At 51.5% G+C, this 143,492-nt stretch overlaps 1 protein-coding gene across 4 annotated transcripts; it reads right to left on the bottom strand.

Annotated features, from left to right (window-relative positions):
- Positions 1 to 35,688: 35,688 nt before the first annotated feature.
- GFRA2 (GDNF family receptor alpha 2) lies at positions 35,689 to 121,151 on the bottom strand. Of its 4 annotated transcripts, XM_072719421.1 has the most exons (10): positions 121,025 to 121,151; positions 119,946 to 120,426; positions 114,492 to 114,806; positions 108,603 to 108,686; positions 88,182 to 88,536; positions 50,233 to 50,342; positions 49,376 to 49,516; positions 47,368 to 47,540; positions 37,989 to 38,042; positions 35,689 to 37,087 (listed from the first exon to the last, which is right to left on the bottom strand). In XM_072719421.1, the coding sequence occupies exons 2-10, from the start codon at positions 119,983 to 119,985 to the stop codon at positions 36,965 to 36,967; spliced, it is 1,395 nt and encodes a 464-aa protein (XP_072575522.1). In that variant the 5' UTR covers positions 119,986 to 120,426; positions 121,025 to 121,151; the 3' UTR covers positions 35,689 to 36,964. The 4 variants fall into 4 exon arrangements, with proteins under 4 accessions (XP_072575522.1, XP_072575523.1, XP_025863760.1 ...); XM_072719422.1 differs by lacking the exons at positions 119,946 to 120,426; positions 121,025 to 121,151 and adding an exon at positions 117,067 to 117,317 and having other exon boundaries at positions 114,492 to 114,765; XM_026007975.2 differs by lacking the exons at positions 119,946 to 120,426; positions 121,025 to 121,151 and having other exon boundaries at positions 114,492 to 115,003.
- Between the last annotated feature and the right edge of the window lie 22,341 nt (positions 121,152 to 143,492).

Here is a 143,492-nt window from a genome sequence, read left to right on the forward strand (position 1 = left end):
ACATGATGCACACACATATATGAATGTATTTTAAAAGCAGATGCCATCTTCAATCTATCAGAAAAGTGTTATTTGGGACATTTGGTTAATTATTTGGTTAATAATTGAAAATTTTTTTCATCCAAATTAATGGATGGATGAATTTTTTTACCTAAATCTCATAATAAAATCTTTTTTCATCCAAATTAATGGATGGATGGATTTTTTTTACCTAAAACTCATAATAAAATCATAAAATAAGTAGAAAAATATAGGTGAAAACTTGATTTACCTTGGGGTGGAGAAGACCATCTAAGCATAAAGAGAATGACAGAAAGTGCTCCACACACAAAATTAAAGTCTGTGAATGTCAAAAATCCCTGTTACAAACAAACCGGCAAATGACACATTAGACTAAAATAAGGATATAATTAAACAATCCTTTTTACTTTATTTATAGAACTTGTATTTAAAAAGAAAAAGAAAAATAGCCAGTTAAAAATAGGAAAAAGATGTAGATCACTACAGAAAAAAAATGGCCATTAAACATTTTTAATAGTAATATTTCGTGCCATAAAATGATCATTCTCAATCACTGCTGATAGGAGCAGAAGTTGATTAAAACAAAACAAAAAAGAACACACACATAATACACACACACACACACACATAAATGTCCTGGAAAGTAAATTGACAGTATATAACAAGAACCTCACTTTGAAGACTATCCTAAATAATCAGAGATACAAGCAAAGACTTATAAGCAATGTTTTTTACTGAAGTAGTATTTACAAGAACAAAACACTGGAAATAACCTTAAAGTTCACTAATCACTGTTCAAAAACATATAGGGCGCCCACAAGGTGGATGATTTAAGATCAATGGCATAAGAAAAGGTGCAAAATATAACCTTAAACTTTTAAAACATCAGAGCAGCGTGGAAAAGTAATAAGTAAAGAATTTTGTAAATTTTCTTTAAAAGGAATATATATATAGAAGACTAGAGGAATTCTTTCAAATGCCAACAGTGGCATTTGAATTGGTATCTCTGGTAGAATTGTAGTAATTTCACTTTTTGTCTTTAAACTGTTCTGCATTTTTCAAATGTAATACATTGACCATTATTAGAAATTGAAAGCAATCAAGCCTATTTACAAAAGAGTAGTCCTCCAGTGTTCTAGAAAGAGAAGGGAAGAGGGCTCTCTGTCTGAAACCGCCGGGATGCTTCCTCCTTGGGCACTGAGCAGAATAAGGGAGGCTTTAACTCGGGCTGACAGCAGGATTATTTATACCCGTGGCCACACTGCTGCTCACTCACCTGAAGGGAGCTCCCTGCCGGATCCCCTCCTGCCCTAAATAAATCAGACCCCGCAAGCCAAGCCTCACTGGCTGCACTTACCCATGTAAATTAGCTTGATTTGATGTTCATAATTGCTCTCCTCAGCTGCCACACGCACGCACGCACGCACACACACCTGCTGTCTCCTCGGATGTGGTCGGCACCCACAGAGCTGTCACCATCCCTGACTTTCATAAGTCAGACCCTCGTCCGGGTCGCTCTCAGGCTCACCCACACCAGGCTCACTGCACTGCAGGGTGCACTCATACTCCTCTGCCTGGAATGCCATGCCCCCTCCTGTCTACCAGGGCACACCCTACCCGCCGTGTAAGTGGCCCTGCAGTTCCCAGCCCAAACCATGTGAGGGCTGCTCTGGGCCAGTACTGGGCACCAGGAACAGAAATGGACAAGACCCACACTCACTGCCCACAAGGAGCTCAGCCTCTAGTGCAGCAGACACACAGATGAAGTGGTCATGTTGAACCCAATGAGGAGGGTGCTGTGAAGAAGACAGATGCTGGATGCTAAATGATCATGGAGGACTTCCTGGAAGAGGTGGTACCTGAGCGGAGTCTAGAAGGCCATGTAAGAATCAGTCAAGCAGAGACAGTGGGAGAGATTCTAAGAGAGGGAACAGACTAAACGAAAGACTGGAGAATGGGATGCCTGGGTGGCTCAGTGGTTGAGCATCTGCCTTTGGCTCAGGGCATGATCCCAGAGTCCCAGAATCGAGTCCTGCATCGGGGTCCCTGCATGGAGCCTGCTTCTCCCTCTGCCTATGTCTCCACTTCTCTCTCTGTATGTCTCTCATGCATAAATAAATATAATTTTTTTAAAGTAAGAAAGAAAGACTGGAGTATGAAGCAGCAGAAACTACAGGACACCCCAAACTGAAAGTTGGCATCCAGGGAACATAAACCAGGAGGAAAAGATTAAAGGAAGGAATGAGGTTGGAGAGCCAAAGAAGGAACAGGTAGCAAAAAACGTAGTATGGTGAGCTGTGCTGTAGAGCTGGGTACTTGGGTCTGGTCTTGGGCCTGCCTCAAGAAAAACAGCCCTGCAACCTGGCAGGATTAACTGGTCACACTGAATCGGCTGCCCTGACTGTGACTTCCCTGTACCTCCCTTGCTTCAAGATCACCAATGCCTGGCCAAGTTTTCATGCATCTGGGCCACATTGGGGGGCTGTCAGTGGTCTTCTACTTGATCCAAGTCATCCTCATCTGAATTCTTCCCAATGTGGACCTCACTCTTGTCCCTGATCCACATCTCCACCAGCCCTCCAGGACACCCCCCTTCTTGGTTGTCTTCCCATTCTGCTTGATCCTTGCTCAACCTTTTCTGATTCCTCCTCATCCAGGACTCTCAACATGGCCATGTCTAAGGGCTCACAGTACTTGGTCTCTTTTCTAAGGTCTTTTTTTTTAAAAGATTTTATTTATTTATTCATGAGAGACACAGAGGGAGAGAGAAAGGCAGAGACACAGGCAGAGGGAGAAGCAGGCTCCATGCAGGGAGCCGGACAAGGAACTCGATCCCAGGTCTCCAGGATCACACCCTGGGCTGAAGGCGGCGCTAAACCGCTGAGCCACCCGGCTGCCCTCTAAGGTCTTAATAGTGTCTTTCTGATGACCTAACTCCTGAACTCTAACTTATATATCCAAATACATGAGCGCCTATGTGAAATTCCACTTGGACATCTACCACTCATCTCAAATTTCACATATCTAAAACTATACTCTCTATCTTCCCCCATCCCCTCAAGATCCTATTACCCATGGTCTTCCTCATCTTAGGTGTTAGTGGCTCCATCCTTCCCATTGCTTGGGTTAAAAGCCTTCTTGAAGAAAATATAGGAGAGAAGTTTCAGGATACTGGGTTAGGCAAAGATTTCCTACACGGGTTACAAAAAACCATAAAGGACATACCGGTAACATTAAAAATAAGTGCTTCTGTTCTTAAAAAAAAAAAATCCTTGGGGCACCTGGTTTGCTTGGTTGGTTAAGCATCTGCCTTTGGCTTGGGTCATGATCCCAGGGTCCTGGGATTGAGCCAAGCATTGGGCTCCCTATTCTATGGGGAGCCTGCTTCTCCCTCTCCCTCTGCTGCTCCTCAGCTTGTGCTATCTCGGTTGCTATCTTTCTCTCTCTCTCTCTCTCTCTCATAAGTAAATAAAATCTTTTTTAAAAAATCCTTAAGAGGGATCCCTGGGTGGCGCAGCGGTTTGGCGCCTGCCTTTGGCCCGGGGCGCGATCCTGGAGACCCGGGATCGAATCCCACGTCGGGCTCCCGGTGCATGGAGCCTGCTTCTCCCTCTGCCTGTGTCTCTGCCTCTCTCTCTCTCTCTCTCTGTGACTATCATAAATAAATAAAAATTAAAAAAAAAAATTTTAAAAATCCTTAAGAAAGGGAAAGGCAATCTAGAGTGGGAAGTGGTATTTGCATTGAATGTAATCAACAAAAGACTTGTGCTGAGAATTCAAAAAAAAACAAAAACAAAAAAAACCTCCCCAATCCCAAGAACAGAAAGACAGGCCACCCATTTTTTTTAATGGGCAAAAGATATGAACAAGCATTTTACAAAAATAAACATATGCAAATGACCAATAAATACCTAAAAATCTGTTCAATTTTATTAGTTATCAGGGAAATGCAAATTAAAACCACAATGAGACATTGCTTTACACACAGCACAATTGCTAAGATGGAAAAACACAAACATTAGCAAATGTGAATAACATTGTGGAACAACTAGAACACTCAGACACTGTTGATAGGAGAATAAGTTGGTACAAACACTGTAAAACTGCTTAGCAGTATCTATTAAAGCTAAATGTATTTGTATATCCTATGACCTAGAAATTCCGTGCTTTAATATATACTCAGCAAAAATGCGTACCTATGCAGCAAAAGTCACGCACAAGAATACTCATAGAATTATTATTTGTAATAGCAAAAACCTGGAAACAATCCAAAATGCCCATCAAGATTAGATAGGATAAGAAATCCTGGTGTAGTTACACAATGCAATACAGCAATGAGGGAGAGTGAATGATCACTACCTGCAACATCATGAATCAATGTCATAATTCCAAGAGAGGACATCAGACCAAAAAAAAAGAGTACATTCCATGTAATTGCATTTATAGAAAGTTTTAAAGCAAACCAAATTAATTTATGGTGTTCTAATTCAGATTTATGGCAGCCTTTGGGAAGGGGCATGAGATACCTTCGAAGGAGTGCCGACAGTGGTCAATTCCTGGTTGTGGATGGTGGTTCCACAGATGTGTTCACTTGGACAGAGTTTTTCAGCTTCATTCAGGGTCCTTAGAAGTAAAGCCTGAGTTGGGGCCCTGGTATAACTGGTCTATGGATGGGTGCTCTCAGGAGGAGCATGAGGAAAGTAGACAGCGCAGGGAAGGAGCTAAGCAAGGATGTGCTCTCAACCGGGCACTGGCTTCAGCAGGGTCCACAGAGAGTGCAGGGGCAGGAATTGTACCAGAGATTTGGTCTCACTATGAGACAAGGGGATTGGCCTTGTGTCCCCAGCACCAGCCAGGCATCAGCTGGGAGAGGTGAGGGTGTAACTTCCCAGGTGCAGGGCTTCCCACTGGCTGAGGGGAATGCTTTGTTGATCACTGTCATGTTCTCTGGCCCCACCACACACACACATACACACACAAATTGCACAAAACATTGGTCTGCTTTGTGTCTCTAGCACTTAGATCCATATGGAGATCTTTGGGCACATGGTGGACCTAACACAGTACTTGTGGAATGAATTAACCTCTCCCTCACATTTTTCTTGGGATACTACACAGAATCTGGCCTCCCACACTGCTCCTCTGGCAAAGACCCTCCCTGTCTCTGGAATCCCACCCTTGAGGCCACATGTTGTATCAGGCATCCGCTTAGTATTGGCCTTTTGGTTTGACAGTTTCCCTAGAAAGTGCCTTTTATGGGTTACCCCTCAGGTTCTAGGAGAGCATGGAGCACATTTTAGATGTTTCTTTTACTCCCCAAGCACTGGCCACAGAGTAAGAGCCCAATAAGTACCAGTGGGAAGGATGAACCAAATGTCATATAATTTTAATTTAGAAGGTAGCTTCTGTGCTAACTTTAAAAGAGCTAATGACGGTATATCATCTTCACCCCCAAAGAGAACACAGGGGACTTCAACAAAATTTCCCCTTTGACTAGCAAGCAAGTTATAGGTGGGAAGTAATGGTAATAAACTGCCTGCACTTCATTCTGATTTTAAAAGTCCACCCAGTGCTCACACAATGCTGGCCAGAGATAATCAGTGGTGTGGAGCCGAGGTGAGAGGTCACCCCAGCTCTCAGGGCAGGTGGGGATGGCATCCCCTTCCATGTGATGGATGGCAGCAACCTTCAGCTTCTAATTGCTCCCAAAGAATTCATGTATGATTTAAGCTCCAAATCACACACATGGGGAGACGAAGGACAGAAGCCAAGGCAAGAGGTTCAGTCAGCAAAATTGGAATCACTTGAGAAATGGAGGAGAAAGAACCCCCCATCTTTGCTGCCCTATAAAAGCCTAAGTGATGTATTTTCTTCCCCAGTTGACTTTTTTTAAGTGTCTCTCTCATAAGCTATTAATAACTAATTTCACAATCGCTGCATCATGTGATGGTCATAAAATATTGCCTGCACTTTTCCCAGCAAATTTTAGTATTGAGCCAATAATTGAATCCAAATTATCTATTAAGTTAATTCTTTAGTAGACAATATTTTACACTTGAAGTCATTTTTCACAAGTATTCCGGAATGAAGTAATTGTGGAATTAGCAATGACTTTTCCCCCTCCTGAGCAAGTAAAAATAAAATCGCTGGGTTCAGCCTGGAGGGTGTCAAGCTGTTATGAATTTTGTTTATATGTTTCCTCTTCCTAGTTAGAGCCAGCTCCGTGTCCTCAGAAATCACCAGGCAGACAACTGGACATTGCTACTACATGGTCTGTTTCTCAGCTAGAGCCGTCCAGGGACCGCCTCACGGGTATGGTCACATGTCACCCTTCTCAGCCAAACTCTGGCTTTTAATATACGTCCTTTTTGTCTCTTAAGACTGGTGTAGAATGAACTTGGGGAATCCAGCCAACCCACAACTCCCTCTTCTGAGATCCAACCTCCCATCCACAGGGATGGACGCCTCTAGCCATGTTTGTGCCAATGACCCTGTTCCACTTACTCACACTCTCCCGTTCTGGCCACACAGATTGGAACAAGGTGGGCAGTGATCCCGCTGGAGCCATCAGATTTCCTTCCTCTGAGAAATTGAGTTTAGATCAAAGAGGAACCAGCCAGTCTCTGTTGGTCCTTTGAAATAAGAAAGTGAAATTCCCACACACTTTGCACAGGGTCTTTGCTTCACAATCCCCAAATCTTCATGGACTGGGGTGGGGGGCGGGGGGTGGAGAACCAGGGCAAGAGGGAGAAGGAGAATGAAGAGAGGCAGAGTGAGGGGAGCACACACAGTGGGGAAGGACGGGCATGGAGCCCAGTCCGGGCCTGTTCCAGGAACTAGGGTTCCATGACATTCTCCATCTTCATGCGGCCCAAATAAAATTTGGGTTTTTGAGCTCCTGTTTTATTATGAGGACACATTGAAAAAAACAAAACTCACATATCTAAACACCAAAAGGCCCAAAGATGAACCATAGCTCTTGACTAAAAGTCTTCTTGAGGATTAAGGGGAAAGGAAGCTGTGCCTAACAGTACCAGCAAAATTTCTAAAAATGCTTTTAATGACTTCTCTTCTGAGTCCCCCACATCAGGGCTACTGCTCAGACCTCTCCACCCCTTCCTCCCCTTCCTCCTTCCCCCTCTACCAAATGCTTCCAGAAGGCATCTGTGGAGCATCACACCCTCTCTCTTGTGGAAGCCACTGCCATCTCTCCCCTCAATGCCAAACACTCGTGACTCATCCGTGGCCCAACACACAGTGAGTGAGTGTCACTTACAGGGCCTGCTCATGGGCAAGGCACAGGCAAGGTACATCGCTGTCCAGGAAGGCTCATAACCTAACACTTGTGTCCCTGTCACAGCTATGATCAAGACCCCACTTCTTACAGAACTGAGTTAAGTGATTTTCTGTTATAATCAACCATAATGGCCTTGCTCCAAAGAAATCCCTGAAAGCTGCCCACACCTCAGCTTTACCCCATCCATGGGAAACTGCCTGAGATTTGGGGCCAAACAGACATGGATGCAACATGTCAACTTAAAAAATAAAACAAGAAAGCTCATGTTTCTCCCTTCAGTAAGATGCTAATTTGGAGGTAAACAGCCTTCCCAGAATCAAGGAAATTCCCTCCCGTTCCTCGTTTCCTGAGAAATTTGTTATATTGATGATTATTGCTATAAATGCATGTCTTCGTCAAATGCTTTTCTGCAAATCTTAAGCTAATCATATGATTTTTTTTCTCCTTTGGCCCATTAGTGTGGTGAATTGCTAGACTTTCTGCTGTTAAACCACCCCTATATTTTTCACAAAAACCCAACATAACTGCAACAATTGTTTCTAATATGTACACTACCAGATTCCGTTAGCTAATGTTTTATTTACTATTGTTTTCATCTATTTTTGCAAGTGAAATGCACCTACTGTTTTTTTCTTCTCTCCTTATCTAGTTTAAGAGGAACAATTAAACAACTTCATTAAATGAATCCGACAGCTTTTGTTTCTCTTTTTCCATTTTCTAGGACAGCTTCTATAAGATGGGGGCTATTTCTCCATGAACGCTCCATAAAACTCCACTGGAACACAGTCTGGGCTCCCAGCTTTAAAGGGAGGAGTTCATCATGATTTTAATTTCTTTACTCATCACTGGTCTGTTTGAGTTTTCTTTTTTGTTCTTTGCCAATTTTGGCATTTCTCATTTTCCCAGAAAGCTATCCAATTCATCTAATTTTTCAAATTTATTGGTGCTTTATATTTGTTCATAATATGATTTCTTACTTTTAAACAATCTTTTATGTTTGTCATTTCCCTTCTCATTCAGTTGTATTTGATTATGTCTATTTTTTTTCTTAACCAGCCTTTTCAGAGGTTTGTGTAATCTTATGAAACTTTTCAGAAGACCTACATTCAGCTTTGCTAAGCTTCTATGATTCTTAATTATCATTTGCTCTTCATGTGTTTCTACCTTTACACCCAGTGTTTCCTTCTTACTCTGCCACTACCTTCTCAGCTCCCAGAGATGAGCACTTAGCTTGTTTGTTTTCAACCCTAATAAATGGATGTAAGGCTACACATTTCCCCCTACATTCTGCTTTATCTTTGCCCCACAAATTTTGCCATATGACTTATTCATTTAGTTCTATATTTTGTAGCTGTCTTTATTATTTCTTCTTTAACCTACAGACTTTTTCAAGGTGCCATTTTTTAGTTTCCATACTTACATGTTTTGGGGTTTTAAACTGATTTTGAGTTTCATCATATTATGGTCAGAGAACATTAGCTGTTTGATGTCCTTTTGGAATTTACTGAAGTTGCCTCTTGCCCTGATTTATGGTGAATGTGAATGTTCTACATATAATCAAAATAATGTGCATTTTCTGTTTGTTAAGTAGTTATATATGGGTGTGACTAGACACACATATTTAAGCAGAAGCTGAGTAATAAATTGTGCCACGCTTCTGTAATTTAACAAATTTTGTCTGTCTGCTCTATCCACTTACAGGAGAAATATGTTAAAATATTCAACTAAAATGTTGATTTATCTATTTTTCCCTGTGTTACTGCAGCTATTTTTATATGTGTGTGCATGTGTGTAAGTACCCATATACATTGGAGGATATTGTAGATGGAGATATGCTTTTCATGATTGTTACAGTTTTATGATCTTTTATTCCTTCCTGAGTGTTCCTGTTTTTATTTTCTCATAAATTTTCTTTTGTTCATATTTGCTTACTATATCTTCTTCTTCACATTTATTTCCATCTTCTTGTTGTGTCTCTTGTAAAAAGTATGTTTCTAAATCCTGTGTTTTTCAATCCAATTTAAGAGTCTCTTTATTTTGGATTTTGAGTTGAATCCATCTATACCATTGTAAATGGATGTGATATTCAAGATTGTGTTTGCCATTTTATCTCACCTTTTCTATTTTCCTTACTCTTTCTTCCCTCCTTCCTCTTTCCTGCTGGATAGGTAAATTTTCCTCTGCTAGGCTGAAAGCTCTACATTCTGTTTTTATGGTTCTGGCACCAGGCTCCTCTAGTTATTCATGCCAACAATGGCAACATCCTTGAGTCCTCTCTTTCTCTTACTAATTCATCAGGCTATACCATTGGTTCTCCCTTCAAAATATATCCAGAACCTCATGCCTTACTTCTCACCCACTGACACCACCCTGTTCCAAGTCACCATTGTCTATCATCTGAATTAATGTCATCACTTCCCAACCGGTCTCCACTCTCCTATCTTGGCTGTCTGGAGCCTACTAGACAGACCGATCCTTTTAAGAGGTAAGAGCATTGTCACTCCCCTCCTCAAATCCTCCAAAGTCTCTTCATACCATTCAGAGTAAAGACACATCCTTATAGTGGTCTATAGGCCCACCCATCTCAAACACCCTCTTCTATCAATCTTCTCTTGGCTCACTTTATTCTGTACATGTTGACTTCCTTACTGTTCTTCACACATGCCAAGTATGCTCCTAACTCAAGGTCTTTTCACTGACTCTTCCCTTTTGAAAGAACACTTTTCCCCACATATCCACCCAACTACTACCTCACTTTCTTCAGGAATTGCCTTCAGGGCTTGAAAAGGAGACCTGACCTGCCCATCTTACTTAGGCTGTAACTATGCCCACCCGGCACTTTCAATCTCCTTCATACTACCCCATTTCTGCATAATAGTCACAGACTTGTATCGTTCATTTATTGTTTACCAAGTACTCTGTCTTCCTTCCCCCTATGAGAATAAGAACTTTTGTCTATTGTGTCCATAAAAATGTGCTATTCAGATCTCTGCCATGAGAAGTGGAACTGACCAACAGTCTGAGCTCTGCCCTCTGGGATCCACCACAAGCTCATGTTGAGGCCATATTCCTCAGAGGCTGCTCCTAACCAGTAGCTGAGCACAGCAGGTATTAAGGCAGGCCCAATCCAGCAAAATGCAAGACTGCTCCAATGGAGAAATCTTGTGGGACTCCCCACCAGCCAGGCCAAACCAGTCCTATAACTTGCTTCAAGCCTCCTTCCTTCCCGCTCTCTGTCTGCAAGTTATCTGGCCTGCATCACAGTGTGAAGGCTCTCCCTGTCTTTCTCATTCCTTCTCCAGGAAATCTGATCCCATTGTGGCATTTCCTTGCTGGACCTGGACTGTGTCTGTTTTGTCCACTGCTGTACCCAAGTGCCACTTTTTTTTTTAAAGATTTATTTATTTATTCATTCATGATAGAGAGAGAGAGAGAGAAAGAGAGAGAGAGGCAGAAACACAGGCAGAGGGACAAGCAGGCTCCATGCTGGGAGCCCAATGCAGGACTCAATCCCGGGACTCCAGGATCATCACGCGCATGGGCATGTCTGAAAGGGAGCAGGTGGCTGCCTAGGGACAGCCAGGATGGTGACATCTCAGTGTACACCTGCATGGGCAGCTATGTCAAGGACCCAGGCTCCACATGGGTTTGACATATATTTCAGAAGCCAAGGATGCCTAACATGAGGCATCCCATGTGGCTAGGGAGCAGGGAAGGGAAAGGGCAGCTTGGAATACTTAAGTCCTTCCTGCCTCAGGCGGGATTGGCTCAGAATCTGGGGCTGTGAGTGGGAAGGGGCCCTAGAGGGACTGCCCAGAAAGAGCTGAAGAGTGGCACATACCAGAAAATGCTCCCAGGGGTGAGACTCACTAGCCAGCCAGTTCCCTGGAGAGTTCCCTCTGAGGCAACCACAGCCTGGTTGGATTTTCACCTGGGTTCCCCTCACCCCACAGTGTTCCTTTCCTTAGACACCTCCATACTCCCAGCAGGCCTCATTCATCCAGGTTGAACCCTGTGTCTTGGCAGTCCTGGTGCCAACCCACTGTCTCTGCCAGCAACAGCTACATCTTGCCCATAGCCTGCCAATCAACCAGCACAAGGTTCCCCCTGAGTACCATGACCCTAGCAACCCCACCTTGTTCCGGTGATGAGAGTCGGAGCCCTGCCTTCCAGATCTGCACCCTGCCCCGGCTGCTCCTGCCCCCACTAGCCTATACTGCCCCTCACCACCCCAGCCCAAATCTTGCTCAAAGGATGTCGGGCAACCCATGTTCCTGTCTGGGGAGCCCAGCCAAGCCCCCCAGGGGCTGCCCCATTCCTCTCTTGAACTTATTGTGTAGGTCTAACTACCTAACAACTGCAATGTAATTACCTCCCCCCTGCTAAGCTGCCTGCCCAGCAGCTCCCGGGGAATTATGCACTACTTAAGGGGAAAGTGTTGCTAATAGAAAGCAGTAGATGAACAAGGGCTGTTGCTGGCACCTTGCTTCCTTCCCTTAATTTACAACAAACCTCTGTTTATTGAGCCGGTAACATATTTGAACACTGACTCATAAGAGGCCCTTCTCGCAGACACTGTATATCTGACAAATAATTCCCCTTCCACCGAGGTGTGTGCAGAATTCAGCCCAGGCAATTTACAGGCCTGTTCGGGCAGGGGACACTCAAGCTGTGGACAAGACTGCAGAGCAGCTGGGGGTGCCCTGCCCTGTGGAGGATCCACCCCTACAGCATGGAGTCTAACTCCCACCCCACGGGTGGCTCCAGGGAGGGCCCAGTGCTCTCACACTGGCGCGGGAAGGCAGAGGTACCGACTTTCTATGCGCTTTCTCCCTGGCTGCTCTCTCACTCTTTCCTCAACCAACTCCATCAAGAAGGCCAAGCAGGTGTTATTATAACCGTTTTACAGATGAGTAAACAGAGGCCCAAAAAGCAGACGGGCAGACTGGCTCAAGGTCACATAGCTTTTTGTTCATCATTTGTTCTGCACCCTAGGAGGACATCCTATCTTCTTTCTTGACAAAGGGCAAGGAGAAAAGGTAGCAGCTGCCTCCCACTGGCAGGAGGTGTAGCAGGGTGTCAGCACCTGGTTGAGACAGAGAACTCACCATATAGAGTGAAGACGGAGAGACAAAAGGCATCTGATTGGTATTAGAGGAGGTTATGACAGCTGAGATTAGAGACCAGCTTGGGAAGTCAGTTTGTCACCCTCAAAGCCCTTGAAAGGCAGCTGATAATTAAATCTCATTACCAAGGTAAAAGGACGCCCTCCTCCCCAGCCCCAACCTCTGTAAACACGCACACATGCACATGCATACATGTGCACACATGCTCACATGTGAACACGTGTGCATGCACCCACACACAAACACACACACACATTGCTCTCTAGAAGAGAATCAAAGGTTCCCAAGATTGTCCACATTAAAGGAAATGACTGTGGGGGCTACACTCAGGCCCAGTCTAGCCCAAGGAGATGCCTTGCTCACAGATGCCCCCCAAAGTCAGCCCCAGGCACACACACCCCCAAATCATGGCATACCAGGGAGGCAACAGAAGGAAGCAGAGAAAGTGTGAAATCTGAGTTCAAGTGCCACTTGCTAACTTTGTTATCTGGGTGAGTATTAAACTCTCTGACCTTCTGTTTCTCCAACTCTAAAATGGAAAGTATAGCAATAACACAGATTTTTTTTTTTGAGGATCAAATGACATATTAGACACTTAACATGGTGCCTGGCACATACTTGGTGCTTAATAACTATTCAGCCACTTCTCCTTCCTCTTTACTCTTCCTTCTCTGCTAAAATATAACGGGTCATTATCTCCAGAAAGTTTTCCCCCCCAGGTCAAGCTCCCTAGAAACGGACCCTAGCATCCGGAGCCAGGATTCACGTGGGAGTGACTTCCCAAGGGTGCGCTCCCAGGAGAAATCTGTAAGGAAGACAGAGCCAAGGTGAGTGCAGCTTCAGGCCAGGCCCAAGAAGGTAACCTCAGCAGGTCCCTCGGGGTTCATTACACATCCCAGCCGTCCTGATGGTGAGGCCCCGGAGTGAGCCTTATACTCTTGTCCTCTCCAGTCATGGACCAAGAGCCTGGAGCAAGGGCTCCAGGAGGCGGGGTTCCTGGCATTGGGGAAGCAGCTCCCAAACCCCCAGGGCCACCCCCATCAGGGTGGGCCTTGGAAATTCACTGCAGCCAGGAAAGCACTCAGAGAAGCATTCACAGAGTGGGTGTCCACGGGATTGTGGGTGGAGGGAACCCCAGCTCCTGAGCAGTTCCAGGCTGCCAAATGGTGCGAGACCGGTAATGCTGAGCATGCTGGGATGAGCAGGGCTGATCCCTAGTTTGCAGAAGGCACCTTGTCAAGCATTGATGAAACCTCTACAGACACCCTCCAAACCTCTCCCAGGATTACTCTGCAGCGAGTCAACAGGGCAGACAGCATCACCTTCTTTTGTAAAGACAGTGAGGTCCAGAGAGGTGTGATGAATCACCCCAGGTCACAAAGCTAATTAACAGCAATCTCAAGCCAGGTTTTTGGACTCCCAGCACCGGCCTCCTTCCAAAAATAGTGTTCAAACACACACGCGCGTGCGTGCACACCACATGTGGATCATGGACATGAGATTCTGGCCGCTTTTCGATGGGAAGGTGCAGGTTGAGGACTTGGAGAGGAGAGGAGCCAAGAGCCACAAGGAAAGGTCCCCCCACCCCCACAGGGCATGCAATTGTGGGAGGTGGAAGGAACCCCAGGGAGAACTAGTGGGGATTCGTGTCTTGGCATGAACTTTTGCCTTTTATCTGCTCTCCTGGAAACATCAGGATGCTGGAGAAGGATGAGCTCGGAGGAAGGGAAAGAATGAGTAGCCTTTGCTGAACTGGGTAGACTGGGTGCAGGCCAGGCAGCGCTCATGGCTCCGTTGACCATCCTCAAGGGCAGGGCCGCCACATCTCCAGCGTGCTCAGCACAGAGGGACGGGCGCCCACCCGTGTTCCACAAGACACAGGGAGCAGAGCTCTGTGGCCGGGACCTCAGGAAACAGCAGGACGTTAGCAGAACATCTTGGAGGAGGGCCATGCCCCTTCTCCTCTACAGGACTCAGTTCCCTCGCAGCCAACGTGAGCGAAGGGACAGGGTCGCAAGAGAGAAGACACCCTAAGAGGTTGGGAGGGCTACACAAAGGAGAGTAGGACCCCGCCAAAGACATCCTTGGCTGCCACAAAATCATCTCTGCGGGCAGCAGTTCCCGCCAAACACCTTGCACACGTGCCAGTCCGTCTGTTTATGTCAGAGCCCTCCGAGCCCATAAAAACGAGAATGTTCCTAAGAGCTCCAGTCTCTGGAGCTTCTCCAGACTTCCCTCCCTTGCCCCCAGATGACCACGCTGGGGTCATCAGCTTGAATGTAACGCTTTGGCTCCAGAACCTGGGAGAACGGGCTGCTCTCCATCCAGTCAAGGGAGAGTGAGAGGGGCGGCAGGAAATGGAGCCTGAAATTCAGCAAAATGTGAAGAGAAGAGTGGAGCAAAGTGTCTGCTTCCAGGGGATTGAAGTTTGACACATCGTGTATCCTCCCTTAGTGCAGAAGGTTCAAAGCCACACTGAGAACAGACCAGGGGGAGGTGGGTGGGCAGCTGGGCCACCCCGCCTTCAGCATGCCAGGGCTGTCAGCCTGGGGACAGCTGGCCCATCGTGTCAGGGAGCTGCTTCTTTGAGCCTGCCGGTCCATGCCTGGCTCTGGCCACAGTAGGAAGGCCAGTGAAAGCTGCTTTGTCCCCCAGAGCAAGGGGCTGAGAGATGCTGCCTCTCAAAGGGGCTTCCCTTTACCCCAAATGTTTGCTGCAGAGACGTGCCAGGGGAGGGCAGGTGCTAGGCAGGAACGCCAGTTGGCAGGGGCTCTGGAGAGGGGCCTAGAGCAGCTCCCCCGTTTCACTGGGGAGGGAACTGAGTCCTGCAGAGGAGAAGGGGCATGGCCCTCCTCCAAGAAGATGTTCTGCTAACAGGGTGCAGGGGTCACAGGTGGAATCCAAGCAGTGTAGGGTGCTGGCGAGAGGGGGAGCTGCCCTTGCCAGAACGGCACTCCCAACGCCTACCACAGGCCGGGTTTGGCGGGTGTAATCTCTGGCTCACAATTCCTTGTTGTTAGCACATTTTGGAAAGCCCAAGTTTTTCCAGGACATACTCTCATGAGTCCTTAGGGACTTCAGAGAGAGACAGGAAGGAAACAGACTTTTTCCTTCTGATACAAGAAAAAAAGAAAGAAAAAGAAAAGAAAAACACAACAACAACAACAACAAACCAAAAGCAAAAACAAAACCCACACACAAAAACACAAAAACAATCAAGTTGCAAGAGCAGCCAAGAGAGGGTGGGGCAAAGGGCCAGGCCGCAGAGAGCCGCCACCGTCCTTGGAGACGCAGCTCAAAGCCCATGTTCCTTTCCGTGTCTTGCCCCTTTGGCTCTGGGCCCACAGAGAGCCCTTGCTGGACACCGCTCAGCCAGAGACCCTCCGGGTCCCCTTGGCATGTTCTCTGCAGGCGACAAGCTTAAAGGGCTGATGCCTGGCATGGAGTCTCCAGAAACAACACCCTAACTTCCAGAGTGCATCCCAGAGAGGGCCTTGAAACTGATGCCTGAGGCCCAAACCATGGTCATGTCGTTTCCCCAGCCTCTGTACTCCCTCATGGTCATGGCTTGGGTTACTCCTTGCTGCTCCCCCATGAAGATTACCAACAAAACCCTTAAAAATGGGGGTGCCTGGGTAGCTCAGTCAGTTAAACGTCCAACTCTTAATTTCGGCTCAGGTCATGATCTTAGGGTCATGAGATTGAGTCCCACATTGGGCTTCACACATGGCATGGAGACTGCTTAAGGAGTCTCTCTCTCCCTCTGCCCCCCACTTCCTGCTCATATGCTCTCTCTCTCTAAAACTTAATTAATTAATTAATTAATTAATTATATAAACCCTTTAGGGATGCCTGGGTGGTTCAGTGGTTGAGCGTCTGCCTTCGGCTCAGGACGTGATCCCAGAGTTCCGGAATTGAGTCCCACATCAGGCTCCTGCATGGAGCCTGCTTCTCCTCCCTCTGCCTGTGTCTCTGCCTCTCTCTGTGTTTCTCATGAATAAATAAATAAACTCTTTAAAAAAAAAAAAAAACTTTAAGTGGGGGGAGCTTATGTCAGCCAGAAGGTGAGGCAGCAGAGGTGACCTGCCTGTGGGACACATGGCCCATGGGAACAAGGCCTGTGGAAACACATGGCCCTGGGGACACACAGTCTGTGTGGGACAGGGAGGAGAGCTCGAGAAGGAGAGAAAGGCGAGATGGCCTGGTGCTAGGAGACACCCCCAGGGCCACTGGGCTGCCACAGTGACCCACTGCCCGCCTCTCAGGACTAGCGGCTCCCTCTGCATTATCCTCTCCACAGAAGTGGAGGCAGTGCTTCCTGGAGGGAGAGGAAGGATCAGAGGGATGACTTTAAGCATCTTCCATCCTTGAGGGTAGGAGAGGGACATTGCTGGGTCAGTAGATAGGTGTGTCCATTGGAGTTTTCAGAATTCCCCGGGGAACGGGCCAGGGTGGGCATAGTTTGAAAAAGTATCTTCAAGAGCATAATATTTCATATTTAAAAAACAAAAACAAATCTATGTCATTTTCATAACGCAAATTGTGGAAAATGAAATCCAACGTGCATTTGATTGCCGGAGGAAGGCATGTAACGGTGGGGCTTCTCTGCAGGATGGGAGGACCGGCTGGATGGGGAGCAGAGCAGGGTCCCCAGGGGAAGGAGCGAGATTTCCGTGCCCATCCGATTGGACCCTGGGTTTTCAGGACCTGGGGCATGACACAGGGTCGGGCTTGTCTGCCTGGCGTCTATGGCCACGGAGGGGCTTCCGCACTTGCCTAGCTCCCCTCGCAGAGTAACCTGGTGCTTGTGGGGAAACACGTATTCCCAGGGCCCATGACAGACAGGGGCCTGGATCTGGATTAATGTTCACAAGTGACCCAAGTGATTCTTATGATTAAGCTGGATTAGAACATACAGCCTTCCAGGACAAGTCAGATAAAAAACTGTACTCACCAAAAGCCCAAACTAAGTAAAAAAAGAAACCCAGAGAAGCCTTGCTCCGTACCTCCCCTGCTCCCCGCCACAGAGAACCCTTTGATCAACTCCTTATTATCCTCCCAATGTTTCTTCATGCAAATATAAACACAAAAGAATACATATATTCTTATTTCTTCCCACTTCCCCTCAAAAGATATGATACTGTTTACATATTCTCTACCTAGCTTTCTTCACTTCACAAAAATATCCTGGAGCTCTCCACACACCCCTACACAGAGATTTCCCTCTTTCTTTCTCACCGCTGCAATTTTCCACTGGGTGGATGTACCATAATATACTTATCTCTTCCCCTGCTGCCAGACATGGGAGTGTTCCCAGGTTCTGCTTTCAGCAGCGCTGGCATCATGAATGGCTTTGTCCATATGTGACATCACACCTGTGCAGCTGTATCTGTAGGATAGACCCCCACAAGTGGGACGACTGGGAGGAAGGGTGGATGCATTTGTGATGTGGGGAGACATCCCTGGTGTCTCACCCAGGGAAACACTACTCTTGACACGCTGCCAGCGATGGTGGAGGACGCGTGCTTCCCCACAATTTAGCCGGCCCTGTGTTTCGTCGAGATTTGGGATTTTTGCCAGAGCTGAGAGGTGAGAACTGGTATCTCTCCGTGTCATTTTCATTTGCGTGCCTCCCTTTATGAACAGAGTGCGCATCTGTGAGAAGGGGAAAGGACCATTTGCATTTCTGTTTTGTGAACTCAGTGTTCATATCCCTTGTCCATTGTTCTGCTGGGTTGTGGATCTTCTTGATTTCTAAATCTTTTCATGTTAGAAGGATTAGCTCTTTGTGATATGTGCTGCAAATACTTTTTTCTCAGTTTGTCATTTGCCTTGTGACTCTACTCATGGTGTTTTGGGCATGCATAAACTTTTTAAATTTTACATAGTCAAATTTACTCATCTTTTCCTTGGTGTCTAGATTTTGAATCACAGTTAGGAAGTCTGTCTTCGTCAAAGGTGATCTCCATGTTCCCTTATGGGATTTTTATGTGTGTGTATTTAACATTTAAATCTTCATTCCACCTGAACATTTTCCCAGTGCATGGCATGAAGCACAGAACCAAATTTATCTTTTCCAAAAATGGCTATTTTGCGGTCCCCACATCCTTTATTGAAAATTGATCTTTAGCATATTGATTTGGGACGCTGTATCATTTAATAATTTCTTATATATGTTCTGGGCCTATCTTGGGAGCATTCTGTCTCTTTGGCCTATTTTTCTATACCAACTGCCACACTACTCATTTACTGAGGCTATATAGTGTTTGCAAGTTGCCTGGTAGGGCTAGTCTCCACTCACTGCTTTTTTTTTTTTTTTTTTTTAAGTTATTTCTATAATCCCAGGTTTTTGCTTGTTTAAATTTCCATATAAACTTTAAAATACTCTGTCTAGTTCCAGGGGGAAAACAAAACCCATTGGTATGTTGTTGGAATCATATTAAATGTATCCATCAACCCAGGGAGTATTGGCCTTTTCATGATATGGACTCTTCCTATCCAAGGGTGGGGCTGGGGAAAGGGGGCATGAGTTCCAGCTTCAGGTTCTGGAGGCTGGTGTGGGATGAGATGATAAGTATGGTGAGTGTGAAGCCTGAATTGATCTCGCCCACACACCCGCCACCCGCTATGGTAGTGTTTATGGCCAACGTTCATCCCAACTGTTCCTAATTTTCTCCTATCACTTGAGATTTTCAGAGAGGACATAAGAGGCATTGAAGAAGTTTAGTAGGACACACTAATTTCATAATCTCCTGAAAATCCAATTTAGAATTGGGACTGCTTGGTGTCACGGTAGTGGTTGGTGGGAATGAGGAGAACCGAGGAAGGCAAGTTACGAGTTTAGTAGGTGCTTCCCACGTGCTAAGACTAGGGAGGAGGTTTTGCATGGAGAGGGAGATTCCCAGACACCCCAGAACATGTAGCTGGGTTCAGCAGCTTGCAACTGCTTAATGCAGGGGGTAAGATCCTACAGCACAATGCCAAAGGCGACCATGTGAAAAATGGGGTTTAAGTTTTAAAAGTGAAAGAGAAAGGCATTGATGGATAGCAGAGATGACCCTCGGCATGACGCTGAGATCCATGAACTTTTCCAGTTAGGCCCTTCTCTCCACCCATACGAGACTTCCTCCAGACAAATGAGCCTGTCGTTGGTCCTGGGCTGGGCATATTCCAGCCACACCCAACATGTCAAGGTGCTCAGCAGCAGTGCTAGCTCCCTCTGGGCATCCGCACATGCTGTTCCTTCTGCTGGGTGCCCTTTTCCCCGTGGCTGCCTGGCATCTCTTGCCCACTCTTCCAGGCTCAGCACAACACCCCACCACTTCCACAAAGGCAGAGTCTTTTCTGTGTGCCAACTGTTGCTAATGTTTAGCCTACCCTTGAGGAGCCCTCCGGTGCTGTGTGCTCTGCAGCCTTCTCCTGAGCACTTTCCCCTGGGCTGTGCCCACATGGCGTGCTTCAAGGAAGGCCTCCCCCATTAGACTCTGAGCTTCTCCAGGGCAAGGACTTCGCTTGTATTTCAGAACTGGATTTATAGAACACATCCAGTATGTGTGTGTACCAGTGGACAAGCCAGCAAAGCAATAAGCAGGAGGTTCAAATCCCAGCCATCTGCCACCATCACTTACCACAAACTAAGTGACCTTAGACAGGTTATTAAACCTCTGTTAGCCTCAGTTTCCATGATCATAAAATAGAGAAAATGAAACTGACTCCTCATAGGAACATGAATAGGATTAAATAAGATAACACATGTAAAATGCCTAAAAGGCATTCAATTAATGTTAGTTACTATCATTGCCATTAATGAGATCTTAGTTAATGAGGTCTGAAGTTTGAGCTTTACATTTAACAAGAAGGTGTGGGGCTGGCTTGGACTCACATTTCCTGCAGGAGAGGTCCTTCTGCCACACTGTATCCCTTGCAATACCTGCCCTGCTCCCCCTGAATTAGGTGTGGTGGGACCTGCCAGTGAAATGCACTTGGAGGGGTTGGGGAATGGAGTGTGCTTAGGAGCAGCTGCCTCTGGGACAGGGGGCACCACAAAAGTTCAGAAACCTGAGCTGGAGCCCCAGGGGGCGCAAGGAGCCCAGCAGGACACAATTACAGCACCATGGGCTTTCTGGAGCATTCCTTAGAAATGCTTGCTGAACAGCAAACCCCAACTTCACATAAGGTCCCGTCGGAAAACCGCTGACAAAGGCCCGGTTATGTAACTGAGACTGCAAATTATTAGCACAAATGGTCCCCAACAGAAGTGGAAGAAACACCCCCTAAGGCCCAAGTCGTTCTCCAGAAGGATATTGCAGAGAAAGTTGCTTGCATTAGCCCAAGTATCAGGAAGGATTTTCTTCCCTAGGACAGACTTAATCGAAAAGCTTCAGAGAACAGCCTGCCCACCAAAAGAAGCTAAGCTGAGGCCTGGGGATCTCCCTGGGGGGCTGCTATGTCTTTCTGCATTCCCTGGGAAGGCGTGGAGAAGGAGCTAGGGGAAAGTTCATGGCATCAGTACCCATGCATGCGGATGGGAAGCCCACCCTGCTGGCTGGCCCACAGGGACTTTTTAAGGCATGTCCTCCTTGGGCTCCTCCATGGTCAGCATCTAGTAGGCTCTAGATAAATGATGTTGAATGAATAAATTTTTCTGCATCTCAGGCTCCAGGCCTGCAGGGATTTCCAGTCGACCAGGAGAAGAAGCAGGTCATCAAGCCAAGGAGGAGGGTGCAAACAGATCACCTCCCCCTAGCAAGTGCCCATCTGCCTCATGACCAGCAATCCCTGGCCCTCCATCATCTTGCAGGCTCCGGTTACTGAGACTGGCTCTGTCTGGGGAGAGAATGGATTCTTCTAGGTAAGGGTTAACACCCAGCTCTCAGCAATGTGGAGTGAGTTACCGCATAGATTATAAATTGGTGAGGGCTTCATAAAGAGCCACTGAATAAATAGGCTATGCTTTAAAAGCCCTTAAATGTGGATTTAATTTTAAACTGCAATTCGAATTTGGAAAGTTGCTAAATGCCAATCCGTGCGTGTGTCTGGGTGGCCAGTCTGAACAGAGGCGTGTGTGTCTACATGATACAGCTTCAGAGGCAAACTGCAGGGCCTTTACTCCACATGCAGCCTTCCCCCCGACCCTTACCACATTAATACTGTCTTTGGCAACACTGCCAGTCAGAGCATTTGACTTTGAATCCACCGCAGAGACAAATCAAGGCCTTCAAAGCTAAGCCCCCTGTCCTCCCCTGATGCCATCATCCTGTGTAGGCCACGGGCAGAGGTGGCCTTCCCAAGAGGCCAGGCCCTCTCAGCTTCTGTAGGCTGGACTGGTTGGGATCTAGTCTCCGACCTTCTTCAGAGTGAACTTCAGAGACCATGCCAACGGCTACACAGTAGCCCCTGGGGGCACTCCTACCAGGCACAGGGCAAAGAGCTCTGAACCAGGGTCCCAGCTGCTCTTTCTATTCCAGCTGGGCCACAAGCTGGCTGAGGGATTGCCACCCCATCACTTGACCTCTCAGGGCCTTAAGCTTCTCACAGAGAATCCAGATGAAAACGCCTGCTGGCCTGCTTCACATAGTCCCTGCGAGGATGAAATGAGATCATGGCTGTGAAATAGCTCTTTGGAAACATAAAGCTCCAAGCCTACACCGTGGGTAATTACTGTGGCTTCAGGACAGTGCCCTGGAGAGCCACTGTCCCAGGCCAGGTTCAGTCCGTCCCAGCCAGGGCACAACAGAGGGGAGGGAAGGTGTTCTCGCCTGATGTCAGGAGCCCAGGGTCTTGGCCTGGCTGTCCACCCAGCTGTGTGGCCTGGAGCCACCATGGTGCCTGTCTGGGCCCCCATTTCCCACATAAAATGAGAGGCAGATCCTGACCTTAAGGGCCCCTTCTAGGTCCACATGTTACGAGTCCATGAACCAGACCAGTAGTTGTCTGGAAAGTGTCTCTAATGGTGTTCAGAAGTTTATTCGGGGACTTGCAGAGCCAGTGTGTCCAGCCAGGCAGTCAAGATTACACAAAAGGAGCATCAGGCAAAGTACCTGACCTTTGGGAGCTTCAGGTGAAGTTAGGATGGCAGCACATGTAAGGCACATCACACCACTGCGCCGGACTCTTTCACTCATCATAAACATTTGCTGAGCACTTGTTAGGGAACAAATAGACACATTTCACTTATGGGGTCTATTTAGTCTCCCACTGCCCTATGAAGGAAACTTCTTTACCTCCATTTTCATAAATAAGACAGAAGGTCAGAGAGGCAGAGCCACTTGCCCGAGGACACACAGCAGTTAAGTGACAGAGCCAAGAAAATGCATGTCCTGCTCTATTCCAAAGTCTGTGGTCTGTTGCACAAGGGGCTTGCTGGCTGGAGTTGGCACAGGAGGTGTTGTGGCTGAGAAATTTAGTTATTTGTTCCCTTGTTCACATCCCTAACCCCACATAATTCCAAAAGCCTTAGAGTTGTGTTTATAATAAAAGGTATACAATAATTGTAAAAGATCAAAATGTAAAAGATCAAGCCCCATTGAATAGAAAAGATGATTATATCTGACACCTGAACTAAAATATTTTATATAAACCACTTGTTCAGCCATTCACCTTTAGTCGATGAGCGTTAATTGAGTATTTCATAGATTCCAGATGCCAGGTGTTCTGTGCTGATGTATTGAGCTGAAAGACATACTCCAGCCTCAAAGAACTTACAGCTGGAGGTAGGGGGGAGCCTATGTGTGTGCATGTACACCGACATGTATGTGTGTGGGCATGCACGTGTGTGCATGGATGTGTTGAGTGTTCTGTACATGCATGTGTGTGTGTGTACATGTGTGTGTGTGTGTGATGAGAGAAAGGGAGCAAAAAGGTCAGCCTGACAGTGTCCTGTCTGAGGCAAGCATGAATACCAGAAGCAAAGGAATGGGGCCTATTTCCCAGACTTGGGGAGTCAGAGAAGGTTTCCTTGAAGGATGTGTGAGAGAGGTTAGGTAACACAAGTATTTCAAGTATTATAGCTCCTAAGCACAAAATTTAATTGAGTTTTCTGACAGCCAAGGCCAAAAGGGGAAATATGATCTGTTCTATAGTAGTCTAACATCAAGGAGGACTTCATTTTTCCTGTACTAAAATCTGAGATCATGTATTTCAGGGTCATTGCCTATAACGGGCGGTGTCTTCCAGAATGGGCTTACAGACAAAGCAAACCTTCATCAAGTGGCTGTGACTTACAGCAATCCCCCAAGAGAGCGGAGAGTAGAATGCCAGGATGTCCCCCACTGCACCCTGATACAGGGGATCAAACAAATACAGTCGCCTTATCTGACTTTCCAATTCTCAAAACTGGTACAGCCAGTGAGTGAGAAAAACATAGATGTGGACAACGAGGAAATAAGGACACGAGAAGGGAACCTTATTTTGTTAAGAGCCTACCATGTGCCAGGCCCTGCACTACATTCACATTGCTCATTTAGTACTCCCAACTCTTCAGAATAAGTGTCACTCAACCCCCTTTACGTGTGACAAATTGAGACTTACAGAGGTTCAGTGGCTTCCCAAGGTCACTTAGCAGCAGCTTGCCGTTGAAGGAGCTAGAAATTGAACTGGCCTACACTGAGACCGTCCACATTCTCCACTGGGCCACCCATGGCTCTCACCCATTCCACTCATTCTAGATTGCCTGAGCACCTGCTCCAAACCACTCACTGAAGGAAGAGGAAACTGAGGCAGACATAAGGAAGTCACCTGGACCAGGCCAAGGACCACAGCCTTGCTTTTCTGACTCCCAGACAGATACCATCTCTCCTCACACCTTTTCTGCCAGGTAAAGGCCTTGTCCATCCTGGTAGAGCAGCCAGTCCAAAGCCTCCATCTGGGGCACCTGGGTGGCTCATCAGTGGAGCGTCTGATACTTGGTCTCGGCTCAGGTCATGATCTCATGGTCATGAGATTGAGCCCCACGTCTGACTCTGTGCTCAGCACAGAGTCTGCTTGAGATTCTCTCTCCCTCTCCCTCTGCCCCTCCCACTCATGCTCTCTCCTTCTCTCTCTCAAATAAGTAAATAAATCTTAAAATCTTTTTTTTTTAATTTTTTTTATTTATTTATGATAGTCACACACAGAGAGAGAGGCAGAGACACAGGCAGAGGGAGAAGCAGGCTCAATGCACCGGGAGCCCGACATGGGATTCGATCCTGGGTCTCCAGGATCGCACCCTGGGCCAAAGGCAGGCGCCAAACCGCTGCGCCACCCAGGGATCCCAGTAAATAAATCTTAAAAAAAAAAAAAAAAGCCCTCACCAATGACTACTTCTCAGTAATGAGGAACTTGTTAGAACCCCTCTGCCCTTTGCCTGTTCTCCATCACAAGGACACGGCCACTTCAGTACAGCCCCAAAGGCCATGCACGCAATTCCCCAAAGAGAAAATACATCCTAGGCTCCATCCAAAGGCATGCAGGGTCAAAATCCTATCCATCTTCCATTACGAGGCGATCTCCACCATGCACAGGGAAGCCAATTAAAGTAAGAGGGGAAATCCCTCAGCAGCCTTCTCTGTGGATGCTTTTCTCCCCTTCCATCCTTCTTTTGATTTCTGAGATCGTGTGCAAATACTTAATGACATTTTTAAAAGCCAAATGAAAGGTTTAGCAAAACTCTTCACTACTTGCAAATTATCACATGAAGAGTGCCATCACTGGGGCCATGGAAGGAAATGCCCTGAACTGACAGGCTCTCGCTGGGATTTGAGATGGGAAGGCAGGTGGACAGGCAGCAGAACCCCTCCTGCGGCGTGGGCTCCCCCGGCCCAGCCTGCTGCCAGGCTCAACCCTGGGCTCCCCCGGTTACGTGAGGCCACAAGCAGCTGGGTGGCTGCAGGGCTGGGCCAACGAAACGGGTCTCTATGGTCCCACCATGTTTCGGCCCACTGCCCTTTGATTTGTCAGTGAGCGTCCCACAAAGGAACTTTGGTTCAGAGCATCATCAGAGTGAATGATCCCACCCCCAAAACAATGGTTTTGCAAGAAGAAATGTGTGTGTGTATATATATATATATCCCCACTGGTGCCCACACCCCCAGCCCCCTCACAGCAGAACAAGAGCACAGGAAAGAGAAAGGCAGCCCTGGTCACAGTCACGGTCACGGTCATGCAGCCGCCGCTCGGATGCAAAGCTCCAGCCCTTCCCAGAGGAGAGCCCGCTGTCATGCACACGAAGCATTTTTTTAAGTAGAAGAGTGTCAGGAACTTTCAACAACTTAAGACTGAGAGGTTGCCGTTCCTGGTCCCTGACTTCTCCTTTGTCTTAAAAAGTCAGCAGCTTCGTGACCCCGACGGGAGGCCAGGGACCTTGGCCTCCGACCCCCACCGCTGGCCCCCTGACCGAGGGCCCGAGGGCCCCATCACCCATGGCTGGTGCGATAATTATGATGGGGGGGGGGGGGCTGCTCACCCAAATCTACTTTGTATGAGCTTCTGTTTGTTTGCCAGGGCGCGCTGGAACCTTTCAATTTTATCGCCTTCCTGAGATTGTATCTATGTCCTCCCCGTTTCAAGAGGCAGCTGTTGATCCGGCTGTAATGGCCTGGTGATTTCTAACAAGCTCCTCGTCCCTCTGCTGACGGCCTTTCTCAATCACATACCTGAACAAGCAAGACTTAATTTTCCCCTTTTACTATCAGTAGCTCCACAGAGTGAATAAGCCCCTGCCCCTTCCTCTGCCTCTCGAGCCAGGGCCCGTCTTTAACCCTTCCCAGCTCAGGCTCATACCCTGGGTAGATTTTTCCTCACTAACCTCCCAATGTTTTAACGAGGAGGGTGAGGCCGGGTAAACCAGGACACAAAGTGATTTGGAGGGACGGGATGGAAAAATCCAGATGAGCGCCAGCTTGGTGATCAAATATGCTTCCTGCACAGGAACTCCGCTCAATATGTTTAAATCAGATGTTCAAGTCTCCATCTTCGGCCAAGGGTTTTCTTTAGACACCCTCATCAAATCTGACCAGGTGTGAATCATGGTGCTTCGCTGGCTCCACTGAAAGGTCCCTTTGTCCTACTCACTTGAAAAGCTCGCTAAGCAAATTCATTCTTTTAAGTGAGATCACAGGGGATGGATACAACCCCCTGATAGAAGAAAACATTGTTCAAGGTGGAAGGAGGAGGATCCGACTAACAGTCCTGAGGTCTAGGCTTGGCCCTGCTGTTAGGGACGCACTGTGTGGCCTGGGAGAGAGCACCGGCTCTGACTTGTTTCAACAATAAGGAAAAGCTGTCCCAGGCCAGCGCTCTCTGGGCTTCCACTTTGATGTGCTAATTCAAGATTCTCTCTGTTCCTCCCACACCCTGTTTCTCTCAGCGTGCCACCCGCACGTTCTCCTGGGACCCACCGAAACTCCTCATCTACTTTATTTCAGTCAGTCAACAAACATTTGCTGAGGTCCCTCTCTGCCAGGCACACTGTTCCAGGTGCTGGGATACGGCCATGGAGAAACAACAGATGGAGATCCTGCCCTCTTGGAGTTTACATTATAGTGGAAGGAGATGGGTCATAAATATCCAACACACACACACACACACACACACACACATCTGGACACACACACCCCAAACACACGTGAAGATATACACATAGTATAGTCCATCAGGAGGTGACATGGGCTTTGGAGAAGTAAAGTGTTAGGGAATGAGAAGTCCTGAAGGAGGGGGACAGGAAAGGACTCATTAACTGGACAACATTTAAGCAGGGACCCGAAGTGGGCAGCAGAGAAGGTAGCTATCATGATTAGGAGAAGAACACTTGAGACACATGGAACAGCCACTGCAGAGACCCTGAGCTGAGAGCCATCCGGCCACATGTTCAAAGAACAGCAAGGAGGGCAATGTGGCTGGAGCAGAGTGAGCAGGGGAAGGAGGTGGGAAGGCAGCCACGGATCCTGTGGGTCTCACAGGCCATTACAAGGGCCTTGGCCTACTACAAAGAGATCATATAACTTGTTACGCAAGATTCTAAAGTTCAGATTTTTTTTTATTCATTTAGATGAGTCTCCCTTGACCTCCCAATTCATTCAATGAGAAGAATATGGCCCCAACTGATGAAAGGATGCAAGAAAATGCACAGGAAAATCTGAAGAGGCTAGTAGAGCAGGAGATGGAGTTCCTAGGGCGATCCACGTGGGTGGAGGGAGGCTGCCTGCCATGCTGAGGGGGACCCATGGTTTCTTTTCTCAACTCTGCAGCTCACAGAGAGGATGCTGCCAAAGGGTGGGACTGGATGGTGGGAGCCCTCAGATGGTATAATTGAGATGGAAGCAGACAAGCTAGTTCAAGGACTTTGAGGGGACACATCCCCGGGATGCCACCCAGGTGGACCCAGCTGCTGAGAGAAAGAGCAACCTGACATGAAGCAGAGGACTCCAAGGAGGAAAGCCCTTACTTCTCCAGGGCCGACAGAGGCTGAACAGATACTCTGGGGTGAGGAGATGACACCAGGGAAAACCAGCCCAGCAGAAGATGATGGAAAGGAGAAGGAGGAAAGACAGACTTAAAGGAAGAGAATTCCTGGACACAGCACCTCGGAGTCAGCTAATCTGTTGAGCTCCACCCATACTCAAACCCCACATTTGCCTCTCTAAGGTGTAGACTCTGGAAGGGCTTGGACAACAGGAAGCATCCAAGGCCACAGCCCTTGCCCAACAGAGGGTGGAGTGAAGAGAAAAGGGAAAAGGGCCTCTGGGATAGCAGCCCCCAGGGTGGAAGTTGGAGGGATCCCAGGAATTCCCCCATCTTCAGCTCTTAACTCCATAGCCCAGTTCAGAAGGAGGTAGAACCTGTCTCCCCAGCACCCCCACTGTCCTGACACCATGGGATTTCATGTCGGAGCTGTGGATCGCTGAGTCCACATGGAGATGCCCAGGACAAGGCTGAATTGTTCCCGATGCATGGGGTCCTTTGCCTAGAAGACTCAGGGGCAGGTGCCAGGGGTTATGGAGGAAGCCCTGCCAGCTAACGCCCACGGAGAAATGAGGGCCACAGCACAAGCTCAGCTGCGTCCCACCCATGACAGAGACCCAGCACTTGTGGCTGCTCCCACAAGCACTCCTCCGACTGGGTGGGGGGGGTCTTTCTAGACCTGTCCTCTCCAGTGTTGTGCCCAGGCCCCAGACACTGAGATGCATGGGCTTGGGCAGGTTCGAGGGGCTGCCAAGGGGCCACCCCATCACCGGGACAATGGCCCCTCTGGACCATTTCCAGTAGCCAATTAAGTCGCCTCTTTGATTGGAAGAGAAGGTTATTTCAGCAGCTTCCAGGTCAAAATGCTATAAACAAACTTGGGGGATACAGGCCTTTTAGAGTCCTTCACGTCCTGTGGCCTCACACCCACCCGGCTTTCTAACACAATGAGAATTAAGAGTGATTTCAGGTTACGGAGGCCCCTGAAAAAAAGGCCTTTCATCTTCCACAGAGGATAAAAGTGAAGGATGGGCTGGGCCAGAGGTGTCATCCCACAAGGATTTGTTTGGCCCGCCAGGCTAGACTCTGGTTTTTAAATGAAGTGGTGAGTGAGAGCTATAGCCTTTCTTTTAAATTGTCAACCTCCTACATGTGGGTGGGCAGGGAGGGAGAGAAGGGGCATCCACTGCGCACCCAGGAAAGATCACAAACGGGATTCCCCCAGATGCCTCTCTTCTGGCTGCAAGAGTTTGGGCACCCCCAAATCATGCCAGCCGTGGCAGCTGGGCCAATGCCGCCTGCAGACCTACTGGATGACAATTAGTCACTGTAGGCCTGGATGGTCCAAGTGGAGACAGCTTCGTGACCTCGGAGTGCTGAGCAGCATCCAGGTCGAGATGGGGACTTGAGTGGGGAGGCCAGGACATGGCAGGCACCGCTCCATGTGGCCCTGGCAGGTGTTGACTCTCTGAGAAACGCTGCCTTGAAAGAAGAAATGGAGCAGAGCACGAGGGGCGCCACCATCCGCCAGACCCAGAATGAGCCCCACGGCAGCAGTCCAAAGCTCTGCACAAGACACTCGGTGAAAAATTGGAGCAACCAAGCGGGTGGCGGTGTTTATTGAAAGAGAGATGAATTCCGTCTCCTTCCAAGTCATTCTGTGCCGGGCTGGTGAGTTCAGAAATAGCTGGCAGTCATAAAATCACAGAATCCCATTTGTGGAAAGGAACCTCCGAGAGCAGTGCCTCTGACCCTTCCCTTTGTAGATGAGGAAAGGGGAGCCCGACCAGGTTAAGTGACTTGCCAACAGCCACGCAGGGGCTCTCAGGGGCCCCGCTGCCACACCCACCTTCTCGATGTGCATGTGTGACCCTTCTCCCCTCCCAGCCCTGGAATGGCAGCCTTGCTGCTTGCTCTCGGCCGCAGGCCCTGCTGCAGTATGTGCAGGAGCCCTCGTGCAAACCAGCTAGCGGTGCCCCCTCCACAGCCCCAGGAGGGCCTAGGGATGTGTGAGCTGAGTGCGGCTGAATTCCAGCCCCATCCATCTGCACGCCTCACTCATAGCTCCTGTGCAGAGCACGAGCACAGCCCCCATGCTCCAGATCATAGCTCTGTGAGCACAGCCCCCAGGGTACCTGCTTCTTCTCCTCTCTCCTGCCCAGCCCCGGGGCCCTTCCTTCTGGTGCCCTCTACCACCAACTTCACCTCCCCTGTCACCATGGTAGACTGCTGGCTCTTTCTCTGACCCCAGGATGATTCCAGCCCCATCACCCATCAACACTCCCAACCACTAAAGCTCAGTGGTCAGCCTGCAGGCGATTGAGAGCTTGGTCTCAGAGATTATTTAGAGCAAGGGGAGGGGGGGCAAACTACGACCCCTAGGCCAAGTTCAGCCTGTGTCTGTTTTTGTAAATACAGTTTCATTGGAACACAGTCAGGCCCCGTGATTTACATATTGCCTAGGACTGCTTTCAAGCTACAAAGGCCAAGTTGGTAGTTGGCAACCAAGATGGCATGACCCACAAAGGCCATGATACTTATTATTTGGCCCTTTACAGAAAAACGTTTGCTGATCTCTGATCTAGAGCAACCTTTCTGAGGCTCAGAGAAGTTCAGGGACTTAACCGGTGGATGGCCAGCCAGACTCTGAGTGCAGGTCCCCTGACACCCAAGTGTACCCTATATTTCTTGAAGAGAGCCTGTGAGCTTGAACATGCCCAGACTCACGCCTCATTGCCAGCCTTGTTTCTATAGGAAAATCACAGAGGTGAGCCAGTTCTGCTCAGAAAGCATGAAGGTAATTCAGAATTCATCTCAAAAGAGGAGCCTGGGGCTCCATCCCCCCAAGGTTGTTCCCAAGAACCCATGGTCGCTAAGTCGCTCTGCTCTTGCCTTGCGCCCACCAGGACTCCACGCCAGCCTGTTGCCTGTGGGTGCTGACATCGTCCTCAGGCCCCACAGCCGATCAATGCTTCCTGGTCTCCATTTGGGGCTGATGACCTGAGATGCATTTGCCCTAGTGCCCTTGAGCTGAGATGTCACTGCAGCAGCATATCCTCTGCCATCATGCATGGAGAGGGGGTGGCCAATCAAAAGGACTCCAGAGAGCATGACATTTGGCTGCTCTATAGCCACTGTCCCCAGTAACTCATAAATCAAGTCAATTTTTCTTTACAAATAACAAGTTTCCCTTTTTTTCTCTCCCCACTGCTCCTGCCCTCTCAACCCCACTTGACAGTGGTTCAAAGAGTGCAGTCCAGGGGCCTAATGACTACCATTTTCCTGTGTTTGCCACAAGGAATCTGGCTGCTAAGAGGAAGAGCCCTGGTGGGCCAGACAGGTGCTGAGAATCTGTGCAGGTCCAGGGTAGCACACCCACTGGTGAAGGGAGGGGCATGGCTGAGCAGCTGCCCACTGTGTGCCAGGCCCTTGGCCATTTCATCTCAACAAGTGTTGCTAAGAGGCAGCAACAGCCTGCCCCATTTTACCGATGAGAAATCTAAAGCTCACACTGGACATGATCATTCAGCTGGTCAGTGACAGATTTGTAAATCAAGCTCAGGTCCACCTGAACCTCAATGTATCCTTTTTCCTCCACACCATGGTGTCCCCAAGGCAAGAGTCTAATGAGCAGGTTCAGAGTCTAATGAGCAGGTTCCTAGATGGTGAGGCTCCATCCTCAAGAGGCCATCTGCCAGCCAAAGCTGTTTCCCCACAAGGTCCACACCCCTCCCAGCACACCCAGAGGTGGAACGCTCCCCATCAGGAAGACCCTGGGGTGAGCCACGTCCACAGCAGCATCTTCCTTGCGCTTCTCTCCTGTTTTGAGTCCACACTGTATTGGATTTAATGAACTGCGTTTACAGAACTCCCTCACCTTGTGCCCTGTAGGCTGGGGCGGGGAAGGAAAACACAGCAATGAAGCCGATCCACTGGAGCCCCACAGGGAAGTCTTCATCAGGCCAGCACAGTGCAGGGCACCGAGGCAGGAGCTCAGCTCGGGCAGCAGCCTGGCACAGCAGCTTGAGCCCAGACCAGGCAGCGCACCTGGGCTTGCGTCTGAGGGCAGCCACCCTCCCTCTGCACGATCTGGGGCAGGATCGTAACTTGTCTATGCTTCAGTCTGTAGAATGGGGAAAGAGAGCCAAGGGCGCTGCATCCCCGTGGGAATGGCATGAGCTGATACTCATGCAGTTTCGGAATAGTGTCTGGCACATGGTGAGAGCTATGTAGACACTAGTTAAATCTTATACATACATATTTTTAAATATCTGCGTTGCGTTTCGGTTTTGAGTAATGCTATTAAAATCCTCCTAAAATGCTCACTTCCCTTTCTCTGCTATGGAAGGTAGAGCACAAGAAAGCACTTCACTCCAGACGTGAAATGTGGCAAATCGCATTCTGATTAACTGATGCTGCTCTGCACGACGCTGATTTTATAAACCGCATCTTGGTGAAGATTTCAAAGCTCTTTCCATTCCCTCGCTTGTTTTAAGTTAGGAGTGTAACGATGAAGTAGCATAGCTGGGCTTTTAGAAAACACATCTGAACTTAGAAATTCTAAGTGGTCAGGTGGGCAGATGGGGCCGGCCCCGCCTTGCTCAGACACCCGGCAGGAAAAGCCCCTGGATGTGGACCTCTGTCTGTGTCTCTCCCCCTCCAGAGCTGGCTCAGCATTGAGAAGGACCTTAATTATCATCTAAGAGAAATTTGTAGATGAGGTAGGGTTGAAGAGGATGATACCCACCGCTAAGAATGATATCAATATTTTACCAGTTTTGGTTCCAAATGACATTGGCTTTTCCTTTAAAAATTAGATCTATTTCTAAAAGATAAATATCTACTCTCCACTGAGACTTTAAAAGAATGGGCAACAGACTGTGACTACATTTACTTGTATTAACACGGAAGGTATGGCCAGTTTTATCCCTTGGTTTCCTAGCCTACAAGAGAGGGAAGACCCAGCTTGAACTCACTTCACAAATTAAAAAAGACTGGCAAGGAATTTCCCCCATGGCAGGCAACACTGGGGCTTTGTGCTTATATGAGGAAAGGCAAATCTTTGTCTCATATAGGCATTAGGGAGTCCCTAGAACAGGGCTGGTGACTAGAGACAGGGACACGCACCCACATGTGCATGCACACCCCCCCCCCCCCCCATGAGGCCCTTGGGATGAAGCTAAGCCACTGCAGGTGGACCATCAGACCCTGGGAACCCAAGGACCAGCAGTTAACCAGATAGGGGAGGCTAAACCAGGGCTCCTGGGTGGGCATCTCAGTAAGCAGGTGAGTCATGGACAGGTGCCAAGACGCAGGTGACAGTTGGCCACCCTGGCAGCCCTGGAGTGGCCTGCCATTAAGAAGGTCTTGTGGAGACAGTAGGACCCAGCTAGGGCATAAGGATGGGGTCAGGGCTTGTGTCTTAGAAGGACTCAAGAGAGCAGAGTTGGGCTCAGTCCTGAGAAACCTATGCTGGCAAGCAGGTCATAAACGTAGGGCGTGGGATGCAAGGAACTGATAATGACCCTGCATCTGGTCTCAGAACAAGGTAGAAGTTCAGCTCTGCAGCTCACCACCAAGGTCAGCCCAGGACCAGGGCACAGCCCACTTGATGTGGAGTCCTCTGTGTTCCTGAACTGGCTTTCTGGGATCCACTGCCATCACAGGTCTCCACTGGGCCTTCAGCGCAGTCTGAGTGGTCCTAGCTATGTCAGTTAGAGGAGGGCAGCAGGGCATTGAGCCAGGCAGGAAGCAGAGGTCTGGGTTCTTGGCTGAGCAAAACTGTCCCAGGCTAGAAGCTTCCACAGGGAGGAGGAAAGCATTCTTATGTGGTCATCGTCTTGACAAGGTATTGAGGCCTGGTTGCAGATAGATGCATGCCCCAGATCAGGAATCCCCAAGGGGCTAGTGGCAAAGAAAGCACATTGTACAGACTGTGCTGATGGGGTAAAGGCACAGTGAGCCCCTGCCTCATGCAGCTGACTCTCCCCAGAAGAACTCTAAAATAAGTTCAGCTCTATCTCTGGAGACCCTACCAATCTTCTGATTTTGTTCCCGATCCTCTTTACTTAACTGCTCCCCAAACTGAATCTCAAGGTCTAAGCCCAAATGTCTTAATGTTACTAAGATTCCTTCAAACCATTAAACTAATTAGCATTAAGGTAGTGATATTTTATTCTTCCCAGTTTTACTTATATATTTGGAGAGGATTGCAGAGAACAGGAATCATCTCAACCAAAGGAATGAATATTTAACAGTAAAATTTCAGCTATGTGATATCTGGACAAGGAGAGGTTTTAAGACAGAGTAAAGCTGGCACCTCCATTTCCTTTTGGGAAATTTTCTCTCCATTACACAAGCTAAGGGCTTCTATCACTTAGGAATGTCAGACATGACATATTCTCCTCTCCCACCAAAGTATGGCAGGAGGTGGGCACAAGGCCCCAGTACAGCCAGTTGGACAACAGTTGGTGGTCCGTCATCTCAGAGGCAGCTGCATGCTGACCCTGTAGATCATGCCTTCTGTCCCTTCAGATGTCCTTTGGTTCCTGCCCTGGCCTTCCCTGGTGCCCCCACCTTCCACTGATTCTGTGAGTCTTTTCCACCCAAAGCCTTTTAGTTAGCCAGTCTTCCCTGTTCACAAAGAACATGGATTGGGATGCCTGGGTGGCTCAGTGATTGAGCATCTGCCTCCGGCTCAGGGTGTGATTCCGGGGTCCTGGGATTGAGTCTCACATCGGGCTCCTTGCAGGGAGCCTGCTTCTCCCTCTGCCTATGTCTCTGCCTCTCTCTGTCTCTCATGAATAAATAAATAAAATCTTTAAAACAAAACAAAACCAGAAACAACATGGATTCCCAAGTAAACTCCACCGCCACCTCAGCCCAGAGTAAGGCCAGTGGTGGCTGGGGAAGAGGACTGGCTGGCCCACTGTCAACTCCGCGCATGGGCTAGAACCTGGACACCACACTAATCACGCCCATGGGCCAATGTGGCCAATGTTTCTGCAACTGGAAACAAGAGCCATTGGGGGGAGGATCCAGAATTGGGAGACTGAAAAACAGCATCTCATCTCCTAATGGCGACAGGATGGGATCATGTGCGGTCCTGACAGTGGGAACATCCCCCACGTGGCAGTCTTCCTCCCCTCTCACCATGTGCACACACTCATACACACATGTGAACACACACACACACACACACACACACAGCCAGTAAGCATCGTCCCAGCCTTCTCCAAGGAGAATCTCTCCAGGAGTGTCCAGGTGGAGCCTGAGTGGTAAACGGAGAAAAAGAGAAGAAGGCATAGACCACAGTCATCTTCCTTCTCTGGTGGGACCCAGAAGGCCAGGTCCTTGCCTTCAGAGTCACATACCTTAAATTAACCAGGAGTCCCAGTGGGAAGATACCACCTCCCTCTACGTAACACCAACAGGGCCACTAAATGGGACCACCCAGGTAGTCTTAAAACCAAAACAGACCCGAGGCATCAAGGTCAAGTTGTCTCCCACCCTTCCATCCCCACTGCTGCTTGCTTTCTTTTCAAGGCTGGGACCAACAGGCCTTGGCACTGATTGGTAAGGGGAGGCAGGAGAGGATGGACCTGGCAGGTTCAGCACAGGCAGGATGCAGAGATCCACCAAGTGGAAACCATCTCCTAAAGGAGCTCCATCACCCACACCAAAGACACAGGACGGATGTAGACACATGTGCACACACTCCCCCCAGGGCCCACCACGAGCCCAGGTAAGCACTGGGCCAACAAAATATGGGGAGAAGGCACACCGGGAGTGAGGCAGAAGGCAAACTGCTTCCTAGTATGTTTATTGGAGCCTTGGCTACGTATGAATACGGATCAGAAACCCCCCTCCACAGCCCAGTCAGCCCGACGGAGGCAGAGACACAGGGAGTCAATCTCCTTTTTTTCCCATTATAGACAACATTATTAAAAAAAATAAACTTTACAATAATACATTTTCGCTCATCTGTTGGGGGTATTATTTCGATAGTTTTGTCTCTTAAAAAAAGGAAAAAAGGGGGAACCACACTATATATGTATATGGATGTGTATATACATATATGCTGAGAAAGGAGTCGTGTTATGTACATACAGTTGGTGTTCGTCTGGGAAATGAGGAGAGAACATGGGAAAGAGGAACGGGGAGCCGAGAGGAGGAGAGAGGCTGCAGCCACCAGAGCGTGGTGCTGCCAGGCATCCCACCATGCTCTTCTCTGCCCCTCTCAGAGACCCCTTTCCCCAGGGGGCGGGGGAGAGACCCACCAAATGGACCCATAAGAAACCAGAAGAGCCAACAAAGGATCATTTCTCTTTGATTTCAAAATTCCTGCCACCAAAGAGGAAGCAGCAGCCTTGAGCTGGTGCCCAAGCTTTGCTCCCTCTGCCCAAGGGAATGAGCTCCGGAGCCCCCTGGAACTGGCCCCAGCACCCCCTCGAGGCCACAGTCAGGGAACCCAGTGCCACACCCTCCACAGGCATCGCTGGGGGTTCCCAGGTCAGATGCAGACCCACACGACCCACAGACAGAGAGGGTGAAATAAACTCCATCCTTGAAGCCAAGTGGGGGTGCTGAGGTACCCAGCTGGACCCCCAGCAGCCAGCCTCTCTGCCCTGCTGCCTGACACCCTCTGCCAAGCCCCCCACAGGTCCCTGGAGTGGGTAAGCTTGAGAAGGGCAGTCACCCTGCCCCCAGTTCGCATCAACACAGCCACAAGTCCCTTGGGCTGCAGGGGTGTCATCCTGGTCTCTTATGTCAGCAGGATCCAGAGAGGAAAACACCAGGAGAAAGTGAAGGGCACGTCTAGACCCTTGGCACCCATCCTCAGCGCTGGGTTCCCCTTGCCGAGGGATCTGTGGGCCAGCTCTCAGGCTGCCCGCCTGCTTGTCTGTTTGGTTTAGAAAAACTTCTCCAGAGAAGAAACCTGGGAGGAGACAGGTTCAGAGACAAGGTGGGGAAAAATTTTTTTTGCAAGGTGTGTGTGTGTGTCTGTGTGTGTTTCCATTTTGCCAGGCGGGTGTTCTCATCTGTGTAGTTTCCGGAAATCTCCCAACACGGTTTCCAGAGCCTACAAGGCCAACTTCAGCATCAGGAAGGAGACAGCGGTCAAGGCAGCCGACGGTCTGGCTCTGCAGGGGCCTGAGTTAGGTTTGATCACCTTTTTACTCCCTGGGATGATATTGGTTGTGAGCTGCAGCCACGGCGTAAGGGGAAACAGAAGCAAAGAACACAACAAAAGACAGAAAACCAAGTGAGTCAGCAGGCCCGGGATCAGACAAAGAAAAGGACTCAAGAAGTTGAGTCCTCAAGCCCCTGCCCTCCCCGTCCCCCCAAGGGACCCTGCTCTGTGCTCGCCTGCAGAGGGAGCGGGCTTCTGTGGAGCTGAGCTGGGCCCTGGGCTCCGGGAGCCAAAGCAGCAGTGCCCAGGAAAATGGGCTGATGCTGCCAGGTGAGGACGAGGGCCTATGGACACAGAGCAGAGAGGAGGGCCATGGTACTTCGATCTCAAGAAGCTCCCAGGGTCCACAAGTACCTGCTTCTTGAGAGGAGAGGAGAGGCGGGAGAAACTCTGTCCTTCCTGTTCCTAAATTTCTTTGAATCCCTCTGCTCCATAAAGCTTCCTTGCACATCTGTGTCTGAGTTCCCTCCTCCTCTAGCAGCTTACGCTTCCTTTCTTTTTTATACATATATAAACACCTACACACACACTACAGATGTGGCCAAAGAGACGCTCCTGTGTTGGGCCTCCTTCTAGGAAGGGACTGTGTCTTTTCCCATCTCACTACCTCTTAAACATCGCAAAACCAGCATAGAGCAGGTGCTCAGGACACTTGTCATAAAGAGTCAGGATGGCTGGAGATGGCCTCTGCTCAGAGCGGCTGCTTGTGTCTCACCCAAGGAGACAGCCAAGGGTGCTGGCTGCTGCCCTGGATGCTCAGCACGGTGAGTGCCCACCCAGGTCCAGGTGGGTCAGAAGCTCAACTAGTCAGGCCCACGCAATGGGATCTAGGGGCTCCAAGTCCGAGACTCCCCTGGGAAACATCCCCCTTCTGGCCCTTGCACCCACCCCCCCACTTCTGCCCTTCACTCACCTCTGTGAAGCACATGCTTAACTCTTTGGAGTTATTGGCCTTCAGTCCCTGTTCCTGTGGAAGAGAAGGTGTTGGTAAGGCCAGGCCACCAGAGCCAGCTCTCTGGCCGTGCTTTGTCCTATGACTTGAATGAGATCAAATACTCTACGGCCCTGCCACCCACCACTGGCAGCATTAAACAAGCACATGGTACATGAGAAGATGTTGGCTGAATCCCAAGCAGCAAAATAAGAACCTTGTCCCCTTCTCACACCACCAGCACTTAGGTCCTATCTCCCCAGGGCTCCTGGAGAGGAGACTCCTAGCTCTGCAGTCCAGCTTGAGGCATTATGTAGTCATAAGCCATTTGCATATCTGTCTACTATACTCGGAGCTCCTCTTGACAAGGCAGGGATCGTGGCTTCTTTTCCTTGCATTGGGCAGTGTCTGGCTCATAACATAAGTTTAGTAAATGCTTTACTAGATGCAGGAAAGGATGAATCAATGAATGAATGTCATAGATCAGAACAGGAATCCAAGTGCCAGCTCCAAAAAGCTCATAAGCCTTTATCTGGGCTTGTGGGGAAGAGAACTGTAATTGGTTAGTGATGTCTACTGCTGCTGCATGTTAGGAAGACATCTGGCAACGGAGGCAAGTGTTGGCCATTCCACCCTAAACAGATGTGGGACACCTGGGAGCTCAGTGGCCAAGGTGAGGAATGAGAAAGGAAGGCTGGCTTGCTGATGCTTCCAGGGTTCTCTACTCTTGGCATAACCACTTGGATGCAGGACTAGGGAGTGTGCATGAGAACCGTCCTTTGTTATCATCATCATAATGATCCATGGGAACCAGCTGGGGGACATGGTGTTTCTGGCTTTGAAAGGCTTGGTTCCCAAGGCACTTGTGGGGACGCTCTGGCCACCAAAAGCACCGGGAAGCCCAAGAAATTATTCCTAAATCACTGCTCTTGGTCAAAAGTATCAATAATCCCTTAAACATCATACGTAATCTACCACCCAGGGCATCTGGTCAGCTAAATAAGGCCCCAGCTGTCACACAGAGGCCAGCCAAAATCTAAGTCACTACCAATGGTGGAGACGTGACCACAGTGATGATGAACACAATAGGAATGGAACCAGGGACCTGACCCAAGAAGATCCCGTTCAAGACTACAGTGCCAGCTAGTGACTCCGGGTGCCAAGATCCAGCCGGGCTGAGCCGCCCACCTTTGTGCCTGCAGAAGTACCCTTTGGAACCCAAGGGCTGGATTCTACGGCCTCTACCAAGTGCAGCTCCAGCCAGGGCTGTCAGAGGCCACGGTGGGACAGAGCCTGCCCACCTCACCTACCGGCTGTGCTGTCACCACTGTCTTCCATTCTACTACCCTCCTCTTCACCAGTCCTACCTCAGGCACCCCACCCCACCCCTGCCTCAGGGACTCACAGCACCAGGGACATCCTGGGCCACATGGCCCAGTACCTGCTTCTCCTGGCCTTCTTTCCCATTCTCACTGGTTCTAGGGGTGGCAAGTCCCTGCCCCGTCCTGTGCAACCCGTCCCCACAATGTCAGTAACTATGCAACCTGTGTAGAACTAGACAGTCAGGATCAACGTTCTCACCCCCACTTCAAACAAAGCAACTGTTATTGTTTTATATGTTGGAGTTGGGTTCAACCAGTGGGGTAGAGCGGGGGAGGAGGTGAGATCTGAAGGTGGACACCCTGCAGAGCCGGCCTCTGGCTGGATTGTGCTCCTCAAAATGAGTGGACTTGACAGGTTCCTCTTAAAAGAAGAGAGGAGAGGGGGCTGATGGCAAATATTTGAGGAAAAAGGGGGGGGGGAGAAGGAGCAAGAGGAAAGAAGTAAGTAAGAGAGGAAGAAGAGTAGAGAGAAAAAGGAGAGGCACACCCCAGGAGCCCAGGAGCACATGGCAGGGAGGTTAGGGGTGATGGGGCGGCAGAGGGGGACAGAAGGGAGTAGGAGGCAGGGAACAGAGAGGAAGGGAGGGCACAGAGGAGGAGGAGGAGGATAGACAAGGAGAGGAAGCTGCAGAGGAGTGTCTCCATCCTCTCATCAGACCCACATTAACAGAAATGGGAGAAAGTGACACAGCTCCCTGGGCCGGCCCAAAGGCAATCCCTGACAGGTGCCACAGGGACTCTGGTGGGAGAGAAGGATGGGCCTCCACAAAGATCAGGGATAGGACCCCTCCCTGCTCCCCATGCCCCATGTCACCCACTGTGTATCCATCACCCACAGCATTTACTAAGTCCTTCTGAACCAATGACGTGTCTGTCCCATAGGCCCCAGAGCCACAGCTACACACTGAATGTGTGCTGACGGCCCAGGTGACATCGGGCTTCCTCTTGCTGTCCTAAAGTACCTCCTTCCGGTGCCCAGAAATCTAGCTTACAGGTTTTTATCCTCACAGACCCATCCGGCCTTGCTTTTTAAACCAAAGGGTCCTAATCCTTGGTATCCATCACCGCAGGACAATCCTTGGATCCAAGGAAGAGCCCGAGAGGCCCCTGGGCTCAAGTCTTATTCATCCAGGCAAGTCACATCATCTACTGTAACATACGTTTTATCATCTATAAAATAGGGATAGACCAACGTACCTCCCTGACCCACCGTGACAACTACATGAGGCAGGGCATCTGGCACAGCAAGGCTCTGCACACCCATAAGGGTCCCTTCATTCCACAAGGTGCGAAGCTGAGCCAAGCTTAGTTTTGCACCCTAAGGCAGGGCCATGAGAAATGCAGGCAGGGCCCAGGAAGAGGCTTTGAGGGGAAAGCCAGGGCCAGCTGTAGCCTGGGGCTACCCAGACCCTGCTTGACCACCACTCAAAAAGCAAAGGGCAGAGAGCAGTCTCCGCCCCAGGTGGACAGGGCCACCTGACCTCCAGCAGACACAGAGCAGTCAGTGAAGGTCCCCCATGGTGACCCTGAGACCCTCCCCCAGCGCTGGCCACACAGAGCAGTGTGGGCCTTTGCCCACCAGATGACTTCTCTGAAAGCGGCCTACAGGCAAGGCGAGGAGAGAAGGTTCCACCACCTAATGACAAAACCATCAGGGGCTCGAATCCACTGCTTCTCTCCATCACCATTAACTTTCCCCATGGCTCCCTCAAGGGGCTCCAAAAATGAACGAGTCACAGTCTGCTCACACCCTACTGTGAGAATAAATATCTACATGGTCACCTCAGTGTCAGTTAAGAAAACAGGAGCAGAAGAGGCCACCTCCCTCCCCAAATCCCCCCAGCTCCAGGCTGCCCTCTGATGCCCATCTCACCCAATCTTCTTGGGCTCCTATGTAGGAAGTTTAGGGGAACAGAGGTTAATTGCTCCAACCCCTGCCCCATCCCCATCCCAACCCTGAGCCTCTCCTTCCCTCAAGGCAAGCCCTGAGACTGTGGGGGTATGTATCTCAAAGGGCACAGGTCTGGGCTGCAAGGGTGGCAGGGAGCAGAGCTTTTAAGAGTAAAGCCCTCAGACATGGAGGCAGGTTCTTGGCTATACTGCAGGTTGCCTCCAGAAGTTTAGAAGGAGCAGGTGGCCCTAGGGACCTGACCCGGGATAGGAGCACAGACACAGAAGAAGAAGGAAAATGGCAGCAAAGGCGAAGTTCATCCTTCTAGAAATTTCTCCCAGGGGGGGGTTCTTGCCCAGACAGTTGGAAGGAATTATTATCTACCTCTTCTTCCCTGCCCACCTCTGTCCCTACTCCTAAATCTAGGTCTGACTGTCCCAGGACCTTGCCCATGTGGCTTGGGTCCCAGGGGCCAAGCCCAGCGTTGCATCCGTGGGAACACTGCGTCCTCTGCTTCTGGTCCCAGCCCCAGCTCCAAATCTCAAAGTCCTTGGCCACTTCCCTCCTAGCAGGCCCACCTGGTAACTCACTCCTCTTCCCCTCCATTCCTCGCCATCCCCTCATCCAGCCCTCCCATCTTGCCTACCTATGACTGCCAACTATGGCAGAGAGCACAGAGGTCTGCAAGGGCATCTCCTTTGCCAACCAATCTCTATCTGTCATCAGAATCTTCCCAAATTGCAGCACCCATTTTCCCATCACCACACTCCCTGGTCAAAGGCCTTTGGTGGCCCCTCCACACTCCCCACTTCAGCCTGCTAATCGGATTGTATTCCCACCCATCCTCCCCATGGCAGTACCCTGCGTTCTCACCCAACCCAGAGCCTGCTGTTCCTCTAGACCAGGGGGCAGACAAACACTTTCTACAAAGGGCCTGGTTAGTAAGTATTTTAGGCAACTCTGCCTGTAGCGCATGGATAATATGTAAACAATGCGGCGTGGTTGTGTTCCAATAAAACTTGATTTATCCCAATAGGTAGCAGGCCAGATGTGGCCGGCAGGTTCCCTACCAGACCTGTTCTGTGCTATGCTGACTGTGTGCCCTTGCTCCTACTTGCCCGTCACCCACACCCTCACCCACTCCACTCCGTTCCACATCGCCACCTACTCAGCCCTCCCTGTTCTTCCAGGCCTAGCAGCGGGGTTAACTCTGCCCAAGAGTCCTCTGCTTCCACTCCCATCCAAAGCAGCCATCCAACCCCTGGATCCCACATCACTTTATCGGTTTTCCCCGTGTGCCTATGGCTTCCCCCCTCAATTATCTGGCATGCATCCTGTCCATCCTACCCGTGTGGGACCAAGGTATGGGCCTAGTGAGCTTGTCAGCCTCAGAGCTTGGAACAGAGTAACATGGAGTGAGGACTCATGTTGAATAAAGCCACTAATGAACAAATGAATGAACACTACAAGGGGGCCAAGACCAAGGGAAGAAAAGAGGGAATGTATTCAAATCTTTCGAAGCTTGGAAATGAGCCATATTTATAAATCAGGACTATACAACCCACTGAAAGGCCTCTCAGCACCCCAATCTGATGCCCACGGGCTTGTGCACTAGGTAAGAGATCCAGCCAGACAGCAGGCAGGATGAGGAGGAGACAAGAGCATCTGCAGGCTGCCAGGCCTACTGCAGGTGTGTGGTGAGGGGGGCTTGCATCAACCCCCAAATACATTTCTGATTCCCCCAGATGTGATGGGAAGTCCAAGGATAAGAGCAAAATTGGCTGGTAGAGACAAAAAGAGCAACGGAGACTGTGTTGCCAGGGCCCTGCAGCCCTGGGAAAGGCGAGACTCCAGTTGATCTGATGGGTCCCTGCAAACTGGCCCAGAAAAAAACACCGGGAATGCCAAGGACGCTGGAAACAAACCACAACCAGAGGAAGCAAGAACCAGCTGCCAGTCTCCCAGCCTCCCGCACCCACTGCACCACCCTGGTCCAGGCCTCGTCATGTGACAGAAGGTGGGGCCTGGACCCAATTTTCATGGATCCTCCACAGAAACACTGCTTCACCTTCCCACCCTCATGGCAGGTACACAGGCGGCATCGACGAGAAGGACGTAAGCCGAGCAGAGTTGCCCACAAGCAAGAAAGCACACAAGGCCTGTTCTAGAATGGAGAGAGCAGGATGTTCCAATAAACCCAATGAACTGGGGACTCTGGGTTCTTCCTCCCAACATCTCTTAAGCACCTACTCAATGCCACACACTGAGCCCTGGGGTACACAGAGCAACTAAGAGGGGGGAGACAGCCCCTATCCTTGGGGACGCTCAGCTGGGAGAGCAAGAAGAACACATCATGATGGGGGCTCAAGGGAGGCAAAGCAGGAGCAGAGTCAGGGGAACACTCTGGAAGGTGAATCCAAGTAGGATCTGCCATGCAGAGAGAGGAAAGACGGGCACTTCACTCCAAGGAGCCGACAGGTGCACGGGCCAGCATCTTGCTTACCACCGTCCTCGGGTCTACACCTGGGGAGGGGCTGACTGCACTTCAGAAACAAAGGGCCCCGGAGGAGAGTCCACGGCTGACCTGCTGCCTCCAGATCAGGGAGGGAATTCACACAGTGGTGTGTGTGTGCACATACACACCCTGGCAAGGCCAGAGGGACAGGGAGAGACCATTTTGCAGATCTTGCCATGCATTCTCCAAGTTCCAGAGAGTTCCAGGCAGGCAGGGCTGCCTGGAGTGGGGGTCCAGCCAGGAGTGGAAGCCTACGAGGGCAGGACTCAAAACAGCATCGAGGATGCCCAGACACAGGGCCAACTCGGGGGTCTCCTAGCTCCTGGCTCCTCTGTGGACACCCATGTTTTTGCTCAGCAGCCCCATGATGTAGACAAGAGTTCTTCGGGTTGCAGAGCCTGCTCCCCATCGTGGAAAAGCCCTCTGGGGTGGAAGATCCATCGCCCTGCAGAAGAAACTGTCCAGGAGCTGGCGGCCAGGGGCTCTGGACAAGTAACTGTCCTCGCCGAGCTTCCATCCTTTGGGGTTTGAGAACAAGATCTCAGAAGGCACTCTGGTCCTGATGTCCAATCACTTATGTGGGGTCCCCAACTGGCTGCCATTCCTGGGTCAGTGAAGGGGGTCCCTGAGGCTTCCCCGAGGACCTGGGCCTTTTGAGGGGCAGGACAGAAATCAGTCAAGTCCCCTAGTCCCCTTGACCCCACCCTCCCTCCCACCCGGGCCTCAGCCTCCTGTCTCTGCCCTCCCACAGGGACCTCCATCTGTAGCTATGGGTGGCTGTCACTCCCAAAGCCCCCACAAAGGCCACCATGGAGCCCTTCCAAGCCTACAGAGCTGAGGGAGAGGGTATGAGCTGGGGAGGGGGCAAATCACCCACACCAGCCTCCAGCTGGACTCTGCACTCCCAGCACCTGGCACGGAGGAGGAGGTGCTCACTAAAGACCGTGATGAAAACAGAAGCAGGGGCCCTTACCCTTTGGATTCAGTGAGAAGGAACCAGGAGTGACATTCGGCGCCCCCCCCCCCCCACCAAGGGCCTGCATCTCCTCCTTTGCTCTTGAGATGGCCATTCTCAGCTGTGCTGCCCCGAGTGGCTCCTAGACTGTGAGTGGGTGGTCACTGAGGCCAGGCGTGGGGAGCCCCCTGCCAGCCCAGCACCCCAACATTCGTAACACCTAACACACACAGAGCACCACTCGGCTTGCAGGCACTTTCCCATACATCAGCTCACTTACAGATCGTGTTAACTCCACTGGAATCAAACCAAGTGTAAGACAAGCCCCCAGATGGTGAGTCTGCAGAAAAACCAGGCTAAGGCTAAAAGAAACCAGGCAACAGTTTAGCAGACCGCTGAGGGAAACTAGGGGAAAGGAAGGAATCAGAGCCATCAGGCACTGAGTGGGCCGCAGTGGGGCAAGAGGCCGTGGCCTTGAACTCGTCCACACCCACGGTGAGTCATATAAGAGTCTGGGAAAGGTCGGCAGCTACCTGCTGAATCAGCATCCCCACCCCCCCACTACCGAGTAAGCTGGGCCCCAAGGGACTCAGGGAGGCGGTGGGTGGGGGGAGGTGCCCACGGACATGGGGGCCGTGCCAGTGCATGGTCACCTGACAGGTGGCACAGCCCCGACCGGCGAGCTGCCTGCCACTCTAGCATGAAATTGAGCTGGCAATCGTGCAGCAGGCCCCCGAGCCCCCGCCGGCAGTCACTCAAGCATGGCTAGTGTAATTAGGAGCTGCCCAAGGGTGACACCAGCACCTCAGCCCAGACCTGGAGGGGTGACCTAATGGAGGGGAGCAGGGCATGGAAGGGTCCACACAGAGTCTGACGTGAGGGTACTCAGAGGTCAGCTGTTCCGGCACAAAGGAGCCTACCAGGACGGAAGGGAGAGCAGCTTCCCAACCAGGACGGGCACCCCCACCTGCTCTTCCAGTATGACAGGTCCAGGGGACCTGAACGCCTCCCTGAGGCCCCATCCCTGATCTAGTTCTCCTCACACTGGGGTTTTTTCCAGCTTTATGGAGATTATAATTGACCATTAAAATCGTATATATTTAAAGTGTACAAGCTGATGACCCAATGTACGTATACACGTCTTGTGAAATGCTCACAAGCCAATCAACATATCCATCACTTCCCATCTTTACCATTTTCCTCTTTTTTCCCCCCTTTTTGTGGTAAGGACACCTAAGGTTTACCGTCTCAGCATATTTCAAGCACAGAGCACAACGATGTCAGCTATAGTCACATGGCTGTACACTGGTCCTCCAGAAGGGCCTTGTCCAGAGTGACTGAAACATTGTGGCGAACGTGCACTGTGGGTGCCTGTGGGTGCCGTGAGCGTGCTGCCCCACTCAGACCGGGGTCTTCACTGCCCCCCTCCACACACACAGCCAGGCCTTGTTCTCCTCGCCCATTCTCCTTAGGTTGTGCCCCCCGCATGAAAGGTACTTCAGAGCCCCCCCAACTTTCTTGGTAACTCCAGGGCCACCCCCACTCTACCCCACACCCTCAATCTCACTGATCCCCTTGCTCTGCTCTGATATTCAGCATGAGGTCCTATTTCACACTTCGCTCTAGGGGTGGGTGGGTGTATGCGTGAGAGAATGTGTGTGTGTGTGTGTGTGTGACACAGAGAACGTATATATGTAAGTTGAGTGTATGAAAATGTACATGTGTGCATGAGAGAGAGAGAGAGTGACAGTATTATGTGAAAAGTGCATGAGTAAGAGTGTGTGGGTGAGTTGTGTGTTATGTAAGAGTAGTACAGGTGTGAGAGTGTGTGTGTGTGCATGTGTGTTCTAACTAGAGCCAATCTCCCAAGCAAAGAATCTGCTGTAGCCAATGGCACGAAGGCCCGAGAGCAGCTCAGCAGAGAAAGGCTGAGTGGGGAGCCCTGACCACAGTCCACGCCCGATGCTTGTTGAATGTTTGATCCTGGGAAGGACCATAAGGACCTCAAAATCCAGGACTGTGTCGGTTTTATTCATCAAGATCTCCCTTGCACACCCCACAGTAGTCCTGGCACACAATGCAACATAACACATGCTGGATGGATAGATGGATAGACAGATGGACAAACATATGAACATCATGGGTTCTGGAGTCTGACGTAGGTTTGTAATCTTTATCACCAGCCAGCTGTGTGACCTTGGGTGGCCTCCCTAACCCTCCTGGGCCATTTTCCTGTGCGTAGAATAAGAAGACCAACACTTTACTGTGTGAAAATTCGATGCAGTAGGTAGACAGTCACTGGCATATACCTGGTAATTAGCAGATGGCTAGTAATGGTACCCCTTACATTTCTCTGGTGCCCCATGGCATCTAACACAATCCTCTGAGAGGACAGGTGCTTCGTACCTGTAAGGTGAACGCCCAGGGAACGTAGGCACAAAAAAAACTAACCCCCAACAGCTCCTCCCTGCCTCTTGGATCCCGATCCAAAGGAAGGACCTTGCGTGCGCCATCCCTGACCTAATCTCCCATACTCGCCTGGGGTGTCGTGGTGCTTCTCTAGACCCTCAGCCCACCCCCAACTCCTTTTCCCCGGCTGCAGAGACACATCCCCTCACCTGAACAGATGTGCAGGTGGTGATGACGCTGGTCCCCAAGCTGGTGCTATCACTGAGGTCATCTGGCAAAGAAGGTGTTTTCTCCACCCGAGGGGCTTGCGTGGCCTGGAATGAGGGGCTCTTGGGGGACAGGTTCACATCTGTGCCATTGCCAAAGGCCTGGATGGCATTCCCTGTGGGGGGAGAGAGCAGGTGGTCACAGAGAAACCAGGGGCTGCCCCTCACATCCCGATACCGCCTTCTCTGTATCAACCTAGAGCTGAGGACGGGGTGTGGCTTGTCCAAACTCAACTTCTCTGCAGCTCCTTTCAGATGCTACTGACAGCTCACACGTAGAGAAGAAAACAGCAAGAGGGAGGCTGGAGAAGAAACCATAATAGAAAGAAATGTGGAAGAGAAAGGGAAGAGGGGACATGCGCGTGGAGAGCCGGGAGGGGGCAGCAGGGCAGGCCCAGGGCGGCAGGTGCTGGTGTCTCCAGGGCATCCCGTGCTGCAGACCACTCCCCCTACAGAGGCTTCCTCCACACCGATGACCCCCACCCCTCCCACACGCCCTCCAGCACAGGTGCCAGGTCCCCCCGCTGGCATTCCAAGAGCTCCAGACTCAGCTCTTCTCCTGGGTTGGCCTCACCCACTCCCACACCATTAGCACCAATGCACTAAGGATGAAATCATGGGACCTCTTGAACAAAACTGTCCTCAAGACTTGGCGCTGGAACCAAGTGCCTAGAGAAACCTCCACCTCCAAGTCCCAGACGCACCTCCAGGTCATCACATCTACGTCCCAACTAGGCATGGCTCCATTCCGTTGCATCATTGCTTTCTGGCCATGTTTCCAGTCTTGAAGGGGGTCATCTCTCCCCACCCAGGTCCCCCACTATGCTTCTCTAACTGCCCACTTGCCACCAGTTAAGCCCGCCTCCTAAAGATCTGTCCACCCCCTCCCTCTTCTCCCCTCCCCACCGCTGCTCAGTTCAGTCACACCATCCTCTCCATGACCAGCTTCTCCGCCCCCTGAGCAGACTTCTGTCGGGCCACCTGTCAGACCCACATCCCCACCCCTCCACAGCAGAACCAGAGAGCGGGCCTTCTGCAATGCAGGTCCGCCCACAATGCCACCTGCTGACACTCCTTCAGTGGCCCACATCCACCACCAGCAGGACCGTAAGATCCTAACATCCTCAGGACTGCGAGGTCCTTCAGGAGGAGGACTCTCCGTCCCTGTCCAGGTAACTCCAGGCATCCTCACGCCCTATAGCAAGACTAGGTAGTCTACAGTTCCTACAAGCACCTCTGCCCGGGTGGGCTGGCATGCCCTCCCTGCCTCATCAGCTGACAGACGCCCACTGTCCCTCAATGCGCCAGGGTGTGAGAAGCTTTCAGGGCCTTCTCCAGGCTGACTGGAGAGCCCTGCACAGACCTCCACCCTAGCATCATTCACCCCGTACTACGATCACAGCAACCCCCTGACGGTGTGCGTCCATCAGACCATGAACTTCTCAGTGACAGGCACTGTCGCTCATCTCTCCGAATCCCCAGTGCTATAAAGAAAGGCAGGATGGATGGAAGGAAGACAGGACACAGGGAAGGAGGGAGGCGATTTTCAAGTGGGTGGAAGGCAAGAGCATCAGACTGAGCAGATCGAGGCAGGCAGGATTTGTGGCTCAGCTCTCTCTGTAGCCGTTTGAATAGCAGTCTGATGACTTGAAAAGAAAGTCACCAATTCTAAAGGGGAATGGATCCTTAAAGGGACAGGTGACAGCTGGAACCTGGCTGAAGCTGTCAGGACAACAGGCCAGAAAATTTTGACCTTGCCCTGACATAGGTTCAAGGTCTCCAGTGGTAAACTGAGGCTGGCCTACTGACCATTCAGTAGCATGAGTCTCCAAGAACACAAAACCCAAGGTCTCTGCAGGTTGCTGGGGAAGCCCCATAGATGCCATGGGACCTCCCGATGTGGGGCCCCTGTGGGATGTGAGGATCTCGGGGAGGGACTGGTGGGACTTACGGAGGCATGGGTTCTCGGTGAAGTCCCTGAGGAACTTCTCACACTCCTCCTCCATGTTGCCACTCCCACGACAACTGCACCAAGGGGACACCACGATGCCAGTGGGGCTGGAGTCCACGTAGTTGGGTGTCATATCAAACCCTGGGCAGGGGGAAGGGGAAGGCAAAGGAGAGGGAAGAGTAAGGCCTTCTCTCTGGAAGAGAAGCAGCTTGGGAACACCCCCTCCCTCCCAACTGCCCCCTCAAACACACATACATCCCAACTCACAAAGTCTGAGCATTACTATCCCAGCCACCAGGGGATAGTGACCACATGGGGCAGAGGGACACAGACACCGAGGACAGAGCCAGACAGCAGAGGAGATATCGGGGGCCACCACCCTGCCCCCTGCTTCCTGGAGCCTGGCCCTTTGCCTCCTTTGCCAGCAAGCAGAGCGTGTGCTCTAGAGCCAGGGAGACAGAGGTTCACATCCAGCGTTTAGATCCCAGTGCCAACATTTACTAGCAAGGTGAACCTCTGCAAGTTCCTCGGCCTCTCTAAGCCTCAGTGTCCCGATCTGTGGAATGGAGATACCAACCCCTCCCTAGGAAGCACTGTTGTGAGAATTAAGACAGTCCACGTCTACCGCTCAGGGCAGTGCCTGGAATGTCCAAACCATGCAATAAATCTTACTTTCTCATTTCAAAAGCTTTATAAGGCTCCCAGGGCCCTGCTCTCCCCACGATAAAGGGCTGGCCTCTCCTCTGGCTTCTCTGAAGAGAGGAGTGAGCTCACACTGTCCACCCTCTGGCCCCGAGCCGGGCCCCCTACCCACAGCCAGGTGCCACTGTGGGCACAGGTGCGCGGGGGCGGCTTACCAATCATGCCAGCGTAGGAGCCCAGACACGCCTGGTAATTGTCGGCAGGGCAGCTGGTGAGCGTCTGGTAGGAGGCACGACAATTGGCGTGGAAGTCTGCCAGTCGGGACCTGGTGTCAGGAGAAGACCCAACAGAGAGAACGGTTTAGTCTGGCGGCCTTCCCACCTTTTCTGCGGCAGAGCAGCTCCTCTCCACAGGTTCCCAGGCCGGGAGGAAGCTAGGAAGATGGAGAGGAGGAAAAGGAGAGGCCTCAAGCCTTTGGGGGCTTCATGCGGGGAGCTCCCTGGCAGCAGGACTTCCTGGAGGACCAGGTACACAGCTGAGGCATGGCAGGCTGTGAATGGATCTTGAGTCTGGGGAACACAGAGAGAACCTGGGGTGGGTTTGCCAAGAATGCCCGGGACCAAGGCAGGAAAGTGGGCTCTGCTCTCTGCTTGGCCCACTCCTGGGTGACCTTGCCCAAGGCCTTCAACACCTCACTCTACCTGCCTGCAAAATGTGTACAGTAATCCCTGTCCCAGCCACCTCCACTGAGGGCCACAGGAGCCAGCCCCCAGGCAGCTAAACAAAGAGTCCCCCCCAGCAGGAGACACCTGGGGGCTTTCTTGATTGGCCTTTTCTGGATTGGGTCAGAGCAAAGGACCCCCACCCCGGCTGTCGTCCCTCCACTTCCTCCTCTGTCCCATAAGGGCAGAGTCTGCTGTTTCTTCCCCTGGTGACATCACCCCTTCCCCTCTGTTGGCACCCATGATACTACTTCATAACTACCTGGGCACCACTCTCCTAGACCATGAGCCACATCAAGGTCGAGGATGCTCTGTGACCCGGGTCTGTCTCCAGTACCTGATGTGGAAGGTCACATGGAACCTCAGGCACCCAAGTCTAACCTGTCCCAGCACCCAGACTCCCATCGGCCTGGGCTGGGGGTGGCCAGCTCACCTCACCCCACCCCTCGGCATCACCTCCTGTAGTGAGTGCCCTTTGCCATGGGGTCGTCATGTATCATACCATTTGTGTCTCACAGCAGCTCCAAGCAGCGAGGAAGGTCTCATTCACTGGTATTTCCCCAATGATGGGCACACAGTAGGACCTCAACCAATATATGGTCAGTGAGAAGACTGTGGTAGCTACTGGAAGGGCCGGAACCCAGCCCTTGACTCCCTGCCCCCACTCTCTCCATGTCACAAGGTACCTCACGAAGCCATCCCAAAGGCTGCCCCAAATCCAGCTCCCCCAGTCCTCCAGAGGAGCTCTGTCCCGCTTGACAAAGGAGACAAAGGTAGAGAGAGTCAAGAGGTTGAGAGGAGGCAGCTGTGTGTGTCCCACCTCGGGACACATTCTGGGGGGATGGGGGGGATGTGGTTTGGGGCAAAGGAAGCTCTCTGGAGGAATTCAACCCCAGTGATGCCTCCTGTGTCCCCAGACCCTGCAGCCCACAGAGGTGTGGGAGACTGAAGAAGATGAGCACCACAAACTACGTGGCAGGGGACTGAGGTTCTCACTTCAGTTGTGCCCCTAATTCACTGGGCGACTCAAGCTCTTACTTTTCAGGGACTCGGGTTCCTTATTTATCAAATGAGTAGAAAGTGCTCTTTGTAAAAGGCATTTTCACAGTCTGGGCAGATGAAAAGTTCCGGAGTGGGATGGTGGTGCTGGCTGCATGACAATGCAAATGGACCTAATGCCACTGAGCTGCACGCTCAAAAACGGTTAAAATGGTAAGTTTTACGCAATGCATAATTTACCACAATAAAAAATGATTTAAGAAGAGATACTTGCACATTCATCTGTCTTTCGTTCAATCCTCACACTGAGATCCGAACTCTTTGAGCTGTGACAAGCAGTCAACGTTAGGGTCCCACATTACAGAGCAGGAAGCAGACACTCAGAGAAGCTAAATAACTGGCCCAAGGTCACAGAGCTCCTGAGCAGCAGAGCCAGGGCTCTGCTCCGGAACTAACGACAGGGTGGAAGCTCTCTCTGGCAGGTCTCACTGCTCTGGAGCAAAGGCCCTGGAAGGGTCCTTCCAGAGCCAACATTCAGCATCCCTGAGGAAAGGAAATCTGCAGTTGTCTTGGAGGCAAGCAACACAAAAGCTCCAGGCACGGGCTGTGGGCTGAATTGAGTCCTGACTCCCGGTGTCCATGATAGGACCTGACTTCAGAATGAGCTCCCTGCAGATGTGACCAGCAGGAAGTCAGAGTGGATTAGGGTGGGCCCTCAAGGCCCTCAAACCGATGACTGCTGTCCTTATAAAAAGGGGGAAAGACATCACGAGGACACATGTGAAGACGGAGAGAGAGACTGGAGTGACGCATCTACAAGCCCAAGAAGGCCGAGGATTGCAGGCAACACCAGCAGCTAAGAGACAGGCATGAAACAGGTTCTTTCTTCAAGCTCATCCTTGAAGCCTTCAAAGGGAGCACAGCCCTGCGGACACCTTGATTTTAGACTCCTGGCCTCCAGAACTGTGAGAGATTAAATTCTCTTCCAAGTCTCCCAGCTGGTAGGACTTTGTTTCAGCGGCCACAGGAAACTCATCCAGCCCCTCCAGAGACTTCACTGTTCATTTTGGCCAACTGCCTCCCTCTAGAAGGAGCCAAGGGCACAAGGTCAGGCCCAGCACTAAGGAGCACTGCGGATGGGCAGCACACAACCAGAACGGAGTTCCTGCACGCTGTGAGCAAGGAAGCTGCTAGATAACAAGCAAAGCCCCTTGTTTCCATCTCCTCCCCATCAAAGAGGCCTCCAAGTCATCTCTCAGCCAAAATACAGAGAGCATTCCTATGCCGTTTGATCACCCTAAGGCCTGACCCCCTCCTAGTACCTCCCCAAGACCCACCTGCATGAAGCGCTTTCTGGCCACCCCGGCTGTGTGGATCTCTCCCGCCCCTGTATTCCAGCTACACAAAAAGTCTGGACCATGCAGTTTCATACTTAGTTGTATAGAGACTTACTGCTACTGCTCCATTTGGCCTCTCCAACTGAAACGTGTGTTCCCACAGTGGCAGACTTTACCAACTTCATCCTTCCTCTAAACACAGATTGAGCCCCTGCCATGTGACCGACAGACTAAGGATGGGAAGGATACCCTTGCATTGAGAGTCACTGCAATGTCAGATAGGAAATCCCAGCTAACGGGGTCAGGGTAGAGTGTCCCCCAGGCCAGGATCCAGGGCCTGATGAGAGGTCAGTGTTGGCTCACCCTCCTGCAGCAGCACAGGGCCCACTGCAGCAGATGGGAGGGGAGCCTCCCAGGCAACTCCACTCCCCGCGGGGCACATGGGGCCTCCTTCTCTTCTGCAAGGTAAGTTCTCCACTCACTGGCACTAGGAACCTTGAGGATCTTGCCTGGCCCCAAAACGTCACTGGACCCCACAGGCTAGAGAAGGCACAAAGCATGAGCAAGGAGAATGTGACTGTCCACAAAGAGAGATAAGGCCATTGGACAAAAGAGAGAAAAGGAAACTGGGACCTGGAATGTGATGGTGATAGAGCTCCAAGTGAGGGCGGGGGGGAAGGGCAGATCCAGCTGCTGGGAAAGGAGAGAGTATCTGTCCCATGGCCATTCTCTCTCACTCACCGGCTGTGTGACCTTGGGCAGGCCTGTCATGTCTCTGAGCTTGGTGGCCCCAATTAGCAAACTGGGTGAGCCATGCCTGCCTATCCTCCTCGCAGGGATTTGTATGCTAGCTGGGGCACTGGCAGAAGGCGTTGCCTTCTCTTCCTTCTCTATCTGGACACCTCGTCCCCAGCACTGTGCCTGCCAAGCACCAGCAAGTACAAGCAAGAAACAGCTTTTCCTGTGTCCAGTACAGAAGGAAAAATACCTGTTCAACCTGCTAAGGTGGGTCTGCATCCCATACAAGGCAACACAGGAGAGATGGCCCCCTCACCCTGTCCCTCGTCCCAATTGTGCAATGGCCTCTCTGCCACACTGTTACTCTCCACGTCACTCTGAGGACACAGGAGGAGAAGCACAGGCCCTTGAAGCCAGGCCACATGCACAAGGCTCCCTTGCCATAGCCCTCGAAGGCCATGGCCTACTTCCTATTAAGCAAACTCACTGGCTCCATTCAGAGCAAGGGAAGAGAGGAGCGGGTCCAGCAGTGGGGCAGGTAAGGGAAGGGCCATGGCTAGGCCTTATGTCCCACCGTTTCTCCATTCTCAGCATCAAAGTGGCCTTGGCAAGAGGAGGGCCAAATGGGGCCAGTCCTGGGGATGCTGCATCCAAGTCTCCAGAAGGCCTCTGATTGCTCAGATTCTCTCTGCCCCTCAAGACAGGCTGATGTCCATGGTACTGGCTCCCTCTGTCAGCATCGGAGACCAAGTGATGTCAACTTCCATCAAGCTGGCAACATCCTGGACTCCAACCACCATGCAAACCAGCCACATGAGCACTCCCTACCCGGCCCTGGGAGGTGCATTCTCCAAGGCAAATGTTATCCTTTTCATAATGCACGGCAAGCCAGCTGGGGCTCTCTGCTGCTCTTCCCTGCAGATACCATGAGGTCAGCTCTCCAGACGCTGTTCTCACTGCTAGGAACAGACTTTTTCCTTGGCCCATCCCCATCACTTTACAAATTTCTGCCTTTAAGAACCCCCACAAGCAGGCTGGCATAAAAGAAAGTATAAGAGAAAAAGAGAGACAGACAAAGAAAAGCAGAGAGAGCCAGCAAGAGAACCAATATGAACACAAGCCAAGTCCATCCCAGAGAGACCAGGTGAAGACTGCCAAATGAGCTCAGGGGCAGCAGGTGGCTCTGTCCGAAAAACACAAACCCTCTTTGGGCTGGTTTCACCAGCAGCTGTAGCCTATTCAATCACAGGGAAGTGGCAGGAGAGGCACAGAGAGACACTTGACCCCCACTCTGATGAAACAGTTGCCAGATGAAATACAGGATGTCTATTTAATTTGAATTTTAGGTCAACAATAAGTTTTTTAGTGTAAGTATATCCCATGCAATATCTGGGACATACTAATGTTAAGCTAAACGTAACCAATACTAGTACTAAGCAGGTTTTCACTCTTCATCTGGAATTCAAATTTCAGTGGGTATCCCAAATTTTTATTTGTTAGATTTGGCAACCCTATTTGACAGGCAGATGTGCTCCTGCAGAGGGAAAAAGAGGCAAGGCTGGTCATGCAAAGATCAACAAGAAGAAATCACCCAGACTAGAGAGGTGGGGTAGACCTCCTATAGATCAGTGATTCTCAAAGTATAGTCCACAGAGCAACAGCAATAGCATAAACTGGGAACTCAGAACAGCAAATTTTCAGGACGCCTGGGTGACTCAGTGACTGAGCATCTGCCTTTGGCTCCAGTCGTGATCCCGGGGTCCTGGGATCGAGTCCCACATCGGGCTCCATACAGGGAGCCTGCTTCTCCCTCTGCCTAGGTCTCTGCCTCTCTCTCTCTTTCTGTGTGTGTAATTAATTAATTAATTAACCTATGAATCTATGTATCTATGTATCTATGTATCTATCTATCTTAAAAAGAAAACCTGCAAATTCTCCAGGCCCACCCCAGACATACAGGATGGAGACAGACATTCTAGACATCCTAGAGGGATAGTCCAGCAATCTGTGCTTTAACAAGCCCTCCAGGTGATTGTGAGGCACACTGAAGTTTGGGGACGTGGCAATCTGCACAGGCTGCAGAGCTGGGCTTCTGGTGGGCCCTTCAGACCCCACTCCCTGGTCTGATCTCAGCTTTGAATATCCCCACCTAGCCAGGGAAGAAAGTGATGCTTTGGGCCATGGCCTGAGAAGGCTCGTGGTCATGAGGCAAAGAGTGCTCGTGTTTATACACATACCCACATACACTCACCTATCCCCACACAGCCATACATCTACACGATACATGCCTTTCAGTTCTGTGCTTTGGTCTTAGCCAAGAGAAAATATAGGCACCTATATCACCCTTGATCCAAATTATAAATACCTTCCCAAACACAGAGAGTTTCTCAAATCTGTCTACCCTAAAATAATACAAGGAGAATTGCTCCACAGAATCCCAAAGCATTCCAATGCCGGCCAGTATGTGGCTTTATGGTTTGAAGTTCTTGTCAGTTTCCCAAAGTTCCCATTTATCAGATCATACCTGTTATGCTGCTGCCACAGAAACCAACGGGTTTCTATTGGTCTTAGAAGTGGGGAAGGAGAAAAAGAAGCTGGTATTTATTGAGAATCTATTATGTGCCAAAAACTGTTACCTCATTTAGTTTTCTGAACAATCCTACAAAGTAGACTTATTCCCCAGCAAGGACACAGCAGCTCTGAGAGGTAGGCCACACAACTATATACCCTACAGCCAGCACACCAAGACCAGGCACCTGCTAACAAGGACACGGTCTTTTCTCGGCTCTGTTGTTACGATCCACCACTGCTGAGGATGATTCCAGAGGCAGCCACCAGCACTGCCTCATGCAAACGAACAGGGCACCTGAATATTTCATAGAGGGGAAAAGGGGCTCCCAAGAAGTGCAAATTACTCATGATAGACCTCATAGACAATTTATGGGAATGCAAGAAAATGGCTTTAATAGACCCAAGTGCCTCTGGAATGGTTTTCTGAGGTGCCTCCAGCAGTGCAGAGCTTGGTTAAGTGGGTTCACAATTATGTGACATTGAGAAAGGGGAAAATGGATTTCACCCATGTGGCTGCTTTCTGACACCTCCAGAGCTCACCATGGACAGCCTGATCCTCTGTCCTTTTCTCTTCTCCAGGACACTGCCACCACTTATTCATGAACTCAAGTACCAACCTGGCTTCCTGCCCTTCTGTTTATTCTTCAAGTGTGTAGTGAATATTTATTCTATCTGCCCAGAATAGCAACTCCCCTGGGGATGGACTGAGGGAAGGGACTTCCTCCTCCAGCCAGGTAGTTCTAGGAAAGGCTGTCAGCCATGGTACTCTACCCTCCTGGGCCAAAAGTGGACACATGACCTGGGCTGGGTCAGCCATACATCCCTGTCCCTGGCCCACACTGACTAGTAGTTTAGGGAGAAGAAAGTAACACAAGCTAGGCTAGACACGGTCCTTCCCTGAGGTTTTCCTAATGGAGCCAGCAAGGAAGGAAACATTCTTTTCTCTCTGGTTATGAGACACCATAGATGTGAGCCCAGATAAATCAGGACCACAGTTATAGCCTCTTGGTCACAATAAGAATAAACATGCAGCTACCGTGCAGAGAGAAACAGAACGAGAGACAAGGAGAGACAGGCCTATTTGTATCTGAGTCCTGGAATATACTCCTGCCCTTTCTGTATTTTATTGGAAGCCAATAAATTCCTTTCTAATTTTCCTAAGCTAGTTGGGGCTCTGATACTTAAAGCAGAAAATTCTTAACGAACGTTTAGCTTTACTCTCTGATTTTATAGGATCTTCTCTGCCCGAGTTCAAAGCAATCAAAAAAAGGTATATGCTGAAGAGGACACAGATCAAAAACCAAACCCCAAAAGGTCTGATAACCCATGTGAAAAAGCCAGTGTTGCAGGAGCACCTTAGTAAGAGCAACTTAGGAAGCAGATGCTAACAAAATTCACAAAGGGAGATGGACCTGGCCTTGGATTCCTTCCTCTGCTTAACTAGAGGGGAATGGCTCAGACAGATGAGCCACGGAAAGCTGCATTGCTATTAAAAATGACAAGGATGTGGATTGTGCCAACATATGAAAATTCAAACATGAGATCACGTGAAGGGATTAAAAATCAGGAGACAATACAGTCTGTGCACTCTGGCTGCAAACAGGAAAAAAAGGCAAATATATAAACCAACGAGATCCAGAAGTAAATTTCAAAGATACTAATAGAATACAGTCTTCACTTCGTTCTCTTTTAATAAAGTTTCTTTAAGATTGTAATTATTTCTTCAAGTTTAATTGAATGAGGCCTCATGAATCCTGAGCTATGATTAACAATGATTTTTCTAAGCCTTTGTTTAGAGAATGTGTTACTGGTTCCAGGAGCATCAGCAAATTTCACTGTCCCTCTGTCCCAAGACAAAGAGAGAAAAGCTACCACCTCAGGGAACCGGCTCCTTACTCCAGGGCAGCTCCAATACCTAGGAGCTTACAGGTTGAAGACAGGTGTCAAGCTGGGAAACTTAGACCAGGCCCTTCTGGACATGAACACGACCCCAGCACAAGCTGCCACAAGTGGAAATGTTTGCTCTCCTCCCACCGGAGGTCCTGAATTCTGCGAGAGCCCCTCTCCCCTCCACCCAGCCAGCAGCACACTCAGCTGGAAGGTCCAATTTCTGACATCTTGTCTGCTGACTGGGTCTGAGGCTTGGCTTTAGCTACTCACTAGCTGTGTAACCTTGAATAGGTCATTAAACCTCTCCAGGCTTCCATTTCTTCACCTGGAAAATTGAAGTAGTAACAGTATTTATGTCATATGGTCATGGCAAGGACGGAATGAGATGTCCAACGAGCAAGGGTATGTGAGTTCTTGGACAATGTCTGGCATGTAGCAGATGCCCCAGCCATACTCACTGCACTATTGTTGAGATCACAAGACCCCACTATCCACTCCTGAGCACAGAACATAGTGTAGAAGGCATGAGCCCTTTCCCTTCAGGCCCAGCCACATAACATCTCTGATCTATTAACAAGCATCTCCTGCATTTGTACAGTGTCACACGAAGTACTTCTACTAACATCCCCACATTTTACTCTGACAACAATTATCTGAAACTGGCATTATTACCTCTGCTTTACAGATAAGGAAACAAAGACCTAGAGAGGTTAATTAACTCAGTTACTATCTCAGAAGCAAAGCCAGAAGACTGAGCTTCAAATATTTGCTCCGAAGCCAATGGGTTTTCCCTTCTGCTATGCGGCCGTCCCCCCTCTCCTTCTCCCAGCATTCTGAAGCCACAGAACGAGGGAGGTTTATTTCTCCCTGGTGTCACCCAAGGGAATCATTGGCATGCCACCTTGCTCCTTGGCCCCCACCCCCTGCCATCCAGCCTAGAGATCGCACAGCATCCCCTTCTCCCTTCCAGGTGAGCCATGAGGGCATCCACAAGAAATGGCCTGGAGAGTTCTGTGGTTGGAGCCACCACACCTCCAACTGACCAAAAGAAATCAATTAGTCTCAGTCCACCATGAAGAGACAGCTACACCAACCACAGTGGCCAACCAAGGCTGCTTTGGGAGAGGATCAGCAGGGTCTGGATGGACCTCCCACCCAGGGCCCAGACATGGGAGCCAAGACCACATCCTTCTTCCCAAGACCACCACTGGCCTCTAAACACACAAGCAGAAGGGCAGATATCCTTTTCTCCATTTTTTCCCCAATCCCTTCACCTATGTTCCAAACCTATTATTATCCAGTAAGAAGAGAAAAGAATTAAACATATGCATCATTTGATTTTAATTGAAGGACTGTTCTATTTCATTGAACTGCTAAGTAAGCTGAACAAGAGATTGTGTTTACATAAGCAAACCCCGAGTCACTATAGACTTGCTGTCACATTAAGTCAATACTTATGAAGGCTCTCTATTTAATTATTCAGTGAGGATTGACTTATTATTGTGTTAAGAGTGTGGTTAGCCTTGAGCTAGGTAGCCAGCCAGCTGAAAGATTTCTTTCAACTTTCTCTGAATGCTGATATGGTTCTCGTTGGTGGTATGAGGTTACGTTTCTTCCATCTATCTCTCTCTCTCCCCACCACCGCCCTCCCTCCTACTCCAGAGCAAAAAGCTCCAGGTCCATCTCCCTCCAGTTGGGGGTAGCAGGGGATCCTGCAATGCCAGGGAGCAGGCAAGGTCCCAGTTCCCAGTGGCCAACCACTCACCTGGTCTTCCTAACCACAGGAATCAGTCCTGAGACACTGACACCTGAAGTCCCATTAGCTCACTTCCTCTCTTCTGTGTTCTAGCAGCTCCAACCTTTCTTGTTCCCCTTCCTGACAATGAGGACCTCCTACTCAAAGACCCAGATCCCTCCCCATCTTTGTTATTCTCAGCATTTCCCCTCCAAAGAATGTGTTTCTCAGCCTTTGCAATCCATTCAAACCCTATTATTCCATGGCATATTGTTATATTCAGATAGATTCTTACATCAAATAACATTTCCTGAAACAGAACATATGAGAAAAATCCACTATTTTCTTTTTAGGATGCTTCACCTAAACTTCAGAGCCACAGAAGAGGCAGGACAGCATCATGACTAAGAGCAACATGACCCTCAAACTCCAACTCTGCAAATTACAAGGGGTACAATCTTGGGCAAGCACTCTCCCCTCTGTGAGCCTCCCAACCCATAAAAAAAAAAGTCTAGTAGTTTCTGAAAAGGTAACCAAGATTCCCATCGAATACCTACAGCTGTGCCCTGCATGCTAGCCTTGGCTTTTATGAAGGGTCCATTCTGACCCGGATGACTACAGACCCACTCATGACCCAGGTTTCTTCAGCCCATCATGTACCACCCTGATCCCCACCCATAATCTGGACTCCACTAATGTCTATCATCTCATCTCTCCTCACACTCCTCTCTCCCACCCAAGCCTTGCAGCAATATCAAAGAGCACACATTCCCCAACCATGATGTTTCATGGATCCTTATCCTGTGGAGCTTCTATTACCAGGAATGCCATCCCCCAACCATGTCCTCCTTAAACCTCTAAGCCCAGTTCAGGTGCCAGCTCTTCCAGAACACTTTCTGTCAATGTTCTGCTCCAACTCCAAACATGTTTCACAAACTCCAATCACTTCGTTTGCACCATCAAGTATATCATAATGTATACATTTCATATCTGTTTCTCCCATTAAACTATGAGTTCTTTCAGAACAGAAACAACCTTTTTTTTTATTATTTACGATAGTCACACACACAGAGAGAGAGAGAGAGAGGCAGAGACACAGGCAGAAGGAGAAGCAGGCTCCATGCACTGGGAGCCCGACGTGGGACTTGATCCCGGGTCTCCAGGATCACGCCCTGGGCCAAAAGGCAGGCACCAAACCACTGCCCACCCAGGGATCCCAGAACAGAAACAATCTTATTCATGTTTGAATCTTCAATGCCCAGAGTAGTACCTGACACCAAATGGTGACTCAACAGCCACTGGATGGAAGGAGGAAGGGAAGGAGGGAGGAAAATATGGATGGATGGATGGATGGATGGATGGATGGATGGATGGATGGATAGGTGGGTAGGTGGGTGAACGGATGGACAGACGGATGGATGGATGGTTAGGTGGAAAGATGGATGGTTAGATGGGTGGGTGAGTGGATGAATGGGTAAGTTGGTGGGTGGATGGATGGATGGATGGATGGGACTACTGTGGAGGACTTGAAGACTTTCCTTAAAGTAGGAGGAGAGCCAAGAACTCTCCTAATAGCCTGTCTTGAAAAATAAAATTACTAGCAGCTTCTAGCTGACAGCATAGCAAAATGCATCAGCATCAGTATCTTGCTTAGGCACCAAGTAAGATACCTCTTACTTAGGCACCCAGTAAGATACCTCAGTTCCCCAAAATGCCCTTTGGTGGGTCTGTCTTCCTCCGCCTCTAATCCTGCCTGGTGGTTGTTAGGCATTTGGAAAAGTATCTTTGCTATCTCTGGTAATAGCCATCTGCTAAAGGAGGCCCCAGTGGCCTGCAAGAATTAACACACATCCTTAAGTACCACTCTTAAGATGAAGAAGTGCCTTGGGGACCTAGAGAGAAAAACACAATGGGTCCCTGTGGAGAAAGGCTGGGTAAATTGTCCATTCTCAAACAAGCAGAAGGGCAAAAGGAATCAGTGACAGAGCAGAGTATTTGGGTCAAAATGCCGCCACTTACGAGCCATAAACCCTGGAATTCACTGCAATCTCTCAGTACCTAAGTGGCTCTGATACCTACGCAGAAGAGTAGTTGGAATGAAACTGCATATCCGCATATGCAAAAGTACTTTGCAAAAACAGAATTCACTATATATATGTATATTCTTTTTCTTCTTTCAGAATAGTAAGAAGAAAAAAAAAAAGGCAGGCCTATAGCATACAAACTCTCTTCTTCGGCTGACTCAAAAGACCAGCTCCCCATGCAGGCAGCCAGAACAGGGGACAGGAGAGGGCTGGTGTGTCAACATAGGTAAGGAACCTGCACACCACAGCCTGTGCCCACCAGGAAGCAGGAAGGACCCCATGTGGTTGGGGTCTGCTCTTAGAGAATGCTGGAAGAGCACCCTTGGAGCCACAGAGCCTGCAGGGAGCCTTGGGCCCTGAGCCTCTTCCCACTGGCCCTCAATTCTAGGCCGTCCAGGGAGGACCGCATAGGCAAATATTCTTCCAATCAGGCAAATATCTGGGCAGTCATGTCACCACCAAGAGTATTTCTCATTATATAGACTAATGAGAACGCTATGCTTCTCGGGAGCAATTTATCAAGGCAACATCCATTATAAATGACATTTTTCCTGAACTAACAAAGAATGTGAGGCTGGGGAAACTGGTTAAAAGGAAATGTTTAGCTGATTCCAGAAATCATTCTGAAATTAATGACCTACCCTCTCGCTGCTCAGGGATCCCTCTGTGCTCTGCCTCCCCCTGGAACCCCTGCCCTGGCCACCCACAACCAGACGACCGGACCACCACCACCATCGCAGCCAGCAGGCTGGGGAAGGAGACCAATGCCGGCTCCCAGGAATACCCTGCTTTAGGAGGAGAGCGTAGTCTTGAGCAGCAGCATCACTGAAGCATAGAAGACCAGATTATTTGTGGTCCCAACTTGCTGAGGCAAGATGAAAAATACAGCAAACTGTAGTTGCTGAACTCAGCTCTTTTTCTCTTTCTTCCATCTTTCTCCTTCGCTGAGGTTAGTGTTTTACAAAAAGGGCTTTAAAAAAATAAAATCTATAAACTAAGGGGTTCCAACCTGTCAGTTTAAGGTAAGCACACAGAATGCAACACAGGCCACACCCACAATGGGACTCTCACCATGCGCATCCTCACGTGCGCACCCATGTGAGGGCCCTGCCACCATGACAGGTGCACACCACATCCCCCCCAACCACAGGTCCTTCCCCTATGCCTTGACTTGTGTGGGTCCTCCCTGTTACTGCCCTCCAAGTCCAAAGCAAGTGACCTCAAGTTTCCCTTTGACATCAGAAAGCCAGGAGCCATGCCCTCCTGTGTGGCCCGTGCATCAGTGCTGAGCCCACAGAGCTGCAGGCTTGCCATGGATCAGCACATATCCATGTCTCCCACAGGGAATGGGCAGGACAAAAATCAGAGAGGACTCGGCAAACTGCTCAGGGAAGCAGATGGCCACTGGGTATCCCTGGGCTAGTCACTAGCACCCTGAAAACCCCTACTGAACCTACTGAAAGTCAATGAAACATCAAGACCCTGGAGCATCTGAGAATTTGAACAGAAGCCTCTGGCTTCATCTGAGAAGATAAAGTGTGTGGACAGACATTCCCATGTGGCAAGAAAAAGATGGTGACTCCTATGTGAAGATATGATGCCAGGTGAGGAGTGAGAAGACCTTTCGTGAGCTCATCAAGCATCGAAATGAATTCATCTTAGAATAAGCAGCCTCTGGGGCCCAGTCAAGTTCCTCACTGCTTCTAGTGAGTCTCTTACACATACCCTGGAGGGCTCTGCCAAGGCTGAGTTTCAAAGGATAGGGGACAGGGCACAGGAGTACAAAGGACAGAGAGAAGAAAAGCCTGAGTCAAAAATGAGATACACGTAAGGGCAGAACCAGAAAGGAAGGGGAGGCCATCACAGCCTATGGCGGATGCAGCGTAGGACGTGGATCCGGCACTGAGTGTGAATGAGTGGATTCTCGAGTGAGGTCCCAGAGTCTGGATGCAACAAAGAGAGGGCTTTCCAGACCACCTGTGCTCCAGCCCACACAGAAGGAAGCCCCTGAGGGGTCTGCTACAGAAAGAGTGTTTGTGTGATCACAAAATGTGTATGTCGAAACTTAATCCCCAGTATGACAGCATTAGGATGGTGAGGCACAGTGGGTGACACATCACAAACCACCGCCCAGACCTAACAGAAAACAAGAGGGGCTGGGGGCAGTCAGGTTCTGCTCCAGGAGAACTACAAGAGAACGACACCACAGGGGCACAAGTCAATCAGGCTGATACATGTGACCCCGGGCCCTAGGGAGCAGTCCTCCAGCTTCCTGCACAGGAACGCATCATCTCCCAGTAGCCTGACGGTGTCCATCCACGGATGGTCTTCCAGGGCGACATGGTGTTTCACAGTGTTCTTTCTTGCTATCCCTTGGCCAGCTGGACATCCTTACAGGCAACCTATATTTCATCTGTATATTGCTAGTGATGTTGCTGGTGTTGAAAGGAAAGAGGGAGTACAAGCTACCATTGCACTGGAATGGGGTACAATGAGTTTTGATATATCGGTCTATGGTAATGAGGAAGGTACACCAGTTGTAGAGCTGACAGGAGACCTATTCTTTGACTACCCAGTTGAAGTAGTGGATACTTAGTGATACCCAGGCTATCGAAGGCCTTCAACAGAGACTTCTCAAACCAGGAAGTAAACTGGGAATGGCAATTTAAAATCAGGTGGCTGATGATCTGTAGTCAAAGGATCTGCAAAGGGTATAAGCTGCTATTTTTTAAAAATATTTATTTATTTATTTATTTATTTATGAGAGAGAGAGAGAGAGATACAGAAGGAGGGAAAAGCAGGCTCCATGCCGGGAGCACAATGTGGGACTCGATCCCGGGACTCCAGGATCACGCCCTGGGCCAAAGGCAGGCGCTAAACGCTGAGCCACCCAGGGATCCCCAAGCTGCTATTTTAATGAAGGTGTCCAGGATGCCCAAACAATGGTTAGTAAGTGCACTGAACTGAACATAAATGAAATAAAAACTTGTCATACCCCAGAAGGCATTCAGGAGTTTACAGGATCCAATAGTCTCCTTAGCCCTCCAACCCCCTCTAGGCTCAAATACAGGTAGCACATCTGATGGCATCACGCAGAGCATCACTTCTGGTATGTCCCTGTGACATAGTCGACATCTTGACAAGGCTGCAATGGCCAGCTGCAATGGGGCCATGGCCCACACATAATTTCTGGACGCCAGCCTTCCAGGCCAGAAGTTGCTCCCACTCACCTTCCTAGAGCAGATCTTCTCAAAAACCATCCCTTCTGAGCCCTCCTGCTCTGAAAGGGAGCAGAGGAGGACAGCAAGAGGCACGAGAGAGAACAGGATGCCACCCAAGCTTCCATCTTCAGAGCAGAGCCAGCCAGCTTGGAGAAGTTGAAGAGTCAAGGGTTAAGACCAGTTAGGTCACCCCAAAAAAGACTTCGGAGCTTCTCCCAAAACTGAGACCTCAGAGCTGGGTCCTTCTAATCCAGTTCCCGCCAAAGAGCTAACAGCCCTCTCTCCCTACATGGATAGGGGCTGCTGTCACCAGCAATAGGAGCCTGAAGAGGCTGCCTGGCTTCCAGGTCAGGGGCCAGATCACTACACAGAAGCCCAGCACCCAGCCCAGGGAGAGAAAGAAGGAGCCAGGACAGTGTCAAGCCAGCCCAGGCACTCGAAATCTGAAACTTGCCTGTACCTTGGAAACCTATATTTTTATGCTGTTTATGTTTTCTATAATTACTTCCTTTCAGTCTTGCCTTTGCATTCACTGAGGCCTACCAAACTAATAGTAAATAGTAACAGCTAACAATCTGCAGTGTTTACGACGTGTCTGCTAAGCACCTCTAAAAGCAATACCCCACTTTCCATAGAAGGAAACCCAGCTTTGGACACATGAAATGACTCGAGGCATGGCTGAGAAGTGCTGGGGTGGAGACTTGAACCCAGATGAGCCCGAAGCTCTGGGTCCTCCTAGGGTTTTGGCTGCTGCTCCCATGTGGGGTGGACATTGTCCTCCGAGGGTAGGTATTAGAGTGGCAGTAGAATCCAAGAAAGAGGCTCCAGGGTAGGGCAGTCACAAAGGCAGAGCCAATGATGCCTGAGCTTGAACACACTCTTCCCCCTTCCCCACCAAGTCATACCCAGGCTCCACCCAGAGGGCACTGGGCTTTGCTGCCAGGAGGAATGCGTGCCCCTCACAGGGCTACAGCACACCTGCTCTTGGTCTCTGGCCTCAAAATCATGGTCTTTCTCCAGCTCGGAAGCCACACCTCACCCCAAAACAGAACCTAGCCCAGCCAAGCACCCTGGCACCCACCATCTCACTCCCACTCCCTCAGAATTTCCCAGCCTTTCTTAAACAAAAGCTGCCCATTTGAGCCCCCCTCCTTCCTGCCTCTAGTGGGATATGAGCTGTCATGGCCTTTGCCAGGGCCCCCCAGCCTTGAGGGTCAAATGACAGCAGCAAGACAGCCTCTCCCTGCCTCATGACCACACCGGAAAAGTGTGGGAGACCCTGCCTCAGTCTGTTACAAATCACCACAAACTGAGTGGCTTATAACAACAGAAATTAATTCCCTCACAGTTCTGGATGCTAGCCATCTGAGGTCAAAGGTCAGCACTCTGAGGCTGCCAGAAGAGGAGGCTTTCTCAGCTCTTGCAGGGGCTGGTGGCTCCCAGCAGTCCTTGTGTTCCTTGGCTTGCAGCTCCATCTCTCCAGCCCCTGCCTGTCTTCACTGGCTTCTTCCCAGCATGCCTTTGGGGTAGCTCTCCCCTTGTCATAAGGACACCCTAACCCAGGATGGCCTCAGCTAATTACCTCTGCAAAGGCCCTATTCAAACAAGCCCATATTCTAGGTTCCAAGCGGACATGAATTTCTGGAGGGATGCTGCTCAACCCACCTAGACTCATCAATCACCTTCCCCTTGTGGCCGGTGCTTCATCTCATCTCCCACCGCCCCCCAGCTGACTTCAAATGCATGCTGAGCCCCCCTGAGTGCCCAACCTGGCTGACCACCCCTCCAAGGGCAGCTGTAACTCTCCAGGATCTCAGACTCTGCTGCCCACCTAGGGACAGCCAGCTCCTCTGTCCCTCCTCAGGGCCATCTCTGGGAGGCCCTCAGGAGCTGTCCTAGAGGGTCAGAGCCCCGTCCAGGACGAGGTCCCCAGGACCCACATGCTACAGCGACACCCCAAGGGAGCAATTCTTACTGTGCTTTCCCCATTCTCTGTGTCCTGCCAGGGAAAGACAGCTACAGGCCTTCGCCTCACTTCCTTCCTCAGGGCCTCAGACTCCAATCCTGTGTCCTCCAAGGGCCAGGTGCGCCCCAGCACTGCAGTCAGAGAGACCATGCAGGATGCCATTTGGCAGCCAACTCGCTGTAATGGGTCAGCCAGACCCATGCAGAAGCGCCACCACTCTCTGTCTGACGACAAGCACTAGTCTCCACACTAAGCCTAACTCAGTCTTGGAGGCTCGGGCCCATCCATCTGTTCCATTCACGCCACAGTGTCTCTCTGCACCGACATCCCATTTCCAAGGACTGTCTGGGCTCACGGAAAACACTTGGATTGTTTTCCAGAGAATAAACAAGCAGAGGTCATTTTAATAGTAAAAATGCCAGCTGGATATTAAAACAAAAGTTTTTGGATGCTCCACACAAGTAAACAGCAGATACATCCGGACCACTCTGTCGCCCCAGCATACTCCATCTGCCGTTGGAAGGGAGCTCTAGAGAAGGCAGAGAAGGAGAAAACATGGGCAAACAAACAGCCCCTCAGTGGTGGATCTCGGAAGTAGGTTCATCAGACTGCACGTCCCAGGACCTTCTCTAGAGGACCCCATACGTCACGGACCATCGGCACAGTGTGCCTACATGTACGGGTTCTTAACCCTACTGGGAAGATAATCATCTAGGGAGAGCCAGGCGAAACCGATTTCTGGGCCCCAAATCCAGGGATTCTGTTTCAACAGATTTTAGGAGGGACCCGGGAATCGGTGTTTTAATAACCACCACCGTTGACTGAAGTAGAGGCTACTCTGGGGAGACAACACAGAAGCAGAGTGAAAGCACAGCCTTTGGAGCCAGCCTGCTTCAGGCTTCTGCTCACCATATTAGCCATGTGGTCTTGGGCAAGTGGCTTAAAATCTCTGGTCTGGGTGTCCCCCACCAGATCAGAAACAACAGCGTCCGCCCCAAAGGGTTGGTCATGAAGAACACGTGAGGTTGGGCATGAAAATTCCTAACACAGTGACCCGGTGCCTAACACACAGAGCTCCATCGGTGTCACCTGTCTCTCACCTACCCCACATCCTTCTGGACAAGGCTGGCCCCCAGAAGGGGTGGCCATCCAGCGTCAACCACAGGGGGATGGATAAGTCCCTTTGGCAGCCTTGCTCTCTGGGGTCTGGACAGCAGAGTCAGGCACTTAGGCCTGCGTCCGGGTGGTAGATCCCAAGCGGTGCCCACCACGTACGGCAAACCAAGACCAGAGCAGGATGGGCGTTGGCTAGCCCCAAGGCGCATGCTAAGCCCAAAAAGCAGTAACTCCAATGTGGGGGACTCCCCACGTGTATTCTTTGCCTCTCTGAGGCTTCATTCGGTGTCAGTGAACATGTGAGCCATATCCCTGTGACCGGGGGGTACCGCACGTGGAGAGGCACTCCTGTCCAGCCCCTTCACACCGAGGGAGGGGTGGTGGCCTTCCAGGGAAGATCTCCCAGGGAAAGAGCCGCAGGAGACAAGGTGGGGCCTACAGGTGCACCTGCCTTTCCTTCTCGCATTTCAGATCTCCCCACTTTACAACCATGGAAAGCGGAAAGGAAAGCGTGGGTTTCATTACCATTATGGAAGAAAGCAATTCTTTACAGAAGTGGCCCCTGCCGTGCAGAAACACTTCGGGGGAGCATGCTGACAAAATCCGGAGACAGCACACAGACCCACTCACAGAAGGAATTCCTCTTGACTGCGTACATACACATTCATCCCCTCATGCCCCTCGTGTGACTACACACGCATCCCCCGGAGAACACGCACTTCCCTCCCACTGCCACCCCCGAAGGGCACAGTGACCCAGGCAGAGTCACCAGGGAATGACTCTGTTTTGCTCTTCCTCTTCCAAGAATTAGGAGGCCAGCTCCCACCCTGCCCCGTCCGGCCCACATGTTTCTGAGTCCGGGAAGCCTGAATGCAACACAGAACAGCCCACAGACATGCTTTCAGAGCCGGCAAACCTAGACTCAGAGATGCAGCAGCCACGGTGCCCTGGAGAGATGAGCTGTCGCGGGCCACACCACCCAGAGGACTCGAGGAAGGGCCCCAGGGACAGAACCCTGGCAGGGAGGAGGAGGGGCTGTAAAGGCATTTTCTCGGATTGTCAGCGTTGTGGCACAAGAGGGATCGTAGAGACCAGTGAGCCCACTCCCCTCACTCCAGAAATGAAGCTGTTGCCCAGAGGGGCCAGCCACTAACCCAAAGCCCCTCTTCCAGCTCCTGTGCGTGTGCCGGTGTGCTGAAACTCCGAGCCTTGTAGAACAATCCAAGGTTCAAGGCCCTCTTCCAAAGGCTCAGCAGCTCCTGCTCAGTCTCACATGCCCTCGAGATCTCTCTTCTGCCCCCCACACCTCACATAACCACACGTACAGTAGCCATAAACACTAACCACCCACATCTTCTCGTATAAACTAACGGAATCATAAGACAGATGTCAGTGCAAAGCCCTTGGTTTTTGTTTTTGTTTTTGTTTTTTACCTCACTGGTGGCAGAAACTTTATTAACGCCCTGAACCCACGGTTCTCCTCAGATCACATACTCCCTCTGCCCCCTGCCCTCAATTCTAGAAATAATGCATACCAATTTACGAAACACAAAAGCTGGGATAAGTGTCATTTCATTCAGCCTTTCTGTTTTCAGATAAAGGCGCAAACCCCAGCAGGTTACATAACATCCCTGAGGTTTCCCAGCATGAAGGGCTGATGTCGGCTTAGGACTCAGGAACTCTGGCCAAGGCCTGGTCCCTTCCAGTAAGCCTCTGACACCAACCTAACTCACATTTTCCTCATATTTGAAAAGAAGCCTTCACCATGCCTTATTTTTTTTTTTAAGGTTTTATTTATCTAATCGAGAGAGAGAGAGACAGAGGCAGAGACACAGGCAGAGGGAGAAGCAGGCTCCATGCAGGGAGCCCGACGTGGGACTCAATCCCGGGTCTCCAGGATCACACCCTGGGCCAAACACGGCACTAAACCGCTGAGCCACCGGGCTGCCCACCATGCCTTATTTCTATCTGGTCCTCACAGCACCCCGGCTTAGGACGGGCAGTAATGCCACGGTCACCAGCGTGGTGCTCACTGTCACAGGGTAAGGAAGTAACAGCTCCACGATGCCTAAGCAAGTACCAACCCCACGGGAGACCAAACCTGCCCTCATCCCAATCCCTGGGCCTGCAGTCAGTGACAAAAAGGGGAAAATTGTACTGTTACCCAAGGTCATCAGGGAAAACAGAACAATGAGGATTTGGTCACATTCTTTTGCAGAGAAAACAGAGAATTTGCTTATCCTTATCCATCTCAATAGCCAACTCTAATTCCAAAAGGTCTTAATATGCTCTCTTGTCCCTTTTCCAAAGTCATCCTACAATATATATTTTTAATCTGGAAGGGCCCCAGCACAACAGCACTTCTGTAGGTCACTCATCTGGCAGCCTGCCAGGAACAAGGAAGCCGCCTGCATGGAGTATAACGTTTGCACACTGAAATAGATATTTTACTCCTAAGAAAATCCTTTATCTCTTCACTTAGAGTCTAATCGGTCCTGGTGCATACATAATTCTAAAACATAGGTGATCTGGTTTTCTCTTCCACGGAAAGCCCGAGAACGAGAAAGGGTGACAGAAGGAAACTCCCAGGGGCAGCCAGAGCCTTCAGCAGGAAATGACAGCAAACACGAAGAAGGAGACAGAACTACTAGAAAAGCAAAACACAGTGACTCAAAATTCACAGTATCTGGGGCTAATTAGTGCAGGGGCAAACGGATGTCTCCAAGTCAGGAACACCTGAAGGCATCAGCGCGTGTCATCTGCACGACGTCACCACCCGTCAACAAGAGCACTATGTCATCAAGAAAAGGTTAAGTTACCTTCTACAATCTCTGTTTCAGGAGACAAAGAGCATTTAAGAACTCAAGTACTCCTTGCACCTTGCACCATGCCAGGCCCTGGGCTGGATGCCGGGGTAAATGGACAAGCGCCGGCGCAAGCTGGAGAGACGCACTCGGTGAGCCGCACGCAGGTTAAAGCCCTGGAACAGGCTGCTGGGCCTCACGTTCCTTAAGGAAGGCGCAGCACAGTATGAATGATGACGATGAAAGGTGTTTCCCTTTCCTCCCCACATGCTCACGTGCCCCTTCTAGAAGGTGAGCAGGATTCGGAGGCCAGGAGGCCTGGGTGGCCCTGCCACTGAAAGGCCTTATTTTCAGACACCTTGTGAAAGCAGGCTGAGAGCCACAGGTGCCCAGGCCTGGTGAGCGGGGCCAGACAGAAGGCCACTTCCCCGGGCTAGAAGAAACCTGGGGCTGCAGCCCCGGGGCCCAGCTGAGGCAGCGGGTCAGGGAGCCCCACAGCCTTGAGGGAAGTACCTGCAGGGCCTCTCTGGGCCAGTCTGGAGTCAGCAGAGTTCACAGGGGTGATGGCCCAGGGCTACCCAGCCAATGCTGAAGGACTCATGGTCAGTGGGGCTGGCAGGAGGAGCAGCACCGCAGGCCACAGACCAGTTTCCCCCCCCTTCAGGCTCCCCCACCTGTGGTGGCCAGGGCCCCTGCATGCCACAGACCAGGGAAGCTCAATTCACTGGGACTGCATTTCCTGCCAGCCAGGATGGGGGGGGGGGGGGGCGAAGGGGGAGCTATAGCTGGTTTAGAAAGATCAGGAAATGTGATCTGACCCCAGAGTGCTGCAGAGTAAAATCCACACACTTTACAAGTACAATGCATCCTAAGAATAGCTCTGACTGGTTGGGACAAAGTAGTGCTGGAACACAGGCAACAGAACACAGCTTCCTGGAAGGCGGAGAAGCTTCGAAGAGGTGATGACCTCCGAGGGTCTTCTGAGATGAATGGGCACTTTCCATTTCACAGGAAAACATCCTCTGCAGGGGGGCCCACCCGTGCAAGATCCCAGAGACAACTTACATGCCCAGGGAGGCTTGAGCCCAGGCACCCAGAAGGAGTGCCATGAAAGGGACCAGAAGCAGGGGCCTCAAATCCTAGACTCTTCTGGAACCTGAGGCAGGAGGGGCCCGGGCTTTGAGTGCTTCGGAAAGTTCATTCTGAGGACTTATCTGATGGCTGCTCACTGCCAAGGTGTTTGATTGCAAAATCCATTTCCAAATGGCCTGCTCGTCTGTGAGAAGCTACAAGGACTGTATATCAGGAACGGCCATCCTCCTAAGGTTCCGCATCCCATCCCGCCTCCCAGCTTCCTCGGGCAGCGGCCACTCCCGTTCCACACCGACCCAGTCTGCCCGTCCCCAAAGCCCCACAGATCACCAGGCACCTGGCCTGCCCACAGCCCAAGCTCAGGAGCTTCATTTGTCATTAGAATGAGCAGATGATGACCCCTGCATTTATCCACAGCATGTGGTTAGAATGAAGGGTTGAAGCCCACAGGCCCACCACTGTGACCTCTGCTCAGCACCTGACACCTGAAGATGGGCCCTTTCAAGTCTCCAAGGAGAAAAGAAACAAGAGAGAGAACACGCTGGCTCCCCCCACCCCCAGCCCACCCCACCCCATTCTAACTACCTGGCAGGTTATCCAAACCCAGCAGGGCCCACGGCTGAGCTGGGGGGCACTGGAAACCCTGCTCTAGTTAAAATACATCTATCTGCAGCATTCAGAAAATAGCTATCTACAGCATTGCTTTCAGCTATAATGGAAAACTCATGGCTTTTATCTCCCCAACTTTATGACTATTGATGGGATAGAGGCTGAGGTTTGATGACCATTTAATAGCCGACCCTGTGCAGTTAGAGGAGCATCAGAAAGCAATGAAAGCGCCGAGATGATTGTCTGGCAGAGAATTCTCCGCTGAGGTCCAGGAAGCAAAACAACCACCCTCCCCAGGCTCCGACAGGAGAAAAAAAATCCAAGTCATCATCGTTTCTGTTTCTCCCTCCTCCTTTCTGCCATTGACCTCTAGGATGTTGATGCAAAGGGGAGAGAGGGGCGGGGGACATGAGCAATGTAGGAATGAGTCCTTATGCGGAAAGGCGGGGTGAGGGGGCTGACTGGTCATGCTCCCACCAGCCCTTCCTGCCCAGCCTGTAGTCCCCCATGGACTGGCTGGGCTTCTGGCAGGACTACAGGGGCTCCGGACTGTCTGATGGGCTCCCTGGGAAAGAACTGAAAGGAAAAGGAAAGAAGCAGAGGTCTGGTCTAGCCCATGATCCAACTGGTCTTCGACCTTCTGTCCACGGCCAGAAGCCAAAAGCGATTTCAGGGCTTTGCAAGTACTCAGGCACCAAGCCTTCCCTGTACTCCACCCCTTCCCCGGTCTGAGGGATCTGCCCAGTGTCTCCATCCCTGCCCACCTTCCTCCCCAGGTTAGAGGCCAGGGCTCTGTCTGGGGGTGGGGGTGAACACAGCACACTTTTTAAAAAGATTTATTTATTTGAGAGAGAGAGAGGGAGGAAAGAGAGAGAGAGAATGTGTGCACTTGAGTGAGGACAGGGGCAGAAGGAGAGAGAATCTTAAGCAGACGCCCCGCTGAGCAAGGAGCCCGAAGTGGGGCTCGATCTCATGACACCGAGATCACAACCCGACCTGAAACCAAGAGTGAGTAGCTCAACCGCCTGTGCCACCTGGACACCCTCACATCACACTTTCAGACATGCAGGGAGGGGCTATCAGGGCTGGATTCTCTGCAGCATTACAAGCACCTTCACTGATCTCTTATTTTCTACAACTGCCCTGTAAGGGAGACACTCTTTTAAATAAGGGAGCTGAGGCTCAGAAATGGTCCATGTCCGAAGCCTGGGACCCCGGTTTTTGACTCCCTGTCCAATGCACCCACTGCCAGGCCAAGATGCCTTGCCCTGCCCAGGGAGGTAAGACCTGCCCTTAGGCCTGGGCTCTGCCATTCTTGAGCTGTGTGGCTTTGGGCAGATAACTTTACCTCCCTGGACCTCAGTTTCTTTATCCAGAGATGAAATTTTGTTGGGATGAGCTTCAAGAGCTCCTACAGCTCTGTTTCCAAGTGAACTCACAGATTTTTTTTTAAGATTCATTTATTTATTTATTTATTATGATAGAGAAAGAGAGAGACAGAGACACAGGAGGAGGGAGAAGCAGGCTCCATGCCGGGAGCCCAACGCGGGACTCGATCCCGGGACTCCAGGATCGCACACTGGGTCAAAGGCAGGCGCCAACCCGCTGAGCTGCCCAGGGATCCCCTGAACTCACAGATCTTATGGGGCTCTACAAAAACACATTTTCTGGTACAATGTCTTATTCTTCCTGTACCGGCCACCTTCCAGACAACACACCGTTCTCCCATCGGGAATAAGGCTGAGGAACACTAAAGACATGGAAACCAAGGCCTTACCCCTGCCAATCCCCTTGTCATACACCATCACACCAGGGTCCCTCCAAGCCACCCCTCCTTCCAGCAGCACAGAAGGGAGGAGGATGCTCAGGCCAGTGGACAGGGACCTTCAGGGCTCTCCCCTTCCCACCTTTGGACCAGTGTAGGTGCTTGGGGTTGGTTCTCTCTCTGAGGACCCCTCTACCAGCCCAATTTCCTTAAAGACATAGACCTTAATTAAAGCAACTGGAATACAAAAGGAGGTACATGCAGAAGAGGTGGTCAAGTGCCTCCTCCACCCCCGGGCTTCTGTGGACACATTCCTAGCAGGGGGAAGAAGGAGGCAGGGGCCCCCCAGACCTGTTCACCTGCCCAGCTTTCTTCTCGCCCTGCCTAGGAGATGAGAGCCCACCTGTGCTCCAAGCACAGCTCTGCATCTCGGTCCATTAGCAGGGCAAGCTGGCAGCTTAATTGCCTCTGCTGCTGGGGCCCCCAGGTCTTCTGAGCTCACTGGTTACCACTCGGTAGCTACTAGTTGATTTCTCAGGGATTTCCAATCATCCCTGCTGGAACTAGGGGAGGATTAGCGAGCAGCAGGCAATGATCCTTGCTTAGTTTACTTAAAACTCCCCCAGAGAAGCAAAGCACTTAGGAAAACCAAGTGGAGAAAATATGCCACCGCCCCAGACCTTCCCTCCAGGCTCGGCCTGCCAGTACTCTCCAGTCCAGGCTTCACTGGTGGGCCCCACGGCCCCTCACTCTCAACATCACCAGCTAGCTTATGTTTTAATGGTGCCAACACCCATACCGACTCCTAAAATTCTCCACCTTGGGCATCATGCTTCCTTGTCTTTGGATAGCTGCTAAAGAGGCCTTCACATATCCCATTCTAAAACTCACTGGCTCCATTACAGTCCTCACCCTACATACTGCCTCTGAGAAGTTAGAGGAAACCACGCTCTCATGAGTGACCCACTCCAGCTGTATGCAACCCAAACCCACAAAGAGAAACGAGCCACAAACCAGTCCCTCCCTCTACCTTGAGGAAGTCCTGAGTCCAGGACCCAAGAGCTCTCTGAGGGCCTTGCTGTCTGGTACCCCTTCCTCTCCAAGGGCCTAGAATGTGCCGTCCCTTACCATCCCGCAGGCTTGGATCCAGACACAAGGTTCTCCCATAATAAGAGTGAATGCACACGTGTACAAAGAACCAAGGGGGCATGTCATCCCCAGGGACACAAACCCATGGGGAAAAGCAGACCGCCATCGAAATTGGGTAAACCTGCATATATGGAGATGTTAACAAAGGCTGAATGTTAACAATATATTTAGAGGAAAAAAATAGCTTACAAAACAGCATGTACTGCATGACATCATTTTTACTAAAATATGTGTATGCATATTTAAAAAGTCTAGAAGTATATTTTCTCCAAAATGTTTGCCATGGCTTATTTCAGGGTGTTAGAGTCAAAGATGATTCCTACTTTCTTTAGTATGCCTATCTTGCCTGAACGATGTGTTATAGCGAGTGCATTTCACTTTTATAATCAGCAAAAATGGTAAAGTGAATTCCATTTTAAAAATCAGGAGGAAAAAAAGAAGAAAGGAAAGGGAAGGGAGGGAGCCTCCTGGCTCAAATAATCCATTCTCTTCACTTGGCCCCAAGAGACAGGAGATCTGTGTCACACCTGCTCAGAAGGAACCTACAAAGCCCATCCAACTTGATACTTATCTGAGCCTGGCGAGGGAGCTCAAGCCTCTGCTTGGTACCTCTGAGGATGGGGAACTCACTAACTAAAAAAGCAACCCATCCCAGTTTCCAGCAAGATCACAGTCTAGTGTCTGCAAAACGTCGTACTAGGACTGCAACAGTATTAGGATATAACTCCTAATCCAGGACCCTTTTCACCTGACTCTATTTCTTCCCCTTACTAAGCAACAAGTTTGGAAAACCCTGAGTCTGTTGAAATTGGGATCAACAGAGGAAGGCCTGGGAGGAGCTGGGGGAGACCCTATGTGCTCTATGTCTCCCCAGGGCATGTCAAAGCTCCAATCTCTCTCTCTCTCTCTCTCTCTCTCTCTCTCTCTCTCACACACACACACACACACACACACACACACACACACACACACACCTTCCTCCCTCCACCTGCAGCACCTTCTGCTCCAAACAGGACATTTCTCCTTGCCCAGAACAAGCCAAGCCCAAGCCTGCTTCTCCCTCCTGTCCCCGTCCCCTGGAAGCCTCTGCCCCTACAGCACCCTGCCCTCCCTCCCACCCCAGCCGTAAGACCCTGACTCCACAGCACCTTCCATGGCCCTTCAAGCCCCAAGGCTCCTCTTCTCTGAATGCCTGCAGCAAGCAGTTTAATCCTTGTAACACCTAATTAAGTGGGGCCTCCTCTTCATATTTAATGTTTTCACACGTGTGAGACTTGTCTCCCCAAATGAGCTTACATGCTCTTTGAAGGAACTAATGTTTACCTTATGCTTGTGTGCCAGGTCCCACGCTCACTGCGCTCCTGCATTACTTCCCTTAATTCCATAATCTTGATCCCAAGCCCCGGCCTCCCTCCGGAACTCCCACATACACAAACACTTCACTGGATTTCCACTTGTTGCCGACAACAGCTCTGAAACCCAGGCATCTTCCCTCTGGGCCTAGACCTCGTCTTCCCCTCTTCTCTCAGGTGATGACTTTACCAATCAGGAGACCACCAGACCGGACACCATGGCATCAGTCTGGACTCCCCCCTCCCTCCAGTCCCTATCCTGTAGGTCTCCTGGGACTGACCTCGTCTCCGAAGTGTCTCTGACCTGGTCTCTCTGCACCAGCCCTCTGCCTTGGCCTGACCAGAGGCCCCATCGCAACACGGTCCCAGTTGGGCCTCTCTGTCTCCAGCCTTACTCTCCTCAAACCACTGTGTACACAGCAGCAAAAGAAATCTTTCCAAAACACTGGCGGGATCACGTTATAGTCTCTTGCTTAAAAGATTTCATGACTTCCCAGTGTCTTCTGGAGAAAATCAAACTGGCTCTCAGCCCCCACTTCATAACATACTCATTCCCCCTGTGAGGACAAGAGGCCTGCCTCCTTGTGTAGGCCCTATTCCTCCCTCAAACTTGCCTCAGATATCTCCCCCCATCCAAAGCTGCCCTCCACAATGGCCCCTGCCAGCCTCAGTGAGGCAAGCCCTCCATCTCACATCCAGTACAGGGCAGGCCTGTGGTTTACCTGAGTGTCCTGGGTGCTAAGCACTCACAGTAGTTCCACTGAATGGGTTACCAGGCTTCAATGTGGCATCATGTTACTGCCCTTATTTTGATGAGGAATACAGAGGCTCTGTGATGTTAAAGAAACTGTCCAAGCTCGGGATCCCTGGGTGGCGCAGCGGTTTGGCGCCTGCCTTTGGCCCAGGGCGCGATCCTGGAGACCCGGGATCGAATCCCACGTCAGGCTCCCGGTGCATGGAGCCTGCTTCTCCCTCTGCCTGTGTCTCTGCCTCTCTCTCTCTCTGTGTGACTATCATAAATAAATTAATTAATTAAAAAAAAAAAAGAAACTGTCCAAGCTCACACAACTGCCAAGGTGAGGATCTGAAGCCAGGAATCTGACTCCAGCTGATTCATTCCACCCTTTGAAGAATATAATCTGGGGAGTCTTTTCAGAGAGCTCAGCACCTGCCACAGGCCAAGTGGTGGAGGAGTCACACGCTCGAGATGACCCCTGCCAGACTAAAGCAATGCACCTTGGGCAAGGCAGGCTGTGAGCCACTATCCCAAGATTCCCCATTGCTCCAAAATGAAGAGTGGATATCTTACTCTTTATGCATACCTCAGTGTCCTGCTTCTACTCCAGGTAAGGGCACCAATGGTTACATGATTCCTCACCTCAGAGACCTTGGGCTGACTGGTCCACCTGCATGAGGGCTGTGAGTCTTCCATAAAAGCCTCCAAAAGGGCCCCCATGTGGACAGCCAGTTCTAGGATACCAGGAAGAAGGGGAACAGGGCTGCCTCACTCCTGTGGCTACCACCCCAAGAAGACAAAGAACAAATCCCAGCTGACCATGCGAAAAGTCACATCCCACCCCTGAACACCACAGAGAGGAATTCCCATGCAGTAGCCCTAGAGGCACTTCTCAAACGTTCCTCAGTGTTGTAGCATGTACCTCCTTGCCGAAGAAGGCTGAAAAAGCAAGTTTCCTTGGGCAGCCCAGCCTGTCTTCTCTGGGAGGGTGTTCATGTAGGTTTTTCAAAAGGGCATGGGGCTTAAAGAAAGGTCTCTTCTTGTATTTTAAGGACCCTTTTGGTGATAGCTAGAAAAACTGTCAATGGCAACCATATCACAGCCCCTCAGAGCCCAGGGAGGACATGCAAGGTGAGGATTAGAGTCCTAATCGTACTGCAGTGTGAGAGTCAGCATCAGAGACCATGACACAAATGGAGCTCACAACACGGGCTCTCCCCAAGGCTGAGCAGCCTCAGAATCACAGGCTCACCCTGGCCCAGAGTGTGGCCCTGCAGAGTGCCATGGGAGTGCCTGAGCATGCTCATGGTGGCAGTGACTCCCACCCTATACTTCTCAAAGCCAAGCCAGTGGTTGGGGTCCCCTTGGCCATTTCTCCATTGAACAGAGGAGCAACTTCTCCATGCTGCACCTGCTGCCTTTCCTGGAGGATCTTTCCCAAGAAGCTCTGACCAACCAACTGACAAACATTTCCTTCACTCTGATCAAGCTTCGGTAATCACCTCTTCTCCCAAACCGCTGTGGAAGAGGTCACCAATGCCTTCTACTTTCCCAAATCCAATAATTATCTGTGTGCCCTCATCTTTCTGGACCTCTCCACAGCATCTGGCACAGCTGTCCTCTCCCTCTTTCTCACAAATCTCCTTCAGACACCTTGGGGCACCATAACACCACCCCCAACCCCTTACCAGGCACTTATAGGTGCCAGGCACATTCTCAGTGCCTCTGCCCAGGCTAGCCTTTCCCGGGAGACCCTGCCCATTGCCCTCGCTTTGAATACCAGAAATATGCTAATGACCCCCAGAATTTATAACTCGCGTCAAGCTCCAGATAGGAATGTCTCAAAGGCATCTCAAAATTAACATGCCTAAAATGGAATCCCTGATTTATCTCCCTGTCTAAGCCTTCACCATCTCAGAAAATGGCATGATCACACACCAAGCTGCTCCAGCCAGAAGCCAGCAGGTTATCCTTCAATTCGTCTCTTCACTCCCACATCAAGGTATATCATCTCCATCTTCAAAATATCTCACATTTGCCCACTTATCTCCCTGCACACGGCCACCCCCTGGATTGAGCTGCCATCACCTCTGGTCTGGCGACAGTAGGATAACTGCCTCCCGGGCTCTTTGCCTCCTCCCATGGCTCTCCACACGTAGCCCAAGTAATCTTAATTTTAATAATGTCCCTAGTTGGCTTCAAAGCTTCCTTCTAATTGTGCTCAGAAAAAAAAAAATCCAAATTCCTTGTTATAAAACAAATATGTCACGGGGATGTAATGTACAGCATGGGGAACAGAGTCAATAATATTGTAATAACTTTGTCTGGTGACAGAGAGTGACTACACTTATCTTAGTGAACACTGCGTAATGTATAGAATTGTCAAATCGCTGTCACATACCTGAAACTAATAAAACACTGTATGTCAACTATACTTCAACCGACAACTAAATCCAAACTCCTTGCAGTGGCCAGCAAGCTCTGTGTGAGCTGGCCCTGCCTCCCTCCTCTCACCTCCCCCTCCTGTTCCCTCCTGGGGCCCCCTCGCTCCAGCCACACTGGCCTCTTTTCATTTCTCCAGCAATGCCAGGCTCCCTCCCAGCTCCAAACTTCTGCACATGCTATTCCTTCTGCATGAAATGTTCTCTCCTATCTGCCTTACCTCTGGCTTCTCCATTCTTCAAGTCTCCATATAAATATCACCTCCTCAGATAAACTATTCCTGACCGCTGTCTAAGTAGCTCCTCTATTTCTATGTCCCACTCATTTTGCAAATGCCAGTTATATATTTATCTGTTTACTATCTCCTCCATCAGACAATAAGCTCCAGGGGAACAGGGACCATCTCAACTATATGCTCCAGTAAGTACCTCATGTCTAGCACAGTGCCTAGCACCCAATAAATATTTGATAAATATATAAGTCAACACAGTAGTAATAGAAGAATGGAAAAAACCAGAGACCTAACTGGGACAATAAAGTATTAAAGGAAGGTCATGTGATCAGTGGCACATGAAGTATACAGACAAGTTCTAGAAAGTATCAGTAAAAGATATAGCCAGGAGATGAGGACCACACAGGCTTTGAAGGAAGGTAAGTTTTCGTGCTATAGAGTGAATATTCATGTCCTCCAAACTGATATGTTAAAATCCTGATCCCCAGTGTGATGGTTTTGAAGGTGATTAGGTCATGAGGGGAGAGCCCCCATGATGGAATTTGTGCCTTTATTTAAAAAGGAGCCCAGTGAACGATGCAAGATGATAGCAGCTGAAAGTGTGCCCTGGTCCTGTGTAAGCAACACACATACAAGTGGAGGTGATGCTTCTGGTGTGGACAAACCTTAATGACTCGTACTCCTATTCTCTGCATTAGTGGCGTCTCCTCCAAATGGTCATTCCTCCTGTTGCTCATCCAGCAATGGAGGGGTTCTCATGCAGAATGCCACAAGTGGGAGCCTCTGCTAGACAAGGGGTACACCACCACATCTCTGTGGGGTGTGAGCGTTACGGAGCCCAGATATCCATGCAGCAAGCCTGGACAATAATGGTTTAAGGCACTCTTTGCCCAGCCATGCTAAGACCCCTGCAGTGGGCAGAGCTGGAAGATGTAAACTAGATATGCAGGCAGTGGCTTCCCACCGCATTTATTTTCCCAGAGCCTTCAGTTAAAATGACATTCAACATTCCAGCTTGGTCTCAATGTGCCACAGGAAATTCCAAGAGGAGTCATTTGGGCATCCTTGGGCAAGCAGGACCCTCACTGAGGCCAGCAGCAGGAGCCAGCATGGGATCCCCAGTGGGAAGATGGGTTTTGGGCTTCAGCAAGGCTGAAGATCCCACAATGCTGCCCGCATGTAGAATCTCCATCCACTAGCGACCTTGCTGGTTAGGTTTTCTTCAGGAAGATGGTGACTTCTCTACCCCATGGCACTCCTGGGGAAAGACTGGGATTTGGGGCTCCGAGCTCTGCTCAAGCCTGGCAGGCCCTAAGCCAGGTTCACGTGTATGTGGCTCCTCTTCACAAGGGCTGCCCGCAGTGCTACCAAAGTGACCCAGGGAAGACCTGGTAGGTAGCAGACCAGAACTGTGATGTCAAGAGAACCTGAGTAGAAATGCTACCATCTAGTTGATTGTGTGGCTTTCTTCTCGCTGCAGAGGCAATAATGACAGCATGTTGGCACTAGACTCGTAAGCACCCTGAGGGCATGGACTTCCACCTACTTTACTAACTAATCCCAGCACAAGGCCCACAGCGGATGATCAATAAATAGCTGTCAGATGAATAAAGGAACGTCCTGAAGACCCACACTCCTCCGCTCCAGGTGACCCACAGGGCCCTGGAACACTGGCTGGATTCCCGCAGAGCATCCAGTTTGCCTCACCCATGCCTGTGGCAGACATCACTAATCAGTCATTCATTCACAGTCCTCCAGGCAGCCAATCCAAGTTGGACATCTAGAAAAGACAGAGCTTTGAGGAGTCCAGAAATCCTTCAAGAATCTAATGAAAGCACCGTACTTCTCTCTCAAACATACACATGAAATTTTGCATATGATTTCACGATATTCCAGACTCTTTCCTTTAAAAGAAGTAAAGGCTTGGAAGCCCCAGAGCCCACCACCCCCTGCAAATAATCATTTGCTGCTGTGTAGAGATAGCCCACTAAAACTGTCAGCCAACAGATTTTATAAAGAATCCCAAAGAAGCTGAAGGGCCACACCAATCAAATCCAGACCTGCCCAAATATACTGCCTGCCTGCAGACACCAGACATGCCCCCAAGCTAAGCAAGAGGGCAAGCCTGTCGAAGGGACTCCTCCCCATTCCGTGTGGACAACCTTGATGGAGAGGACCCCATCCCTCTGCCTTCCCAGCATTCCTCCCAGACCAGGACAGCATCCACTGCATGAAGGAACCCAGGCAGCCAGGGTAGCCCCAGGCTGGAATCTATTTATACCCATCCTCAGCATCCAGAGGTTAAATTACAGCCCAGGATATGGCACAGGGCCAGCACCGAGTTATTTATGTCCTCTCGGGAGACCAAGAGGAATAGGGCATTTCAGACAGCCTCTTCCAAACAAGGCCTGAAAGGGGACACAGTTTACAAGACAACGGAATCATCCTCCCCACAGCTTCCCAGCCCCATATACCCTACCCCCATGCACACACACATACAGTCCAGACCATCCTCATAATGAGTGTAAGTGGAGGGTAGCAATCAAAAGATCAGGTTAAAAAAAAAAAAAAAAAAGAAAAGAAAAGAAAAAAGTAGGTCATGGCCCATTGTGGAGCTGGAGTGAGAGAATTCGACCAAATTCCGTGGATTCATTCCAAGAGATTCTCCAGGCTTTTCAGACTCCGTATCAGGAGACTTTAAAAGGAAAAGCCTCCCCTTGTCTTAAGTTTACAGTTCTGAAGGCTCATGGGATATGAACGAGACAAAGGCTAGAGACATGGCTGGCGTAGGAAGCTTCCATGCTGATCCTGATCCAAAGAATCAGGGGAAGATTCTGAAGTGCTGCCCAGAACCCCAGCCCCGTAAGCAGATGTCTTTGCTTAACCAAAGGCTTCTTCAAACCCCAACACCTTGTAGTTAGTGACATTTCATAAGATGGCATAGCAGAGTCTGTTAAATATCACACTGGGGATGTACAAGGCCTGCCCCTGGGTATGCCCCAAAGCAGATTAACAAACTTGCTTTAATGTAGTGCCAGGTGAGGTGAACTCTGGCAGAGCTGTCCCCCACCCCCGTGCCCCCTGCCAGGAACCCTGGGCCAAGATTCACTCAGGGAGAAGCATAGCCAGGCCAACACCCCCAGCAGGAAAGTGAAGGGGGTGAGGCAGGCTTGGCAAAGTGAGGACTGGGTGCTAGAGCACTGGAGCACAGGGCATGTTCTGAGAGATGCCTGCAGGCAAGGGCCTCATTCCCAAAGAGTTAGCTCAAAGAAGCTTTGTCATGACCCCCATCAAAGCCAGCTTTGTCCATTAAAGTATCCAGAAAAGGAAGACTCAAAGTCTCCATTTCCTCGTCCAAACACCACAGCAATGGGCTCTCCCATTTCACAGTGAAGATTTCCACCTGCGGTGCCTACCCTGGAGGGCAGAAACCTAAAAAGATCCAATGCCAGGAGGGCGCTCCTTCCTGGGCAGAGTGCAGAGTGAAGCCTGGGCTGCCTCTTCTCCACATGCCCCCTCCTACCACCCGTCACCTCCTTGGGCTCCTCTGCAGACATGGTGAAGGGTCCATGGGTCAGTACGTCAGGCTTGCAAGAGCATGGGGGGTTGGGAAATGAGCCCCTCTCCTTCCAGGCCTCCCCCTAGGTCCTTCAAATCTGCCCTCCCAGGCCCTCTCAGGAGGTGTCTCTGTTGTGCCCTCTTGTGCCAAGAGCTCCTCTCTCCAAGAACAGAACCTCAAGTGGAGTTGCAGGGGGAGAAGGCTGCCCCAACAGACTCAGAACCGTGGAGGGGTCCTTGGAGATGGGTGAGCATCCCCTTGTGATCAGTGAAGAAAAGGAAGGCATAACGAGTGAAATGGGCCATCCAGGACCACCCAGGAGACCAAGAGTATGTCTTCTAGCTCGAGGGTGTCCACGACAACCACTTCCACCCACCACCTATCAGTCTGTTTCACCCATGTGCACCTCCCCAACCCTGCCTTAAGCCTCAACTCTGAGTCATGGGCAAAGTTCCACAGAGGACACCTGGCCATGCTGTTATATGCCCCAGGCCCTACTGGCCCCATCCTGGATGCAGGCAACCCTATCACATCCTGGAGCACCTAGAATTTCTATTCTTGACCCAATTCAAACATCTAGAGACGGTACTGTTCATGGGTCCTGTGGTCACTGCTGTCATTGCAAATACACTGTGTGAGGCGGCCTGGCAGGTCATGTTAGCACCTAGAAGAAGGAGAGAATGCGTCTCCATGCAAGAACTGCTTTGCTCCCTTCCATCGTGTTTTGGGACTCATGCGGCTCATCAAGGTCCTGCTATCCCAGCTACCTGAGGCTCAGAGCTCCACTCAGTGACTGTTAGATCACACACCTGCGGCATTTGCTCCCAACTTCCTTTACACGGCTCTTGGTTTCTTCTTCCAACCATCCTCTTTGTGTATGTATGATTCATTTTATTGTATTTTATTTAAAGATTCATTTATTTATTTGAGAGAGAAAGAGATTGAGAGTGTAAGCAGGGGGAGGGAAAGTGAGAGAGAGAATCCTCAGGCAGACGCCCTGCTGAGCATGGAGCCCAACACGGGGCTGGATGCCAGGCCCCTGAGATCATGACCTGAGCTGAGATCAAGAGTCAGCCGCTCAGGTGCCCCTGAGCCAGCCAGGTGCCCTGCATAGTTTCTTTTAAATCGCCTCAAGCAGTGTCTGTAGGTGATAAGACACCTATTTTTTTTTTTTTTTTTTAAGTAAGCAAAACAGAAAGGCCCACCTTCTACACAGCTCTCCAGAGCCTGCAGCTAGCTCTGGGGATCAGGCCCATCTCTGAACTCAGGCAGGGCTTGTTCTCCAAACCCAACTAAGCGCTTCCCCTTCATCCAACATGGCCCCTATACTCCCATGGCACAGAGGCCTCCCTTCCCTCTGCAGGCTCTGTCTCAGTATCTCTGTTTCTGGTTTTTTGTTTTGTTTTGTTTTGTTTTTTTGTTTTTTTTTTTTAGGTTTTTTAATTAATCATGAGAAACAGAGAGAGAGAGGCAGAGACACAGGCAGAGGGAGAAGCAGGCTCCATGCAGGGAGCCTGACGTGGGACTCGATCCCAGGTCTCCAGGATCACGCCATGGACGGAAGGCGACACTAAACCACTGAGCCACCCAGGCTGCCCTCTCTCTCTGTTTCTCTCTCTCTCCCTCCCTCTCGTGCATGTCCTCAACAAGAGGGTTCGCCTCCACTTCTGCCTCCTGCCAGACCTAGATCAACTGCAACTAGCTTCCGCCTCCACTCACTCACTCACTCACTCACTCACACAGACTTACGTTCACACACCGCCTCACACATACACAGCATACACACGCTTCCATACACTCTTGCATTCACACACACATACACACTCCCTCCCATGGACACACACACACACACACACACACACCATGAGGCGCCATGTCTCCCACCCTCCCTCCCTCAGGAACCCCCATCTCTCCTGGATTCTGGTCCACTCTCTACCTGCGAGCCTCTCTGTCACAAGCCCCCCTTCTTCTGCACTTCCTCAAAGAACTTGTGTTTTCGGCAGAGTTCCGCCTCACCGTCCACATTAATGGCTTCTCTTATCACCAAAACACTGAGGATGCCCAAGTCTGTAGGCATCTCCAGCCGAGACTCCACCAACCCACCCTGCACCATTTCACTCACTGCTGGAGCTTTAATCACCGAGGCGCCCAACAACTCCCAAGCCCATTTCTCCACCCCAGCCCCTTTACTGAGCATGCCCCCAGACATTGCCAAGGGGATGGCATTGGTCCTCCAGGTACCACAAATGCTGCACATCCAAAACCCGCCCCCCACACTAAATGGGTCCTTCGTCCCATGAGTATTTAACTAGGAAACATGACGGTCACCGCTCATTTATCCATTCAAGTAATGTTTGTGGAGTGTTCACCATGTGCCAGGCTCTCTGTGCAGGATGAGGTGTGGAATAAACAAAACAGAAATGACTTCTGCCTCCAGGGAACTTTCAACCAATCACCCAGTCCGGGCAAGTCTACTTACAAATCATATCTGAAATGATACACTTCTCTCCACTCCTATAGCTGCTTAGTCCAGGCCAGTACGCTACACTGGTAAGCAGCAGTATTGATGGATCCCGGCTCTGAAACGTATGAGCCGTGTGACCTTAGGCGAGGTACTTTCTGCATCTCGATCTCCTTGTGTGACAGATAAAGATGATAATAGTTATCTGCCTCATAGCTTTATTGTGAGAGTTAAATTAGATAAACCATATAATAAACCAGAGCCCAGGGGATCCCTGGGTGGCTCAGTGGTTTGACGCCTGCCTTTGGCCCAGGGCCTGATCCTGGGGTCCCAGGATCGAGTCCTGCATCGGGCTCCCTGCATGGAGCCTGCTTCTCCCTCTGCCTGTGTATCTGCCTCTCTGTGTGTGTGTGTCTCTCATGAATGAATAAATAAAATCTTAAAAAAAAATTAAAAAATAAACCAGCGCCCAGCACACAGTAAGCAATCCCTGAATACCTGCACTACCGTGACTTCTGTTCCTCCAGCAGCCCCGCCTGTGGCCTCCCCGCCTCACAGCCCTACCTCCACATGCCCCCACCATCCTCAGCTCTCCATAAGGCCAGGCTCTCTCCTACCCTCCAGCCTCTGCATATGCTTTTCCAGCTGACAACATTCTCTGGCTTTCTTCTTCCTATTTTTCAAGGTTGAGCTCAACGCCCCCTCCCCTGGACCCCCAGGCAGATGTCCCTCCACGATTTCCACCTGCAATGCCTCATCTGAGAGCCCACAGCCCTCACCCCACTGCACAGGGATCACTGTCTTCTCTGTCTCCACCCCCTGGACTGGCTATTCCTCGCCAGAGCACGATGTTCACCTCTGCGTGCCCAGGCCTTACAACTTAGTGCTGGGTGCAACAGGGGCTTGATAAATGCTTAACAACAAACAAGAACTGTAAAGAAGCAAATTTCAACTCCCTGTAACGACGATCAAAAAAACCCTCCTAATGATTAGGCTACACTCACTAAGCATTTCCTCTAGGCCAGGCTCTGTGCCAAGCTTCGGGCACACATCACCTCATCTAATCCTCACGTTACAACCCTGTGACGTGGGCATTTGTACTCCTGTCTGCAGGTGAAGGAACGGCAACTCAAGAAATGTTTACAACTCTCTCCGAGCCAGGCAGTTAGGAAGCGGAAAAGTCCAACCCAGGCAGCCAGACTCGGACCCGCGCTGCAGGCCGGAACCAGCCTGGCTCTGCCACCAGGGTGCAAAGAGCCACCTCTGTGATTTCTGAGAGCCCCTTCCTGATGGCCACGTGACCTCACGAGGACATCAGGTGGGGGCCTCCTGCAGAGGTGGGATGGAATCCACTGAAGGTCCCTTTAGTCCAGGCTCTAGAGGTCTAGGATTTGAAATTCTACACTCCTGGGCTTGCTCCCTGCGGCTTCCCACAGTGCTAAGCATGAGCAGAGCGCGGAGCAGGCACAGAAACCATGAACCTGCACCCAATGAATGAGTGGCCGGCAATCCGGTCGGCGATACCTGAATCCCCTCTTTGCTGGGCCCACGAGCTGCAAAGCGGTAGCGTGGTGGCAGGCTTACCGGCACAGGTGGTCGGTCCGGCACACGCTGCGGAGGTCCAGGCAGTTGGGCTTCTCCTTGTCCTCGTAGGAGCAGCTGGGCAGGATGGTCTGCCGGCGGCGCTCGGCACACGCCTGGTCTTGGCAGGAGCAGAAGAGCATGCGGTAGGTGTACTCGCTGGGCACCCGGTCGAAGAACTGGCGCAGGGCCTTGTGGCACTTCCGGCGGTTGCAGCGCTCGGTGGGCGAGATCTCACGGTTGCAGATGGAGATGTAGGAGGAGCGCAGCTTCTTGCAGTTGTCGTTCAGGTTGCAGGCCTTGGCAGCGTCCAGGCAGTGGTTGCTCTTGGCGCTGACCGCCGGGTCTGCCCCTGTCCCTGGAGGGGAAGGAGCGAGCAGGTCACAGGCCCGCACAAGCATGGGAAGACCACAGCACCTGCTCCCTGGGAACACCTCCCAGCGTTCAATAAGCCCTTTGCCTCAGTTTCCTCATCTGTGAAGTGGGGACACCTAATAGGCAGTTAGGATTTAAATGACCGAATAAGCAGGTCCACAATGGGCTTATAGGACAACACCTGGTATAGAGCAGCATGTACCTGCAGGGAGCTACAAGGATGGGGACTGCTAATTCAGCCTTATTTAAAACTTATAACAAACAAAATGGCAAGCAACTAGGTGTTCATAGTCATGTTCATAAATGTGAGTAATGGAAAATAAGATGACTGGCTCAGGATCATACAACCTATGGCAGGCTGGGTTCCCAGGCCCCTGAGCACCCAGGAGCAGCACACTTGAGCAGGCTCCTGGTCAAGGGTCCTGCTGGCATTTAGGGAGGGACAATTCTCATCAAGGCATCTTCAGCAGCCAGAGCACAAACAGCACCACTACACCATCCTCACACCCACCATATGGCCACTGAAACTGTCCCTACACATTTCAAACTGTCCCAAGGCAGGGGCTCTACAGTGGCTAGTTAGTACAGAGAACCATGAAAACGGAAGGGGCTGGCGGGAGCCCTGACACCATGAGGTGGAGGGTAAAGGTCAGCCTCGGACTCTAACAGGGCTGAGCACATATCAGCCAAAGGGTATATGTGCTGGATGTTGTGACCTTGGCATTAGTGCCATGGCTCTAAGTTTTGCACCACTGTCCATGGAGTGGAATGTCCTGGACAAAAAGCAGACTTCTCAGGAATTGTGGGGTTCCCTTTGTGGTGGCTACTCCATCATCCCACAAGTCTCAGCTCTTCTAAGGACCACCTGATCCTCCACCGCCAGCTGACCCTCACCTACAGAGAGCCTCTTGTCCATCCTGATGACAGAGGAGGGAGACAGGAATCCAGTCTGCACGTGCCCACCTGAGACATTCTGGTGAGAGCCAGATGGGAGATCACCTAATCCTACCTCTTGATTTTACAGATAAGGAAACTGAGGCACTAAGTGGGCAAGGGTTTGCCCAAGGTCCCCCAGCACACTGGCTGGTAAACCAGAGCAGGAACCCAGTCATGCCAGCACTGTGTACAACATCAGCTTAGCTTTTAGGATGGAGGAGCCACAGCCTTTTTATTCAATCTTCATCCACTCAGTAAATGCTTGCCAATACTTAGTGAGTACCACCCACCTTACAGAAGGTCCTGGAAGGTGGTGGAAAGGACACTGAGTGAGGGAGGCTGATGCCATGCCCCACCCCACCCCCGCCATGGCCAGCGCAGGTGCCTGAGCATTTCCAACACCACTGCTTGTGTTCAAGTCTCTGGGTCATTAACCATCTGTCTAACCCCACCTCTGCACAGCCCTCTCTCTGCTAGGTGCTGGGGCAGAGACATATGTGTAAGAGGTGGTCACATTCTTGAAGAGCTCACAAATCTAGCTAGGAAACCAAGAGGCAGAAGAGCACAGCAGTTAAGACTGGGTGTTCTAGAACTGAGCCATCTGCATTGGATGGCTCTGCTGCGTGACTCTGGACAAGTGACTTAAAAAAAAAAACCACACCAACTTCCTCTGCCTCAGTTTCTCCACCTGCAAAACAGTACCTACCACATAGCATTCTTGAATGACATGGCTCACTTTTTACTCTCTCCCGCATGATAACTTTGCCCTGTCTACAAGATCATCCTCATCAGCTGTTACACCACCCATCTTTAAGAAAAAAAGCCTCCTCATGACCCACCGTGAAGGTACCACCCCATTTTTCTGCTCCTTGAAAGCAAAACCCCTCAATGGAGTTGTGCATACCAGCAGTCTCTTTCTCCCCTCCTGGTCTCACCTAGACCTGCTGCAGCCTGGCATTTACCTCCCCCTCCTGCTAGTGATCCTCTTCCTCAGCCCATCAGGACACTGGCCACAGTGGGTGGCCCCCTATGGCTCCCTTTCCTCATGGCCCGCCCTCTCTGTGGTCTTCCTGCAGCCACCCTGCACTTGTCTGAGCAGTCTCCGCCTTTTCCAGGGCTCAGCCTCCTCCTATATGCACCCACTCTCTAGGGCCCTCATGGCTGGCCCCCACCCAGACCTCCCTCTGAACCCCAGATCCGTATGTCCAACTGTCTGCTTGCCCACTCTACCTAAAAGGCTGACACCTGCATCTCAAATTTAACATGCCCCAAATCAAGCCCACATGTTCCCTGCGAGGCTCCCAGCACAGGCCTCCTCCTCCCTCTGAAAATAACTCACCCTCCCAGTAGCTCAGGCCAAAAATCTCAGTACCTCCATGATTCCTCTTGTATTCACACACTACGTCAGGAAAACCAGGCAGTTCCACCTCCAAAAAACATCCAGAATCCAACCACTTCTCCCCACCACCCCTGCTCCCCACCCCCACGGTCTAAGCCGTCATCACCACATGCTGGCAAGAGCCTCTGTTCCTAGTCTCCCTTCTCTGTCCTTGCACCCACTCCACCCCCTACCTTAAAACAATCCTCTCTCATCACAGCTGGAGTGAAACTTCTAGAACCTAAGGCAGAGAGATCACGCTCCTGGGCCCCAAAGCTTCCAGTGGATTCCCATCTCACTCAGGCCTGGGCATGGTCTTCAAGGCTCTATATCTGTGCCATCCAACATGGTAGCCACTACTCACATGTGGCCATTGAACCTGAAATGTGGCTAGCTCGAAATGAGATGTCCATACCAGGTTCTAAAAATACACACCAGATTTTGAAGATTTACTAAGAAAAAATAATAATGTAAAGCATTTCATTAATAATTTTTTAGTTTGACTACATATTGAAACAATAATATTGTGGAAGTATTTTAAACGAATATATTGTTAATTAATTTTACTTGCTTCTTTTTTACTTTTTTAATGTGGCTACTAGAAAACTTAGAATTATATAGGTGACTCATATTTCTGTTAGCCAGCACTGCTCTATATGACTTCCCCTCCTACTCCTCCTGGTTACTTCTTCAATTTGAGCCACAATGGCCTCCTTGCTCTTCCTGGACTGTGCCCTGATGTCAGGGCCTTTGCACTTGCTGCTTCCTCTTCCTGGAAAGCTCCTGCCCATTACCTTTCCTCATTTCTTTCAAGTCTCTGCTCAAATCTGTGAATCCTTCCCAACCACTATACATAATAAGAAGCCAAGCCCATTACCTCTACTCTGATCTCTTTTTCCCACAACTCATCACCATCTACCATAGTATTCACTTCCTTCGTCATTTGTTTGTTTGTGTCAAATATAAACTCCGTGAAAGCAGGGGCTTTACTGGTTGTACTCACTGCAGTACCCATATTTCCCAATGTCTGGTACGTGGTAGGTGTTGCAGACAAATTTAACAAGTCAAAGAATAAATGTACTTTGAACGATATTTAATTCTTAGCAAGTACTCAAAAGCTGTTGGCTAATATTACTAAAGAAGCCAAACTGACATGGAGCCAACAATAGTGGTCAATGCAAGGCCATGTCTAGTCAAGTATCAATGTGGTCCAGAAGGGCTCAGATGTGAAAGTCAGGAGACAAGGGACAAAGACTGGGCCTCACCCCGACACCCTGCCAACAACAGCCCTACAAAGGTGGAAAAAGAGAAGTTCCCTCTCTTCTTCTTGTGAAAACAAAAAGGGGATTAAGGCAGAGAGGGAATCGAGGATGGTTTTCCCATTCACTGGATAAAGAAATCTTTACTGAAGGCCTACTAGGTGCCAAGCACTTCCTCAGAGCCCCAGCTGGGAACAAGGGGGCAGGCTGCGGCAGTGCTAAACTCTGCATCAGCGAAGTCAGGCTGCTGCAGGAGCAGAGAGGAAAGCATCGTGCCCAGCCCAGGGGTCACAGAAGCAGTGACATCTCTGCTGAACCTACAGGATGAGTCAGAGGAAGCAAAACGAGTGCAAAGCGGGTCCCCAGGCCGAGCGAACAAAGAGTTGGGGCAAAAGCTGGGGGGGGAGCCCACAGCAATTCAGGATGCCAGGAGATGGAAACTGAAAGAGGAGCCCAGGGGTGCACAAGAGAGGCTTGTCCACAGTGGGGTGCGGCCTCCCAAGCCGTCCCCACCACACCCCCGAGCTGTGGCCACACCATCCTGCCAGGGCCAGGATCCAAGGATGCCTGTCGACACAAAGGCTGTTCTGGGGGCATCTCCCCCGCCAGCCAGGTGGTTCTTCCACGTTCCTTGCACCTGTCAGGACGCTGGCGGGCGGAAGGGAAGAGCCAGCGAAGCAGCCTGGGGCGGAGGTGGAGGAGCGCCAGGACGGCCAGGCCCCCGGAGAGGCGCGGGGCGACGCCGCACGCGGAGCAGCAGCTAATTTGGGCCTGTGGCTGCTTTTAGGTTCCCCAGGTGCTCTGTTCCTGCTCCTCTCAGCGTGTTCTGAGCTAATGCCGCTGTAATTACAGCCTCAGTGCCTTCCATTTGGAACTTGAATAGTGAGAGCTTGTGCTAGGGGGCGGGAAATGTAAACCCCTGGGCCAAAACTTGGTAAATTTCCTAGAAAAAAAAAAAACAATAAATGTGGCAACAGTAACAGCAATTGCCTGGTTACAGGGATGATGACCCTTCCGACCCTCCCGGAGCGGATGCCCACCCTGGGGGGAGCTCGGCCCAGGAGGCTGGCCTGGGCTCAGCTCTCCTTCCAAGCCAGGAGGCCCGGGGCCGAGACGGGCAGGCCCACCAGACGGCCCCTTCCCACAACCACCCCCTCACTTTCACCACTGACCGCCTCTCCCCTGGGTCCAGAAGGCTTGCTTTTCTCTTCAGGAGACCCCACTTGGGGAGGAGGGAGGAAAGTGCTGGGTTGCAAATAGCAGCCTCACCCAGCGAGGGGCTCAGCCCCTTGACCAAAATGTCCAAAGGGCAGGGAGGGAGGGAGGCCCCTGCTACCCGCCTCCCATACCACCCAGCAGAGACCACACAGGACCTGCAAAGAATTCAGGAGCTAGGGGTACCTGCGTGGCTCAGTGGCTGAGCGTCTGCTTTCAGCTCAGGTCGTGATCCCAGAGTCCTGGGATCGAGTCCCACATAGGGCTCCCTGCATGGAACCTGCTTCTCCCTCTGCCTGTGTCTCTGCCTCTCTGTGTCTCTCATGCATAAATTTAAATATATATATATTTAAGAATTCAGGGGCTAGAAGTCCACATAGACCTGGTCCAGCCTACTCTCCACACTCACTCTGCTCCTCCCTACACAGGTCTCTCAGGTCTGCTGTGAGGAGCCCAGATGGGCCAAGGGACAGTGAGGGGGGATTTAACCACCTTGATACTTTACAGAACCTCAGGGAACTCAGCCTCCCAGCTCCAGCCCCTGGGTACACACCCTGGCTTCTTCATGCCCCTCCATGAGGCAGGGCCAGGGAACAACTGTAGAGGAGCTCCCTCACCCCAGCCAAGCCTCCCTTGCCTCCCCTCTTCCCTCCTGGGGTGCTGCCTTGAGCCAATGACCATCTGTCCCTAGATCTTCAAACTGCTAATCCTGAAATATCTGTGTGACACTTGTATCAAGTTGGGTTTATCACAACGCAGTCACCTTGGTCCACCTATATCAATTTTGGCACGTTACCAGTACCACACATACGAGCATTGAATTAATTTCTCCTTTAAATAAATCTCTTGGGATCCCTGGGTGGCGCAGCGGTTTAGCGCCTGCCTTTGGCCCAGGGCACGATCTGGAGACCCAGGATCGAATCCCACATCAGGCTCCCGGTGCATGGAGCCTGCTTCTCCCTCTGCCTATGTCTCTGCCTCTCTCTCTCTCTCTCTCTCTCTCTCTCTGTGTGTGTGTGTGTGTGACTATCATAAATAAATAAAAATTTTTTAAAATTTAAATAAATAAATAAATCTCTTAATTTTTAAACATTTTAGTTTAAATTTTGGGCAGCCCCGGTGGTCCAGCGGTTTAGTGCTGCCTTCAGCCCAGGGTGTGATCCTAGAGACCCAGGATCGAGTCCCACGTCGGGCTCCCTGCAATGGAGCCTGCTTCTCCCTCTGCCTGTGTCTCTGCCTCTCCCTCTCTCTCTGTGTTTCTCATGAATAAATAAATAAAATCTTTTTTAAAAAATGTTTAAATGTCTTCAATTGTCAATTTTTAAATTTTTTTAAGATTGATTGACTGATTTGAGAGAGCAACTGAGCAAATGCATGCAGGCACAAGTGGGAGGAGGGACAGAGGGAGAGAGAATCTCAGGCAAGCTCCATGCCCTCAGCCTCTATCTCACAACCCTGAGATTATGACCCAAGCAGAAACCAAGAGTCAGACACTTAACCAACTGAGCCACCCAGGCACCCCTTTAAATTCTTTAATACCTAACCAGATTTATCCTAAATGATAACATCTATGTTAGTTCTGAATTTTTCTAATATGTGTTAAAATACACTGCTATTAAAATAAAAATATTTATTCCTACGCCCGTCTCCCATTCCAGCAGCAGGGTGCGTGCAGTCAGAAGGAAAAAACTGATTTACAGTCGAGGTTCTTCAACTTTGGTGCATTTGTGAGTCACCTAAAGTGCCTGTTACATGCAAATGCACAGGCCCCACGCCTCCCTGTCAAAAACTCTATGCCTGGTGCCTGAGAATCTGGATTCTGCAAGCTCTCGCATGATTCTGAGGCTGCCTTCCCAACTTGCAGAACCAGTGATTTGGAGGAGAGGCTAAGCTGCCAGTGCCCACTCCTCAAATACACACACATCTGATCCAGCATATTTACCAAACCCACCCTCAGCAGAAGGCACCTGATGGGTCTCTATTGCACACTCCCTGGGGCTTCACCCTCAACCCAACTGGAAGCTTCAAGGTAGACTCTCCAACCACCAAAAGGCCTCTCCCTGTGGGAGTAAAATAAGATGCTCACCATTCTGTGATACTTGTAATCCAATGGGGTGCTGGGTATTGGTATTTCTATTCCCCTTCTGGCCTTCCAAGAAACTGCCAGCCTGGTCACTTGCCCCTAATCTCACTTCTAGCTGCAATGTCCAGCCCCAAGCCTAGCCTGGGCCTCTGTGCCATACTCCACAGCTCTGCCACTAAAGTGGAAGCTGGAGGCTTAATTCTGTCTCTGACTCTCCCAACGTGTCAATCCCCAGATAAAGCCTGACCCTCTCTGGGTCTTACTGCCTCATCTGAAAAATGACAGGTTTTCAACTATATGGTCTGTATTTTGTGATTCTCTTGCTAACCCTCACCCCCCTACACACACACACACACACACACACACAGAGTGTAAGACTCTGAGGGCTGCAGGGAGTGAGGAAATTCCCATCCCACCTCCTTTAGAAACAGGCTAAAAGGAGTCTACCCTGGTCCCATGCAAACACAGCATTTGTATGCATAGAAATACACTCGCATAAACAAGGACTCACAGCCACACCTGCCTCCTCCATGCGCAGACCCCAAGGTCCTGTCGGCTGGCAGTCAGTCACACACAGCTAGCTGTCAACCAACAAATATGTTCAGGTATTGACCACATGCTCTAGAAATCCACCTATGAACTGAAAAGACAGAGTCCCTTCTCTCCAGAGGCTTTCAGTCTAGTGAGAGAAAGACTGATAATAAACATGTTATTAAATAAATATGGTAATTTAAAGTGCTAATACATGCTACAGAGAAAATAAACTAAGGGAATTCAAAAGAGAATGACTGGGGGATGGGAGGCTCTGTCCTAGGAGGTAATATCCAAGTTGAGAAAGAATGGTGGGCAGAAGGAGTGAAACACACACAAAAAAAAATCCAAGGTAAGAGAATCCCAAGCAAAAGGAAAAGCAGGTGCAAAGGCCCTGAGACAGTCATAAGCTTGGTGTGTGCCAAAGGAAGAGTAAAGTGGCTGAAGCTTCCTTAACGAAGCAGAAGTAAGAGAGAAGAGAAGCCACAGGTGGGTAGTGACTACAAAGATTCTGTATATAACTTAGAGATAAAAACAACAGGATGGGTGGGATGCTAAATGGGATGAAAGAGAAATCCAGGAAAACTCTTAGGTTTGGGGCTTGAGCACCAGGTGGATGGTGAAATCACTTTGTAAAACAGGAAAGACCTGGAGGGGGCAGCGCTGGTGGCGCAGTGGTTTGGCGCCGCCTGCAGCCTGGGGTGTGATCCTGGAGACCCAGGATCGAGTCCCACATCGGGCTCCCTGCATGGAGACTGCTTCTCCCTCTCCCTGTGTCTATGCCTCTCTCCCTCTGTGTCTATGAATAAATAAATAAAATCTTTAAAAAAAAAAAAAAAGGAAAGACCTGGAGGGGAGAAGGAGCGCAAAACTAAACACACAATTCTGTTTTCACTGAAGTTGGAGATGCCTACTAGATGTCCAAGTGGAGATGCTGAAAGGGCCGAAGGACAAATGAGTGCAGGAGGTAGGTCTGAGCTAGAGGCATAAAACAGTATGACTGACATGGAGGCTATTTGGTACCAGAGGACTAAATCAGGTGGCCCAAGTTGAGGGTGATGACAAAGAAGAGGAAAGGGCTCAGGACAGGATGGGCTTGGGATGCCATCATTTAGCAGACACTGGGAAGGAGTGGACCAGGAGGTGGTAGAAAGCCAGGTGTCATGGAAGCCAAGCCAAGACCTCCAAAGAGGACAATCAACTCAGTCCAAAGAAGTAGGGATGTAAGGGTGAGCAGAGGGGCAATCGACAATGAGATGCAGACAAAACCAACCCTAAATGGGGCTGGATGGGAAGCAGGACAGGTGAGGAACTAGAGGGAACCCACTTTCCCGATGGGCTGTAGCCACCCACACCATCACCACCATACCCCTCACCCTCATGGGGCCATCCGTGCCCAGTTGCCCAAGATTCACTCACTCTCCCAACACTTGCATCCTGAGCACCCGCTACATGTGGAGCCCAGCCAGAGAAATGAGCAAAACCAACAAAGGCCCCTGCCTTCCTGAAGCTTACATTCTCCTTTGAGTGAGAGACTATAATCCAGTAACAAAGAGAAAGTTACACTTGGCCTGAAGCTCGCTCTGCAGCTTCACAAGTCTCCCTGCCCGTCCCTGCTGGGGGCTGGGCTGATGATTATGTGCAGGGACTCTGGCCCAGCTGGGAGGCGGAGGACCTAGCTGGGCCACCAGCTAGCAGAGCAAGCGTCACAGGTTATGCAACCTCTTTGAGCCGCATTTATTTTCCTTATCTGCAAAACGAGGACAAAACACCCAGGCTGCCCGCACATAGGACGGATGCTAAAGATGAGACAGGATAATATAGATAAAAATGCCTTCACAGTTCCCGGCACATGCGCCATAAATGCTTGCTTAAGAATGTGTTCCCCAGCTGGAAAGATCTTCCCCCCAATCTCTCCATTTTCACATAACTCTGCTAGAAGAGACTCATCCCATGGACCTCTTGCCCCAGCCTCACACACCACACCCCAAAAGATAGAAGGGTCCCCAGTCTCCTCATTGGTGAACAAGAGACAGGCTCTCTGCTCATCCAGGAGCCTAAGAGATCAGGAACTCCAGAATCTTCCTCGCCACTGGAGTGGTGGCCAGGAGCCCCACACCATCTGCATGAAGTAATGCCTCAGCTTCCCCAAGAGATGATCTTGCCAATCCCAGCATGCCTCGCCTACCAGTCCTCTGTCCTCACTCAAGGGCCAGGCATCCAGTGGGACCACAATCTTCATCCCCACTGCTCCAGATGCCTGCCCTCCTCGAACTAGTAGCAGTCCCAAGCTCCCTTATATCCTCAACCTTCTCTGGGACATTCCTCTCACCTCCAGCCCCACACAGCACACAGCCACCCCAGCACCCTCCAGGGTCAGCCGTATTTTTGGAAGCAAACCAACACACCAAAAGTTAATTTGATGAATGGCAAATTCACTGAAAATCTATTCCAAAAACCGATTGCTCTTAAACATCATTTTATATTTTGTCAAACCTTAACCACTGTCAGAATTCTTTCTCCAATTCTTCAAAGGGCTTATTAGTCTTAATTTGTGTTGCAAGCAATTAAAAATTAAAATTTCATTATTTCACATTTGAAGGGGCTTTTTTGGCCATTTTTGAGGGCTCTGTGTCTTCTCAAATGTAATCGGAGTGGGTTTTTTTAAACTAGGTTTTTGACCATGGTCACACCAATTCCCACAATGGCACATCAGCTTTAATTTTGTATTTACAACAATTAAAAACAAAATTGAAGCATTTCATATTGATACGATTCACCTAAATCCTTCATCAGCATTTTTTTTTAAGATTTTATTTATTTATTCATGAGAGGCAGAGAGAGAGAGAGAGAGAGACACAGGCAGAGGGAGAAGCAGGCTCCATGCAGGGAGCCTGACGTGGGACTCCATCCCAGGTCTCCAGGATCACGCCCTGGGCTGAAGGTGGCGCTAAACTGCTGAGCCACCCGGGCTACCCCAGCATTTTTTATTTGTGGTGAATGGATGTGTGATTGGAAGCACCAATCACAAGTTAAAATTTTTTTACTGATTATGAAATATGCTTTTCTCATCCTAAGATGTCCTTCTTCACAAAGAAGTTCCAAAAAGCCATCTACAGTTGCTGTTTTTATCTTCCTACCTCACATCCTCTCTTCCATCCTCCCCAAATCAACCTTCCAACCCATGGCCCCACTAAGGATAGTGTAGTCAAGGTCATTAGGGACCTCCATGCTGCCACATGCGATGGCCATGTGTCTAAACTTCTCTGAACTGACCCCTCTGCTACATTGGGCATAGCTGACCGCTTCTCTCTTGAGACCTGTACCTCTCTTGGCTTCCCCCGGCACCTTTGACTTGCTTTCCCCTTCCTCACTGGCCCTCATCTCAACTTCTTTGCTCACTCTTCTCCCCTGCTCATGAAGCCCAGCCTCCCTCTCTTTTTGTCCACACACTCTTGCTAGGTGACCTCATGGGTCCATGGCTTTAAATATCATCTATATGCTAACGACTCTCAGTCTATATATCAACCCTGACCTCTCCTCAGAAGTCCAGGCTTATATCCAACTGCCTACTTGGCATTTCCAGGCAGAGGTCTGACAGAGAACTCTAGCTTACTGGCCCCCCCCAACCTCTCCTTCCCTCTTTCCCATCCTAATATATGGCAGTCCCATCGTTGTTCAAGCCTAAATTACCAGAGTTGTCCTTAGCTCCATCCCACAACAAATCCCTCTCCATCCCCTACTGTCTTAGGACTCTAGCCTGTGCAACAGCCTCCAACTGCTCTCCGGCTTCCACTCCTACCCGTGCCCCTCCCCACCCCATGATCCACTCTCCCGCAGCTCAAGAGTAAGCTTTTCAAAAGTATAAATCACACTGTGCTTCTCAAGTGCCTAAAATCCTAAGTGCTACCCAAGTGCCTAAAAGGTTTCTCATCACTCTTCAAATGAAATCCAAAGTCCTTAACTTGCTTGTAGCATCCCAGTGATCTGGCCCCTGCCTGCATCTGTGCTCACCCCCCCAAACCACCACATCCACCTCATTCACTGAGTCCCAGCCACATGGCCTTCCCAGGTCCCACCCTCCCTCATGGTGTCTCCTCCTGGGGACTTCATGGCTGGATCCTTCCTGAGAGTCCAATTTTGGCATTCCCAATCTGGAGGACCCACCAGCCACCTCGGTCCTATCTTCCTATTTAACTTGCATGGCACTCATCACTATCTATTTGTTGGTGGTGCTGTTAATTTGTTTGTTGGCTTGTCTTCTGTTTTTCTGTCTCAGGCTAATTGAAATAAGCTCCATAAAAGCAACAGACTTCCTTGTCTCATTCACTAACATATCCGCAGCACCTAGAACGAGGCGCAGCATGCAAAGGACGCTCCTGGAGTTTAAGGATGAATTCACACACACACCACCTCTGCAAGATGGGGCATAAGCGCCCAGAGTTCAATGACAAAGCCTCCAGACTGTAGGAAGCCTAAAAATATACATATAATGGTTTAGTCCAATAATTATTTTTCTTGATCACGTGAAAATGGACTTCCCATCTTCAAATGCCCCTCTGTATCTAGCCCTGGACCAGTGTTCCCTGGGTTTCCCCAGGCGGTAAAAAAGAAGGCTGAAGAGAGTGATTGTTCTGCTGAGGGAAGGGCCCCATCACCCCTCTTCACTTGCCCACTCAAGCCACACACACACACACACACACGCACACACACGCACCCATGCACCACCACCACCACCACCTCACATCCTCATATATACATACCACTCCACACACACACCACCCCCATGCCACACACACACACATAGCATACATGCCATATGCACACATCACCTCACACACACACACCATATGCACACACACTTTCATATGTACATGCTACTCCACACAAATATACACCATACGTATGCTGCCCACACACACATATCCTGCGTGCCATATGCACATACCACCTCACACACACATACACACACATGCTCACAGCACACACACACATACACACACACACACAATCTGCACCACCCCACACATACCACCCTCCACACACTCTGACCCCAGTCAGACCTATGCCTCTCTCTCCACAGCCATGGGGCTAAAGGAGTCTATCAACAGATATGATTGGAAGGGGCAGCCCCAGGGCAGTTACCCAAACCCTGTCTTATGCTGGGATAAATCAGGTGAGTACAGTGCATGGCTAAACCAGGAGCATGCGCGGGGGGGACGGAATCTTGCAGCCATCTCAGGAGCCTCTCAAGAGCAGAGAGACCCAGCCCAGAACAACCCCACATCCACGCTGCTGGCCGAGCCTGTCTTCATACCCGAGAGGACGCAAGTAGGTGTCCCCTAGGAGACGCTATTTTACAAGTACCAGAAGAGATGCCTGCGTGGCTCAGTCAGTTAAGTGTCCGACTCTTGATTTCAGCTCAAGTCATGATCTCAGGGTCCTGAGATCCAGCCCTGCATCGAGCTCCGCACTGGGTGTGGAGCCTGCTTATGACTCTCCCTCTGCCCTTACCCCCCTAATAAAAAGTACCAGAAAATGTCTTTGCCCTAAAAACCTCACCCCAACCATGACATCTCAAATTCTACCATTAAAAAAGCCTCTCTTGGGGGTTAAACTTTGTTCTCTCCTGTTCTTTTCTTCCTTCCTTCCTTTTTTCTCACAGCAGTTTCTTCTTTGGACACAAAGGCAACGAAGCATGATGTCACCAACACCCTGCTCACACCTTAGCACAAGCAGATCCTCCCACCCACTGACGGGAGCCCGAGGTCACAAGATCACAACACTGCTAGGAGAAAGCAGGAAACAAAAAGGAGGGGGGACACCTCGGCACCCCTTGATGACGAAGCTGGCCTCCTCCCAGGTGCTCCCAACTGCTGATTGGTGTGGCAAGAATCACTGGTCACCTGACCCGATCCACCCATCACCTCCCCTCCTCTGTCCCCACAGTCCCACAGTCCCTGGCCCCACACCCCACACCCTCGCTCCCTGGCCATCAGAGGAGCTCTTCCCGAAAGGGGAGGAGGAAGAGGTGATAGAGCTGCAGCTAAAGCCCAATTTTCGTTGACACTCAGAGTCTCTGACAGCTGTTAGAAGAAGAATGTGATTTTGAAATTTAAATAACACGCTTCTGCATTCGGCTCAGGGAGACAACCTGAGGATAAGCAGTTTATCGCCTAAGCCACCATGCAGGGGGGCAGGGAGAGAGGCCGCCTGCTTCCTCAGTTCCTCCCTGTCCTCCATCCCCAAACCGCCTCCCCACCCACCTCCTCGTAGGGGCTGCCTCAGAAGGGGGTTTCCGAGACTCACCAGCCAAGCAGCTGAAGCCGGTGAAGCCCTTGCTCCCAGTCTCTGCCAAGCAACCTGAGGGGAGGAGGGGCTGGGGCAGAAAGGCTCAGACACCCCCTCAGAGGAGCCGGGAAAGGAAGGGGCCTCCACAGGCATCTAGCAGAGCTGAACCAGGCCCCCCCAATGGCCATGGGGGCGACCGTCACACAGGTCTGGCTCTGGAGGCCAGGACCTCAGCCCCTCCCCAGTCAGGTAGCCATGCTGAGTGAGCTCTGTTCTGGAGAAGTCCAGGGCAGGACTCCTGGGCAAGGAGACCCCAGAGAGGCCAATCTCCCATCTGACATCAGGATCTCTCTTCACTGTCCTTGGAGCCCACCAGGCCCAGAAGATGTGTGGTTCCTTCACTATCCCAGCTGGGCCAGGTCTCTAAGCCATGATGCTGCCAGGAATGGCATTTCCAGAACCCCTCTCTCCCCTTCCAAGACTTCCATGATCTACCCAAGTGCACTGAACTCTCCAGGCAGCACTTGGTCTACACCACCACCGCCGCCACTAAGCCTCCTGGTGAGTGTCTAAGTGGGTGTCTGCTCACCCCACCAGACAGTGAGGACGTGAGTCTGCATCAGTTTAAAGCAGTGTCTGATGTAGCATCTGGAACACAGCAAGCTGAATGTTTACTGAACTAAACAGGTGGGCCCCAGCCCCACCTCTCCCACGAAGCACTTAGGAGCCCCGCCTTTCCCTAAACCTCAGATGCTCCTAAGGTGCAGCCCACACAGGCCCCTCACACTCGCCTGGACCTCTTCACACCTTTCCTCATGTGGTCTAACACCCCACACCAAGCCATTAGCTCCCTCCTGCCCACAGCAGCACCGCCCATGGCCTTCACCCAGGTTGCCCCAGTGCCACATAAGGACCTGTGCATGCATCATCACCAACCCCTGCAGCGAAGGCCCCAACTGCTCCGTTTTACAGGTCAGCAGGGTCAGGTGACCCACCCTGTGGTCACCCAGCTGGTAGGGCAAAGCCAAGATTCAAACTAGGTCTAGCAGGCCCACTCCAGGATCTTCTGTGGATATGTACTAGGAGCACGGCGCAGTGCAAGGCACCCCCAGGAATATGGAGAGGCTAGATGCACTGACACAGACACCAACACCCACAATCACACACATGCCCCAACCATGACACTTCTGTGGTACCAAGGGCAAGGGTGGTGTTCATCTGTCAGGGGCCACCTGCCAGACTTCTTGGCAGGGATAGGGTGCCCTCCACTCCTAAGCCCCCAAAAACGGAACCACTGGAACCTGAAACAAGACCAAGCAAGACAGCCCATCCACCCCAGAGGCTCACGGGCCAACTCAGGCAGACAGCGCCCATGGCTTCTTCCTCCAACCCACAAAAGGCCACGGGCCCAGACATCTCGCCAGCCTCCGTGTGTCCCCACCACCCCACAGCATGACTCACCAAGGTCAGGGTGGCTCAGCAGGAGTCCCCAGGGTGTACTGTCCCATGAAAATTACCAGTCAGCTCCCACTCCAGCCCCCACCAAGCACCATCGTGGGTAGGAGGCAACCTCGTGTCACCAAAAGCCTTGCAACCATTTCCCAGATGGAAGCTTCCAGACCAGCTCTGCCACAGCCAGTCATCTGCCCTTAGAGAATCCACTCCATACGTTTTAAAGAGCTACATATTTTAGTGCAATGTGCCCCAGCACTGAGTCAAGCATTTGCCTGCAGTAGCTCACTTAGTCCCAACAGAAACTCTAGGCAGCAGGTGTTTCTTGCAGTGCCTTGCTGTAGGAGAGGAAGCCAGGGCTTACAGGCACCTGCCTGAGCAGCCCCGGGGCAGGGTGGAAGTGAGCACTAGATTCCCAGTCCAGTCTGGCCCTGCTCTTGGGGTCTCCGTTTCCTCTTCTGTCCAGAGAAAGCCTGAGCCTAGGTGATCTCCAAGTTCCCTTCCAGCTACAGGAGGGACATGTTTCCATAAATATGCTCCACACCCATGCATCTGGTAAGGCCTGCAGTGGATGCAGAGGCCCCAGAGGCTCCTGTTCTGCGCCAAGAATGCCCAGCCCGGCCAGGCCATCTGCCTGTGGCTTCTCTCTGTCCCTGAGGCATGGCCCCATGGCTGCGAGGGAAACCACTGCCTGGGCCACCCGGACCCTTCACCCTCACATGGATGGCCTCCCTCCATGTGAACTGAGCAGTGGAATCTTCCACAACCTCTCTCCACCTGAACGGTCTCTCCTTTCCCTAACAAGACCTTCTTCTTGCCTGTTCCATCCTCTCCTGCCTCCCCATGTGCGAACAGCTGGGGTTCAGTATTCACAGGGTCACAGACACCTGGGGATGGAGGGGCTCTCAACTTCAGCTCCCCAAACCCCTGTCCCCTACTGAACATCCCTGGTACAGGGAGGACGACTAATTCTGTAACTCTGCCTACGTCCATTCTCAGTGAATTCTCTATAGCAACCCTCCCAGCAGGTATCACACCCCCATATTGCACACATAGGCACTACAGTTCAAGAAGGCCCAGTGAGGCCCAAGATCACACTCTCCTAAGTGGCCAGGTCAGGATTCAAACCCTAGACGGACTGTCTGCCCGAAGGCCCACACTCTTCTTGTGCACTAGGCTGCCTCCCTAACCACCCCGCTTCATGCTTGCAAGGGCAGCTGAATTGCTGCAAGCAGGAAAAACCTCATTTCTCCATGAGCACTCCCATCTCCCTGGATGCCTCTCCCATCACTGCTGCCATGGTTCAGGGCTGAGCCAGATTGCTCTCCTGGCCTTGAACTCAGGGCTAACAGGACACCAGTAATCCCAGACCCAGTTACTGATCCTAGGGCCTACGCAGAGAGAAGGACAGGCTTACCCTTCCCCCAGGGCCTCTGGCATCAGAATGCTAGAGAGATTCTGGCAGCTTTTTTTGCCAGTAGAATCCCAGTAGGACTTTCTGAGAACCCCAACAGAGAGAGGAGGCCAGAGATAAAGAACAAATGTTCCAGGAGGCTCCAACGACAGGGACCCAAATTCTTAGACAGTAAATGTTAAAGAGATAGTAGAAACTGAGCCCCAAAGATAACAGCACACTCTTCTGAGTCCCTAGGACTGAGTGGGGACAGTAAGGCCTAGAGAAGGGGCAAAAGACCACATAGTCCCCACTCACAGCCTTTCCACACAAAGAGGATAGAGGAGGCAATGCACAGACAACTATGAGTATGTGCAAGTGCAGAAGGGCTCCTTACAGTCCTACAAGGTGGCAGCCTCATCACCCACCCTAAAGCACCAGTGCCAATCTTAGGTCACACAAGCCCGGCCTTCCGAGCCAGCAAGCCACAGGTAGGTGATATAGGGGCCCAGATGCTGACCCCACAGGGAAGCCACAGAGGGATGCATGTTCCCCTAAGCTCCAAGACGCTCTGCTTACCCTAGTACACCAAACAATGCTGCTGCTGTCTGTGTGCCTTGATGGGCAAATATTAGGAAGCTCTGTTCTAAGCTTCTGTCTTCCTTCATCAGAAAAGAAACAAGTCTGTGGCAGAGAATGCAATGGCACTCGGGCCTCCCAGCTCCGAGTTTCTTCTCGGAGCCCCACACTCGCCCGTTTGGCTTCTTGGTGGCCTGGCCAGGGCCCTCCACCCAGCTACGTGCACAAGCTTCCCAGAGAGGGACACTCATGCACCAACTCTAAGCTGGGCTACTCTGGGTGGAGTGGGGTCAACAGGAGCAATAAGGGGGGAGCTGTCACAGACCTTGAAGCTAGGCCCTCTCTGCAGGGAGCAGCCCTCAGAGCCCAGGGATCCAGGGTCATGTGGGTTCCAGTTTCATCTGGGCAGCAGGTAAAGGAAGCTGATCCAGTGAGCTGAGACCTGATAATTTCCTCACTTGTCAATATCCTTATCCCACAGAGTATCTAGTCCATCACATAAAGATTTTCTGCTAGAAAGATGTTTAGTGGGATTCCAAGAAGCAGACCTCTGACCTTCAACCTTCAAGGAGCAAGCCTAAAATATTTCTTTATTGGAGAGAAATCCAATGGCTCCCACCCCTCCAGCAGTACTCAGCCAGCACGGTGGGAATCAGGTACATTGGGGTGGTGGCAGGGCATCCCCACTATGGTATCACGTGCTGAGAATATTCTTAACCTGCATCTGAGCCCTGAGGCTGTCTCAAATGGAGTAGCCCAAGGTGGAGTTCTACCCAAAACCAATGAGGATCATCTCTGAAGTCTCCATTTCATTCACTACCACCCCCAACCACCACCAGGGCCCAAGGGCAAATCTAGATGGTCACCCTTTGGCCAATGCCTCCTTTCTCACGGGGTTCCAGGATTTCTCCCCCCAGGTACCTACATATCCTCCCACATCAGTCCTTAGATATAGTCCCATATACTCTCAATGGAACCAAGTGAGGAAAAATTGGTTCCTGAGTAGGCCAAAAAAAAAAAAAAATTAGGTATTCCTTGGCATTTGCTATGGACTATGTTGTGCCCACCAAATTCATATGCTGAAGTCCTAATCTCCGATGTGACTGTATTTGCAGACAGCTTTTAGGAGGTAATTAGGTGAAATGAGGCTGTAAAGGTGAGGAGGTAAGGCCACAGCCAATAGAACTGGTGTCTTTTTTTTAAAAAAAAAAAAAAAAAAAAAAAAAGAGCTCGGGATCCCTGGGTGGCGCAGCGGTTTAGCGCCTGCCTTTGGCTCAGGGCACGATCCTGGAAACCTGGGATCGAATCCCACGTCGGGCTCCCGGTGCATGGAGCCTGCTTCTCCCTCTGCCTGTGTCTCTGCCTCTCTCTCTCTCTCACTGTGTGCCTATCATAAATAAATTTTAAAAATTAAAAAAAAAGAGCTCTCTCACTCTCTCTCCCTCTCCTGCCCTCTGTGCCACCCCTCACCCCACCGTGTGAGGACACAGGGAGAAGTAGCCATCTGCAAGCCAGGAAAAGAGCTCTCACCAGAAACCAAACCCTCTCAGGCTTTAATCTTCATCTTCCAGCCTCTATGAGATAATAAATTTCTGTTGTTGAAACTCCCCAACATGGAATTTTGCTATGGCTGCCAAAACAGATGAAGATAGTATTTCTCTACAGAGTATTGACTTTTCTCCTTAGGGGGGCAATAACAGGAAAGAAAGTTTGAAAACAGTCTCCTAGGGAATTCTTCATTTGAAAGGGTTTAGGGTCTCACTGGAGAGTCTTTCATTTCACAGTTTTAGAGTGCTGCTTCTCAACTGGTAGCAGTTGTGCCCCCCAAGAGACATTTGGCAATGTCTGGAGACATTTTTGGTCGTCACGACTCAGTGGGTTGCTACTGGCATCCAGTAGGTAGAGGCCAGGGATACTGCTAAACATCTGACGGTATATGGGCCAGCTCTTCCCACAGGACAGAACTACCCGGATCAAAATTTCAACGGTGCTGCTGTTGAGAACCCATGGTTTAGAGCAAAAGAAACTTGAGAAGGCTTCACATACTGCCACAAAACTTCCTAGAAACCTCAAGTCTGGGGCCCTGTACCATAACAGGCCCCCCTGGCCACCTCTGAGCACCAGTGGTGGCTTCAGGAGCAGCTCATCCCCAGGCCCCACAGACCAGTTCCCAAGACTGGAAGGCCCTCCCCAAGGCCTGAGCAGGGGTGGCGGCCCTGGGCCCACGGGTCTCCCAAATGCCAGAGGGAACAAGCCAGGAAGAGAGAACCAACCAACCCATCTGAGTCCTAAACAAGGACCACGGCAAGCAAAGTGAGAGCTCAACACAGTCCTTCTCACTCCCTGTGCAGGCCGGGACATGAGCGGCCCGGCACTCAGAGGCCTCTCAGTGGAGTTCAAGAAGAAGAGCCCTTGGCGGAAGGGGAGTCCCCAAGGGGAACAGAGAGTGGTAATACTACCACACACAGCCACGGCTATGGGCTCCTGTTGGGGCCCCGTGCTGTGCTGCCCAGCAGCTCTCTGAGCCCTTAACAACCACTGGCTCATTTTAGACCTCATGACAATCCCACTGCACAACTGAGGACACCAAGGCATAGAAAAGTAGAACAACGTGATCAAAGTAGAACTCCAAAGTGAAAGAGCTGAAAACTGGAAAGGAGGACCCACAGGGCAAGATCAGTGACAAAACAGGAGAGTGACAGCAGGTTTCAGACTCAAGACCTACTGCATGGTAGGCACATTCTAGTCAATTCCCAGAATTGCTCCACTCCACACACAACCTCGGGGTGGGGTGGGGTATTACGGGTTTCTTCTTTTACAGATGAAGACCTGAAACTCAGAAACATCAAGGGGCTTGCTGGTGGAAGGCAGAGCCAACTGAGGGCCAGGGCGCCTAGGAGGACTGCGGAGCCCCTAGTGCAACTCCACTTACCTGAGAAGATTGAAGCAAGCCTGAAGATGTCCGAGAGGCGGGAGGTCACCGGCTCATAGGGTGAGGCTTCGTAAAACTCCTCACCTGGAAGAAAGAACCGGCGTCAGGCACAGGCTCACCCTCCCTATGGTGCTAGACCAGAGCAAGCCACCATGGAAATACTGACAATTTCATACAGGTGAGTTCTTTCTCTAGCAGTCTTCCACAGCAGCTCAGTACTGCTAACATATCCCTCTCTTGACCTCCCTGCATGTCTAGCCCTCTTCTAAGCACCTCCAAATGCTTCTGGAAAGAAAGCACCAGGGAGGTGGACAGCCTGCAGAAGGCCAGGTTATAAATCACAGGATTCGAAGCCAAAGGCGCTCTGAGGTCATTTGGTACAACTTCCCCACTTCACAAGAGAGGACTCTCGGGTGGCCCAGAGAGGTAAAGCCACCTGACTGAAATCACACAGCTACTCACGGCTGAGCTAGACCAGACTCTGGTCCGTTGGCCCTCACACCAGCATTCTCTCCCATCACACTGGGTTGGCTCTGCTCAGGCCCACCCAAGGGCATAGAACTTCCTCTTTGCTTCCCATCATGTCATCAGAAGAGTCTGATTGGAAGGGCCGAAAGTCTGCTGAGTGGAGGCCTGACCCCCAGCTTGTCTGACTGATCCCCACCTCTGCACTCCCTGCCTGGCCTCCCCACCACCTGCTGCTTCTCAGACCTCTCCTGAAGGCTTCGGGATGCATCAGAGGCTTGGTGAATGGAAAAGCAAGAGAGTGACAGGAGATAAATGGCACAGGCATGCCCTGGAGACCCACCACCTCCTCATCAGGACTCCCGCCTCTTCCGCCAACACCTCAGCGGGAGAGGAAATATCCTCTTGAGACGTTACTGTGAGGAGAAATCAATGAATAATCACTCAGACTGTGTGTGTGTGCACGCTGAAGGGGCGGGGGAGACAAGTGATGACCCACAGTCTCACACGCTGATTTCCTATCCACCCAGGTCCAGCACCTAAAGAAGCGCACATGTGTGGTGGCATCCAGGGGGGCCACCTGCAGGAAGGTGCCAGCCATCTGGAAGAGGGGACTTGGAATCTGCCCATAAGGGGCTCAGGTCACCCAGAGGCCCGCACTCAAGGTTTATCCAGCCCTCTGCTGGTTCTCAGAGCAAAGCACCTGTCTGCTAGGTATAGCCCAAAACGGCACAGACCCCTAGATGTTCATTCTCCCCCTGGAGAAATGGCCCCCACCCTTTACTTCACCTCATAGGAATGAGCACCCTTCATGCCCTACAACACCCAGCACACTGAATGAACTATGCACAGTGGGTGCCCCAGTCATACCCACTGACTGCCATCCAAATGGTACGTATCCTTTCAGGCCACTCTCCAATCCTACCTTCCCCGGGACTATCCAGGCCTGTGCCATCTCAGTGTCCTCCATTCTACCCACAGGCACTGGACAAACTCTGGGTGGTGGGGTGACCAGCCACCGCTATCTGTTGGGGCCAAATAATACAAGAGCTTAGGAAATATTTTTGTAATAAAAATGATGTTATACCAAGCCCTCTAAGTGCAGGCACCACTGAAAGTGCTTTAAGTGTACGAACTCACTTAATCCTCTTAATTTCTCTATGAGGCGCTATTCCTCTCCCTGTTTTATTGATAAAGAGCTGGCCTGAGGTGGTACAGAGATGTTAAGTAACTGGCCCAAGGTCACACAGCTGGTAAATGGCACGGCCAGGTTTCAAACCCCGGCAGTTGGCTTCCAAGTCCAAGTACTTAACCATCACGTATGCGGTCTCCAAAATTAAAATTAAAATTTTTGTTACTGAACCAAACTTCGAAACAAGTATTGCTGCTGTTGAACTTCCCACAGGGGCAGTCTTGTGCTAGCTGGACCTCTCCCCCAGGCCAGGGCCTGTCCTTCCCTCTTGCATTTGGCAGAGCTAGGCACTGGGTGCCCATCAGCTAGTATGACCAACTGGGGGGCTGACTGTAGTATGATCTGGGGGGGAAGCAGCCTCTTCCAGGACGGGATGGGAGAAAGGCCCACCTTATTTAAGTTAACTCACGCTGTCTGCTGCTGTGGCTGAGAAGGCCACAGCGCAGTACACACCTGTGGGAAATCAAGACACCTGGCCACCAGGCATCCTGGCAACCACACAACCAGACGGAACAAAATCTAGGATATCAGATCCCTAGGCCATGACCTGTGGGAGAGGCCTTTGCTCTTCACATCTATAGTATGAGAACGACCTGAACTTCAGTGCCACCTTTGGAGAAGGCAAGAAGCCTGGTCTCCGGTGCCCTGCGCAGCTGTCAGTGACAGCGCCACCATGTAAATACTGGTGGTTTTGGTATGGCGACAGAAGGAAAAGCTGAGCCCCAGACCACAGGCTCTCCCTAGAGCAGCTGGAAAGGGGTCTGGGTAAGGAGTCAGGGACCCTGGTCCCACCAACCCTTCTCTGGCACCTTAGCTTCCCCCATCAAAGTGGGACAGAAAAATCTCTAGGTCCTTTGCAGTTGGGACTGTCTAGGAACTCAGCAAAGGCCACATTCCTGCCACCCCAGCTCTGTCCACAGCTGAGGTCCTCAGCCTCTACACAGCTCAGCCTCAGGTGGAGGGGGAACGTAGGGCCAAGCCTCCAGGGGAATCACCCCCACCAGCAGGGGCCGGCAGGGGCCAAGGAGAAGCCACAATCAAAGTCCAAACCCACACAGATCTCTCCTCTCCACAGTCCCTCCACCCCACCCCAGGCCCAAGCCAGGTTATTAAGTGTTATTAAGGAATAGGGAGGAAGTGCTTACAGCGTCCCCCAGGGAGACCACTCATCCCACACGGTGAATAATTAACTCTCAGGTGGATCCTGTCACTCAGAGGAACATTACCTGCTGTTAAAAGGCCTCTCAGCTTCCCCTGGCCAGCCCTCGGAGCCAGCTCTCAAGAGCCAGGAATGGGGGTGGGTGGATTCCGAGGAAGGACCGGGTGGGGGGGGACACTCCTCCAGTACTGGCCCAGGGAAGGGCTCTCCCAGCCTGTAGGCAGGCCAGCCCAGGGCGGGGGGCTGAATCTGTGCTCTCACCCTCCGGAAGAAGGCACACACAGTCGGGCCTTCACAGACGTTTGCCAGGTAAGAGAACCCGCAAGCCAGCTCAGGCCTCTCCAGTCCGGCCTTGAAGGCCACAGCGCAGTACGCACCCTAAGGCCCACTACGCATACCATCACCATCCAAACGCCTCACTGCCTGGCTCCGACCAGCAAGGTCCTCGGCCTCTGACGCCGTGATGCCAGAGGGAGCCACTCGGGTGACAGGGTGCTCAGGTGGCCCACCCGGCCCTTCTAGCTGGCAGTTCTTCTGTCCCCCGGCCTGTGTGTCCTGCAGCCCTCAGCAAGCCCACTCCAAAGCAATGCCCCACCTCCCCCGGGTTGAACCTGAAGGCCTTGGGAAAGAAAATAAGAATCTAAGGACCCTGTCCCACCAACCCTCCTCCTGCACGTGAGCTTCCCTCCCACGGTGGGGGGGGTGGTGCTCAGGGGCCTCGGTTTTCATGCACGGGAGAGGCCTCCTCCCCGTGAGGCCTGCTCCTCACCCAGCAGAGAATAAAGGACACGCACTTTGTGGCACCGTGTCCCTCTCTTTGCTCACTTCCGCTGCCAGGACTCGAGGTTGCTAGGAACGGGAGACTGATTCAGAGGAATTACTTTGCTATTAACGGTGGTGACACTGTTCATAATTACATGCCAGCTTTGCTCCCGTATTCAGGGCATATTGGAACCATCTTGGTCAGAAAACCCTCCTTCCCCGAGCCCCCCCACCGGGTCCCGGTGTCCCCCTTCCCCCCAGCATCCTGAGGCCCTGCTGCTCCTCCATGTCAGCTAACCAAGGGCCCGGTGCCAGCGCGCACTTCCATCCCACTACCCGCCTGCCTTCAAGTTCAAGCTGCCTGACCCTCTCACATCTTAAAAAAAAAAAGTCATCCTTTGTTCTCTCCTCCTCTTCACACTAAAATTCTAGCCATTGTCCACAGTCACCCTTCCCAGCTCCCCAGTTCTCATTCCCTCCCCAAAGCAGGCCTCTCCCCCAGCACCCCTGCAGAGCTCACCACGAGGGCACAGGGACACGCTTCCCACCCTCTCCTGCTCGCCAGATGGACTGGGGACTGCTGACCCTCCTTCCTTCCTGGTTTCCTGCTGTCCCTCCACCTCTCTCCCAGCACCTCCCCCTCCACACACCTTTGCAGGTCCCCCTCCCCCACCCACCCATCTTTAAATGTCAGTCATCCCCAGGGGCTCTGTCCCTGCCCTCCTCTCAGTGTAGTCTCCCAGCACACTTGGCCCCCATGACACGGACAGGCTGATGGCAGCTCCTAAATCCCTATGTCCCATGTTCCTTCTCCACCTGGGCTCCAGCCCCATGCCCCGCTGTACGAGGGGCATGGCCAACGAGAACCACATGCCCCAAAATAAAGGCAGTATCTCCCCGCCCTCCCGTGATACGAAACCTTCTCTGCTTCTTGTGAACCAGCCGCATGGCCTACCCAGTTGCCCAAAACAGCAAACTGCCCTCCTTGACATCTCTTTCTTCACCAAGACCTGTTGATTCTACTTCCTGAGAGCCCCCCTCATTCCTGCCACTGTCCTCAGCCGGCCACCACTACTCCTGGCCTGTACCACAGCTGCAGCCTCCAATCTACACTCCTCACTGGAACCACGTAAACACCACCCTGAAGCAGAGATCGCAAAGACTCCCCTTGCAGGGCTCCCTACTGCACCCCAGGCCCTGCCCCCCTTCATCCCCCACTCACTTGACTACACTGGGTTACTGCTAGGTCTGCAAGTGAGTTTGACTCCCTCTTGTGGGCCTTTGCCCAACCTCCCCCTCCACCTCCCACACTCTTCCCATCTCCCTCCTGGTGTAACTGTAGCTCACTCCTTAGTCTCAGCTTAGAGGCTGCCTCCTCCAGGAAGGCTCTTCAGATTTTCTAAGAAGTTGCCTTGGGGCTACCATAGCACCAGTGCTTTCCAACAGCACTCATGTTGCCAAATGACAACAGCCCCTCATTTATCTGTATTGCCCCTCCAACTAGGAGCTCCATGAAGGCAGAGGCTACCCCAGCTTGTTCTCTCAAGTGTTCCCACAATGCCTAGCAGATGATAACCACTCAATAAATCATCATTGAATCAATAAATGAACATCCTACCGAAGTGGCCAATCCTCCTGCACTGTTTGCAAATCCTCCCTCTGAAGTATGAAGGGGGAGGATACAGGGGAGTGGGGTGTTAGCGGAGGGGGCGGTTACAGGTTCCACCCTGGGACCTGAAGGGGCCTGCTGCCCACACACATCTCTGAGCTCTGTAGAAGGTACCTAGGGCAGCCCTGGGGTCAGGAAGCCACCTGACAGCAGGCCTCGTGGCAATAGGAAGAGCAGAAATGGGCCTGGCTCAGCTCAGAGCCCAGGCCTTTAGAGAGTGGTGGGGGCTGGTTTGCTTCCACAGCCCTGCGTGCACATGACCCACACCAGCTGCCTGGGTACTCCTGCCTCCCCTTCTCTCTTACCACTTCACAAGTCCATCCATCCATCCACCCATCCTCTCTCGGACCCCTACTCCCCTCCTTTCTCCATCTTTGTTCTCCTTCTCCCCTCACCAGCCCTCTCTCCTCCCCAGCTATTACGCAGCCTCCTCCTTCACCTCCCTTGGCCACCTCTGACACCTGCCCTCCCAGGTGGGCCAACTACTTCCTCTGTGTTCTCGGCTCTGCTGGCAGGGAGCAGTGGAGAGCTGGCCAGTTCATTCCATTACCAAGTCTGCCCCAGGACCTAGGTCCCCACGCACCACTCCCCCGTCCTCCCCCCAACCCCACCGCATCCCCCTGGAGGCCCAGCAGGGCTTACCCTCAGTCAGCCCCAGGTGGATGCTCCAGTAGATCTGCAAGCACTGCAGCTCCTTCTTCATGCCCCGCTTGCAGCGACAGTCATACAGCGGGCTCTCCTGCAGGACCTCCAGGGCCGCCTGGCACTCCTTGTTGGCCAGCATGGTGTTGCGGTCCCGGCCGGCCAGGCACTGCCGCAGCGTGCGGTAGCGGGAGCTGCAGTTGGATTCCGCCGCACACAGCTCATTGGCCCGGACACAGTCCACCGGGGGGCGCCAGCCGTGGAGCTCGGGGCCCTGCAGGGAGGAAGGGCTGGCCAAAGAGCGGAGGGTCTCGTCTGGGTGGTGGGGAGGGAAGACAAGCATGAATGAGGGCCGCCAGGACCTCGGATCCAAGCTGCAGGCCTGGGGCTTGGGCCCTGCTGGGAACTCCACACCCATTCCACTCCAAAGCACACCAAGGCGACTCAGTGCTGCCTTCCCCACGGCGCAGCGGAGCGAGCAGAGGAAGAGCTATGAAAGGATCCCAAGGCATCAATGGCCCTCCTCAAACCCAAAGGAGAACCGGAGCTGTCCCTGTGCCCGGCTCGACCAGCTTCTCTTCGGATTCCACGCCGGCACCCCTCAGCCCCGGGCCCAGGGGCGGAGCACAGCAAAGCAGACCCTTGTGCAAGAGCACAGAGGCTCAAAATACCCGGAGGCCAGAGAAGAAAGCCACAGCCTCAACCAAGAGCTGGGGGCCGCAGGGCCTGCCGGGATGCAGAGGGGGACTCTGGCTTTCCTGCTGCCCAAACCTCCATCAACCTCAGGTCCAGCCAGAGGTCCAAGCCAACATGCTGGGTTCAACTGGGAAAACGGCCGAGAATAATTTTACTTTCCTAGTCTGTTAGGACCTTAGAGGACCACAGCATCCAGCCCCCCATTCTACCCTGGGGAAACTGAGACCGAAAGAAGGAAGATGACAACTCAAGGTCACACACAGGCTGCAAGGGCCTCTCAGACCCCTGGCCTGTCCATCCTGAGTTCTCAGACTATGAGAAGACCCCGAGAGACAAGCCTGACCATGGCCTGAGGCACGCCCAGAAGTCACCCATTTGCAGCCCAGCCCTCTACACCTTCCAGTCCAACTGCACCTGGTAGACACCTGAAAACGTGCCTTCTGTAGCCAAGTCCTACCCCAGCCCTGCCTAAAGGAAAAGTGCTGCAGGCAAGCCTGACGAGCAACTAGATTTCCTCAGTGTGTGTCCACATGGGCCTTTCCCGTATCTCTCTCTCTCTCTCTCTCTCTCTCCCCCTAGCACCTCCTACTTCTCTCTTTCTTACCTCTTCTCTCCACCCTTCTCTAAAACCATCTCCCCCAGCCTCTCCTTTTTTTTCTTCTTCTTTCCAAAAGCCAGATAATAAGCCAATTGCAAAGCAGAAAGAGCTTCCGTCCTCGGACTCTGGCCTTGCACATGGAGCCCCACCTCTCCAAAAGTGAACAAACGGGATTTGGGCCACCCTTTTTACCCACCACCCTCAGAGCATCTAAACCCACAGTCCTCTCTGAAGGAAGGGGCTCAGGGGGGACAAAGAGTCCAAAGTGAAGGGTAGGGAGGGGCTCACTTGGTCCCATCAAAATCAAGCTCCCAAAATGGTTTCCTCTAGACACAGGCATCTCCTTAGTCTCCCTGTCCACTCCAGATCCTGCCCGAGAAAAAGCCCTTCCATAGGCCAGAGCCAAGACTGCCTTTTCCAAGACCCAGGAGTGACCTGGGCTGGGAGGCTCCGTCCATTCCATTCAGCCCAAGGCACAGTGAGATCCTAGGCCAGAAGTCCTCTCCCCAGAATCCCACAGAATCCACCCTCCCCACCCCACCCCACCCCCCATCCCTACCCAGAAAGGCCACTTCTCAATCCTTCCCCCCAGGCCCAGCTCAGGGGGGGAGCTACCGTAGGGAGACAGCGACACCTAGAGGCAGAGCCCTGCAACGCGAGCCTGTCACTCCAGATAGCTGCCAAGGGGAAGGATTCCACCACCGTTGGAGAAAGGAGACCTGCCCCACAAGAAGAGGAAGTGGAAGAGCAAGGGGTAAGCCAGGAGTGGAATAGGCCTAAGGACTGGAGCAAAAGATATTCCTTCTCCCATGGGGCATACCTCTGCCTCGGGACTGGAAGAGCTGAGGGCTGTGGGCAGGCCCGAGAAGAATCTGGCATGGGGTGTGGGCACCAACGGTGGGGCATCTGCCTGGGCACCAGCTGGAGAGGTGTCCTCCGTCCGAGCCGAGGCAGCAGCTTTATTTCCTGGCTTCAGCAAATTCCTAGGTCCCTGAGCAGGACTCAGGGCATCTGGGCCACCCAGGAGCAGCTGAGCTGACCCAGCCTCACTTGCACCTGCTGCCCCCACCCAGCCAGCCAGCCTGCCTGCCTGCTAGAACCTCAAGAAGGACCCAGCCCTGGGGCTTCCAGACTTTCCCCCAGCGTCCCTGCAGCTTCCTCCCTTCCCACCTTGACTGTGCCTGAGACGGCACCATCAGAGACAGATCCAGAAAGCAGCACCGTGGGCAGGTGGAAAGGTCAGCACATCAGCCTAAGGCACTGGGGCGATAGGGTACTTACCCAGCCTGCCCTACAGGTGGGGTCCTCCTCACAGAGCCCTGGGCTCCTGTGCCCAAAGCAAGAGCTTCCCTGATCCTGCCAGCCAGCATGTGTGACCAGGGCAGGAAGACACTGCAGAGAGCCAGTGTATCCTCTCACCAAACTCCCCTGGCTGCACCCATCCCTGGCTCTTCTGCTTGGCGTCACGACCCTCAGAACCAATCACGCCCGGCCAGAGACAGAAACAGCTACTGGGAGCTGTTCTAAATTCTAAAAGAGTAAAGGTCAGCAGGTATCCTGCTGCCTCCCAGTTCTAAATCAGGCAAAAACTCAGATCCATCCAAAAAAAGACATGTGGAACAGTTTCTAGAGACAAGGGGGACTAGGAGACTGCACAAACATCCCCACAAGAGTGAGGATGCACACTAGGACACCAGTGGGCAGCAGGCCTCTGACCAGGCCCGCCCTCCCACTTACTTTCCCCATCTCATCTTGTTCTCTTCCTGGGTATGTCAACCCTGCAGGTCAGGAGGACTGGGCCAGAAAGGCCACCTGCTTTCCAGAGTTCACTCAGGTGAGGGGAAGAGCACACAGAAGACCCATGCTCCTGGCCACACACTTCACCGTGCCCCCTACATACACACACACACACACACACACACACACACACACACTGCAACTGCTACCCAATCTCCAGCCCCACAAAATCCCCCCAAGCAGAATCTCCAACCAACTCCCAGCTGTGGGCTCTGTGTCAGGAAAGTGGTTCCGAGGCGGAAGTTCCCTTCATACCAACCCATCCCTTCCTCCTTGGTTAGCTGACCTAGAGTCTCCTAATATCCAGTGGTCACTCAGTTAAGCCTTCCCCCAGCTTTGGAAAGGGGCATCTCAAGGGAAGCAAACTGAAGGGCTTTCGGCCAAAAGACTGCTGACACCCTGCTCTTACTCCTCTCACCTTGGCCCCCAGGGTCTCAGACACTGTGTGCATCACACACACACACACACACACACAAACCCCTGTATTGTGAGAATGAAGTCCACTCCGCATCTCAGCTGAGAAAAGCCTGCCTGCAACATGGGGTTCCAGGCCTAGCCAGTACCAAAGGGCCCATACCGCACTTCTCCACCTTAGGACATCAGAAAGCACCTCTGGGGTACATACACAGCTCAGCAGCAGGCAAGAGGGCTGCTTTTCCTGAAATACAATTTTCTTTTCTTCTTGGCCCCAGAAAGCTGGGTTTTCAAACCAGCAGTGAGAGAAAAGGTCAGGTTTTAGAACAATCCCTCCAGAATGAGAGTCCACTTGCAGTAGGTTGCCAGGAAGAGCTGCAGGCTCCTAGTGGGCCCGGAGCACCTACCCAGCTTCCTTCCTTCCACAGCCCCTCCCACCCCGGAGAGAAGCTGCCTCTGGCTTAGCCGGGGCAGCACCTGTGAAGGCCACACCCTAGGGCAGGGCACCCCCCCCCCAGAACTGGCGCTTCTGGGAGAGGGCAGAGGCTAGGGGTAGACATAGGGTCCAGCGCCCAACCAGGATTGACTCAAATCCCCTATTCCAGCCAGAAGAGCACTTCGTAGCCCACCCACCTCTTCTTTCGGTGATGGACACCTACCCCCTCAGGCCTTTCCTTCTCCCCTCCTCCAGGAGGAAAGGGGTACACTCATGACCCAGAGAGACAGCCTGGCTCACCACAGGCTGACAGCAGGCCAGGGTGGCAGGAACAGCCTCCACGGCAGACGTGTGCTCCCTCAACACACTCCTTACCCAGCTCCCTCTCCAGCGCACCTACCAGGGGCAGCAGCCTCACCACCAGGGACTCCAGGTCAGCACAGGGCCTCTAAAACACCTTCTTTCTCACCTCCACTCCCAGAATGCTCTCTCTATATACACCCATTTCCCAAGCAGCTGAAATTTCACAGAGCACAAAAGGGGGCCTGGGGCTGGGAATTCTGGGTGGGAAAGAGGCTGCCCTCGGTTCAGGAGCGCCAGGCAGCCCCCCCTCTCGGGCCCTCGGAGGAAGGGGCTTACAGAATGAGCAACGGTCTTTGTTCAGATCCCTTTTTTTTCCATCACTCCTCTCCCTCTTCACCCAAGGAAGAAAACTTTGACCTCCCTCCCGCCTCCTCCCATAAGCTAGGACAGGGGCCCCAGGAGGCCAGAGGTGGTGAAGGATAGGTAGTCAACGGTTGCTCGCCACCCTCCACTCCTGCCCAAGCCTCTGGCTCGGCAAAGGGTGGGGAGAAACTTGCAAAGTGTTGTCGGGAGTGGGGCCACTGGAAAAGGGTTCGGGGAGCGGGAAGCGGGATGCATTTCCCAGAGGCTGATTGGCAGGTGAGGGGATGGCTGCCGGCGCTGCCCGCACAGATGTCCAAGCAGGAGATCCTGGAGAAACCCACGCCGTCCACCCGGGTCGATCCGGGAGCCGACCAGAAAGATGGGCCTGGCACGAATTCTCTCCCCGCGACCCACAGCGTCTCCCCACCCTCTTCCCCTCCAGATCAAGAGTTGGAATTCTTTTTTTAAGTTGCCGCAATTTGAACCCATTATTTTAAGAGACATGAGTGCTATCACTGTGCGTGAGTAAGCGAGTGTGCCTGTGTGCGTGCGTGTGCGCGGCGGGGGTCCGGGCGTTCCAAGTCTCCCTCCCAGGCCCCCCCACCCCCCAGCGGAGCCAGCCACCGCGGTTCTGGTCCCCGCGCCCCCAGCCTGGCCGCCCGGGCCCGCTCGCTCCGGCAGCGCCCGGGCCCGGCTCGCTCCGCGGCGCGCTCTCCCCGCCGCTCTCCAGCCCGCGCCCCGCTCGCCCCCCGCGTTCCCGGGCTCTCGCCGGCGCCCCAACGCGCGGCCCCGCACGGCCCCCCGGGGTCCGGCGGGCGAGCTGCCCTCCCCGCTCGCAGGTACTCACCTAAAAAGAAGAGGAAGCAGAAGACGTTTGCCAAGATCATGTTAAATAAATCCCACAGTTTTGTGTGTGTGTGTGGTTTTTTTTTTTTTTTTTGTCTTTCTCCCTTGGGTAAAAAAATAATAATAACAACAACAACAACAACAATAATAATAGCCAAGCAGTGATAATCAGCCCCAAATCCAATGCGGAGATGCCGGCGAGTCCAGCCCGGTGAAGATCCCGAGTCCTGCGATGCTCGCCTCTGGCTGGAGGGGGTGGAGGGGGGGAGGCGGTGGGCTGCCTCTCAACGCCCCCCTTGCCCACTAAAACCAAACGTACACGTATATGAGGGTTTATCTGCTTTACGAGCCGACAGCCTGGTGCTCCCTCTGTCCTCCCCGCCGCCGGTCCGGGAAGGCGCGAGTCCCCGCGGGTCCAATTCCCCTGCGCTTCCCAGGAGCGGACTGGGGAGGTGGGGACGAGGCGATCGGAGAGTGAAGGGCTGCAAGAAAGCAGCGAGGGTGGGGGTCAGAATAAAATGCAAATAGGAGAGAAATCCACCGACGGGCGTGAGCGCCAGGAACAATCCAGTGGGAGCTTCGAGGACGAGAACCCGGAGTCGCTTCTTTCGCACCAAGACGAAGAAAAGATTCAAAAAAAAAAAAAAAAAAAAATCTTCTCCCGCTAACCCTTGCTCGGCTCACTTTTTTCTACTGGAATTCCAGTGACCGTGTGTCTCTGCGTGCGTGTGTCGTTCCCCCTCCTGTCCCTCCCTCCGCTCTCCCTGCTCTCGCTCCTTGCTCTCGCTCTCTCCAGCTCTCCCTCCCCCCTCTCGCTCTCTCCCTGCTCCTCCCTCCGCCCGCCCCCTTCCCCCTTCGCGGCTCCCTCGCCGCGGCTCTCGCGCCCGCGCCCCTCTCCTCCGCCCGGGGCTCGGCGCTCGGGCTCCCAGGCGGCCGGCGGCGCGGGGCGCGGGGCGCGGGGCGCGGGAGCGCGGCGGAGCAGCGACGCTCTGCAGCGGCGGCGGCCACTCGGCGCTGGTGGCGGCGCCGGGAACGCTGGACGAGAGCAGAGCTCCGCCGCCCGCCCTTCCCGGGACTGACCTGCTGCCTCGGCCGCCAACTGACCGGCTCCCCGAGCGCCGGCTCAGACCCACCAAAGCCTCCGCACCCTGCTCCTCCCCCCGCAGCAGCGCGCCCCCGCCGCGGGCGGGCTGCGCCCTCCCACCCCCACTGCCCCTGCCCCCGCCGCCTCGGCCCGCGGGTCCCGGAGGCCCGGGGAGGCTCAGCCCAGGCCGAAGGGCGTGGAGTCCAGGACCCCCCAGCCATCCCGGGGGCGTGGGGGAGGGGCGCTCGACACCCCCGGCTGGGGGCCCGGGTCTGGGGCGGGGCCCCACCCTCCCTGGGCGGAGGCGTCCTTGGGCAGGGGAGTCGAAGCCCAGCTTCCCCCCGAAAGCGCAAGGGAAGGGACCCCCCCCCTCCAGCGCCCCCGCGCAGCCCGCCTGCCTGGGTCTGGCCCCCATCACGCACACACGTGTGCTCTCCACGCGGAGCTCGAGAACTTTCCCCGCACGCCCCCCGCGCCCTCGGCCCCCGCGCGCCCCGGCGTTGCGGCCCTTCGAGACTCCCCCCTTCCCCACTCCTCTCCCCTCCCCTGGCGCGGGAGGAAGGCCGCGGTGCCCGGGCGGCCTGACCGCCTCCTCCCAGGCCGCTGAGCAGCCCGAGGCGCCCGGGAGGCACCGGCCGGGGGCTCGCACCCCACCCAGCGGGAGCGCCCGAGCCCGACCCGCCAGGGCTCCGTGCCACGCGGGGCGGCCCGCGCTCGGCGGCGTGCTGGGCTCCGAGCTCTCCCGAGGCAGCCGGCAGCCGCCCGCTTCGGAGGCTGCGGGTGGGGTCCCCCTCCCCCAGCCGAGAAGGGGGCGATTGATCCATCTGTCGATGGGCCGGGCTCACCGGCGTGTTTTAGTCACGGAATTTACAGTAAACGCCCAGAGGCACCAAAAAGGAAGCGTCTGGCTGGGAAAGGGCTGAAGGAGAGCTGAGGTTCCTGGCATGTCTCGGCAAGAGGGGGCGAGGCGGCGGGCCCTGGACACGCGGGGGGCGCACGCCCACGCACGCCGGGCACCCCAGTTTCCCTCTCCCTGCGCGCACACACACATCCTCGGCAGCGCTGGAGCTGCCTGCGTGCCTCGGCTTCGGTGCACGCATCCCTGTGTTGGGCTCTGCGCACCCGGGGTGCTGGGGTGGGGTACCTCCAGGGCCTTGTAAACTTTACGCGCTACCCCAAAACCGGATCTGGGCTGCATCTAAGGCATATCTGGTAGTGTTTTACCGTGCGTTTTTAAATGAACGAGACTCCAGAAAAGAGTAGATGTTAGAAATCGACCTGGGCGCGAAGGGAGGGGTCACTACAAAACCAGCAGCCTTCGCTAGTGGAGAAGCTAGAGGGAGCAACTTCCATCTTGCGGATTTAGGCGGGAACTCGGGCTTCCCCAGACCGGGAAGCACAGCGCGGGGCTCCTCCGAATGCCTCTCCTGTTTGGCTGACCCTGGGGCGTAGGCCAGAGCCCTATCTCCTCCCCCCGCCACTAAGTGATGTCCGATGGAGGCGCAGCCCTAGCCAGTTAGTGGAAGACCAGGCCCAAGAAAGCTAGAGCATAGGGGCTGGGGAGCGCCTCCTCCAGGCAGGCCGCCCTGCCTTTACACCGGGCCTCTCTAGTTCTAGAAAAAGACCACATCTGACAAGATCTCCCGGCCCCTTTTCCAAAATTCGGGGACTTAAGAAATCAGCTTTAGAAAAGTATAGGTGGAAGGATGACAGGCCGATAGGAAATACACTGCTGGGGAGGCTTGGACTGTAGGCTAAAGCTTGGGAGCCTGCTATAAATAAACTTTCTCCCTCTGCTCCCCCACTTCAGGGCCTACTGGTCACCCAAATGAAATACCCTCTACCATCCCAACACTAAGGTGTCCTCTGTGGGTTTTCCCTCTTCCAGGGGCTCTACTCCAGGCTTCCAAATTAGCATATCCCTCTTTCTCCTCCAAAAATTTGTTGAGCTGTCTTTTCACCCTGGCTGGGTATATAAAGGACAACTCTAAAACACGTGGAAACTTTGCTTGGGCCCCTTCTGGGTGAAAGAGGCTGAAAAAGCAGCAATGGACACCCAGGAATGGCTCCCACTGACTCACCTTCATGGTGCATCTGGTAGCAAGAGGTAAATGGCTGGGACCCTTCAGAACATAGAACCACCAGGCCTTCATAAAGACAGTGGGCAACACCAGCCAGATCGACATTTGGCTTCTTGTGGCCCTCTCTTCCTCCCTGTCTATACAAACCTCTCCCACTACAGCCTACCCTCTGCTGACCCCAGCCCTCAACCTGAGCTGCCCTTAGATATGCAAAGTCCAAGGGCCATACCACTATTTCCTGAGCACGTACTATATGTAAGGCCCCCCCCCTTGGCCAAGATCTGCAGAGGACATACAGATGAACACATCCTAGCCACAGGCAATTTAATCTATAAAATTTTTACTCTATAAAGTGAGAATTAAAAAACAACAATAACAATCTTGAAGAAATTAGATGAGATACTGTGCACACAGAAGCTAATCAAATGCCTGGTTCATAGGAAGTTATTCATAAAATGTCACCCTTTTCCTCTGGGATCCAGAAAAAGAATTGAGAACCTATGACAAGGCATAAAACTTAGTGGGAAATGAGAAGAGAAGATTAAAAAAAAAAAAACTACAGGGATCCAAGGGAAAAAGAGACTACTTTGTAGAGGATGAGGGATAGGCGATCTTGCAAGAGGGAGTCATGGGAGAAAGGAGAGTCAGCAGGTGTAAACAAAAGCCCCTGGGGCTCACTGATGCACTTTCACACGCCCTCAGGTACTATATCCTTCAAACCACCTGCAAGGGCCCAACCCAGCTGCCCTGAGCTAACCAGCTGGTAAGCCTCCTGCTCACCCACCCACTTTGCCTGTCCCTCCACCATTAAAGATCCAGAAGTTATGATGTGCAAAGGGGAGGGAAAGAGAACACTTAGGGCTTCAATTTCTTCCTTTGGCCTCATCTTTCTAGACCTGCTCATCCTGTGGAGTAGATTCACTGGAGGGCAAGAGCAGTAGCAGAGAGAGAAGAAGGACTGGGATAAGGGGTTACAGCCCCACTGCAGTCCACACTCGTGCAGTACACACACATGTGCACATACATACATGCTTGTGCACACACAGGCATGTGCACACATGCATTAGCCACAGAGCTCAGCTACCAGATTCGTGCTCCCCCAGCAGAATCTCACCCCTTCCTTTCTTTCAGTGGAGGGAAGAAGGCTGAGTGAGTGTTCCCTTGTCCTGGAGATGAAAACCAACGGGAATAAAAAGAAGGTGCCAGCTAAGGCATGTCAGAAACCACCATGGGACAGAAGCCCACCAGAGTCTCCTGAAATCAATCAACCAGCACAGATTTATTGGACCCCTTTTCTGTCCCCAGCACAGCAACAGACTGCCCCTGCCATGGAAACATTTACAGATAGAGTTAAGGCACGTACCCATGAAAAGAGTGAGCACTCCAAAGGCACACTGGGGCCACGTAAGAGAAAAGAATTAGGATCACTGGATTTCAGCACTGGCTGGGGAGGCAGGATTTGAACTGGACTGGAAGGATGGGTAGGATTGGGCTGAACACAGAGGAGACAGCTCTGGGAAGGGGGCGGCAAAGGTAAAAAGACAGTGGTAAGAACGGTTTGAGAAACAGTCCAAGAGTGAGGAGGAATCATGGGCACAGGTCAGAAGATCTGGAAGGTGCCATTGGGATGCACAGTGGAGGACCAAGCTAGCGAAGGCTTCCAACTTGCTCCCCAAGAAGCCGCGAAGGTTTCTGAGCAGGCAAGTGACATAATGAAAATGGTATGATTGATCTGACAACCCTGTGAAGGATGGAGACAGGAGAACAGTTAGGAGGCAATTTTAACAGTCTCACCAACCCGGAGGAGGTGGTGGGCTAGACAAGGAGGTGGCGGTGGGCGTGGCAGGTGACTATGGACAGTAGCGGTGGGCAGGGACAGGAGGTGGGCGTGGACAAGGACGGTGGTGGGCGTGGCAGGTGGTGGTGGGCGTGGACAGAGAGGGTGGCGGGACAGAGGGTGGTGGAGAAAGTGAACGTGAACAGCAGGTTGTGATGGGCCTGGACAAGGAGGCGGCGGTGGGCGTGGACAGAAAGCAGTGGGGGGCAGGGACAGGAGGTGGTGGGCGTAGATGGGAGGTGGTGGTGGGCGTGGACAGTAGGTGGGAGGAAGCCTGGGCACAAAGCAACAGTGGGCGGGGGCCAGGAGGTGACGGTGGGCGTGGACAAGGAGGTGGTAGCGGGCGGGGCAGGTGGTGGTGGGCGGGGCCAGGAGGTGAGGGTGGGCGTGGACAAAGAGGTGGTAGTGGGCGGGGCCATGAGGTAACTGTGGGCGTGGCCAAGAAGGTGGTGGGCGGAGCAGGAGGAGGTGGGCGGGGTCAGGGTTGACGGCAGGCGGGCCAAGGAGGTGGTAGTGGGCGGGGGCAGGAGGTGGTGGGCGGGGCTGGGGTGACGGTGGGCGTGGACAAGGAGTTGGTAGTGGGCGGGACAGGAGGTGGTGGGCGGGGCCAGGGTGACGGTGGATGTGGCCAAGGAGATGGTGATGGGCGCGACAGGAGGCGTCAGTGGGCGTGGACAAGGAGGTGGTGGGCGGGGCAGGGGTGGTGGGCGGGGCCAGGAGGTGGCGGTGGGCGTGGCCAAAGAGGTGGTGATGGGCAAGGATAGGAGGAGGTGTCAAAGGCAATGTAAAGATAAACCTGCAAGCTCTTGGTAACAGATTCATCACAGAGGCCCGGGAGGAGAGAGATTGCTTTCTACTCAGTGGTCAAGCCAGGATAAGGTGACCAGCCCTGACTTCTCAGGCTTTGTCAATTAGAAAAAATAATTTAAGTAACAGCTTTATGGCAAGATACATGTTATTTCTTTAATTCTTATAATAACTCTGTAAGGTAGTTAACTATTAAGAGCCTCATTTATAAATGAGAAAACTGAGGCAAGAAAAGTGATTTAACTTGTCTAAATTTAGTCATATTTTAAGTGGCAGAAACATACTTCGAACTCTGGCAGTTGGGATCCAGGCTTCCTCCCTGGTAACCTATGATCCTAAATAAATAAGCCAAGTGATGGCTCTCCAGCCTGTAAGTTTTTCCATCCCAATTCAGAGCATCTTCAATATTCCCCGTTCTCCCTGCCCTGCCCAGCAACCAGTGTGAAGACATTGTAAAAACTGAAATTTCTTTTTCCTGGGACCCTTGTCTGGCCTGATCCTTGGATTTCAAGTGGAGAGCCTAGCAAGGATCCTGTCCAACATGCCCTAGCTGCACAGTGCCCAGCTCATTCATGGGCTTTCCCAGCTCTGCTCCAGCCACCTGTCTGCTTGCTAATGGCAGGCTGGACCCCCTTACCAACATCCTCTTCCCACAGGGCCACTCCAGATCCAAGGCCTGGCCTAGAAGGAGAGAACTAGTCTGGGAATGGAGACTAGCAAGGATTCAACTAAACCATCTGATCCCCAAGAGTGAACTGGGCTGCAGGGCAGGGTGGGTGGGACCAGGCTAGGAGGGAAGAAATGCATGCTGTGCTCTGGGGTATTGATTTCTCTAATTGATTTTGGTCAATGTTCTCTGTGCTTCATCATTGTCTTTAGAGGTAGGCACCGCAAGAGGTGGGAATCTGGCTCTACTTAGCCTCTCCCCAGGGCCTCCCAGAACTTTCTGCAGCCCCACCCATGCCAGGGAGTCCCCAAGCCCGGGGTTACCCATTAGAGGGGGAGGATGCTGCTGCTGCTGCTGCTCATGCAGGGATGCAGGAATGCAAATGGGAAGTTACTCCTGGCAGGGAACTATCAGAATCACTTTCTGTGGATATAGCACCTCCGAGTTTCATGGCTTTCTCCTCCCTAATCATGAAGCCCTCACAGCATCCCTGGGAGGAGGGTGTAGCAAAATTAGCTTCCCTTCCAAGTGAACCAACTCAGGCTTGAAGATGTCCCACGATGTGGTCAAGGTCACAATGCAGCCAGCAAGTGGCAGAGTGAGGACTCCAAAGTAGGTCCTTCCACACTCCCGTCTAGTGAGTTCACTCTTACCTAGTGAGTTTCTTCTAACACAGAAACCAAGCATTCATCCATCCTGCCAAGGTGCTGGCCTCTCCTCTCCGCTGCTTTCTCCACCATAGGGGATCATGGAGGAGAGGGAGAAGGCACCCACTAATTTTCGGCAGTGTCTTTCTTTCATCCAGGACAGATCTAGGAAGGACTGTTTGTCTAAAGTCCTCTTTCACCTGAAGTCACGGATATCCTCAAAAAACTGCAAAACCCCATTTCTCCTCTGCCCCCTTCACAACTCCCCAATGGCAGCAGGAGCTGAGCCGGTAAATGGCCCTTCTGGTGAGCTACTGTCAGCTTAAAATATCCCAGCTCACTGTCAAGCCTCCTCCCCAATGGCCCTGACTGTGCTGCTTGCCGCCTGTGTTGGCACCATCCAGGCCACGCCCCAGAGTTGTCCTGGTGCCAGCACTGTGCTTGGCAGACCCCAACTGCCTGGAACAACCCCACATCCTCTCCTGAGCATGCACACCCACCCCAGCTCTCAGGCACTGGCCATCTGCCAGGTTACCCAAGGTCAGAGGCAGAATCCAGGGAGAGGGGCAGTGATTACTTCTGCTAAGCTGTGGGGAGCCGGCTCCTGCTGGCTAGTGGCCCCCAGGAGAGCTCTCAGACCCAGCAGCTCCCCACAGAGACTATGTCTTTATTTAGCTTAGCCTGGCGAAGTGGGTGGAGCACCAGAGCTAAGTCTGAGATGGACTGTCACTTGAAGGGCCCAGGTCCGTCTCCAGGGGGCTGGAAGGCAACTCACAAGCGGTTATGGACAGAAAACCAGGACCAGAATGTCCTTCTCTGAGCAGACATGCCTTCCCTGGACCCAACCTAGAGCTTGGACGGCTAAGCACATTTACCTTCATGGCCCACCTTCCTCACCCTGACCTCTAATCCTGGAACTTCTTTTGTCATCATCCAAAATGATCTCTCCTTATCTCCACTGCCCCCATGCACTGTGCTTTCCTCCATTCTCTCTCTTGCCCCGGTAGGAAAGTCTGAAAGGATGATGCTGCTCCCAAAGGGACGGGCAATGTTTTACCCAAAAGAATGAATTGCTATTGGTAGAATTTCAATCATCATGAGCCCTCAGGAGCTCAGGGTTGAAGGAAACCTGCAGGACAACCAGAATAAAAAGCCAAAAATGCATAGCACTCAACAGCTTACAAACATTTTTTTTTCTGCAAATTCATCTCCCTTGGACCCCCCCCCCAAACAGCCTCTGAGGTGGGCATTTCTGAGATAAAAAAGCTTAAAGTCAAGATATCAAGTGACTTATTCATGATCACGTAGTGAGTTGCTCACCTAGGACTTGGACCCAGACCTAAACTGATTCCAAACTTCCTATTTGTGAGGTGGCTTCTGCTCAAATACTTCAGTAAAATAAAAATAAAATACTTTTTAATTGTAAAAACTAAGACAACTTCACAAAAACATTGCCCATAACTGGGTGCTCATTTCTCCAGGGGGTTTATTTCTCCTCCCATTGCGAGTCCTAAATAGCCTGGATAATTGAGACATTCTTCCTTATGCCAAGATGGAATCTGTCTCCCAAGACTCCCATGTCCTCAAGGATGGGACCTGTGGAGGAGTTCCCCCCCCCCACACCTCCAGACTGCACAAACCCATGGACAGCCTCCTGACATCAGCCTCCCTGACAGCAGGCCTCTTCTGGGAGCTGTCTGCTTTCAGCAGAGGAAGCAGAGGCTTCTCCCATCAAAGCCAGCAGGTGTAGTCCCCACCTCCTACTCCCTAGCCCAAGTCATCATGTGCTAGGCGTCATCATATCCACAAAGCAGGCTTCTGGTTGGGCCATTCTCAGAGGTCCAGGTACCTGCTGCCTCCCTACTCCAAAAATGGGTGAGGCCCTGCTCCCTGGAGGGGGAGGGATGACTGCACTAGGTGTAGAGGCTGATGTTAGGCAGCAGGCTTGAACAATGGGAACCTGAGTAAGGTAGAAGGGCCTAATAGTGCAAACAGGCTCATTAGGCGACCTATTTCGAAATAGCCATAGCCCCCCCCCCCCCCCACCGCTGACCAATGGGCTACTTACACCAGGCACAGGTGCCAAAAAAGGGAAATTCCATACATTCCCACACCTCCTCACTACCCTCCCCCCTTAGCTATAGCTCTCCCGCCACTGGCTCCTGGCAGACAGCCTATCCTTTGCTGTCCTGCCCACTGCTCCCTTGCAATGTATTCAATAAACTTCTATCTCCTTTGCTCTGCCCCAGGTGAATTCTCTCACCTTCCATGGCCTCCCCATAATTGGATGGTCCCAAATGAGGGGATCTGCACTGCTGAGAGCAGTGGGAGCTTCAGGATCCTGAGATCTTCCCAGGCCTGGGGTGGTCCCACTTCTCCATACTCTTGCAACCTGGCTCCTGGGGCAACACCCCAATTGGCAAGTGTGGCACTGTGGAAAGAGGCCAGCCTAGGGTTAGAGTTCCAACTTTAAGAGTCCAGTACTGGGGACTGGGGACTGGGGACTCCAGACTGGGTGGCTCAGTCAGTTAAGCATCCACATTCTTGGTTTGGTTTCAGGTCATGATCTCAGGGTCATGAGATCAAGCCCCTCATAGGATTCCACACTGGGTATAGACCCTGTTATGATTCTCTCTCCTTCTCCCTCCTCTCAACCCCACTTCCCTCCACCTACCCCACCCCCAGTTCCTGGGCACACATGCACACATTCTCTCTCTGTGTCTCTCAAAAAAATAACCCATTACTATTTGGAAGCAACACAGTTCACACAGCTGGCCCTTAGTAAGGATTTTCTAGCTGAGAGAAAGAACTAAAGGAAGGAAGGAAGGAAGGAAGGAAGGAAGGAAGGAAGGAAGGAAAGAAGGAAAGAAGGAAAGAAGGAAAGAAGGAAGGGCAGCCTTTGTACTACAGATCTTCCTTGTCTTACAATGGGGTTACAGCCAATAAACCTGCCCTAAGTTGAACATATCATAAGGAGAAAATGCATTTAATGCACCTAACCTGCCAAACATCACAGCTCAGTCCAGCCTAGCTTAAACGTGCTCAGAACATTTACAGTAGCCTACAGGTGGGCAAAACCATGTAACACAAAGCCTATTTTATAATATAGTGTGGACTAGCTCGCGTAATTGAATATTGTGCTGTGGATGGAAACAGAATGGCTGTCGATGTATCAGTTGTTGACACTCATGATCACGTGGCTGACTGGGACCTGCGCTCGCCACCACTGTCCAGCATCATGGGAGAAGCTTGTACTGTATGTCACTAGCCTAGGCAAGGCTCCAAATTCAAAATTCAAATTACAGTTTGCACTGAATGCATATTATTTTCACATCATTATAAAGTTGAGTGTTTGTAAGTTGAACCATCATCAAGTTGAGAAGTCTCTGTTAGAATCTCTGTCCTCTCTTCATCTCCACCCAAAATCACCAGTCCATCTTCCACCCTATTCACCTCATGCACTGAGCCAGCCGGATGTACTTGGGTTTCAGCCCCAGCTCTGCCCCCACTCCATGTGCAACCTTAGGTCCACTGGGATGATAATCCCTTACGCCACCAGCCATACAGAGGAGAAAGATCCAATAAGATGCTGCATGTAGCAATGTTCTGTGGGTGCATGAAGAACACCCTATGTTTTGGGGCAGCCCTTCCCCATCTGCTTCAGAAGTGAGCAGCCCACACCTGGTACACTGCTTGGGACAGCCCTTGCTACTCCAGTGACTTGGAACTCCGTGGTAAAGAGGGATATCCCCTTTTCACAGATGTGAAAACCAAGGCCTCCAAAGCTAAGCGCTTACCATACTCTACCGACAATGCCTGTTTTCTTGTCTAAACCCTCACCCCACCCAAAGCTCTATGCAGACTGGACCTACATCTTCTTCATCTCCATATGGTCAGAGACTGGCACATAATCAGTATTCAGGTAAGTGCTTGTTGAATTAATGAATTGAATGAATGAATGAATGAATGAATGATGCCCCTTCCCTGATCTAAGCTCAGCAGGAGGCTCAGGCCCAGGATCACTGACCTGAATAAAAACCCTTCTTTTACTGGCCTATTGTTGGACTCACTGGGGTCTAACTGATCCATATAGAATGCTTCTCCTCCCCCATTCTGTTCTCCATAGGAAAAATTGATAAATCTGACCAAAGGATTTTTTTTTTTTTGCCATTTAACTTCTTTTAATTCAGACTAGATTGGCTTATACTCTTCGCTTTAAAGTCTAATTCTATAAAGACTTAGTACGTTAACAGTTCATTAGAATCCCGATCGACACAATGAACTGCCTTGCTCTTACTTGTTAGCATGTAATCCCCCACCCCCTGCACTTCAGCCCAGCGACCCTAATAATTCCTACTCTGAAGAAATGAAGCAGCTACAACCTCGGTTCTCCCCAAACCTACCCGCCCCCACAATGGGTGATGGAGACCTAGCCAACAGAGAATGGGCAACAGTGTCAGAAACACAGGTCTCTCCCAAGGGTTTCTAAGCAGAGTGTACTTAGAAGAGTAGAGCTGGTCTATGCCCCCTCCTGGGCAGTCAGGGTCCACCCGTCAGTGTGCACCCTGTCGGGGAGGAGGGCCTCCAGATTCCAACCTTGCCTGCCACCCAAATGACCTGCTCTCCCATTTCCTTTCAGCCAGCTGCCACTTTAGAAGACAATCTGATAAACACATCCTAACCCAAGCGATAATCCATGTATTTTAAGTTTGTCAGTGCGTTGCATTTTCCAGAACTAGCAAAACTGATAACAGTCTTTTTTTGCAGTCAATCCTGATCAATCAATCATTGAGTTCTTCAATACCTTCTCGGTACTCCTCTCTGACACATATGCATTTTAAAGAAATATGAAGAGAGAGACAAGGCCTTAATGTAAGGTAATGGTTCTCTAATGGTGGAAATCAGGCACTAGGAGAGAGAGATTCAAATGAGATCCGAGAAGGCAAATCTGCTGCATTCATGCACCACTCCCCTCTCCTAACCATGGCAGATTCTGTTAATTGATCGCAGCTAAGACTTCTCAGTGCAGCGCTCCAGGCAGCCATAACCAGACATTTGCAGTGGGCACACAAGTTCATCTAATCCATTTGCAAGTGCTGCTTGATGAATTCTGAATGCCCTCTGGTCCTAAGATCTGGGGTTCTCAGAGGTGTCTGGGAAGCTGCTCCCTTCACCCTTCAAACCACACCCTAGCTGACCCCACAGTTTCCAGCCAGGCCAGGGGTGTCCACTGGGGGAGTCAAAGGGCTTTTCAAAAGAGAAAGCCCTTTCCACTCCCTAAAGGACAGGGAACGGGTCTGTTGGAAGAGACCTACTGTGCCAAGAAAAACAACCAGCCCCTGGTGGAATCTGATGACTAATTAAAACCAATCCCTGCCACAGAAGAGCTTCCACCTGCCGTCAGCCCTGAGGGAGCAGGCATTTCTTCCCGAGGTGCTGCTCGCAGCCCCTGCAGGACCACCATACCCGGATGCTCCATCCATCTGCTCCTTGGATGGGATTCAGGCCACCAGAGGATGAGAAAGAGCCTCCCCTCTGCCACTCTACCCCACTGAGGAGCTAGGAATAGGGGAGGCCCCATGGCTGATACTGTTTGCTAATGAGTGTTCTGGGAGCACTTAAATGGACTACACAGGTGCAACAATGAACCAGCCACACATAATATCACCTGCTTGGCAGCCAACCCAGCCCTGACATTTCCTCAGGGGCAGAAGACAGACACAACGTGAGCCCCAGGGGATGCACACAGCTGGAGGGCAGGCAGCAATGGGGCCTGCGTGCATTCCCTATCCTGCACACCCCCATTACAGATCTGTACCTTCAGAATTCCAGTTGCAGCTCCTTTCTCACCTCCCTTCACCTGCTGGTTCCTGTCCACTTCTTCAAGGGGACACTGGATTGAGCATCTACCTCACTCCAGGCATGCCCTGCTGCCGAAGGTACCACAGACAAGGCCTCTTCCCCCAAGGGGCTCCCGTCCCAGTCCTCTCAACGTCTCTCCAGCTTCTGACCCTGCCACTGGGACCCCACGCTGGCCTTTAAATTAGAAAATGCAGCATAACAAGAATGCCTCACAAAGCACCCTGGCAATATCTTATTCAGTTCTCAAAACCGCCTGTTCAGTCAACGGGTTGTGATGGTCACTGTGAAGATGGGGCCCACCACTGGCTCACACACTGACTAGCTGCGTGACCTTGGGCCAGTCCCCTCACCTAGCTGCATCTCCAGAAAACAGTGACAATGGGCCTATACTGCCCTCACACAGCTGTGGCCCACTCAGCCATCACCTAAGCACCTGCCATAGTAGACACTGAGGCACAAAATCAACAAATGCTTTCTGTCTTGAATAAGACAGTATCAAGGAGCTTCCCCCCTGATTGTGGAGAGGCAGATGTAAGAACAAAGAAGTGTAACATCATTTGGAAGCTGAATAGTGGTAGAATTAGAGCATAGAAGAGAGAGAGATTGATTAAAAACCGGATGTGTGTAGCAGTGGGGTTGTCAGGAAGTCATTACATAAAGAATTAACGCTTTCTGAGCTCTTGCCGGGGGCCAATTCCCATATAAATAATTGCTCCTAGGACTGAAATGATGGCGTGAGCCTGGTCTACAATGAACTGTGGAAAGCAGTCCAGTGCGAGGTACTAGTTTTACTGTTAAGATAAAATGTCAGCCCTCAGCCAACCAAAATGGGTTAAGCTAGGCTACATACGTTACAGCAGAAAACATGAGGGTCTCTGAGGGTTGCACCACGAAGGTTTCTTTCTTCTTCACAAAAGTGCTCAGCTCCAGTTTGCAGGGACTCCGCTCCACACAGTCACTCAGGGATCCAGACTGATTGACACGCTATCGTTTCACGGCCGGAACAAAACGGCCTCCTCTGTCTGTCCCTGAGGCAGGAGCAGAGAGAGCTGGAGTGTAGACAGCTGGCCAGAGTGATTCGGGTCACTTTCACCCACAGCCCATGGGTCAAAACAAATATGCAGTCCCATCTGACAGCACGGGGACCGGCAGATGTGGAGAAAGGTGGAGTGTGTGCTGCGCATCGATGTCTTTGTCGTGGGGGCCAAAGAAAAGCTCTGCCTCCTGCAAAACCCTTTAAAGTATCTCAGAGAACAGACTTTTGTCAACTATCAACTCTTCTGCTCTTACAAGACAAAAAACATCTGTGGATCAGATGTCTCCCGGGGATGAGGCAGGAGTCTGAAGGGAGGTCCCACCTGCCGGGTGAGGACAAAACAGGGCAGGCTCCTCATCCCCTGAGCAGACGTGCCCACACGGGGGAAACAGCCCCAGCCAGTCCCACTAGAGGCAGGTCTTCTGCGCCTCTTCCTCTGGTCCCACACTCCCCTTGGCAGCTCTGCTACAGCTTCATATTTGTTTATTTTTCCTGCCGGGGTTTTTGCAGTATTTCTCCTAAGTGGGACAGCTACATCAATAAGTTCCATTGCATCAGGAGTGTGATTGAAGAGCAGAGGGCCGGCTGGCTTGCTGGCTGGGGCTTCTGGTCTGATGCACAAGGCACCGTCTCTCACACACACACATACCCTCCCCCACTGCAGTCTGGCCCCTTCTGCCCTCTTCGCCCCTTTACCCTGCCTCCAGCCGCCAATTCCATTCTGGTCCAGGACCCCTGCTCCAGCCTGCCCAGTCCGCACATCCATCTCTCAAAGCCCCCACCACAGGTCTTAGCCTCCTCCAGCCCAGAGCTTTCACTCAAGACATTTCTTCCACCTAGAATATCCTTTCACCATCTCCGCCTGTCAAAATCCTCCCCAGATACACACAAAAATGTCAACAGCAGTTATCTCTGGCTGATGAGATTACAGATTATCTTTATCTTCTTCTTTCCAATTTTCTCTATTTGGAGATTTGGGAGAATGAGTGCATGTTATTTTTATAATCAGAAAAACACAATGAAGTCATGCTTCAAGTCCCTGCCCTCCTGCAAGGCTCCCCCTCACCTGGGCCTACACTTCTTTTTCTCCCCTGAAATTCTGTGGCTCTTGGCCCGATCACAAATTGCTTTGCACTCTGGTGAGTTTGCTGTGTATGAATGTCTGGTAACCACAAATTGTAAGCTCCATGAGAGCAGGGACCCATTATTCACATCTGCCCTACCCTGCATCGTCCCTGCATATATTAGGGCTCCAGGCAACACTAAGTTGTGCGTGACCCTTACCAGTTACGGGGGTTATAGGGATGGTCCTGGCATACCTTACATTGGCTTGGGGAAGTGGAATCACAAGAAGTTAGAATGAAGGGGCCTTGGAGTTTATATTACTTGAATGCCCTGTGTTTATACAGACTGTTTCTGACATTTTCATTTGCCCGCTAATAGGGTTTTATTACTCCCAAACTAAAGCCTAGAGAGGCAACGCAATTTGGCCCAAACGTCCAGAACCCACAGCTCCTGTTGCCCAGCCCATGCCTTAACCACTAAACCACAGCTGCCATTTATTAATAGCCATTTCCCCGCCCAGTCAGCAGCTGGACATGGCTTGCCAGGTTAATAATTTGTTCATTAGGCGCCTAATGAATTACTTGTTAATTGCTAACTTGATGAACAGCCAGCAGTCCCCATCTGCCTGGAGAAATGGCAGCGAAGGACCGCACGGGGGCCAGCCCAGCCCCAGCCACCGGAGAGAGCAGGAGCCTTCGGCCCGAGGGCAGCAACAGGGGCTCCCAGGGGACAAATGGGAAGAGCCCACTGAGAAGCACCCAAGGGTGGGATGCCGTCCAAGGAAGTAGTGCTGACAGGACACCCCTGCTGGACCTGGAAGTCCCCTGCAAATAGCCAGAGCAGCCTAGATGTTCATCCCCTGAGCCTTTCTAGCCCCCGCCCCACAAAACCTCCCCTAATGATCTCCTTTCAGTTTTATTTTCTCTGTGCTTCCACCACTGGAAGTTAGCACCACTCAATTTAAACCTCACATATACACATATAATTAGATGCCATTGTATTTTCTCCGAGCGCTGGTCTTAGATCTCCCCCATCGCAAGGCAGCCAGGATATCCCATCAGACGTCAAGCTTGCTGAGAGTGCCCACCACATCTTTCTTCTTCACACTTGTATCTCCCATCCACATCGTGCCCAGCTCACTGAGTAGTCATTAAAAGAGTGAATACTTTGTACTTTTCTTTGTAAATCTGCATTAGTCTGCTCAGGCTGTCTGAACTAAATGCCACAGACTACGAGGCTTAAATTCTCCCACGGCTCTGGAGGCTGGAAGTCCAAGATCAAGGTGCCAGCAGGGTTGGCTTGTGCCCAGGCCTCCCTCCTTGGCTGGCAGGTGGCCGCCTTCTTTCTATGTCCTCATACAGTCTCCCCTCTGCGTGTGAGCATCTATGTTACCTCTGCGTGTGACCCAACGTCCACCTCTCATTAGGACACCCTCATAAAATAGGATTAGGGCCCACCCTAACAGCCCCATTTTAACTTAATTACCTCTTTAAAGACTTTATTTCCAAATACAGTCACATTCTGAGGCCCTCAGTATCAGGACTTCACGTAGGAATTGGGGGGAGAGGGGGCGGTGAAACAATTCAGCCCATAACAACTCTCCCCTCATAATGCCTACCTCAGTGCCAGGCACATATTAAATATTCAAAACATGCTCCAAAGTTGATAGGCATTCTGTTTCCTCTGGGAAAGGGCTCATCTCTGCGGCCTGAGCTCCCAGTCCTGCATTGGTCCCTGAAAGACTCTACTGCAGAATGTTTCAAGCAAACCCCCTTGGTCATGTCAGCTCCAAAATCCTAACAGCTCCGTTATTTTCAAAATCACTTCAGAGCAGCCCTGAACAGAGATGATGATTTTCTACATTTGCATAGCAATTTTGTTTTATCAGAGCACGTTCCTATTTCATCTTTCCAGCATGGCTCCGAGGGAGGAAGAGGAGGGTTATGGTGTCCATCATAGGGACAAAGAATTGAATTAATAACTTTTCCCAATCAAGCTAAGCCCAGTGTGACTTTCCCTCCCAGGGTCCTTCTGTCCCAGCCCCGGTAGGACCGGAGTTGGTCATTTTCTTCTCTGAGTCTGCACACCCAGGCCAGGGCCAGGGCGCAGAGGGGATGCTCAGGGGAGACGTGGCATTGATGATAACGGGGCCGCCAGGAAAGCCTCCGCACAGAGCACCAAGAGGCCGAAGAGTCAGAACTGAGCGCACCCCCGAGCACCCCCAGGCAAACCCAGCCTGAGGGATCGGCAGATGGCTGGCTTCCGTGTCTGAGGACCCCAGCCCCCCACCCCCACAGCCCAGCTTTTCAGTTAAGGCCCTAAAGGCCAAGGTTAAATTGAAAATGAGTCTGGGAAATAATATATCTATTATCACTTTCGCACTGCTCCCAGGAACGATAAGGAAAACGTGTTTACAGTACAATCGCAAAATGATTTCACATATTATTTATTTTTATCCTTTATATCGCAGGTATTTTTAGAAGCTGCCTCAAATCCACTGTGGAATGAAACAGGGTGTGAATTTTTAAAATATACTACTCCATCTCATCCTCAGAACAATGCTTCAAAGTGGATTTAGAAGGATGTTACTATACCCATTTGACAGATAAGTAAAGCAAGACAAAGAGAGGTCGAGTATTTGCCCGGAGTGTGAGTGAAGGCCACTTCCTTGGAGTCCCCGGTTTGGTGTGTGAGGAACCCCGAAGAGGAACCAGACCTGGAGAGCTCCCTTCTAGGGTAAGGGCAGGACGAAAGAGAAAGGTCAGCATGAGCAGTTGCCAGACTCTAGCTGCAGATATATCTTCTTTGACACATTTTTTTTTTAAGATTATATTTATCTATTCATGAGAGACACACAGAGAGAGGCAGAGACACAGGCAGAGGGAGAAGCAGGCTCCCTGCAGGGAGCCCGATGTGATACTCGATCCCAGGATCCAGGGATCATGACCTGAGCCAAATGCAGAGGCTCAACCACTGAGCCACCCAAGTGTCCGGCAGATACAATTTTTAAACAATCTGTGTCTGAATGATTTCAGCTGAGGTGCAGATTCCATAGTCCCCCACAGACCACCCCCACACACACACCCCATGCCCTCATGCATCAATCCCTGCTGTCTGAGTCTATATTGTCATCAGGTCGCTTAATGCCTTTTGAACTTGCAACCCTGTTTGGTCTGTGAACAGCATCCTTGCAATGGGCTCCCTGGGGCAGCCTCCGGATGTCAGAGATGGGAGAGAACTTCAGGTATGACACAGGGTTTGGGAAGGGGAGTGGGGGAACAGCAAATGCAAACTGCATGCCCCTCCAAGCCCAGCAACATAATTTTGCCAAGGCCAGGCAGGCCCTGGCCCAGGTGATAGGGTCTGGTGCCTTAAGGCCCAGATGCTGATCCTGGGCACAAATGGACCCCACATTTTTTATCTTCATGATCATCCTCTAATATGCGATATGCAATAGACACAGAATTAACAAGCCATGGTCTCTAACCAGCTCAGCTCAGAAAGGAGAATTTGTGAGCCCCACAGGCTCCCTCGAAAGCCAAATACAAAAGGCACATAGCAGATGACACCACTCCCTTCGCTGATGAGAACAGGCCCCCAAACCCAAAGAGGCCCCTGTTGCTACCCATAACTCTGGACTCAGGGAGTGGACCTGAGCCACCACATGTGGTCTTCTCCTACTTCTCACCATGCATGTCTGTCTCTAGCTGGGTATAGTCAGCCTCCCACTCTCCCCAAGTCCCCTAATTGGTCTAGAGCCTTATTGTTGCTCCTTCATCCCATACTGATGTCCGTAGTCTCTTCAAGTCCCTCCCCTCCCCGGACAGAGTCCTTCCTGGGCATGTGCTGCCAGCATAGATCAAAATCTACAACCACTTGATGCCAGCTCCTTGGTACACTGAGGCCCCAGGGGAATGGGCTCTAAGGGAGCAGAAATGTGGCACATTCCTGTGGGACTGGGGGAATGGGAGGCATCAAAGGATCCGTCCCTTAGAGACCCAATCTCAACAGGACTGGGGCAGGGCCAAGTACCCAGAAGAATGCCATCACCACAGTGGGCTATGGGCCTGCCACGGAGCGGATGGCAATGGAGGAAGTGTCAGCTGCAGAGGCCTGATTCTCAGGGATCCTGGCAAAAAGAGGAGGTGGTGTGAGACCAAGGCCCGATTCTCAGAATGGAGCCTTGGGGACAGAGTGAGAGAGGCACTGAAGCACACTTATGCATCCCATGCCTTGGGTATCATCAGTCTTGGGGACTGGGAGGAGCCCCAGCAAGTAAGCAATCCCCAGGGGAAAAGAGGGAACTGAAAAGCCACCTGCTACCCGCCCACCCCCATCCGCAGATATCAGGGGAGAGAGCTGCCTCTTGGTAGCCTTGCAGAAATACTTGGCACTTCTGTCCTCTCTGGGAAATCCATTTTCAAATCCCACTGCCTTTGGGAACAGGACTGTGACTGCCATCTCCTGGGCCCCAAGAGACAGGTGGAGCAGCATGCAGACAGCAGGACAGCCCCAAACCCTCAGCAAAGCCAGGACAGAGGACACACTTGCAGCCACCTCCTTGGAAGTCGCTAGGGCCCCCATGGATCATCCTTCTGGCAGTGTCCTCCAGGACCATGCACTCTCTGTCTCTTGTCTCCCCCAGAGCAAACACCAGAGCTGGCCTCCCCCAAAGGTGGTCTCATTGAGGCAGCCGCATAGCTATCCTCAGCCTGCACTGCAGGAGGTCTGGGCTGAGCTTGGGGGCAGGTCTCCCCAGGGCTCCAACCCCCCTCTAAGTTCTCAAGCCAGGAGACCTTTACTTTCTGCTTTTCCAGCTCTTAAAGAACTTGGGGGGCAGCCCAGGTGGCTCAGGGGTTTAGCGCCACCTTCAGCCCAGGGTGTGATCCTGGAGACCCTGGATGGAGTCCCACATCAGACTTCCTGCGTGGAGCCTGCTTCTCCCTCTGCCTGTGTCTCTGCCTCTCTCTCTGTGTCTCTCATGAATAAATAAATAAAATCTTTAAAAAAAAAAAAAAAAAACTTGAGGCAGGTTTTACCACACTGGATCATACCAACAGTTGATTGTCCCTCCCAGGATAAAATCCCAAAGCATCTCTCCCTGGCAACCACTAACTAAACTCAGTGTCAAGGGCCCAGGAATGTGGAGCGTCCCCAGTCCTCCACCCACCTGGAGCACCAGTGGGTTTGGGGAGTAGCCCTCATCTCCATCTTGCATAAGCTTTATATTCCCAACATCCTGGGCCTTGCCAAGGGCTCTTCAAACACCAGTGACCCTAAAGACCTCCTGCACACAAGTCTCCCCTCCCTCCCCACAGGCTGTCCTAACAGCTAGTTTCTGCAGGACTGAATGGAGATCTCCTTAACCCCCATCTGAGGGTACTCATCGCAGAGTGACGAGTGCCCTAACTCAGTAGCTTAGTTTTTCTGGTTTTATTCTCTTTAACCTTTTAAAAAAGAAATAATTCGAGATCACAGGAAGTTGTAAAAAAAAAACAATTGTACAGTTCCACCTCCTAGACCCTTCCTGCAGTTTCCCTGAATGGTTAGAATTTACCTAACTATGCTTCAATAGCTAACCAGGAAACTGACTCGTTTACAATGGCACATGTGTGTGTATAGCCCCGTGTCATTTTTACTCACAGGTGTAGATTCACATAGCCAGCCCTGCGATCAAGGTACAGAACTGTTCCATCACCACAAAGGTCACCTCCTCCTCCTCGTCCTTCCCCTCAGATACCATGGGCCCCTCTATCCCCTCCCTAACGTCAGGCTGTCACTCATCTGTTTTCCATCTCTAGAAGTGTGTCATTTCCAGTCTTGGCTCCCCACGGAGCTAGTGGGCATGGAAAGCCCCTGCAGACACTGGGCAAACCCCAGCTGAGAAGAGGACTGACCAGGGCGGCAGGCTGGGGACAGAAGTGACTCAAGGCACCAGGACCCCACCTCCCTTGTGGATTCAGACAACCCACATACCTGGAGTGTGTGTGCTACAAATCAGCCTTCCCTTACCCACATCAGCCCGCTTGTCCCTTGTCCCCTTGTGCTTCCCAGCCTCCTGCTGCCCGGGAACAGCATCCCTACCTGCGTGGTCCACTCCCCCCCCCCCCCCCCCCCCCCCGCGTGAGTCCTTAAGCTGCTGCTCTCTGCTGCCCCCATCAGGCAGCTTGCTGCTCAACGTGTCTCAGGCACAGGATTTTAATTCGAAATCATGCTTCCCCGTACTGTACCTACATAATTCATTTTTACTACCTAAATATAGGGCTTAATATTTGTCCCTATTAAATTTCCTCTTGTTTGTTTCAGGCATCATTTCAGCTTATCAGGATGTTTTCAAGCCCTTGGCTCTTTCTCTGGACCTCAATTATCCCTCCTAACTGTCATCTAAAAATTTAATAATACTGCTCTCTGTGTCTTCACCCGCATCATCAATGAAATCATTGAATTGACGAGGGTTTAGGACCAAGTTCTATGGCGCAATACTAGGAGTCTCCCTTGTAGACTGAGATTTGAGATTTAAGCAATCCCCTTTAGGGACAGCTGTCCAGCAGCTATGGGTTCAGCCAAGTACACTATCAGCTGAAGTTCATTTTTTGTCATTTCTTCCCAAGGCTGCCACGAGTGATTTTTCACTGTGTTCAAAGATTGACCAGGCAAGTAGCTAGGTCTCATCAGCCTCTAAGTATAAAATGTGGTCACATTTCCTTTCAAGCACAAGTTACTATGGCTTTAAGTCCTCAATCACTTAACCAAGGATCTGATTCCCAAAGATTTCCAAGAAGTCCCAGGGTTATGTACACCTGTCTAAAACTCAGCCCTAAAATAAAATAAAATAAAATAAAATAAAATAAAATAAAACTCAGCCCTCCTCAAGGCTACCTGGCTGCTGCTACCTTCAAAGAAAGCAGAAACTCAGAAGCTAGGTCCTCTCACTGGCCTTGCCAGAGATGTCTGTCTGACTTGGAGATGGCTCTCCAAGGTGAGAGAGAGGACACCAAATCTACTCAGGACCCAAGCTTTCGCACTGTTAATGGGAAGTTGAAAGCTTTTCCCAGATCCAGACTTCTAAATTTGCCCTGGGCCACAATGGCATCCAGAGCCACCTCCCCATGCACCCCACATACATCCCCCTGCCTCCTGCTAACAGTCTTAGAGGCCTGGGCCACAGCCTGGGACTCCCCCTTATCTACAGGTGAAGTCCTCCCAGGGAGCCTGCCTGTGTGCCTTAGATGCAGCCATCCCATGTGGCAATGTGGGGCATGGGGTGCCTTCTTTAGTCTCTGTGGGGACCACCCCACTCCTGTGTATATTTAAGATAAAAATAGGGACTTAAGAGAGGGATAGCCCACAAAGCCACCCACCCCGCAGTACCTAATTCACATGGGCACATGGATAATATTGGGAGAAGGTAACTCTCACCTACTGCCCTCTACACCCTCACCCCCCACCCCCCACAGCAGAGGGGCCCTGCCACTGATTATCAATCCAACAGCTGTCAAAAAGAGAGAGAAAGGAGGTGGGTTGATCTGCTTTGTTCTAAGTGAACTCATGCTGTCTTCTAGCAATCACCTTTCTTTTCCAAGAACTCACAAATCATTGGTTTCAGTCATCTGTTTTGGAATTTTGCCAAGAATCAACATCGAAATTACTGAATAATCCTTTCCAGAATCAAGAAAGGTTCCAGGCCATCTGGGCCTGACGAATGAGTAAGATCCTCAAGTGGAAGCCAGGCTTCTCCAAGCCCTGCGGCTGCTCCTTGCCCCTCACTCTCCATCATGGTCACACACACACACACACACACACACACAAGGCATCCCCTTGCCCCCCACCCCCGCCTCCAGGACTACACAGAGAGGAACCTCACCACCCCTTGTAACATGGACCTGCCATCCAGTACAAAGACACCCAAAATCAAGGTCCCTGACTCTTCCCCACCTTTTCTTCTTTTTGCCTCATTCAGAATCGCCTGCCCCTCCCCAGGAGGTAACAGACGTCTTCATGTCTCTATAATTGTGACTGGCTGAGTAGCCATGTGATCGCAGGGACAGGGGAGCCAGGCACGTGGAAGGTGCTCGGCAGGCTCTGACCCATGCCGCAAACACACCTCCATCTGTCAGCGGCGGCCCTCCCTGCGTGGGGAGTTGATGGAGCGTTGACTGCCAGTTCGCTAACGTCCTTGTCTGCGGACGCTGCAAAGACACGGTTTTCCGTGGAGGAATTCTAAGGCTTAGACTCAAGTCTTCTCAGAATTATAGTAATTAAAGTTGAGAAGAGCAGCACGCCAGAGCCCCTCCTTAACCTGTCATTTCTGGGCTAACGACAGGACTCCAACTCCAAGGTCATGCTGTCCTCCTCTCAGATGCCCTGCCTCTTTCTGTCCTGCCCATGCTCTCTTCTCCAAGCCAGGCCTCACACAGGGAAGAGCCCCAGCTTCCCTAGTCACAGATGAGAGGCCAGGCAGG

This window comes from Vulpes vulpes, chromosome 9, assembly GCF_048418805.1.
Source record: "Vulpes vulpes isolate BD-2025 chromosome 9, VulVul3, whole genome shotgun sequence".
Taxonomy (NCBI): Eukaryota; Metazoa; Chordata; class Mammalia; order Carnivora; family Canidae; genus Vulpes; species Vulpes vulpes.

Bases quoted from the DNA above. Each gene is read 5' to 3' on its own strand.
- GFRA2 (XM_026007975.2), bottom strand. From the start codon at position 114,909: ATGGGTGTGGAGTTCCCAGCAGGGCCCAAGCCCCAGGCCTGCAGCTTG. The intron at 88,537-108,602 runs GTAAGTGGAGTT...CTTCCCCTCCAG, and splicing joins GCTTGCTTCAATCTTCTCAG to GGACAGGGGCAGACCCGGCG. The intron at 50,343-88,181 runs GTAAGCCTGCCA...TCCTGACACCAG, and splicing joins CGGACCGACCACCTGTGCCG to GTCCCGACTGGCAGACTTCC.